This window comes from Schistocerca serialis, chromosome 8, assembly GCF_023864345.2.
Source record: "Schistocerca serialis cubense isolate TAMUIC-IGC-003099 chromosome 8, iqSchSeri2.2, whole genome shotgun sequence".
NCBI lineage: Eukaryota > Metazoa > Arthropoda > Insecta > Orthoptera > Acrididae > Schistocerca > Schistocerca serialis.
The window spans coordinates 473,825,851-473,970,029 of record NC_064645.1 but is presented as its reverse complement, the minus strand read 5'-3'; the positions used below and the strand labels follow the sequence as shown (position 1 = coordinate 473,970,029).

Sequence of the window (144,179 nt, the reverse complement as noted above, 5' to 3'; positions counted from 1 at the left end):
GAAAGGTTATGCTCCACTTAAATTTCTGGCAAGAGAAAGAACAGTTAAGATTCTGTAAGTTTACTGCGTCAGAACGTGAAAAAATATACGACTACAATCCGACTTCATGATCTTTTCGCGTTTTCTAGAATGATACATAAAGAAAAGTGAAACCTTTAATAGCAAACTTAAAAGACGCCCTGCTATACATGTTTAGCCAGTAATCTGTACTAAAATGACTGTTGTTACAATCCAAATAGTTTATCTTTGTAAGAGCTCAAAAACTTGCATATCTCGCCCTTCTCCCTGTGTTTATTACATCCCATGCTATTTTACTTCTATGATTTGAATTTGCTATAACTCTGTTTCTCGAACTGGCTTTTGCATCTCCTATCAAGTGCTTGTACTTCTTCTGATACTGTTCATAAGTTTCCATATTCCATCTTTGTCAGAGTTCCTTCACTCTAGTCCTGAGTTCAATTATTTCTTTAGTAACCCAGCTGCTAAGGCGTAAATTTTGACATGAAAATAACCTGGGTTTGCAGTGCATCACAGAGTGGGTCACCTTTAAGTGTAGTACTTGTAGCAAGGAATAGCATGTCTTCAATTTTTGAAGTGTGTGGATATAATGTTGCATTATGTCCTGCAGTGTAGTCACTACAATACACAACTCCTGTGGTATAAATATCCTGTCATCTGTTCCTAGATAATCATAGTCACCCCATTTGAGAAAAAGATGTGAAATTTCGCTGGTTGAGATATAATCTCTTAAATACGCTCTTATACCTTTTGTGGGTTCGAGAACGTTAACTGATGGCTACAAAGAATATCTCTAAGGCAATCATTTCTATCATCAGTGCACATTCCACACAGAACCATAAGTAAAGTTTGGGGAAAGTCTCCTGCAAGTAGAACTGTGATGCTATCCAACAACTCGTAGTTACTTCTAACATTCTGCAGAGTTGTTGTTCAAAGCTCCAATGCTTATTTTATTGGCCATGGTAATTTCATCCCACATACTGACTTTTTTTCTCATCATTCGCTGCTTTGAAATATTGTGTATGTGAATCTCTGAACTTGTGTCCGCAGCTCGTGGTCTTGAGGTAGCATTCTCACTTCCCATGCATGGGGTCCCGGGTTCGATTGCCGGTGGGGTCAGGGATCTCTGCCTCGAGATGACTGGGTGTTGTGTGTCTTTCATCATAATTTCATCATCATTGACTCGCAAGTCGCCGAATGGGGTCTCCCGGCCAACAATTCCGTACGATCATTTCATTTCATTTGTGCATTTGTAAGGAGCAGGCACATCTCTGAGGCAGCATGCACAGCCTGACCGAAATCTAGCAACGTAGTAGTGATCCCAGTAGATGTTACACAACAACCTTACTTTTCCCAAGAGCAAATTCAAGAAGTGTGTTTAAGATCAATCATACAAAGCAGGATTTCGCAGTCAGTATTTACATAATTACTGATACTTGTTTTATGGGCTAAGACCATGGTCCAAGGCTTATTCTCTACTTGACGATCTGTCTTGCAATGCTGGAGACATCATCATAGGCGTTAATGACTCAAAAAGCAGTTACAGATTCGATCAAGCTCAGCAAGCTGGACTGTTTATGTGTATTCACTCAATGGTCGTTTCACGACGTCATCAGAATGCTGCCCAAGATAGTGGAGCCACCTGACGTGAGTTATGGACCTTGTTGCGAGGAAGAGTTGGCGTAATTTGTTTTATTTAGCGCTAAGGACCACAACTTGTTTAATTTCAGTCCTTCTTCCTGTCTGTGAGCTTGTTTTTGGATATCTATAGTCTCCCTGCAGTTTCCAACATGTTAATTATTAGTTTTTGCTAAAACCACGCTTCCAGACAAACGGTGCCTTCCTTGTCTTAGTGTGTGATCTGGTACTGCTGATTTATCTGCGTTCTCCAGACGACAATTGCTCTTGTGTTCCTTCAGACTGCTTTTAACGTTTAGTTTTGTAGTTTGTATGTGCACTTGCCCTCTCGTGCAGTGTTCAAATTCCTGCGCATTTGTCTTGTTGGTTTAAGTGCTTTATCAGCGACGTGTTTTCCGAGTACGTTGCTGATGTGATGTGTGACAGTTTTTACAAGTGGAAGGAAAACTTTCCTTTGCTCTGGTTCTTTTTCATTAGTCGCTCGATACCTTTTAGGATGTAGTGCTCTATTCATCTTTTTGGCAGAGTAACTGTTTCTTCTGAGGCCTTTCATAAGTGATCGAGCTCAAAGGATTGAAATTAGATAAGTGGCAGGCCTTAGTGCTATAGAGGTAAAGACTCCTAGCGCGATCTGTAACGTCAGTATCCACAGGTAGGGAGGTATCACGCCAGCAACGGTAAACATGCACGCGGCCCATAGGGTGACTTGGCTCTTATTTACATAGCCATGTGACTTCTGTATAACACTCAAAGAACTCTAACTGTATACCCGAAAATAGACGCGAATTTCACCTGCTGGCTGTAGCTGATAGCGGCGTGAGGGTGGTTGCTCGCGCCTCAGCGTTCGTCATTTTGCTGAGGTCGCCGGTGCTTCCCGACTCTGGCAACGTGTGCGGAGTCGATGGTGTCGGCGTAGTGCGTCGGGTGGGGGATGTGTTTTTTACTAAAGATCTTTTGTTTAAACTATATTCCATCGATTTCCCCTATCGATAGAATGCTGGGAATTAAAAAAACTATACCCCACGCATGTGAAGGATATCGATTTAACTAATTTGTATATTTTTTTTATATCAACGTGGTGTTAGCGGTACAATAGTTAAGGGGAGGGTGTGGGTGGATGGGTGACATGGAGCAGAGCAGCAGGTTAACTGCAGAACACTAAGTTAATTTGCATAATTAATTTGATTAATTTTTACTTAGAACGAGGTACAATAGTTTAAGAGTGTAGGGGTGGTTGACAAAGAAAAGTGCACCAGAAATGGCATTCAAAAGCTTGTGAAATTCGAAATGTGTACCCGAAAATGGTGGGAGGACATAACTAATAACTTAATATGGTATCAAAGGCGGTACAATAGTTTCAGGGGATGGAGGTGACATGGAAAGCCACTTAACAGAACAATAGGTTAAGTGCCGACAAAGGGCCGAACATTTGGTTAAGACACCTATAGTGCAGTGCTGAACTAGGTTATGCAATATGTTTGCCCCATGTATTTACTTCTTACAAGATCTACATCTTCCCAAACATCTGAGGATGATGAGCAAGAGATTTCCAACCGCTGAAAACTGAATTTTTTAATAAATAAACAATATATCCTTGAATTTCCTGTTACGAGATCCTTCCTCCCCACCACAGAGCCACCAGTTTCCATATCTTCCATACATTGCCTTGAACCCCACAAATTGTTTAAATAAACAATATTCCACACATTCTCTAAATTGCTTAAACAATATTCCATACATTGCAATCGAATTTCCTCCAAATGGCCGATCAACTGAGCGTTTTTCCCGGCAATTTCCGGGAGAGAGGGTGGGAGGGGAGGGAATGGTTTACGAGAGGAGGAGAGGTTAATTAATTGATAAATTTAATTATATAGTCAATCAAATTGATAAGAGTGAGAGGGGCTATTCCAATAACTCAGACCTGAAAGTATACCTGTAGCAGCGAGGGGAGGGGGTGGGTTGGAGTCTTCCTAAGGGTGGGGGAAGGGGGACAGGTGAGCTCCTGGAAATTGAAATAAGAACACCGTGAATTCATTGTCCCAGGAAGGGGAAACTTTATTGACACATTCCTGGGGTCAGATACATCACATGATCACACTGACAGAACCACAGGCACATAGACACAGGCAACAGAGCATGCACAATGTCGGCACTAGTACAGTGTATATCCACCTTTCGCAGCAATGCAGGCTGGAGACGATCGTAGAGATGCTGGATGTAGTCCTGTGGAACGGCTTGCCATGCCATTTCCACCTGGCGCCTCAGTTGGACCAGCGTTCGTGCTGGACGTGCAGACCGCGTGAGACGACGCTTCATCCAGTCCCAAACATGCTCAATGGGGGACAGATCCGGAGATCTTGCTGCCCAGGGTAGTTGACTTACACCTTCTAGAGCACGTTGGGTGGCACGGGATACATGCGGACGTGCATTGTCCTGTTGGAACAGCAAGTTCCCTTGCCGGTCTAGGAATGGTAGAACGATGGGTTCGATGACGGTTTGGATGTACCGTGCACTATTCAGTGTCCCCTCGACGATCACCAGTGGTGTACGGCCAGTGTAGGAGATCGCTCCCCACACCATGATGCCGGGTGTTGGCCCTGTGTGCCTTGGTCGTATGCAGTCCTGATTGTGGCGCTCACCTGCACGGGGTCGTGTGAAGTTAGCACCCCTTTTTCGAGAAATACACATTTTTTTCACAGTTCTTGTTAGATGTGCCATAGTTCTAGAGTTCTTTCCACAAAATTTCAATAGTTCTGCAAAATGTAACGAAGAAAACAACAATACTCGAAAAAATTTTCGTATCGAAAATATTCTCTGACAATTTCCGCAAAATGTAAATAAGTACAAGAGTTCTGAGCACAGTTCTGAACAGAGCTCCAAGAGTTCTTTCGAAAATCCAAGTAACATTTTTTTGTGCAGCTAATAGTTTACGAGATAATTGCAATTTAAGAGAAAATCTTTTCACTTACTGTGAAGTTGGCACCCGTTTTTTCAGAAATGTATACTATTTTCAGATTTCTTGATAGATATGCCATAGTTCTAGAGTTCTTTGTACAAAATTTCAATAGTTCTGCAGAATTTAGCGACGAAAACAATATTCGAAAAAATTTTCATATCGGAAACATTCTTCGTCAGTTTTCGCAAATTGTAAATAAGTACAACAGTTCTGAGCACAGTTCTGAACAGAACTCCAAGAGTTCTATCGAAAACCCAAGTAACATTTTTTTGTGCAGCTAATAGTTTACGAGATAATTGCAATTTAAAGAGAAAATCTTTTCACTTACTGTGAAGTTGGCACCCTTTTTTTCACAAATGTATACTATTTTCAGATTTCTTGATAGATATGCCATAGTTCTAGAGTTCTTTGTACAAAATTTCAATAGTTCTGCAGAATTTAGCGACGAAAACAATATTCGAAAAAATTTTCATATCGAAAACATTCTTCGTCAATTTGCGCAAATTGTAAATAAGTACAACAGTTCTGAGTACAGTTCTGAACAGAACTCCAAGAGTTCTATCGAAAACCCAAGTAACATTTTTTTGTGCAGCTAACAGCTTACGAGATAATTGCAATTTAAGAAGAAAATCTTTTCACGTACTGTGAAGTTGGCACCCTTTTTTTCAGAAATGTATATTTCTTTCACAGTTCTTGACAGGTATGCCATAGTTCTAGAGTTCTTTGTACAAAATTTCAATAGTTCTGCAGAATTTAGCGAAGAAAACAACAATACTCGAAAAAATGTTTCTATCGAAAACATTTTTTGTCAATTTTCGCAAAAATTAAACTTGTACAACAGTTCTGAGGACAGTTCTGAACAGAACCCCAAGAGCTCTATCGAAAATCCTAATAACATTTTTCTATGGCGATAATAGTTTGTGATAAATTGATTTAATGTGGGACACACTTTCTCTACAGAAAATATAAATATATTCGTACAACAGTTCTGATGACAGTTCTGGACACCACGTGAAGAGTTCTATCGAAATTCCTAGTAGAATTTTTTAGTGCAGGTAATAGTTTAAGAGGTAATACCAACTTAATTAAGAAGCCCATAAGAGCTCCTACTGTGAAGCTGGCACCCTTTTTTTCAGAAATATATATTTTTTTCAGAGTTCTTGATAGATAAGTCATAGTTATAGAGTTCTCTGTACAAAATTTCAGTAGTTATGCAGAATTTAGCGGAGAAAACAACATTGTATAACATAGCTGATTCAGGAACCCTTTCCTTCTGATACAATTCTTACTGTTGCCACAATAAATCACTTGTGCATAGATTCCAACGGTACTAATCATTACAAAAATACAACCACTGACCAGCGGCGCACATTTCTTGCAGCGTTGTACAAAGCATTCGGCTTATCCGCTGTGAAAATACCACGCTTAACGCTATTTTAAAATTTACGGTGGATGGCTCCCGTTTATCTACAATGTCAGCATCTATCGAATTATCTTCATGCAAACGTGATGCCTGGATCACACACGTCCCCTTTTTAGGTACGGAGGAAACTAGAGTTCAGTCTTGTGGAAGCCAAAAAAGGAAATGTGGGCATCCCTTCTTTTACTGATAGCAAACTCTAGAGAAATCTCCACGCTTGTTTTTCTTCATCATGCCAACAAAAGAAAAATTCTCCCTTCATAGCTCTATTATCATTCCAGTACTAGTAAACCAGTTGTCCGCTTTCACATTTCGACCTGACTGATATATAGGTTTACACAGTCACAGAACAACATCAAAATGTTTATTGCTCAGTTGGTAAATCCTTCTAGTTGCAACACAGCGTATATTTCCAAATTGTACAGGTAAAATACTTAAGAATCCACACTTAAGAATACATACTCGTTTGTTTTGATTGATACATATTGGCGAAAACTGAACCTTCCACAGAATCCTTCCAGCTTCTTGTCTACTGTAACATTTTCTCCAAGGGTGTAAGATTTGTGGTAGTTGCGTACAAACACAGTAAATATTTCCCGAATAGCTGTTAGCTTGTCTAATTGTCTCCTTTCATCACGAATAGCGCGACTGTAAAATCTAAGGCTCTTCAGAATAAATTTGAAACGTTTTATGTTCATTTGCGAGGTGAAATTTTTCAATGCCATCACCATCAGTTCCACACAGATCTTCCAGGCTTTATCTGTTACTTTTTTTAACAACAATTAAAAACAAGAGACTCATGAAGGCTTTCAATTCAATATCATCTATTGATTTTACCCCTCTCTCACGTTGAAATGAGGCTTTGATGCTCTCAAAATTCTGATTAGAATACAAAACTACAAAAGACAAATATCGTTATCAATGAGGTAATTACAGCATCACAAATGCTGCTTTGGCTGCACCTATTGGTACAGGTAAATTTTGAATAATATTATGCTCTTCGAACAATATGCTTTGGATTTCTTCAACACTATCTAGTACTTCCCACTTACAATAATAAAATTTCTATAAAATAACGCAACCACGCGCAGTGTATTGATCTGAAATTTGACGTTCAGACAGCGGACACTGACTATTAAACAGTTCAAACAGAATTTAAGTGTAGTTTACATTCTGGATTAGCTTTGTACTACTTACTACGGTGATAAACAAATAAATTAATCGCTGAAATGAAATATGAAAGGGCACAATGGATAAAAACGAGCAATCGGCTCATATCTCATCAAGAGAGCATTAGCGTCGATACTGAATCATACAACAACGAAAGGCACACATGAAGTGTATACTTTTAGAATCAGGAAGAACCAGATGAATTTTATTACGTAAAACAGTAATTGTTTTGGGCTCTCATGACATCCAGGACCCACTAACAGCTAAAAATATGCCCAGGACCCTCATGGATGAAAGTTATGTGGCAACATCACCAGCCGCTAGGATACATAAAAACATGTGCTGTGTGTAACGACTAAATTTGAAATTGCTGTCGTTAATATTGTTGCAAACATTTGTTCTAGTTAGAAAGGAAGTGTGGAAGTTTGATGAGTTACACTACAGCGAGAGCTAAAAGTCTTTACAATGTATAGAAATGTAAGCATATTTACTGAATATATCGTACAAACGAACTAAGTAGTATGTTTAAATCCTAATTCAATACATGACTGATAGAGGTGTTATAATGGTGAGGGGATACAGTATTAAAGTTAATAAGAAGTTCGAAATTTGTAAATAAGAACCTCGTTTATTTGGTCCTCAGTAATCCGGATTTCCAGTTTATCCGGATTCATATTTTCTGTCCCTTGGTATTTTTCTCTTTTTTTCTTATAACACGAAGATGTGTAGTCTGTGAGGTACATAGGCTGCTTATCACTAGGCCGGTAATTTAGTCTAGTACTGAGTGATAAGGAACTCGGAGTGTGTGAATGACATTGTTTCTCAAGTATTGTACATTAATATAACGGTGTATTGATGCCCATCAAGTAAGTTGCATAGTAACCACGCCAACAGCACTCCACCACAGCTCATTGTACCTCTGATGCGATTCTCGACAGGTGTGACACCATCTGGTTAGTGGCGCGTGTGAATGTATCTGCTCTCTCAGCCATCTGTTTGTTTTGCACTGACGAGCCTTCTCTCCTTGAATCATCTAAGCGTGCACATCCCACGCTTCCACCTACAGTTACTACAGTCAGTCATAAGAAGGTGTACTGGCATTTGTATAGTGCTGAACATTTAGACTTTATGTATTTAGTAGAATATACATCCGGGTTTTCGATTTTCGGTTTTCCAAAATAAAAGTGAGAATTTACGATCGTACTCATAGCTGTACTTCCAGCAGTACTTTAACTCCTGCGTTCCCAATTTCGTAGAAGTTGTCCTACGAAAATTGCAGAAGAAGCACTCCTGGACGAAAGTATATTGTGACGATATTCTTTCGTCACAGCCTGGGGTTAGAGACACGGTCCGGCACACAGTTTTTATCTGCCAGTAAATTTCACATCGGCGCACACCCACTGCAGAGTGAACACACAATCTATTTCATAATCTACTGGCACCATAAAAACGTAATGAGGGTTTTTAAAAGAACTCTTTCGGTGCTATCCAGGACTGTCAGCAAAAGGGTTGTGCCAATTTATTATAATGTAGACCAAGTGGGTCTCTCGAAAATGCTATTATCTCATTAACTGTTATCCCCACAAAAAATGTTATTACAGTTGTCGGTAGAACTCTTAGGGTCGTATTAAGAAATGCCATCAGATCTTTTGTACGAATTTATTACTTTTACATGACAAAAGTGAGTCCCACAGTAATTATCTCATATAATGTCATCGTCACAAATAATGTTATTATAGTTTTTGGTAGAACTCTGTGGGTGATATTCAGAACTGTCATCAGAACTATTCTACGAATTTTGCTATATTAGATAAAGTGAGCATCAGATTAAAACAATTATTGTATAAACTATTATCGCCACAAAAACGTTCTTATCATTTTCAACGCAACTCTTCCGGTGCTATCCAGAACTGCCAACAGAACTGTTATACAAATTTATTTTTTCCAAACTGACAAATAATTTTTTACCATACCAAAATTTTGCCGAGTTAATGTTTTCTTCCCGAAATTCTGTAGAACTATTCGTGTTTTGAGCAGGGAAATCTAGAACTATTGCATATAAATCAAGAACTGTGAAAAAAAATTATATTTATCGTAAAAGGGGTTCAAACTTCACGGGAAATGCTCATAAGCATTCCTTAATAAAGGCAGTTACTACATAAACAATTACCTGCACAGAATATGTTACTAGTATTTTAGATAGAACTCTTACAATGCTATCCAGAGCTGGCATCAGAGCATACGAACAGACATAATTATTTTTTTTAGTAAGAGTGCCCCACAATTAATCAATTACCATACAAACTATTACAACCACAAAAAATGTTATTATGATTATCGATAGAAGTCTTGAGGTGTTAACCAGAACTGTTCATCAAAACTGTAGAACGAATTTACTTTTTCTGTGGAGAAAGTGGGTCTAACATCAAAGCAGTTACCGCATAAAGTACCATCGCAACAAAAAGATATTATTAGGATTTTCGATAGAGCTCTAGGTGTTCTGTTCAGAACTGTTGTACGAATTTACTTTTTGCGAAAATTGACAAAGAATGTATTCGATAAGAAAAATGTTTCGACCAATGTTGTTTTTCTCGCTAAATTCTGCAGGACTATTCCAATTTTGTACAAATAACTCTAGAACTATGACATTTCTATCAAGAACTCTGAAAAAATATATCTTTCTGAAGAAAAGGATTCCAGCTTCACAGTAAGTGAAGAGATTCCCTCCTTAAATTGCAATTATCTCGTAACGTGTTAGCTGCACAAAAAATTGTAATTAGGATATTCGATAGAACTATTGGGGTTCTGTCCAGAACTGTCATCAGGACTAGTGTACGAATATATTTCTATTTTCCGTAAAGAAAGTGTGTCCCATATTAAATCAATTTATCTCAAACCATTATCGCCATAGAAAAATGTTGTTGGGATTTTCGATAGAGCTCTTGGGGTTCTGTTCAGAACTGTCCTCAGAACTGTTTTACAAGTTTAATTTTTGCGAAAATTGACAAAAAATGTTTTCGATACGAAAATTTTTTCGAATATTGTTTTCGTCGCTAAATTCTGCAGAACTATTGAAATTATGTACAAAGAACTCTAGAACTATGGCATATCTATCAAGAAATCTGAAAAAAGTATACATTTGTGAAAAAAAGGGTGCCAACTTCTCAGTAAGTGAAAAGATTTTCTCCTTAAATTGCAATTATCTCGTAAACTATTAGCTGCACAAAAAAATGTTACTTGGGTTTTCGATAGAACTCTTGGAGTTCTGTTCAGAACTGTACTCAGAACTGTTGTACTTATTTACAATTTGCGAAAATTGACGAAGAATGTTCTCAATACGAAAATTTTTTCTAATATTGTTTTCGTCGCTAAATTCTGCAGAACTATTGAAATTTTGTACAAAGAACTCTAGAACTATGGTATATCTATCAAGAAAGCTGAAAAAAGTATACATTTGTGAAAAAAAGGGTGCCAACTTCACAGTAAGTGAAAAGATTTTCTCCTTAAATTGCAATTATTTCGTAAACTATTAGCTGCACAAAAAAATGTTACTTGGGTTTTCGATAGAACTCTTGGAGTTCTGTTCAGAACTGTGCTCAGAACTGTTGTACTTATTTACAATTTGCGAAAACTGACGAAGAATGTTTTCGATACGAATATTTTTTCGAATATTGTTTTCATCGCTAAATTCTGCAGAACTGTTGAAATTTTGTACAAAGAACTCTAGAACTATGCCATATCTATCAAGAACTCTGAGAAAAATATATATTTCTGAAAAAAAGGGTGCCAACTTCACAGTAAGTGAAAAGATTTTCTCATTAAATTGCAATTATCTCGTAAACTATTAGCTGCACAAAAAAATGTTACTTGGATTTTTGAAAGAACTCTTGGAGCTCTGTTCAGAACTGTGCTCAGAACTCTTGTACTTATTTACATTTTGCGGAAATTGCCAAAGAACATTTTCAATACGAAAATATTTCCGAGTATTACTGTTTTCGTCGCTAAATTCTGCAGAACTATTGAAAGTTTGTACAAAGAACTCTAGAACTATGACTTATCTATCAAGAGCTCTGAAAAAAATATATATTTCTGAAAGAAAGGGTGCCAGCTTCACAGTAGGAGCTCTTATGGAATTCTTAATTAAGTTGCAATTACCTCTTAAACTATTACCTGCACAAAAAAATTTCAGTAGGATTTTCGATAGAACTCTTCACGTGGTGTCCAGAACTGTCATCAGAACTGTTGTACGAATATATTTATATTATCTGTAAAGAAAGTGTGTCCCATATTAAATCAATTTATCTCAAACCATTATCGCCATAGAAAAATGTTGTTGGGATTTTCGACAGAGCTCTTGGGGTTCTGTTCAGAACTGTCCTCAGAACTGTTGTACAAGTTTAATTTTTGCGAAAATTGACAAAAAATGTTTTCGATACGAAAAATTTTTCGAATATAGTTGTTTTCTTCGCTAAATTCTGCAGAACTATTGAAATTTTGTACAAAGAACTCTAGAACTATGCCATATCTATCAAGAACTCTGAAAAAAATATATATTTCTGAAAAAAAGGGTGCCAACTTCACAGTAAGTGAAAAGATTTTCTCATTAAAATGCAATTATCTCGTAAACTATTAGCTGCACAAAAAAATGTTACTTGGATTTTCGAAAGAACTCTTGGAGCTCTGTTCAGAACTGTGCTCAGAACTCTTGTACTTATTTACATTTTGCGGAAACTGCCAAAGAACATTTTCGATACGAAAATTTTTTCGAGTATTGCTGTTTTCGTCGCTAAATTCTGCAGAACTATTGAAATTTTGTACAAAGAACTCTAGAACTATGCTACATCTATCAAGAACTGTGAAAAAAATGTATATTTCTCGAAAAAGGGGTGCTAACTTCACACGACTCCTGCACGGCGCCAAACACGCATACGACTATCATTGGCACCAAGGCAGAAGCGACTCTCATCGCTGAAGACGACACGTCTCCATTCGTCCCTCCATTCACGCCTGTCGAGACACCACTGGAGGCGGGCTGCACGATGTTGGGGCGTGAGCGGAAGACGGCCTAACGGTGTGCGGGACCGTAGCCCAGCTTCATGGAGACGGTTGCGAATGGTCCTCGCCGATACCCCAGGAGCAACAGTGTCCCTAATTTGCTGGGAAGTGGCGGTGCGGTCCCCTACGGCACTGCGTAGGATCCTACGGTCTTGGCGTGCATCCGTGCGTCGCTGCGGTCCGGTCCCAGGTCGACGGGCACGTGCACCTTCCGCCGACCACTGGCGATAACATCGATGTACTGTGGAGACCTCACGCCCCACGTGTTGAGCAATTCGGCGGTACGTCCACCCGGCCTCCCGCATGCCCACTATACGCCCTCGCTCAAAGTCCGTCAACTGCACATACGGTTCACGTCCACGCTGTCGCGGCATGCTACCAGTGTTAAAGACCGCAATGGGGCTCCGTATGCCACGGCAAACTGGCTGACACTGACGGTGGCGGTGCACAAATGCTGCGCAGCTAGCGCCATTCGACGGCCAACACCGCGGTTCTTGGTGTGTCCGCTGTGCCGTGCGTGTGATCATTGCTTGTACAGCCGTCTCGCAGTGTCCGGAGCAAGTATGGTGGGTCTGACACACCGGTGTCAATGTGTTCTTTTTTCCATTTCCAGGAGTGTATTTTACTTGATTATTTTATGTAACCTAATCAAACAAATTATATACTTTTATTTCTTTGTTAATTATAACCCTTTAAGATAGTCACCTATTGGGAGGTTTCCCAAAAAGAGCTTCTCTTATAAATATTTATGAGGCATTTCTATTCTGAGTCACTGTTGCATCAGACTTTGAAAATAAACGCTCCTTAGGCAAAGATGTATGTATAAATACGGCAAAATGACTTCCTTTCCTTCCCATTCTGCAAATGAGTTGTTTTTAACCCATAACTCATGTGGTGTGGTGTGTCAGACTGCGCGAAAATGTTCGAAATTGCACTCCAAGATTGCTTTGAGCGGAATGCTTTTGTACTCCCCCTACCCTCCTTCAATCGCCAACCCTACAACATTTTGCTGTCACCTGCATTATCACCTTATTTGTTTGTTGTTGACATGTGTGTTCATACATGTTGGGGTCTCCTAGGCTGTTCCTTATGATCTACATAACTGTTTTGTTCAGTATAGCGCATAATGTTTTTTGCATAAATGTGTTAGTTTTAACGATTCTAAGGTAGTTGGAGGATGGAGGAAGATGTCAGAGTTATACATCAAGAAATACACGAAATAGGCGACTATGTTACCTTAGCCAGTGATCACAGATCTGCTAGCAGAGGATCATTCAGGGGAAGAACTTGAGGACGCTCCAGGTTAGGGTCCACTCTGCTTCTTCAAGTAAATAATTAAAGTGTTGGTTAAAATCAAATGTGTTGTGAGTGGTAATTAGGAAAAATGTAGGTCCCAGAACTGAGTCTCAATTTTGCAGACTCTTTTTATGTACTTATTGAGAGAAATTTTTTGTACAAGTTTAGTTTTATGTGAAAATTTAGTTTCTACAGACACACTATAATGTTTCACTATGTAAAATTCAATTCTCTAATAGCTTGTATGCGAGTACTAGTAAAAACTGCATAAAAGGTATGTGATTTTGTGAGACAAAAAGTAAAATACTGCAAGCTTCATTTAGTAGAATTATATCAATAACTAGTATTTAAACAACCCTTAAGTGATTCTAAAAGTATATGTTATATAATTTAAATTAAAAATTTCAAATGATTTGCACTTTAAATCTCAGTTGAAACATGACTTCACCTTAGTGTGTTCCCCTTTTCTTTTTGCACCGCGTACTAACTGTTTATGATGTTTCCAAAAGTTGTATTTCTCTCTAATCATACCACCATTTGCTCCAATTCCCACTGTTGCTCATAAACCATACATTTTATTTTTTGTATGGCTTGTCTGCATGCTGCTGGATCGTAAATATGGGTCTATAATCCTTAGATCCAACAAAGTAGCATAGGCTACAATAAGAAAATTACAGATACTTAACTTTGGCAACTATACAGAGGTGTCGCAAGCAAAGGGCAACATACAAAATAATCAATCTTCTTCAATATGGACAATCCCAAATCTGTGCTACACAGATAGTACAAGCGAAGTAACTAGCATTGACGCTGCTATCAAAGTCGCTAATCTTGAAGTTGCTGTTGAACTTGGCCGCCACCAGTCGGTCGCGCCACTTATGTTCTCTTCTGTCGCCTTGTAGTCTTGGAGGGAGGTCCGGTCAGCATACGATTGGCTGACTTCCCACAGCCTTCTCTTCCCTTTCGTTCCCGGCTGGAGCGCTCGCACTTGAGTTTGCGCTGTACCATTCCTCCCTAACAAAGCGACGGATCGACAACGTATATGGAGCACAAACGGAGGGGGGCGAGGCAGGACCCTGGACGCTCTGATGGACTGAAAGCTGTGGCTGCAGGTTACGTCCAACTTCCGGTCGTACCCCGCCATCCAGCCTTCACTCTGGTGGAAACATCACCCAGAAAATGCCCAGAAAGGTACACGTCCACCTCCTGAGGTTCATAGTCAGATGTAGAAAGTGTCTCCGAGGGGTCGTCACACGGTCTCGTGATGATACCCTCTGGCGGTTGCTGTGGCCGCGCTGTCCTCGAAATCCGTGAATCTGGGGGAAGAGATACAGAAGGATCACAGCGCACAGGAAAGTGGAGAATTTGATTGTGTTGTCGAGCTGCAATTCGTCTGGGCCTGAAATGAGATACATGTATGCTCCGATATGACGAAGGATCTCGCCTCGCGCCCACCGTCTGCTGCCGCTGAAAATCCTGAAAAACGCAATATCATGTGGTGCGAAACGATACTTACGGCTTCCTTTGGAGCCGGATGCTGAGGAGGGTGGAGCAGGTAGAGTAGTGTCCGATGGCGCCGGCCTTAAAGCAATTCCGCTGGCGATGACCAATCTCGCGGATGCGAAAGTTAGGAGGCGAGAAACAGTTGCAATGCTTGATCCCTGGTTTGTGCGGTTCGGAGTTTGGCCATCTGCTGCTTGAAGGTTCTGACGAAACTTTCCCCTACGCTGTTGGACTGTGAATGAAACGAGATACTAGTTAGATGCTGTATGCCACTGCGTTCACAGAATGTTTCAAATTCATGTGCTGTGAACTGAGGTCCGCTGTCGAACACTATTACGTCAGATAAATCTTCTAGACAAAAAATCGAAGACAACACCTGAATTGTACACGTGACGTTGTCGAGTTCATTGGCACAGCAAAAGGAAAGTTGCTATAAGAGTCTACCACAAGTAGAAGTTTGTTGGACTGGCATAGCGCTGAAGAAACTGTTTGCTTACTAGATTTGCTAATGCCTGCAGCAGGCTTTAAATACACTGCATTGATTACATGGGACTTGTGACTAGATTTTTATGCGTGGGCGGAATTTTTATGTTTGTTCTGTTGCAAACATGTGGATTGTACAGGACCTTTTATGCCACAGGCATAACACGGTTCTCGTCTGGACGGGCGGCCTTGGCATTTGTTTCGTGAATAGCACCGAAGGCACGACTTAGTTCTGGTGGCCTGTTTAGAGAACTCTTTAAGCAGCTTGGCATGCGCATGCTGTTGCTGCCCACAGGACCGTTCGTTAGCAAGGGATGACTCAACTGGACAAATTGATGGCTGCTCGATTTTATTGGCCACTAAGGCACCTAACTCATACTGATCTAGAATTCGCACTACATGCTGAAATGATGGATCTGACTGTTTCTTGCAACTAAAGAATTGGTACCTAGCTGCCACCACATTCACTTGTTGTTCATAATAGTTAGTTAGGGAATCTACAACCTGATGATAGGGAAGTCCATTCGGAGTGGCGTTAGGGAACAATTTCTGAATGAGGCGAAGGCCTGAACTTCCTACTAATGACAAAAAACGATGTAGTTTTACAGTACCTGATACTTTGTGAGCAATGATATGGGCTTCATACTGTTGCAACCATTCGTCTGGACGGGCGGCCTTGGCGTTTGTGGCGTGAATAGCACCGAAGGCACGACTTAGTTCTGGTGGCCTGTTTAGAGAACTCTTTAGGCAGCTTGGCATGCGCATGCTGTTGCTGCCCACAGGACCGTTCGTTAGCAAGGGATGACTCAACTGGACAAATTGATGGCTGCTCGATTTTATTGGCCACTAAGGCACCTAACTCATACTGATCTAGAATTCGCACTACATGCTGAAATGATGGATCTGACTGTTTCTTGCAACTAAAGAATTGGTACCTAGCTGCCACCACATTCACTTGTTGTTCATAATAGTTAGTTAGGGAATCTACAACCTGATGATAGGGAAGTCCATTCGGAGTGGCGTTAGGGAACAATTTCTGAATGAGGCGAAGGCCTGAACTTCCTACTAATGACAAAAAACGGTGTAGTTTTACAGTACCTGATACTTTGTGAGCAATGATATGGGCTTCATACTGTTGCAACCATTCGAACCATTCCTCTTCTTTTTCATTAAACTGGCGAAAAGGCGGCATGACACTCGGAGCTACAGTGGTTGCATTTTGCGCTGCGTTGGCTGCTTGGGTGGTTAGTAACTGCTGTACCATGTTTAGAAGAGTTGTAATCTGCTGTGTCTGAAACTGAAACATCTGCGTTAGCTGCGTTGCATCTCTTGCTTGCAGCTGACGCGCCTGAGCAGGTGGTGGGGGAGTTGGGTTGCTCATTTTGGAATAGGCAAATGCAATAAACAGACAATGCAAGCAATAAAAATAAGCACACAAGCTAAGAATATTTCTGCAATACCCATCTGAAAACACTGAATAGAGAAAGCACTATATGAGACACTGTTAAAACATGTAAACACACCCCTGCAAAGAAAAGACAAGGTAGAATTAAGGTGCCATCAAAACACAAAAGCTCACGACAAACATTACTGTGGCAGCTGGTTAACAGGTTGTCGCTATGGGATTTTTTCACCTCATCGCCATTTATTCGTCCAGCCTTGTCGTCAATGTTGTAATGTCTAGGAATCCTGCATACTCGGTTTACTAGCCAAACAATCAAACAAATCGTATTAATGAGTTTTATTACAATAATAAAATTACAGATACTTAACATTGACTCTTACACAGATGTGTAGTAAGCAAAGAGAGACATGCAAAATACTCAATCTTCTGCAGTATAGACAATCCCAAGTCTGTGCTACACAGAGAGTACAAGCGAAGTGATTAGTGTTGATGCTGCTACTGAAGTCGCTAATCTTGAAGCTGCTACTGCACTGGGCAGCCACCAGTTGGTCGCGACACTTATGACCTCTCCACATAGGGGCCACTGCTGTCGCGTTGTGGTCCTGGAGGGAGGTCTGGTCCGAGTGCGATTGGCTGACTTCTTCTCACAGCCTTCTCTTCCCTGTCATTTCCGACTGGCATGCCGGCGCTTGACTTTTCGTTGTGACAATCAGCAACAAATTTCAAAAGTGAACCTTTAGGTCTATTATTTTGTATTCGATTTCTTAAAAAAATTTGTATTTGATTTTTTTAAAAATTTTTTTATTGCATAACACTGTTTTTAATTCAATGTTCGAACTCAAGATATAGCTGTTTTAATGCTAGGTCATTTTAAAGCCTCTTGATCAATGAGGCTTTTGCTAAGTGCAAAACACATCAAATGTTTCTCTTCACTGATAGATGTTCATAAGGCTGCTAATGTTCAACTGTCATCTGTCACCACAGTATGAATTTCAGTTCGTAATGTATTCCAATTATGAAGAATATCCAGAAGTGCTTTAGATATATATACAACCATATGAATTTCGTTAAGTGCATGAGTGACTGAGTATAACATACATATTCCGCCTTTTTGTAGAAAATGGTCTGTCACACCTATAAAACCTCGTTCATTCATTGTTACAGTCCAAATATCCAGGGTGGGACAAGTATCGTCTTTTTTTGACACTCTAGATCTAGCTGTAGCCGACAAGCCCCATAATTTTCTTAAGTTATTTTTTTTAATATTTTACGCTAGGCACTTTAAAATTAGGTAGTAGCTCCTTCACAGGAAAAAAAACTCATTATTGGATTCTGACATAGCTTTCAATTGTTTATCAAGCTCAGAGTCACTGTTAACATTCCCTTGTTTTCTTTCATCAGCAGTTCCATGAAAACTAGCATGTTTAAATAAATTGGAAGTATTGCAACAAAACTTCATATTTTTGTAGCATTGTTTGTAATTAACAGTGATGTGATTCATTTTAGTAAAATATCCCCATACTTTCCATTTTATCGACGCCATGATGTAATAAAAGCTAAAAAGCTTTAGACAAGAAACTTGCACAGCATGACTGACAGCCACAAAAAACAATATGACTGACAAGTAGGTGAACTTGCCCAGCAGAAAAACGGCATTGTGGGTGGTGGAAGGCAGTAACATAGACACAAGCGAACAGTCACTCCCTCACTACTGGGATAAGTATGTAAAATGGATTCGATAGGAGTACTTTTCTTTCAATACCGAGTAAGTATCTAAAGAATGATACTATTCTAAAATTGTTCGGTATGAAACGAAAGTATCGAATAATTACTTATATTTATAAATTCCTATCCCCTCCCCCAACAGCCCATCTGCCAGGCTTTGGGAACACCCTGTTGACTTACCATCAGGCCAGCTGGCATGACAGTCAGAAATGTTAAAAGCTATTTAATCTACTGGTCTCATGCACCTTTCGCCGCTATCATCTAAGAGCTTCAGAAACTACTACTAGATGAATTTTTTCTCATTTTGATTTAGTTCGTTCGCCAGAACAGTTTTGATTCATTTGTTTATGTAAGTAAATAATTATCATCATTAGAAAAAAATTGCTTTTGTCTCAAAAAAGTGAATAAATTCCTTCTAAAGCGCAGCATGCGACATATTCCAGAGGTACTGTAACTGAAAGATTGGAGTTGCTGAGGTTCACTTTACTACAGAACTGTTAACGTTTTAAACGTATTTTCATTTCAGTCTAACGATAGTAAATTGTTCCTTTAGCCACTGAGTGTAAATATCGCAATGAAGTGGAAATAAAAAATTTGTCTTTTTTTCACAGATTTAAAGCTGTTCTTGAACTTAGCGAAATCCATGTGCAACACATAGCGTAATTATCCACACAGTCAGTTAATGATGACTAGTTCTGCACAATCGTACAAAGTGCGAGTTCAAAATTATGTACAGGAATACCATTTTTATACTTGCATCATCAGTGTCTTCTCAGAATCCTCAATAAGAAACAGAACCAGTGATTTACAAGCCCTACTTATCGATCTACTTTCTTCGTATTGTAAACAGAAGCCATCTTTCCACATACAACTTACAAACTACGATTTTAGTAATTCAATAAGCAAACTATAGTGATTATAACGAGTATCTCCAATCACTACCTATAATGGTCTTGCTTTATCTTAACATGAATTCTCCGTTGAGACCAGGCACTGGTTTAATGAAAGCAAATGCAAACAGACACATAGGATACATGCTGTTTCTCAGTGACAGTGAAGCACTGGAAAATATTGGGGTTGTTAAATTTTGTCTGGGTTTCTCCATCCACTTTAAATGAACTTGGAAAGAGCATATTGTTCAAGCTTTAATGAGTTCTCTACCATCTGAGGAAACTAAACATTGTTGTGACAGAAGAGTTAGAAAGTAAAGTCTTATGGTATGGCTGGCTGCGAGAAACTGAGGGGTTTCTTCAATTGCATAATTAGAAACGTTTTTCCTAACCTTTGCAAAGTTTTACAGTCAAGTGTGTCTAGTACATGTAAACCACCATAGTGTGTGTGTGAGTGTGTGTGTGTGTGTGTGTGTATGTGTTTATTTGTGTGTGTGTGCACATGTGTGTGTGAAAGTATTGTTACTGCAAAGTGTGTATAAATATAACCGTAAGATAGACACTAAACAGGATGATATCCATTGTAGGATGTATTATACCGGAGCCAAGGCAGACCCTGAGGGCCGGCCGGAGTGGCCAAGTGGTTCTAGGCGCAACAGTCTGGAACCGCGCGACCGCTAAGGTCGCAGGTTCGAATCCTGCTTCCGGCATGGATGTGTGTGTTTATCCTTAGGATAATTTAGGTTAAGTAGTGTGTAAGCTTAGGGACTGATGACCTTAGCAGTTAAGTCCCATAAGATTTCACACACATTTGAACATTTTGAAGTCCCTGAGGGCCAGCAACCGATATTACACCACAGAGGACGAGGTTGTCTATGCCCAAGGTGTACCAAAAGCACCATGGTAAACACCGGCTATTTACATACAAGATAATGGAAACAGACATTCCGAGCACTACTTCCTACAGGGGGAGCTCGTGCCACGGCCTGCAGGAAGTATCACTACATCAAAACCTGATAGGCTGCAGACAGCTATTTAGGGGCTAGAACGAGCCCCAAAGTTCAGTTCACGACAGATGCCGACCTCGGGTACTGCGACCATTGAAGATTACGTCTTCTTCCCTGAATTGGACTGTTACTAGTGTGTGTGTGTGTGTGTGTGTGTGTGTGTGTGTATGTGTGTGTTACCACGAACCTTTGTGGAATGTTAGAAGTGAACTTTCGTTTGCCTCAATTAGGAAACTCTTACTGGCATCGTTTGTTGTTCAGTCATTAACCTTGTGAACTTACATCAGTAAAAGTTGTGTTTGTGAAAAATTGCGAATTGTCAGTCACAACACAAGTGGCGACGAATTGGTGCCTGCGTGTGTCTTCCTCATGGCAGATGTTTTCATTCAACAGCTGGTCCAAAGTGTGCACGACTTACTACAAGGTTTTCAACAGTTTTGCAAGAACTCTCAGGATACACAGGAACGTTCATTTACGGAAATCTTGCAAAACCGCCCGGTTCCGTCGTCCCCGCCGTTTCCCACTTCTAACGAGGATGCTGAAGACTAGGAAACATATGAGAAGCGGCTCCAGCAGCATTTTCAAAACCACCAGGTTGTCCAGGAGGCTGCTCGTCGTTCCTACTTTTTGTCCTGGAATCAGTCCAAAGTGTATGTTCCCTTGACGAAACTCCAACCTCGACCTTCGGATTCTTTGACTTTCTTCCAGATTTGTGAGGTTCTCGCGGCTTACTACTGACGACGGTTCCACATGTTGGCTGACTGTGTCAAATTTTACCAGTGTCGCAAGAAGGCTGGCCAATCCAATCGCCAGTGGGCAGCGGATATGCAAGATCTCAGCCGAAAATGTCACTTCAACACATGAGTCTCCAAAGAATCCTACGCAGATAAGATGGTCCGCAACCACTTCATCCAGGCCGCCCCTGACGCTGCTTTCTGGCGCGACGCCCTCAGACTCGACGATCCTACTCTGGACCAGATCATTGATCCTAGCATTCTAGTACGAAGCCTCTACGGCGGCCGACAGGCGTTTGGAATCCCGGGCGGAAGTGGCGGCCGTCCGCGGCCAAGACGCCTCGGAACCCGTCGCATCACTGGTAGAGGTCGAAGACGTTGCCGCCGTCCGTTCCGATGACCAGCGCCGGCCATCCTGTTCTGCACAGTGTCGACAAGGCAGCCGCCCTGTGGTCGCCAGCGCCGCCAGCCCCTCCGGCTGCCGTCCTGCCCAGGATACTTTAAGAACCAAGCACGGGAAGACTGCCCTGACAGGTGGGCGTATTGTGCAGTGTGTACCTGTAATGGACATGTCAGTTCGGTCTGCCAATCTCGACAACCCCCTCCTCATCCGACCAATGACCGTCTGGGGCCTATACCCATGGATGTCAACCAGGTGCAGTCTTCGGGATCTTCCAAACTGATGATCGACGTTCAGGTCAACGGTCGGCCGCTGCAGATGCAGGTGGATACCAGAGCAGCGGTCTCCCTGATCAACTATTCCTCTTACGTGATGACTGGTGCGTCCCCCCCCCCCCCCCCGACACCCACACCTCGGCGCCTCCTTACTTATAATAAGCAATCGATCGCCATCTTGGGTCAGTTCACAGCTTCCATCATGTATAAATCATTTCGCTGGGAAGTTACCTTCCTTGTGGTTAACAATGCAGCCACGGCAGGTCTCTTTGGGTTGGATGCCTTACGGGCCTTTGGCTTCGCCATTGACGACAATGTTCATCTGGTATCTTCCCAGGTTCTGTTCCCGGCAGTCGATACCTTGTGCACGGAATTCCAGGACCTCTTCTCGCTGGGTGTCGGCTGTGCTCAAGATTTTTATGCGTTGCTCTAGCTGAAACTGACTGCCCACCCGAAGTACATCCGAGCCCGGCAGGTTTCCCAAGCCCTCCAGCAGTCTCTTCAACAAGAAATAGACCATCTCACCATGGAGGGAGTCGTCACTCCGGTCCGTTACAGTTCGTGTGCGACGCCCTTGGTCGTCCTCAAACGACCAGATGGCGACTTGAAGGCTATGCTTAACCCTCAGCTACAGGTTAAAGACTATCCCCTCCCGCATCCCGAAGACCTGTTCTTCAAGCTCGCAGGGGGACAATTTTTTTCGATCTTGCGTAGGCCTACCTCCAAATACATTTAAATGAGCCTTCTATTCACTTGGCCATCGTCAACACACCCTTTGGGCTGTTCCGGTTGATCTGCTTCACGTACGGCATCGCTAGTGCACCGGTATCTTTCAGGGTTACTTGGAACAGCTCTTGCGGGGTGTGCCAGGTTGTATCAACTACCTTGACGACATCGTCGTCACTAGCCGTACCATAGCTGAACATCTCAGTCATCTGCGACAGTTGTTCCTGCGCCTGAAGACTGGAGGCCTAAAATGAGACCTTGCTAAATGTTCCTTTTTTCAACCTGCTATCGCCTACCTGGGTCACATCATTTCTCGCAATGGCATATCGCCTACCTCCTCCCACATCGCTGCTCTAACGGCCCTTCCACTTCCGTGCAACATCCACCAATGGCGGTCTTTCCTGGGTAAAATTACTATCGAAAGTTCATTCCCTCCGCCACCCACATTGCGGCGCCCCTACATCACCTATGCCAAATGAACGTGCCCTTTCATTGGTCCCCAGCTTGTGAATCGGCTTTCCAAACTTTAAAGCGGAGGTTGCACTCTGCGACTTGTCTAATGCCATATAACACATCTCTCCCTCTCCTCTCGGTTATAAACACCTCAGACTATGGTGTTGGGGCTGTCCTTTAGCACTGTCTACCGGATGGATCAGAATGCCTGGTGGTGTACGTATCTAAATCCCTTACGGAGGCCCAATTCAAATATTCTCAAATTGAGAAGGAGACCCTAGCCATTGTGTTTGCCTGTACCAAATTTCTCCCATACCTTTACGGTAGGTCTTTTCACTTAATCACTGACCATAAGCCCATTGTGGCCTTATTTTCCCCATCAGCCCAGTTACCCACAAACACTTCCCACCACTTGCAGTGATGGGCCCTATTCCTTTCACGTTTTAGGAACACCATCCATTTCTGGCCCACCTACCAGCATGCCAGCGCCGATGCCTTGTCTCAGCTCCCCTCCAGCCAGGATTCGGCATTCGATTCGTCGGACCTCCTAATTTTTCAGGTAGATGACGACGTAAAGGATGTGTTAACTGCATTCCTAGACACAGCTGAGAGGGTGGTCGCAGCGACGACTACAGATCCGTTTCTCCACCTGGTGCGCCGCTATGTTGTCCACGGCTGGCAGACGCTTCCTCCACCTCGCGCCCAGGCTGACCTCCGATTATTCTTCTCCATCTGCCATCAACTGGTGGCTGTCAACGGGGCGCTCCTCCAAGCGGAAAATGGCGCCACTCCACGTCTTACATCAATGTCACTGGGGTATTGCCCAGGACGAAAACCCTAACATGTCACCATGTCTTCTGGGTAGGCATGACAGCGGATGTGGAGCACATGGTTTGGGGTTGTCAGCAGTGTACCCAGGCCCTTCCCATACCGCGCCGGTCCTTCCAAGCCTGTCAAAAATATTTTCGGTTGAAGGCCTTTCAGTCACCTTGGTATCAGACAACAGCCCGCAATTTCGCAGTCAAGAGTTCGCCAAATTCAGTCACGATAATGGTGTCCACCACGTCTTTACCCTTCTCCATCCCCAATCCAATGGAGAGGTGGAGCATCTTGTTCCCACTTTTAAAACTCAGATGAAGAAGTACACGGAGGTCCATTCTCTGGAAGAAGCTCTTACATTATTTCTCAGTACCTACAGGTCCACGCCAGTAGGTGACAAGAGTCCATTCAAACTACTCGATGGTCGCCAGCCTAGGACCCTACTCCATCTCCTCCTGTCACAGGTTGGAACTCGCGCCCTGCCCGGCGCTTCCCAATATTCATCAGGCTCCAAGGTGTGGGCCCACGGTCTTGGACCCTGGCCTAGCTGGCTTCCAGGGGTCGTAATCTGGCCCTGTGGTCGACAACTGTCGACGTGCGCCTGGACGACAGGATGGTTTCACATCACCACAACCAACTGGGTCCTCATTTCCTCGAGCAGCCACACCCCCAAACGCCAGCGCCTCTCCCTCTCCCATTGCCGGTCCCTTCCTTGGGGCATCTGTTGATGCCCTCTCCTCAGTTGGTGGATGATCTTCCCTGAGATAACCAGCAGACGCCGGCTGATAGCGCTTCGCCGTTGCACACTCTGGAACCAGGAAAGATCCAGGACCTTCCCCTGAACCCACTTCCTAGCCCCTCTTCGGCTCCACCTCGGTTGGACGACGCGGATGTTCCCATGCCGCTTGCCCAGCCCAACATCGCTCCGCAACCGCCACTGCTGCGACGTTCTAACCACCTCACGTAGAAAGCGGCGCCCTACTCTCCGGCAGCTGGGTTCCACTGTCTCCTTCAGGAGGACTTAGCTGCAGATCAGCCTATGGCATGGGGCTATATTGATACTCTCTCCCCTGCAGTCGCCAGTGCCGCACTAGTTTTCCCAAGGGGGAGGGGTGTTATACCAGAGCCAAGGTAGCCCCTGAGAGCCGACAACCCATATTACACCACAGAGGACGAGGTTGTCTATACCCAAGGTGTACCAAAAGCACCATATTAACACCGGCTATTTACATACAAGATAAAGGAAACAGACATTCCAAGCACTACTTCCTACAGGGGGAGCTCGGGCCATGGCCTGCAGGAAGTATAACTATGCCAAAACCTTATTGGTTGGAGACAGTTCACGCCGGATGCTGACTTTGTGTACTGCAACCATTGAAAATTACAGCTTCGTCCCTGAATACTGGCATCATTATTGTTAACTTTCGTTTGTTGTACAGTCATTAACCTTGTGAACTTACATCAATAAAAGTTGTCTTTGTGAAAAAATGCTGATTGTCAGTTACAACAAAATTTACAAAAGTAAGATGCTTTATATGAAATAGTTAGCTTATAAAAGGTTTATAGAAACTGCACAATGGCATAACAGAGTATCTCACAAGGACTATCTCCAAACCACACACAAGAAGTGTCACTGGAATAAGAGCAGTTGATTTAGTTCCTTGTGTCTTCAGTGAAAGAAATCTGAAACAGATTCAGTTTGGCTGACACACCTGCAAGTGAACTACATCACAAGCAGTTGCCAGTGAAACACTATTTTAAGTGGAAAATTATGATATCCACTGATGTAGTAGTGGTAAAAAAATTCTCCAACCTTAAAACTATTGGTATTTACTGGCTACCAAACTACATTATCTGTGAACCTTTATGAAACACTTCTAACTAATGTCTTCAGTTTGGAATTTTTCCTGAGTCATTAAAAATTTAAAAAGTTATGCCAATATTTAAGAAAGAAGACAATAATCTTCCCAAAAATTATCGACTTCTCTCAATAGTTGTTACAATTCGCGAAATATTTGAAACTCTTACATATAATTAGCTAAGTGATTATTTTGAAGAAAATAACATCTTTTCAGACAATCAGTTTGTCTACAGACAGATAAACATACCACTTCAGCAATTCTTAACGTTGTAACCAACTAATCACTGCATTTGAAGATAAGAATAAGGTCTCACTTATTCTGTTTAATCTAAGTGAAACCATTGATTGTTCCTTATAAAAAATTGCTTGTGGAGCTTGAATTTTATGAGGAACATAATATGTCAATAATAGCAATAACTTCATACTTAAGTAACAGAAAACAATGTCTCAGTGAGAAATAAAGATTCTCTGATGAAAACTGTTGATACATGGGTACCACAGGGATCAGTTCTTGGATCCTGTTTTTCATAATTGCAGCCAAAAATCTGCCACACCATGATCCCCAATCTGCAGTCTGCTAAGCTGATGACATAACTCATCAAGACAGCTCAGTACTACTACAAATGTCACTAGAATCACTAAATGCTACAGTGAAGTGGGTTTCCTCTAACAAAATTCTGTTGAACCCTGACAAGACCCATCATCTTCTTTTTGGAATGTCACATGAAATAGGAAATAGGAGGGTTAAACTATTAGGATTCGATACTGACTCAGCGTTGACCTGGGGAGAACACATCAGATATATATTCAGAAAAATATCAAGAGCAACATACCTAATGTGTAAACTGAGAGATTCAGTTAGTTTAGAAGTATTAGGATCGACATTTTTATGGATTCCTTCTATGGGGGCACTCAAATATACTGAAGATACAAAAAAATCATAAAAGAAATCTATAGGGATGGATCAAGTGATCACTGTCTACCTCTGTTTAGAAAACTTAATATTCTTAATACTGTCAATACCAGCTCCCAAAAAATCTTTAAGAAATTACTGCCCTCAGCATGGTCCATGTTTAGTAAATTATTTTGTCGAATATATACAACTGGTTGGCTGAAAATTTATTTTATAATATAAAATAATTTTTTGTTGCACAGATTGGGAACATATGTTAAAATTTAAAATGCATACTAAATGGCTGCAAGTGTGTATGTAATTAAGTTGTAGTGACACCCACTACATACATTCCTCAGTATAATGGTGTAGACTGTATGATAGTTCTGTGGTACCATGCTGCAGTATGTTTATTTTTTGTTTTTGATTGTATAGTTATACCTTGTCTCGACAAAGAGTATCACTCATTTCACAGCAATTCCTTCAAGCATGATGTCGTTCAGATTCATGCACAATATCAACCACCGCATGATCATCTATTGACTTTCGTAAGCGCTTGATATCGGCCTCTCACAAGACTTCGTGCACATGTACCCCAGATTTATAAAAACAGGTTATTCTTGGAATGATTTATTGTAATTATTGCCATAATTAAATGCCATATAGTGATTAATCGACTGTTAATGTCTTCATATGAGAGTACTCTTTTAGGATTGAGTTGTTATCGTCAGTATTTTACAAATTAAGCATGAAATGTGCTTGTATTATAATTTGAAGTATATCATTTCAAGTTAACTGAGTACTGAAAATCTATAACAAACAAGTCACCATTATCATTAAATGTCACTTAATAACACATCAGCAATATAAGCCTTCAAGAGAAACTGTGATAATCAAGACAGCAGATCAATACCACATGAGAAAGTGTTACATAATGGATAACATAGGGGTTTCTGGACATCGAAAGATGTGGGTTCACATATCGTCAGATTCAATTTATTTTCATGTTAGCGTTGCTAACACATTCTGGGACTCTCTTACAAATGTAATACAAGTATATTCTGCAGTATTCAGTGTTATTTACATTCTGTCGTATTTGAGAACGAATGATTAAATAAATATTTAGCGATTTCCGAGTGTATGGTTAGGGAGGTATTTAAGAGGATAGTTTAAATTGCAGCAACTGAAACGAACAGCAATAAAATTCATATTCCTCCTTCTCACAGAAACTGTATTAGTCTCTATTCCCGAATATGTGGCGACTTTCGGGTGTATGGTTAGGTAGAAACCTAAGAGGACAGCTTAAATTGTTGCGAGTGAATCGGGGAGCAAGAACATGCATATTCTTCCTTGTGACAAAGTCGATATCCGTTCATGCCAACGTCGATATTGCGCGTGACGTCAAAATGACGTCACGTTTGCAGGAAAGGAGGCCTACGAGATATATCTCATTGGCCCCTCGCAGGAAATGTGGTGAAACAAGAGTTATCCCTCGTTTGGCACTGATCGTCATGCAAACCGCATACTTTTGTGTAATTAATTTATATGTGTAAATAATCTTTTCACGAGGTAACCGCATATAACTGGTGCCGCCCGACGTGATCACGCATTACAGTATTTCCGCGCCGACTTAGACGTTTAGCGCAGCGTCAAAACCGCGACTATTACTCCCACGCCAGCAGCCTCCGTTTTTCATTCAGCACAAAGATGAATTTATCACCAGTACCTACCGAGCCATCCTCATGTAATGGAGTTATCAGCAGTGTTACAATCAAACCACCGCTTTTTTGGCAACATAAACGCTTGCTTTGGTTCGCACAGTTACGGAGCCAATTCATCTTAGCACTGATTACGGCAGATGAAACGAAATATAGTTACGAGATAACTCCTTTAAGGAGAGATACTGCCGCAGAAGTCCGAGACATTCTAGCTACGCCTCTGGGAACCAAACGTAATGCTACCATAAAGAATGTTTTGATTATACGGCTGTCCCAGTCTGAAGCTAAAAGTCTGGAACAGCTTTTACGAACAGAGGAATTAGGCGACAGAACTCCGTCGCAGTTGCTTCGTCGCCTGCGTGCTCTTGCAAGTCATACTGTCAGTGACGTTGCACTACGCAATATATCGTTACCCCGACTACCGGCGGATGCACGGACGATTTTAACGCTATGCCCCGGAGATTTGAACGCATTAGCGTGAACAACAGATCGGATAGCGGCAATGTACCAGACGACAAGTGTCACGAAGATGTCTACTGCACAAGATAACACAATCTCAGCGACTTTGTCGTCACTACAATCTCAACCACCTTACAATCCAAGTGACTGTGCCACAAGAAGCACATAAAAGGCAACGGACACGTCGGGGATCAAGGAGTCGAAATCGCTCGCCAGCGACGCACAGCATATGTTGGTACAACAGAAAATTTGGTGAAAGTGCACGGAAGTGTAGACCACCGTGTAAAGCAATTCGTGATACAGATCGATACAGTAGCAGCTAAACCACGTCACCGGCAACACGTGACGTTCACAACACAAGAGAGCAGTAACTGAAAGACATCGAAGAGAAAATATCAGTGTACCCCGTGATCAAGTTACCACATCACAGCCGCAACGATGCTTGCCTGTGTGCTGCAAATGGTACAAAGTTTACGACATACGGACACATCACTTTACTACTCAACCCTTAACCTCAGACTGCGTCATACCTCTGTGTGGTTTACTGTGACTGATTTATCTCACCCCAGGACCAGACTTCCTGGCGTTCTACGATCTGGTACCAGACGTAAGTCAGCAGCGATTAAGCGACCCAACAAGGAACGTGACTGCACAAGGTAAGATGAACTATACTGCTACTACGACAGTCAAGTGATCGTTGGAGACACAAATTGTACATGATAGCTCAAAGTATTTGCCGCTCTTCAAGTAGCAGCTGGGCATCCCCTCTTCATATTGTTCCCAAAGATAAGAACGATTGCCGGCCCTGTGGTGATTATCAGCAAATAAATGCGAGAACCATCCCAGACAGATATCCCATGCCGCATATAGAGGATTTCTCTGCTGAGATGCAAGGAAAAACGGTTTTTTCAACAATATATTTGCTCAGAGCATACTATCAGATTTCGGTTGCTCCTAAAGACGTTACTAAGACAGTTGTCACAAAGCCATTTGGTTTATTAGAGTTCACATGAATGCCATTCGGCTCTGTAAAAATGCAGCGCAGACTTTTCAGAGATACATGTATGAGATAAGGCATCATCTAGAATTTTGTTATATATACATAGACGGCGTGCTCGTTATGTCTACATCTCAAGGGAAACACATGCAACATTTGACGAAGTTGCTTGAAAGTTTGGTTACACAAGGAAAAATAGTGAACCCATACAAACGTATTTTTGACGTCAAGGAAGTCCAGTAGCTTGGCTACACAGTGGATGCAAGTGGCATCCGACCACCGCAAGACAAGATGTAAGCCAAATGTGCATACCCAGGGCCAGTTACAATTCAGTAGTTGCGGCGTTATTTTGGTGTAATAAATTTCTACCAGTGGTTTGTGTCGCAAAGTGCGTCGGTAATAGCAACCTTGAAGGGTGCACATAGGCCAGACTGCAGACTGCGATGGACACGCAATGCAGACCCCACTTTCAATTATATCAAAACAGCAATAGTGGATGCAGCTCTATTTAGCACACCCTTAGCAAATGCACCGTTAGCACTAAAATGGTCGATTCTTCTGCTAATGCAGTTGGAGAAGTGTTGCAACAGAAGATAAACTAGTGTTAGCAGCCACTTGCTTTCTTTAAGCAAAAGCTGTCGCCCTCACAACAGAAGTGACCAACGTATGATCACAAGCTGTACGCAGCCTATGCTGCAGTAAAAAAATTCAAGCATTCTTTGGAAGGCCACCATTTCAGCATCTTTACTGACCACAAGCGATGAACTTACACCTTCAAAGTGAAGTCAAGTAAGGCGTCACCAAGACGACTCAGGCATATTGACGACATTGGCCAATTTACAACCAACGTCATATATGAGGGTCACTTAATTGGTCTGGGGAAAAAACTGTTAGCGGGGCAAGTATGGTACTTTTATGGCTTTAAGTTGGCATCACTGGGTTGAACCCCGATCAGCTGATGTATCAACATTGTTTTGTTTATAAACTCAAAAATACATTTCAAGATGCAGTGTCTGCTTGAAACGTCCACATTAGTTGAACAACGTTCTGTTATTCGTTTTTTGCTTGCTGAAGGACAGAAACCAGCGAGTATATACTGCAGAATGTGTAAAGTTTATGGTGAAGGTTCTATGATCCGTGCAAATTTTTACAAGTGGGTAGAGCTATTCAAAAATGGTCTCGACTCAGTGACTGACGAACACCGTTCTGAGCCACCAGTTGCATTTTCAATCCCTCACTTGAAAGTCGAATTGACGACATTATTCGTGACGACCGCTATGACTGTAGAAATGATAGTTGATAAGGTTCAAGTTAGTACTGGTACAGTTCATAACATGATCTGTAACAAGCTGAAGTACCGCAAAACATGTGCAAGATGGGTCCCAAAGGAGTTGACACGTCTACACAGGGAAACAAGGTTGAGAGTGTGCACAGAGCTAAAGGAACGGTATGAAAGAGAAACTGAGCACTTCCTCAACAAAATTTTAGCTTGGGTTCACTATTATGAGCTGGAATTAAAAAGACAAAGCATGGATCGAAGCACACCAACTCACCTTGGAACAAGTGCATAAATATTCAAGGGGATTGGGTTGAAAATTAGAAAAAGTATTGTTTTGTAAAAATAAACACTTTTTTCTCTAGACCAATTTGTCTCTTTCATTATTGAATAACCCTCATATATGCAAGGCAGACTGAACGTACTGGCTGACGCATTCTCTCGGATTGAGGCAATGGACATAATAGAGCATAGATCACCACAAATTGAGACCATAGCAGCAGCTATTGATTTTGATGCCATGGCACGGGCGCAACTGGAAGATGAGGAGCTACATACATTGCAAGTACAACAATCAAGTTTCCAACTATGAAGAGTGACAAAATATTGCACGGATGTGGAGTTATACTGTAATGTCACCAAATTAAAGCCTTTGCAATTTCTTCCATAGCAATTTCGAGACCAGGCAATCGTTTCAATAGAAAATATAGTAAATCCTGGAGTCAGAGGAACACAAAGCGAACTTAAAATGTTTCATCTGGCCCAGCAAGAACACAACTGCAAAATGTATGTCTAACAATGTATGGCCTGTCACAAGAACAAAATCACTCGACATGTCAGGGCACCAGTAGGTAGATTTATATCACATAACCAACAATATGACCAAGTCCACATGTATATTGTAGGACCACTATCAACGTGCAAAGACTGCAATTACTGTCTTACAATATTGGACAGATACTTGAGATGGCCACAAGCATTACTTGTGGCATACATCATATGTAGACTGTGGCGAAAACCTTTTCCAGAGGATGCATTGCGCGTTTTGGTGTACCTTTGAGGATAACATCTACATCTACATTTATACTCCGCAAGCCACCCAACGGTGTGTGGCGGAGGGCACTTTACGTGCCACTGTCATTACCTCCCTTTCCTGTTCCAGTCGTGTATGGTTCGCGGGAAGAACGACTGTCTGAAAGCCTCCGTGCGCGCTCTAATCTCTCTAATTTTACATTTGTGATCTCCTCGGGAGGTATAAGTACGGGGAATAACGACAGATCAAGGACGTCAATTTGAGGTGTACCTCTTTAAGGCCCTTGCCACATCGTTAGGTGTCAAGCGAATAAGGACCACTGCTTGTCACCTTGCAGCAAACGCCTACACTGACAATTGAAATCAACGTTTCGATGTGACGTAACAGACAAAGGCACAGAAACTCTACTGACTGTTTTACTAGGATTGCTAACAGCCTTCAGTGCTGACCTCCAAGCCACAGTGGCAAAGTTGGTGTATGGCCAATTGTTACATCTGTCCAGAGGGATCGTCCATCATATGGCAGATGAAAGCATCACAGCATCACACTGTGGTAGCAAGCTGCAATCCCACATATGTCAGTTGCGTCCAATGTAGCCTTGGGAACAAACAGGACGCCACATGGTTGTCTCTGTAGATTTATCGACCTGTTCACATGTGCTATTACATAATGATGTGGTATGCAGACCACTGCTACCCCCGTATGAAGGTCCGTACACGGTAATTAGTCAAGGCGACAACAGTTTTATGGTCGGCGTCCATGGCGCACCTACCACAGTTGCGGTTGACCGTATCAAACCGTAATTTTAAGATTCACAGCCAACAGAAAAAGAACTGGCATCGAGAAACATGAAGAAGAAAGAAGCAGCAACTAAAGATCCTTCTGCATGGCAAGTTACAGAGCAGCTTCGACGAACATTGGATGCTGCCACGCACTGAAGGCACTACCAACCTGCAGCTTGAAGAACTCGCCAATCCCAAGGAGAAGCCCCTGGCTTTCAAGAAAGGCGTGACAACGCGATTCGGACAGCACGTCAAGTTTAACAAGAAATATCAGTGACCACTGACACTAGGGGGAGGGGGGCAGGGGAGGAGGGTGAAAAAAAAAATGGCTCTGAGCACTATGGGACTTAACTTCTAAGGTCATCAGTCCCCTAGAACTTAGAACTACTTAAACCTAACTAACCTAAGGACATCACAAACATCCATGCCCGAGGCAGGATTCGAACCTGCGACCGTAGCGGTCACGCGGTTCCAGACTGTAGCGCCTAGAACCGCTCGGCCACCTCGGCCGGCAGGGGGGGGTGAATTTTGTAGTTTATCCCACTGTAGAAATTCCAGGATACAGTGATGTAGACTGTACAAGAGTTCAGTAGCATGTTGTGTTTATTCTTAGTTTTTGATTATACAGTTATTCTTTGTATTGTCTCATGACGCACTACGTCATGCAACCACATACTTCTGTGTAATTAATTTATATGTGAAAAAATCTTTTCACAAGTTAACCTTAAGGTATATTGATAATGTGTAAATGAGAATTGAAGCCTATTTCATTGTGTATATGGTCATTGGCCAATAAAAATCAGTGAATAAATATGTCACTTCACACATGCACACACAAACACACACACACAGATATATATATATATATATATATATATATATATATATATATATATATATATATATATATATATACTTTGTGTAAATTCAGAATTAATTTCACTCCTTCAGTTACTTCTCAGGTAAGTCTACATTTTGTGTTCACTCTTTTACTAGCATATTTGTTGCCTCCAAATAATTTTATTCTTAATATTTGATGGAGCCATTCTACTGATATATACACAACTAAATTTACGCCTACATGACTTATTTCACTTGGATCCATCTTGAAGGCTGTGCCAGTGGAAATTCGTTCTGTGGGTATTGGAAAATTGTTTGGTCTTGAAGGAGTTGTTATGGGGATGCAGATGTAAGTTTTCATTGCTGCAGGACACTCAGCTTAGTGCTGACATTGTATTCTTTGTAATTTCATTTCCATTGATCACTACTGGACTGAGAATCCTTACTTTATGTTGAAGTCTAAAAACTGTTCCCTTGTTGGCGTGACTGGTATTGGAGGTGTTGATCTGGCAACTCTTCCATCTTATCCTGAAAACAGTAGGCAGGTAGTATCAGTCCATGGAGCAATCTCTTAAGAACAAAAATTGGAGCACGGTGTATCCTGGGGTTCATCACAGGACCTCTCTTGGTTTTTCATTTATTTCAACAATAGACTTATCAACCACATGTTTCATTTTTCTGACAACACTATACTTTTTACCAAGGGAAAAACTGCCCCATCGGCTCTACAAGCAATGGATATGCTCTTAGAAAACATCAAATAGTAGTTCATCAAAAATAAAATAAAAATGATCGAAGAAAAAACACATCATCTGATATGGATCCTGAGCAATGATGGATGCCACGAATATATGGAGGCAGTCAAACTGCTAAGCTTCATGACTGGCACCAAACTACCAATGAATGAACACTCAATGTATGTGTGCTCCAAGCTGTCCCGAGTAATATACCTTCTGAGGCGACTAAAGGGTATATAACTGGTCAGTACCTTACAACAGTGTATTATAGACTATTTCAGAGCCACATTAATTGTGGCTTGCTGTTGTGTGATACTCTCCAGCTAGCAAGGACATGCTAATACAAAAAAAAAAAAAAAAAAAAAAAGCGTCAGTATCATCACTTCAAGCAAAAGACTGTATCACTGCAAGCCTGTATTCAGACGTTGGGAATAATGACCATTTTCAACCAGTATCTATCTTTGTGCCTCGTCAATGTAAAAGAAAACCAAAGGGTTTCCAGATGAGACAAGAAATAAATAATTATGACTCCTGAAACAAGAGGAACACTGAAATCAATCGATCAAGCGGTGGATTGTCCTAAACACGAGATAGTTTCTCAATGATTGCTCTAAAATGTTCATCACCCATTGGAACTTCAATGAAGAATTTTTCAACAGTGAGCAAAGTGATTGGACTAAATAACATTATTTTCGTCTGTTATATAGGTGAACAATTTTCTTGGTATTTTTTTGGAAAACTGTAAAAAAATCGTAGGTCTGCATATATGTCTGTAATTTTGACGCAGTCCGACCTCAATGAACAGTAACTCCCGCTACGCAGCCATTCTATCCAGATCTGTTTACCTAACGTTGCTGGCAATAACATTCCATGTGTGTGAAGTTTAATATCTTCCGCTGTACTTCATCTACAGATGTAAACGTCAAGTGTAACTATGACAGTGTTATGATTCGAATCCTTGGAAGTGTGCATAATTATTTGAAATTGTGTAATCTTCTAAATGCGTTAGAATGTCTGTGATGTCGGGAATGCCAGCATCTCCAGGTAAGTTTCCGCAACTTACTTTGTTATTGTTACAATTTCTTTTTTAGAAGATAATTCGTGTATACAGGGTAACTGGACAGCAGCTATTCGACACCAGTGTTGAGACATCTTTTGAGTAACGGGAACAAAATAATCTTATTCGTGCGTTAAAGAAATTCTTTTGTGTTTTTCGGAATACTTCGTTACCTGATTTAAGCCTCTGGTCATACGTCCTATACACAAACGTTAATATTATATTGTTAGATACAGGAACGGGTGTCGTCAGATTTTATTTCTAGTTACGTTGGATGGCAGTTTATTCTTGTATGATGTTTGGTAAGAAAAACAAATTTAGAAATGTACAAATAAGTTCCTTGTTTATATTAGAATGTACGCAAGTTGGCAAACCAGTCTTACATCATGTAAATTCTACTTGATTGTCTTAGTTTCAGTTGGATTGTGTAAACTATCATAGAGAGATGGCTGTGCGTATCGAAATATATGTGTATAAAGTGTGTGTGTGTGTTATTGAGATATTCTCGTGTTTACAGATTTATTTATTTATCCAGGGTCATCTCACTATCACATAGTATTTATCACAATACAATTAAAGGTAAAGCTTTTATATGTCTGTACACAAGACACACCCTTTTTTTTCTCGGTTTGTTTGTGCTGCAGCACCACTGGTACTGTGCCACGAACTCTGATACATTAAAATTGTATCAAACTAAAATAAATAGTTCAGAATATATGTACACACAGAATATACAAGTATGCTTTCATACGCATATGACAAGTGATCTACCAATGCTGTAATGAAGGAACAATCACAGTATTTACTTGAAAATATTTAGCAAAATCTAAACCAGGATGTCAGGTCAGAGCAAACTCTATAGTCCTGAATATCAGGTCAGTGTCTTAATAGCTGCTCTGCCTCATTTGGTTGTCTGTATTGTACAGTATTCTTTGGTTTCCCACAATTTGCTCCAGGTACTTAATAACACTGCATATACTCATTATACTGACGACCACCAGTCACACCTGGACGAGATACATGCTGTTAAGTATGATGACACTTGACTTAATGTGTACTTGACATTAGAGAGAGTCTTAGAGGATATCAGATTTTAAGTTCATGGCATATTACGTTTTTATCAATTTGCAAGAACATCACTCTGCAGCGTGGTAAAGTAGTTGGGTAAAAATACATCATGGCAAGATATTTTATTTTGTATCAACATTGCTATCCTGAATTTAGTATTTTGAGCAGCTGATTACAGTTCTAATGCTGTAGTTATAATGAATTGACTAAGAAAATTATGTATGACAATTTAATACCGGACAAGGTGGCAGGTTAGTTAAAACACTGTAGCCCCTTTTGAGATCTCCAGGTTTGAATAACATCTCTCTGCACTCAGTTTGGATTTTCTTTGGTTTTCTAAAAGTTATAGAAGGAAAACACTGGCTTGATTCCTTTGAAAATGACCCATCTGATTCCCCCCTCCCCTCCCCAAAATAAAATAAAAACAATAAATGGGTACTTTGCCTCTGATGATCTTGTTGTCAATAATATTCTAAACTCTAAGTTCCCAGCCAGTTTCAGTTCTGTTACCTGTGGAGTGTAAAAATAATGTCTAGAATTGCGCAGTGTCAGTTTTCTTTAGGGTTATGATTATTTAATTAGATGTGGAGCTAATGTGTCTGTTTTAAAGTTTATTTTTATATGTAAGTTTGTGCAGGTAGACCTTTGCTCAAGGCCCTTGAATGACTATTAATCATTAACACATGTGTCTAATTACATAAATCATTGTGAGGTAAACAATCAGATTTGGTAGTTAACCAGAATTTCAGGCTATGAGTATTGAAAGAGGAAAATATATGTGAAAATTTTGATCCTAAGGTATGTGAAGATTAAAAGGTTATATAATAAGCTTACTACATCAAAATATTAATCATTAAAAATAAACTCGGTGAACTTCTGATTTCTTTAAACAAACTGCAGCCAACAAATAGCACAAATATGTTTCTGAACATCATTTGACCACATATCTTAGGAGTGCTGGTTATAGAGTTGCAGATATAATTTAACTTTCAGTTACTGCAAGTCAAGTTTTGGGAAAAGAGGCATTACTACATATGTTACGAAGGAACATAGATATAAAAACACTGATGCACATAGATTTTGCTGTGATCAGCAGACCAGCATTTTAAAGGTTGTGCTGCTGAAGTAATTTTTCAGGGAAATTAATGCTAATATTTACATTATGTAGGTATCCATGTGGTAATTTTGGTGAAGTAATATTAAGTGAAGATTTTAAATTAAATTTTCTGGAGTTGTGCTTGAGTCCCTTGCCATTTCATATAATATAGTTTCCCTCCTAGAATCTGGAACAAGAGTTACGGGGACCAGCAACATTGCTGTTGACAACATTTTTATAGGTGCATTGAGACTGCAAAGTCGTGCCTTAATTCCCATAATTAGTGGCCTCTCAAACCACAGTAGTCAACTGCTGACGTTCAAGATCATAGTGTGTGATGCAAATAAAAAGATTGGAAAAGCACAAAGGTACTAAATCCAAAAGGAAGTGAGGAATTCGAGAATAATTCACAAAATGCTGACAGAAAGGTGTGTAAAATATTCCTGGTGTAAATGAAAAATAATATATTTTGTAATATAGTAATATACTACTTTGAAAACTGTTTTCCTAAGAAACTAACCAGCAGAAGCAGATTGAATACACCTAAACTCTGGATTACAGGTGAGATCAGTATATGATGCAAAACTAAGAGAAATCTGTGCTTGATATCAAGGGACTTTTGATAACAACAGGTTAAATCATGATACGGAGTGTACTGTAAAATTTTAAGAAAAATCACCAGAGCATCAAAATATATGTACTTTCAAGGGAAAATAATCTCTTGAACAACAAGATAAAAAATTGCTTGGGACATAGTAAAATGAGACAAGAAAATAAACTCACTTCCTTAAAGAATTTAGGAGTAATGGACACCACTCACCGAATAGCAGAAATGTTGAGTCATTGAGGGGCATAAACGAAAAGAGAATGCAAACTTTTCTTGTTCTCTCTCTCTCTCTCTCTCTCTCTCTCTCTCTCTCTCACACACACACACACAGGGAGAGAGAGAGAGAGAGAGAGAGAGAGAGAGAGAGTGTTCCTAAGATAGGCCTTCCAAAACAAGTTTGATGAAACTCATCTTCTTCCCACATATGCAGGAGAAGGAGCTCATGGATGCTCTTAAAATTAAATGTTAAAGTTATTACTTGTGATGAAATCAATAGTAAAATAATGACATTTTATCAGCAGAACTTACTCTTGGGGACCCCATTTAAAATACTTTAGTTAGTTTCCTTCAATTGCTTCAGCGACGATTCTGTCTTCATAGACTGTATTTCATCAAGGAATTTGATATGTATGTACCATACAAAATGGCAGTTTGGCTAATAAAGTGGACTTTTATTCCTGGGGAGTTTAGTTCAAATCCCAATCAGACTGTCTAGGTTAAAATTTCCTGCTCAGGTTTAGTGTTAGGGTGGCTGATTTCCTCCGTGTGTGTGTGTGTGTGTGTGTGTGTGTGTGTGTGACAGAGAGAGATTTATGATGACTTAGCTTATTGAGAATGGTTTCAACAGAATAGTGCATGCTTTTCTGCACAAGAGTCAAGAAGGTGCAATTCAAATGTAGATTGAAATTCTTCCTAGTATTGTTGTTGTTTTTTCCAGTCTGAGGACTTGTTTGCTGCAGCTCTGCACACTGCTCTGTCCTGTACAATTCTCTTATCTCCAAGTAACTACATGAACAACCCACATCCATTTGAACCTGCTTTCTGTATTCGTAAATTACTGTATAGTCACAGTCCAGTTATGCCACAAATTTATTGTCTCCTCAGTTCTGTTCAGTACCACCTCATTAGTTATTCAATCTACCCATCTACTCTTCAGCATTCTTCAGTAACACCACATTTCAAAAGCATATATTCTTTCTGTCTGAACTGCTTGTCATCCACATTTCATTTCTTTACAAGGCTATGCCCCAGACAAATGCCTTTGGAGAAGACTTCATGACATTACATACAGTGTCAAAAATTTGGCTTCTTTAGAAAGATTTTTATGTCACTGGCATTATACATTTCATATCCTCTCTACTTCAACCATAATAGGTGATTTTACTGCCTAAACAGCAAAACTTGTATGCTACACTGTGTCTCATTTCCTAATCTGATTCCCTCAGAATCACTTCACTAAATGTGACTACATTCCATTGTACTTGTTTTGGTTTTGTTATGGTTCATCTTATATTGTCTTTCCAAGATACTGTCTATTCCGTTCAACCACACTTCCAAGTCTTTTACTGTCTCGGAATTATAAGAAGGATCAAAACATTTCCATTTGAAGGTGTTGCTGCAGCGTATAAGCAACATAGCATGACTCCAATGTGGGTATATAAGCACTGACATGTAGGCAAGGGATTAGTGTGGCATTCATGTCTTTCTGGTGTGCATGCGGTAAACGCAGAAATGTGAACTATGACGATGTTATTCCAAAATCTGTCCAAACAGGACCAATGTGCTGTTATTCTTTTCATAGCTGTCAAAGGACAAAGATGAGTATACATCCAATGAGAATGAAGAATGCATATTGGGCAGGATGTGTGGTGAAAACCACAATTGTTAACTGTTGCACCAAGTTATGTGGTGGTCGTGATTCAACACAACGCACATCCCTGTATCGCAAATGTTGTAATCCGTAATTTACTCCAACTCAAGTGGAAGACATTCCAGCACACAGTCCTGATCTCTCCTCGTGCATTTATCATGTCTCTGGTCCCTTCAAAAAGACCTTGAAATGTCGATGATTCACATCAGACAAGGATGTGCAGCAGGCAGTTACAGATGTCTTTGCACAGTAGGACATTGTGCTTCATCAAATGGGTAACTTCAACCTGTTGATTTAGTTGGATGCTTGCCTAAATGCTCAAGGCAATTTTGCCTGATTGGCATGCCAATTCTAGACTGTACAGCTTATGAATGGGAACTTTTTGATTGCCCCTTATGCAATGTCATTGCCACAACCTCAAATTTTTTATTTCTTTTCCCTGAGCTTTACACCCATCTCCAGATTTCTCCTTACTTTCCTTCACAGCCTGCTAATTGTACAGATCGAATGACATTGGGAATAGGCTACAACCCTGTCTCACTTCCTTCTCAACAACTGCTTCCCTTTCATGCCCCTTGACACTCGTAACTGCCGTCTGGTTTTTATACAGATTGTAAATAACCTTCGCTCCCAGTATTTTACCCCTTATACCTCCAGAAATTTAGAGAGTGGATTCCAGTCAACATTGTCGAAAGCTTTCTCCAAATCAACAAATGTTGTTAATGTAGGTTTTCCTTGTTTCCTAAGATAAGTCATAGGGGCAGTATTGCCTCGTGTTTTCAAATTTTCCTTGAGGTTGGCCTCTAGCAGTTTCTCCACCCTTCTGCAAATAATTTGTGTCAATATTTTGCAACCACATCTTTTTAAAATGATAATTTGGTAATATTCACATGTTCGGCACCTGCTTTCTTTGGAATTGGAAGTCTTGCATCCTTCTTTAAGTCTGAGGGTATTCCCCTGTCTCATATCTTTGACATATGGTATAATAGTTTAGTCATGGCTGGCTCTTCAAAGAATATCTGCGGTTCTGAGGGAATGTCGTCATCTACTCTAGGGGCCTTGTTTTCACTTGGGTCTTTCAGAGCTTTGTCAAATTCATCTTCCATTATATCTCCCTTCTCATCTTCGTATACCTCCTCTTCCTTTTCTGTAATATTGCCTTCAGGTTCATTTCCCTTGTATAGCCGTCTGTGTATTCCTTCCATCTTCCAGCTGTCTTTTTGTTTAGTACTGATTTTCCACTGAGCTCTTGAAAATCATACAGCTGCATCTCTCTTCTCCAAAGACCTCTTTAATTTTCCTGTAAACAGTACCTATCATTCTTGTTAGTTATTCATGCTTCTGTAACTAAAATTTGCCCTTTAGCCACTTGTGATCAGTCGTTTTGCACTTCCTTTCACTCATTTTTTTAGACATTTGTATTCACTTTCACCTGCTTCATTTGCTGAATTTTTAATTTTTCTCTTTCATCAATTAAATCCAATAACACCCCTGGTGTCCTAGGATTCCTGATAGACTCTGTCTTCTTACCTATTTGATCCTTTGCTACCCTCACTGTTTCATCTCTCGAAGATACACATTTCCCTTCTACTGTACACCCTTCCCTTGTTTCATTCAAATTTTGCAAATGCTTTTGTTTTAATCTGCACCTCATAACCAATCACTTATGGTCAAAGTCCACATCTGTCCCTGGAAATGTTTGCCTGTTTAAAATCTGGTTCATAATCTCTGTCATACCATTAGATAATCAGGATAAAATATTCTCGGTTTAAAATCTGGTTCAAAATCTCTGTCTTACTATTAGATAACTAGGATAAAATCTTCTCGGTTTTCAAATCGCATCAATTCCAATAAAATTCTCGAGCTTTCAGTGGCTAGCTCAGCCATCGTCGTCTGGAGTAAAACTACTGACTGCCTGCTTATACACCTACAATTACGGCCGCTGGCACCAATCAGAGAGGGGTCAAAACGATGCATGTACAGTATGAATTGCAGCAGTTGAGGTACATGTTCAGGGAGAATGGCTACAGCAAAAGAGAAGTTGCAAACGCTTTCAGGTGTCACGGAAGAAGGATGCCTTGTGAATCAGAAGAAGAAGCCAAGCCAGCGACTTCCCTACCATACTGTGGGGCAACGAGCAGCAGCTTAGGACGTGTACTGCAGGGACATGGATTGACACCAGTGTTCTGGCCCATCCCCAAGATAAGAGATAAGTTGCTCCCTGTTAAAGACGACATAGCTCTTCATGTGCCCTGTGTGTATGGTGTCCCTTGCGAGTGCGGCAGCATCTGTATAGGCAAGACAGCTCACACAATTGTGAGCACAAGAGACATATTAAGCAAAGGGGGCTCGACAAGTCACTGATGGCTGAGCATTACCTCAAAAACGGACACAAAATACAGTTTGAGAACACAAGAGTCTTTGGTTCATGCATCAACACACTGGGTCTCTGTTATAAAAGAGGTGGCTGAGATTAGAATGAACAGCAACTGATTAGGATGAGGGATTGGGCTTTGGATGTCGAAAGGAAGAAATAGCTGATGTGTAACGCTTGTAGAGAAGTGGGAGTGGCAGTTTCAAATGTGGCGCTGGCCCCTCACACCACGTGGTATCACTCGGTCCCACTGCGGGCCAGAGCTGTCCAACTCGCCTTCCGTGTGCATGTAGTTTTGGCCCCCTGTGATTGGTACCAGCAACCGTTATCATAGGTATATAAGTGGAAAATAGTGCCAGTCCCAGCAGTCAGTAGTTTTACTCCTGATGACGATGGCAGAGAGAGCCATTGAAAGCTTGAGAATTTTATTGGAGTTGATGTGGCTCTTCAGGTATCTTCCACACATACAACCTTCTTTCATTATTTCTAAACCAAGTATTAGCAAGTGATTAATGAATGGCCTGTGCAAAATTCTGCCAGGCAGCTTCCTCTTTCATTCCTTTCCCCCAGCCCATATTCTCCTACTATTTTCCTTCTCTTCCTCTTCCTACTGCTGAATTACAGTCACCCGTCACAATTAAATGTTCCTCTCTCTTAATTATCTGAATAATTTCCTTTGTCTCATCATGCATTCTTCCAATCTCTTCATCTGTGGAGCTAATTGGTACATAGACTTGTATTACTGTGCTTAATGTTGGCTTTGCCTCTGTTGGCTGTGATAATGCATCCACTTTGGGCACAAAGTAATACAAATTTATATACCAACTAGCTTCGCAGATGAAAAGATTAGAAGGGTGTATGATGAGATTTCCTAATAACTTACCCACATTCCCATTTTTTATTCCGTATTAGACTTACCCCTTAGTTAGCTCTTTAGCTCTGTTTGATTTTGCACTCACATGACCAGAAGTCACTGAACTTCACTTATCCACACTATGTCTAACTTCAACCTATCTGTTAATCTTTTCAGATTTTATGACCTTATGTACCTATTTAAGGGATCTAACATTCCGTGCTCTGATCCGCAGAATGACAGATCTATTTTTCATGATGATGACATCCTTCTGAGTAGCTCCTGCCCAGAGATTCAAAGTGGGGACTATTTTACCTCTGGAATATTTATCCAAGTGGATACCATCATCATTTAACCATACAGTAAAGCTACCTGTCCTTGGGGAAAAGTAACGGTTATTGTTTACCATAGCGTTCAGCTGTTTACAGTACTAGCAAAGTGAGGCCAGGTTGGCTGGTGTTAAAAGGCCACATCAGTCAATCCTCCAGATTGTTGCCCCTGCAACTGCTGAAAAGACTGCTGCCCCTCGTCAAGAATCACATGTTTGTCTGGCATCTCCACAGATAATCTCTTGTTGTGGTTGCACCTACAGTACAGCTAGCTATCTGTATAGGCGAGGCACACATGCCACCCAATCTCTGTAATGTGTCTGGTTCATGAGGCAAGCTTGGTATTAAGTGAGTGAAAGCTGATAATTCTTGCAAATAAGCTCATATTGATATCAACAAATAACATTAATGAAAGTCAATCTGGACTTTCCATTGTTTAACATTAAAGAAAATATATTTTGTGAGGCTAATGTCGGAACAGGGGTTGACAAGAGATTCCTAAGCTTAACACCACGTATTGCTTGAACTGTACGTTTCTGAGTCAAAAATACCTTTCGTGAATGGGAAGGGTTACCCCAGACTATAATGCTATATGTTGTAAGAGAATGAAAATAAGCAAATTAGGCTAGTTTTCATGTTAGACTGTCACTTATTGCAGATACTGTTCTAATGGTAAATATTTAGCAGTATTCAGTTTTTTAAATAAGATTCTGAATGTAGGCTTTCCAGGACACCTTGCCAGAACCTAGGAGTTTGGATTGTTGAGGCTCACAAACTAAATGCCCATTCTGTGTAATCAAAACGTTAGGTATATGCTGCTGCGTATTTAATAAACTTGTCATTGATTTGATTCACCAGTGTCATATGTTACTTCATTACGCCAACAGTTTATAGTTTTATGTTTGTTTTAGGACATGTTCTTGGAAATTAAGAAATATTCTGACATTATTTGGGTGGAGTGATGTGTTTAGGTCTACACGTATCTGCACAAACATTTTGTTTCCACTAGCAAACACACACACACACACACACACACACACACACACACACACACACACACACACACACTGTACACCCTGTAGTTCTTCTGTTTTGTTTTATTCTGTTTTATTTCCATTCTGCAGCATCCATTTTTATTGAAGTATTTAAATTTTTCTACTTGTTTAATAAGTGTATCGCCAATGTTGTGTATTCTGAACTTAGTGTCACAGGTCACTAGTAGATTGGTTTATTCTTAAACTTATTTGCAGTTTCCTTTCTTGTTTTCTGGATATAAATGCCCAGTCAAACACTCAAGGTCATATACATACTGTGCTACTATAACAAGATCATCTAAACAAATTCATGAGATTAATGAAAACAGCTGTTGATCAGTAACAAATTTAATTTTCATCATAGTGATCTTCAAAGAGCCACTTCCACATACAAATTAAACAACCATAATCACCTGTGACAGGTGGTCATTCATACCTAGATAACATGGAGCCTCCCACAGTTTTCTTGTGGAAACCTAACCATACACTTCTGTCAGATCTACAAAGGCAATGTGTATTTCCTTTCATCCTGCTCAATAAAAGATACAGATGTGGAATCTGTTTTGTCTATATTGCTTCTGATATACCTCAGTGTGGTACTCATCTGAAAAATGAGACATTTTCTGCTCTGTTGCTGTCTTAGTATGTGGTCTATAGTTATTCATAAGAATATATGTATTTTTGTGATGTCCTCTGATTTTGAATGATCCCATGAGTGTTTCCACAACCAAATGATTAGTCATTCTTTAAATAATCTATCAAGTTCCTGTGATGTAAGTATCGTGTATCAGTCAGCTTCTTCAAATCTTGCCTTCTTTCTTGTTTATGTACTGTAGCCTATTTTCAGTTAAAATGATTGTGCAGTGTTTTCTCCATTCAATTAGATGAATTCAGTTGTCAGCTACTTTGTGTATCATTTTTTCTTTTATACATGTATAATTGTCCTTCAAGCATTTTGTAGCTAATGCTCTATGTTCTTTTTAGGTGTGTTTCTCGTCCTTAATCCTCGAATGGGCTCGTCTATGTATAAAGTGCACCAACCATAAATAAAATTATTTCGCGCAGTTCTGTTGTTGTTTTACAATTGTGAACCCATATGTAGTCCTTCTTTATTGCTTCAGCTAACACAGTGATAAATTGTGTTGCCATATGCCCAAGTGAGCAGCAGTAATATAAAATACAAGGTGAGCTAGGGAAGAAAAACCGTAGGATCCATCCAAGAAAATGACCTATATTACAAGCTAACTGTACAATCACACAATGAGGTTGTTGTCTACAAGATAATTAGTAATTGAATAAGCGATTGGCTGGGATCTGATGCAGCTGTGTGTTTAATGCTTAAAGTGGGTCATTACTGTCTCAGTAACATCTGCCTGTGGCAGCAGACTGTTTATTTCATTATTGTTCAATAAAACAGTGCTTTAGCTCATGTTACGCAAGTTTATTTTATCGTTGTTAAATTAAACTATCTGTGATTTTGCTTGTACATATTTACCTTGGTAACATAAAGGCAGCTATTCTTTGCATATGTACAAAGTGTGCCACACGTCCACTCATGTTACGGAAAATGGCGCACCTACTCGAGGGTGATGATAACCAGTGTATGTATCCCTCTTTTCCCAAATGCACTGGTAGATATCTACCCAGCAGAACAGTCATGATATACAGTCACTGCAAAGAAATTTCTAAAGAAACAGAGACTGCTGCATAATAGGTGTAATATAAAGCATATGGCTGTAGATAGAGAGATGCTGAATGCAATGCTTTTTGCTGTCAAGAGAGCAATGTGTGATGCCTTCAGTAACTACTATAACAGAATGTCAAGTGACCTTTCACAGAACTCAAAGAAATTCTGGTCAAATGTAAGGGCTGTTGGTGGCATCAAAGTTATTGTCCAGTCCATAGTGAATGAGACAGGAACTGATATTGGTGGAAGCAAAGCAAAGGCTGAAATGCTTTACTCACTTTTCAAATGTTCCTTTACAAAGGAAAACCAGGAGAAACAGCCGAAATCGTTAAAATTGAACAATACTGCAGGGCCCAATGGAATCCCTATTGGATTCTATACTGAATTTGTGACTGAGTTAGCCCCTCTTGTATCTATAATCTATTGATTGAACAAAAAACCATGCCCAGTTCTTGGAAAAAGGTGCGGGTCACACCTGCCTACAAGCCCTGTAGTAGAAGTGATCCACAAAACTACCATCCAATAACTGGAACATTCTGAGCTGAAACAAATGAGGTATCTTGAACAGAATGCCAGTGCCAACCAGCATGGATTTTGAAAACACCGATCATGTGAAACCCAACTTGCACTTTTCTCGCATCATACTGAAACCTTTGGATCAAGACAGTTTGGTAGATGCGGTAAGTCTTGATTTCCAAAAAATACTTGACTCAGTACCGCACCTACACTTATTTCCATAATTACGATCATGTGGCGTATCAGGTTAAATTTTTTATTGGATTTAGGACATTTTTGTATGGAAGATAAAACATGTTATCTTGGCTGGAGAGTCATCATCAGATGTAGAAGTAACTCTGGGTGTTCCCCAGGAAAGTGTGTTGGACCCTAGCTGTTCATGTTGTGCATTAATGACCTTGCAGAAAATATTGATAGTAAAATTGGGCTTCTTGCAGATGATGAAGTTATCTGTAATCAAGTGCTATTTGAAAGCAGCTGCATAAATATTCAGTCAGATCTTGATAAGATTTCAAAGTTGCGCAGAGATTGCCAACTTGCTCTAAATGTTCAAAAATGTAAAATTTTGCTTTTGCACTTCATGGAGAAAAATAAATAAATAAATCCTATGACTGTAATAGCTGTGGAATCGGCCAACTCGTATAAATAGCTGGGTGTGAGACTTTGTAGGGATATGAAATGGAATGATCACATATGTTCAGTCATGAGAAAAGCAGGTGCTAGACTTTGGTTTATCGGTAGAATACTGGGGAAGTGCAATCAATCTACAAAAGCGATTGCTTGCACATCACTTGTGCGACTGGTTCTACAATATTGCTCAAGTGTGTGGGACCAGTACCAGATGGGCTAATAGGCCAACAGGGGATATTGAACATATACAGAGGAGGACAGTACAAATGGTCACAGATTTCTTTAATCCATGGAAGAGTGTCACAGAGATACTGAAGGAAGTGAATGGGAAGACTCTTGAAGATAGGAGGATAGGTATAAACTATCCCAAGAAAGCCTATTAATATCGTTCATAGAAGGATCGGGAAGATAATATTAGAATAATTAAAACCTGCATAGAGACATTTGGTTTGCAGAGTATAGATGTAGGTGTAGTAATCCACTCCTTAAAGGGGCATGGGGGGGGGGGGCATGGCACATCTGTCACGTTTGACATGCCACTCATGCTCAGTCCTCAGAGACGAAAGTCTTTGTTGGCTGCATATGGGTTTGATGAATGCTGGGCCCCTGGATGCATACTGGTGAAGGGCTTTCAGCCCTCTGTAGCTGTACACTCTGGGCACGCTTCAGCATTCAGCGTGCAGTGTGGTGGTGGAGTGTTGTGTGGCACAGACAATGAGGATCTTTGCCTAACCTCCCGGTCGTACAATGAAGCTCTGGACTAAATGTTAGGAATGGAATATATCATTAATAATAGAAACAGAGAATCACAGCAAGCCACCAATCTCCTGAAATCAAAACAGTTGGGTGAGCACCGCAGTGTAATTGAACTGCATCAAACTGTCAAGAAGTAGTAACATCTACGTCTACATCTGTACTGTGAAAGCTACTATGCAAAGTGCGGTAGTACTGCTGTTAGTCATTCCTTTTCCTGTTTCACTCACAAATGGAGTGACAGAAAAATTACTATCTATATGATGCCATATGAACCTCTATTTGTATTTACCTAAGATGTATGTTGTTAGCAGTAGGATTTTTGTGTAGTCTGTCTCAGATGAACGTTCTCTAAACTTTCTTAATGTTCCGTGAAAAGAGCATTATCATCCTTTTGAGGATTCCCATGTGTGCTCACAGAGCATTTCTGCAATATGTATGAAATGAACCTACCAGTAACAAATGAAGCAGCACACCTCTGAATTGCTTCAGTGTGTTCTTTTCATCCAAACTGGTGGATCACACACACATTCTGTATGTAGTCTCCTTTGTAAATGAGCTACATTTTCCTAGAACTATCCTGAAGTGAAACAGTCCTCTTTCCTATTACCAACCTTACGTGCCCATTCCATTTCACATCTCATTGCTATTCCTACTCACCTGAATTAGCTTACCTCTTTCTACGTTTAGTACAAGCTGTCATTCATCACCCAAACATAAATTCTGTCCAAGCCAATCCTCCTGTATCCTCCTACATTCACTTGAAGGTGAGACTTTTCCATACACTATAGTATCATCAGCAAACAGCTGCAGATTGCTGCCCACACAGCCTATTAGATCATTTAGGTCTGTTTATGACAAGTGTGGTCCTATTACACTTCCCTGGACTACTGGCTACACCTTTGTCTCTAATGATTACTCACTTTAAGGACAACATACTAGTTTCTATTAATTAAAATGTCTTTGAGCCACTCACATATCTGATAACCTATTCCGTATATGCAGATCTTTAACAGTCCACAATGTGCCACTGTGTCAAATGCCTTCACATAATACAGAACTTAAGGAAGAGTGGGCTGACGAGGGATCAGCGGAAGTTTTAAATTCCTTGTTTAAGAAATCGTCCACACGGGAAAACTGTACAAACATACCACCATTTGACCACCGAATAGACTGCTGAATGGACGACATATTAATAACCATCCATGGCATAGAGAAACAACTGAAAGAGCTGAAAACAAATAAGTCGTCAGTTCCAGATGGAATCCCACTATAGTTTATGCATTGGCTCCTTACTTAGCTTGCTTGCATTTACCGTGAATCTGTCGCCAAGTGCACAGTCCCAAGCATCAGGAAAAAAGCACAGATGAATCCTGTATATAAGAAGGGCAATAGAACTGACCAGCAAAATGGCAGGCCAGTATCCTTAACGTTGGTTTGATGCAGAATTCTAGAACATTTCTGAGTTTGAACATAATAAATTTACTGGAGGCTGAAAAGCTTATGTCAGCAAATCACAAAGTACATCGAGAAAGTTCAGAGAAGGGCAGTACATTGTGTATTAGCGAGAAATAGGGGAGAGAGTGTCGCAGACTTGATACAGACTTTGGGGTGGACATCATTAAAACAAAGTTGTTTCTCATTGCAGCAGGATCTTCTCATGAAATTTCAATCACTACCTAAGTGTGATTTGCAGACTAGCCATGTAGATGTAGACCAGCATGGCTTTAGAAAGAATCGCTCACGTGAAACTCGGCTCGCTATTTTCTCGCATGACATCCTGTGAACTACAGATGAAGGATAACAGGCAGCTTCTGTATTTCTAGATTTCTGAAAAACATTCGAAAAGCAGACTGTTAACAAAGTTACAAGCATACAGAATAGGTTCCCAGATATGTGAATAGCTCGAAGTCTTGTCCTTGACATAAAACGTTCATCAGAGGCAAGGATAATGTCAGGAGTGCCCCAAGGAAGTGTGGTAGGACCGCTTTATTTTCTATATACATAAATTATCTGGTGGACAAAGTGAGCAGCAGTCTGCGGTTGTTTGCTAATGACACTGTTGTGTGCAGAAAGGTGTTGAAGATCAGTGACTGTGGGATGATACGAGACTACTTAGACTAAAGTTTTACTTGGTGTGATGAATGACAGCTGGCTGTAAATGTAGAAAAATGTTAATTAATAAAGATGACTAGGAAAAACAAACCCATTATGTTCAGTTAGAGCATTAGTAGTGTCCTGCTTGACACTGTCCTGTCATTTCAGTATCTGAGCATAACATTGCAATGCAATTTTAAATGGAAGGACCATGTGAGGATCGTAGTAGGGAAGGCAGATACTCGACTTTGGTTTATTGGGAGAATTTTAGGAAAGTGTGTCTCACCTGTAAAAAACACCATGTATAGGACACTAGTGCAACTTATTCTTGAGTACTGCTTGAGTGTTTGGAATCCACACCAGGTCAGATTAAAGGAACACATTGAAGCAATTAAAGGGGGGGGGGTGCTAGATTTGTAACCAGTATGTTCAAAGAACATGTGAGTATTATGGAGATGCTTTGGAAACCCAAATGGGAATCCCTGGAGAAGGTGACATTCTTGGTGAGGAACACTATTGAGAAAATTTAGAGAACTGGCATTTGGAGCTGAAAGCAGAGTAATCCTTCTGCTGCCAACATAAATTTTGCGTAAGGCTTACAAAGATAAGACCCAGACTGTCAGATACATCCTATTGTTCAGTCTGGGTAAGCCCTTATGTAATCTATAATGTCAGACTGCAGCCAAAGTTTACTTCATTTCACAATTCTTTTTTGAAAGCCTCCCTTCCTATGCCCGCCTTTCCCGTCCTGACCAGGCCACTACTTTTTGTGCCTGTGCTGATTTTTGTTTTAAAATTCTATGTAGTGTCTGGCTTTCTACATAGGTCATTAGGTAAAAGATGTTAATGTTTTGTTTTTTTTCTCCAGGTTGGCTAGTTCATACTATTTTTTCCCAGTGATCAGCCAGTGACAACTCCATATTACATTGACCTTAGACCGAATCCTATGTCTTTGTTTTGAACTTGTGAGTGAGAGAGATTGTAGAAGAGTATACTAGAATTAAATATCGTATTTTACCTTTTGAAACAAAATTTTAAACATTTTAGTCACATTCGTCTCAATTTGGTAAGGGTGCTTATGACTTCATTGTCGAGCACTCTATACATACAACCTCTCAATAGCATCATGAAGGTCCAGTGTAATGGAGGATAGGACCAGCAACTTGGATGCGAAATAGTTTTATTTTTTTCCAATATCTTTCACAGTCATGATGATAATCATCCCTTTCTGGCAACTTGTTTCGTACCATCATGTACATCTATTTTCAGACCCCAGCCAGCCTACAAAAGATTTTATGGTGTTAACGAAAGTATAATTACAATGTACTTCCACAATTGTACATATAAGTTGAACATTGCATAAAGCATTATAAACTATTTCCTTCATGCAATACATGTTTCTACATACCTTAAATGTAACTGTGATCATACAGTTTACCAATGTACATATGAGCAACAAATGTTCCTATTCGTTGTTAGAAATCATTACATGAATACAAAATGTTAGACTTCATATGAGTAAACAATACGGTTTTCTTTCAGTCAAATGCAGTGAACTGACATGCTGCTCTGCCCTAGTCACATTGTAATTTCGCAGAGAATGCAACAGCCTCATACATAATTGAAATGTTACTTGCATTATTAGTCAGTGGTATCAAACCACTATTAATAGCACAAACCTTCATTACAATTGTTACAATTAATTCAATCATTTACATATTTCTACACAAATAATAGTACATTACACATTGTAATAAAACCAAAGCAACCCACAATATTGCATGCCAAAAGCCAACATCCTCATCTGACAGACTGATGAACTTACTGATGCTGCATTATTTTAGCAGAGTAAGTTTCATCTTATGCTAATTTTATGTTTGTAACTGTAGTCCAGTTATTGTTGTCTTCCTTGTAAATGGAACTGGAGCTGGCTGTGTCTTTCTTGGAAGGGTAGCAACGAGGAAGTAATGAAGAATCACTGTTTGTGAGGGGAGGATGCTGTGTGAATGAAGAGGCAATGTGAACAACAGCGGGAACATAGTGATATGCCGTTAATAATGTATTGTTATCAGTTCATCCTGAAAGGTAATAGCATTGGGAGAAATTTCGTATCTTCTGTCGATGTCTGATGAACTTCTTTCCGCTAAAATAGTTTGCCATGTAAGTAGACCGAGAAGACTGCACAGTTCTGACCGTCCAATGCTTCGGTCTCTGACTCAGGAATGTTACAGCAGTGTTGATGGAGAATAGTGTCAGCACATCACCCTCGTTACTATTCATATCAACGTTTATTAAAACAAGATGCTGCCTCTCCCTCAAAAGGCCTCTTAATTGTTTTCATGAGACTTAATGGATGCTGTTGCAGTTTTCTCATTAGAAAAGCCACCACCTGGTGGTACTGAGTATAGCAGCCTCACTGATTTCTTAGTTACAGAATTGGCCACAGCTGCCTCCCACTGCTCCTAGGCATATTTTGATAGTGTGTAATTTGTAGGCCATTATTAATTTTTATTTATTTGTGTTGATCACACAGCTTTTTGAAAAGCTGAATTCTGAATAGAATTACCAGTTTTAGCTATGCAGTAGCCGTCTTCAGATTCTCTCTCATTCTGCTGTACTGCAACAGGTAAAAACACATATAAATAACACAAGTTTTGGAGGGGAGTTACTACTCATATCCCCCCAGGGGGCCCACAGTCCCTTTTGTGGGTACATGTGTGGCGCGCACGGGGCCCCAAGCTATTGCAGTTGCCTTCCTTTTTCCAGACTGCATTACCATCCCTGTTCCTCTCCTTCCCTGACCTTGCTCCTTTCTCCCTGTCCCCTTCCCCCTCCTTTTGCTCTTGGTGGACTTTTTTAATCAACCTGACTATCCTCCCGGCTTTGTTTTGGTATGTGCTATAGTTTAGTTTGCTGTCTCCCCTCTCCCTTTCGGCGTTTTTGGTCTCATTGGAATTTGACTTCCATTTCCAAAGTTTTCTGTTCAGTGTGAACCATTTGGGGATGAGCTCACAACCTAGTTTCCATTGTGCAGGCTCCTCTCCCCCTCCCCTCCCTTTTCCCCTTGCACCCTGGCCCCCTTCCTGCTAGGTCACCAGCACAGTAGCCAGTCCATGTGGTGGGGCAGTTAAATACCCACTTGTCTGAGCCCCCTGACAACACAGGGATCACACTGCTAGTACCTGAGCTGTTGATGCCTCGTGTATGCCAAGGAGTCGATGCTCATCACTTTGGACCATCAGAACTCCCGGCAATGGCTGCCGTGCCAGATGGCCCTTGCTGTGGCTGGGTGGCAAGCCCCTGGTCAGAGTGGATGGTACTAGGGTGGACGCCTTGCACATGAAGCGACGAAACTTTCAACACCCTGGCCATTCTGTAGCCGTCTCTGAGAGTGATAGAAGACATGACACTCCTTCTTCTGATCCTTCGGCCTTCCCCTCCCTGGCCACCCCCTAGGAAGAGGGTCAAGCTCGCTGGCTTGGGTTGAAACCTATCCCTCGGTACCTGGTTTGTACCAGGACAGATGGCGAAAGTTTTGCCACGTCCAAGCCTTTGTTTTTCATGGAAACGATTGAAGGTAAGTATGGCGAAGTGGAATCCACGAGTAAAATGCAGTCAGGTTCTTTGCTCATTAAGACATCTTCTGCTGCCCAATCTGAAGCCCTGCATGCTCGTGACCATCTGGGTGACATCCCAGTCTCCGTCGCACCCCACCAATCTTTGAACTCGGTACAGGGCATCATTTTCCACCAGGATCTTCTTCTCCAAACTGACGAGGAGCTCCGTGCAAACCTCAAGCAGCGAGGAGTCCGATTTATCCGCTGTGTACAGCGAGGCCCTAAAAAACAATCGCACCGATACAGGTGCAGTTATCCTGGCCATTGAGGGGATACCCTCCCAGAGAAGGTAAAGGTGACGGTGTATCGGTGTGATGTAAAACCTTACATTCCACCACCGATGAGATGCTTTAAATGCTTACAGTTTGGACACCTCTTCCTGCAGCACCAATGATCGCCTCTTCGGTGACTGTGGTCACCCCCTCCATGAGGCGAGTGCCAGTGCTCCCCCGCCAGTGTGCGTAAATTGTAACGCGCAGCACCCTCCACGCTTGCCAGCATGCCCGGTGTATGTGAAAGAATGATGGATTCAAGAGTACAAGACCTTAGATCGACTTACCTACACCGAGGCTTGTTGAAAGTATGACCGGCTCCATCCTGTGCCAATAACTTCAACTTTCGTTTCAGTTACGTCCATTCCCCCTCCTACCCCCTCCTTTTCCCAGTCGTGCCACATTCGCCCCACACCTTCCGCCTCACCCTCACCCTCACTCTCCCACTCCCCCTCCCCAACAGTATCCATACCCACCCCTTCGTGTGCTGCTCCCCCTCCCCTGCCAGAGAAGCACTCCCCTTCTGCAGCCGCCAGTACTGCAGCTCCCTCCTGGGACTCCTCTTCCTGGCACCCCCCCTGAAAGGCTATCTGCAGCTCCACATCGGCTGCTCGATACGCGGGCCAAGATTGCCAGGTGTAATTTTGTGCCCGACCTCGCTGCAGTCTGCCCTTCTCTTCCTTCACAAAAGAAGCAGAAACACAAGAAGAAGGGCAAAGCCGATGAGCCAACAGTCTGACCCCACCTATATGGACATTACACCATCCTTATCGGTGATGGATGGCGACTCAGCAGCGTGACTGGCTCCAGTCCGTTCACTTCCCATTTGGACTCCAGCTTGAGAATCCTCCAGTGGAATTGTAATTGCTAATTGAGTCACCTCCCAGACTTGCAGCCCCTTTTTTCTTCCTACTCTTCTGCTTGCATTGCTCTCCAGGAGACCCATTTTGTCAATTCTTAGTCACCCACCCTTCGTGGGTTCCACGCTTTCTGTCGAAACTGAATTGGCCCCTTGCAGGCTTCTTGTGGTGGTTGCACCTTGGTCCGCAAGGACATTGTTAGTAAATGGGTTCCCCTCCATACCACTCTGGAAGCAATTGCTATCAGGGTCCATCTGGCCACTTCAGTCACAATCTGTTATATCTCCCTAGCGCCTGACAGGCCGCCCACATCCCTTGCCCTAACCACACTTCTTCAACAACTCCCTTCTCCTTTCCTGTTTCTAGGGGACTTTAATTCCCACAACCCTCGTTGGCTACTAACCTGGGTAGGACTGTTGAAGCTGTTCTGGCAGGGCTTGACCTCTGTCTCCTAAACACTGGCACTCCCACACACTTTAGTATGGCACATGGCACTTTCTCTGCCATTGACCTCTCCATCTGCAGTCCCGGCCTTCTTCCCTCCATTCGTGGGGTGTCCACAGTGACTTATGTGACAGCAATTATTACCTAATTGTTTTGACCTTCCTTCAGTATATATCGCTCCGTCACGCTCCCAGGTTGCCCTTCTCTAAAGCTGATTGGGGTGCTTTCTCCTCTGCTACCATCCCCCCTGTACTACCGCACAATAGTATTGATGAGTCTACACTGACTTTGACTACCACCATTCTTTCCACAACTGTTTCAGCCATCCCTTCTTCCTCGGGTTCCCCCTGTCGGATGATGGTCCCTTGGTGGACTCCAGAAATTGCTGCGGCCATAAAAGACCACCGCCGTGCTCTTCAACACTTCAAGCAGCACCCTTGTACTGCTCTCCTTCTGGTCTTTAAACGATTCTGCACCCAGGCCCATTACCTAATCAAATTTCAGAAACAGATTTACTGGGAAAGATTTGTGGCTGCCATAGGACTGCACACCCACTCTTCATAAGTCTGGGTGAAACTTGGATGAATTTTTGGCCATCGTCCTCCCACCAGCGTTGCAGGAATTTCTGTGCACGATGTCGTCCTTACCCATCCGGACTTTGTCGCAGAGCATTTTGCTCAACACTTTGCTGAAGCCTATGCATCGACTGAATATCTGCCCATGTTCTTTCTCCTGTAAGAGCGCTCGGAATGACTGCTTTTGTCTTTCGTTTCTCACTGCTTGGAGCTTTATAATACACCATTTAGTGAGTGGTAATTTGCCAACGCCCTCACTCTTTGTCCCGACACGGTGCCTGGACCGGATTGGATACATAACCAAATGCTCCAACACTTATTGGTGGCTGGCCACTGTTGTATATTGACCCTTTTCAACCGTCTGTGGAGTGAGGGGGTATTTCCTACCCAGTGGCAGGAAAGCATTGTTATTCCGGTGTTGAAGCCTGGGAAGCCACCTCTTCAGTTGGATAGCTACCATCCAACTAGCCTTACCAACGCCCTCTGCAAGCTCCTTGAACGCCTGGTGAGTCAGCGGCTGTTTTGATCCTTGACTCACGTGACCTTTTGTCATAGACTCAAGGTGGTTTTTGCTGTGGCCGCCCTACGGTGGATAACTTGGTCCACCTGGAGTCTGCTATCCAGTTGGCTTTTGCCCATCGGCAACACCTCATTGTAGTCTTCTTTGACCTGCATAAAGCCTACGACACCACCTGGTGCCACCACATCCTCGCCACCCTTCACGAATGGGGCCTTCATGGCGCTCTGCCTGTTTTTATCCGTAACTTTTTTCTTGTCACTCTTTCCGGGTCCAAGTTGGTGCCTCCCATAGCACTTCCCATGGGCAAGAAAATGGGGTTCCACAGGGTTCCGTGATGAGTGTCCATCTCTTTCTCGTCACCATTAATGGACTGGTGGCGGCTGCTGGGCCAACAGTGTCCCCTTCTTTGTATGCTGACGATTTTTGTATCTATGTCGCTTCCTCCATCATGGGCACTGCAGAATGCCGTCTACAGGGGGCAATCTACCCGATGCAATCTTGGGCTGTCTCCCATGGCTTTAGTTTTCGGTGGCCAAGTCGTGTGTCATGCATTTCTGCTGTCGCCGTACAGTCCATCCCCATCTGGACCTGTTCCTCGATGACCAATCCCTCGAGGTGATGAGCACCCATCACTTCTTGGGTCTGGTCTTCGATGCCCAGTTGACGTGACTCCCTCATCTTCGCCAGCTAAAGAGGACGTGCTGGTTACATCTGAATGTTCTTAGATGTGTGTGCAATATCACCTGGGGTTCAGACCGCTCGATTCTCCTGCAATTGTACAAAGCACTGGTCCAGTCTCGTTTAGACTACAGCAGTCCTGTCTATGGTTCTGCATCATCAACATTTCAGCTACTACCCTTCCACCATTGTGGGATACGACTTGCGACTGGTGCCTTTCGGACTAGCACCATGATTAGCCTTCTTGCAGAGGCAGGGATTCCTCCGCTGATAGTTCTGCACCAACAACAACTCAACAGCTGATATATTATGCACTCTGCATTCGCTGCACCCCAAATCACCCGATTTATGGTCTCCTTTATACAGACATGGAGATCAACCTCCCGCGGCGGCGGCCACAATGTGGGCTTACCATGGCTGCCCTCATTCAGTCGCTCTTTTATGAGCTCCAGCACTTCCCTTTACCACCTCTTTTTTCCGCTCACGCACGTACCCCTCCGTGGTGAATCTCTCGGCCACAGCTCTGTCTTGATCTCTCGATCAATTCAAAGGGTTCTGTCCCTCCGGAGGCCTTTCACCACCAGTTCTACTGTCTCCTCAGTTCATTCCAGGGTTCAGAAGTGATTTATACTAATGGCTCGATGGTTGTTAGTCACACTGGGTGTGCTTACATCTACGTGAGACACACGGAACTTTGTTCCTTGCCACTGTAGTGTTTTAGTGCAAAATTGGTAGCCATCTTGCGCACACTGGAGCATGTCTGCTTCTGCTCAGGACTGTCCTTGACTATCTGTAGTGACTCCTTGAGAAGTTTGAAAGCTATCGGCCAGTGCTTCCCTTGCCACCTGTTGGTCATAGCTATCCAGTACTCCCTTTCTCTCCTTGATCAATGTGGATGCTCAGTGGTTTTCATTTGGACCTCAGGCCATGTTGGGATTGCTGGCAGTGAACTTGCCAATCGACTGGCTAAATTGGCTACTAACGGGCCATCTCTTGCTATTGGCATTCCGGAAATAGACCTTTGCTCGGCATTACCTCATCAGGTTTTGGGACTTTGGAATGCAGAATGGCACACTATTTCTTCGCCAAACAAGCTCAGGGCGATAAAGGATTCTACAATTTTGTGGTGTCCTCCTTATGGGCCTCTCGTAAAGCCTCTGTCATTGTTTGCCGGCTACACATCGGCCATACTTGACTGACTCATGGTTATCTCGTCCGTTGTGAGGACCCCCCTCCCTGTCGTTGTGGATCAATGTTGACTGTGGTGCACCTCTTACTGGACTGTCCCGATTCAGCTGCCCTGCGATGGACTTATAGCTTTCCTGACTTGCTCCACCTGGCGTTAGCTGACAATGTCTCAGCGGCTGATCTAGTTTTACGATTTCTTCGTGATGGAGGTTTTTATCGCTTTATTTAAGGGTGGGACCTTCAACCTTATCGATGGGTGGAGGGGATGGCAGGCCGTCTCGCTCCCCTACCCACCCCCACCCCCCACACCCCCACCCCCTTCACCCCGATTGGACTGGCTTCAACTGGGCTTGGTGGTTCACCCCCGTCCTCTGCCTTCCCACTCCTTTCTTTATGGGGTCTGTTTTATATTGAGTGTCTATTATCTTGTCTACCTGTGCTTCTTCCTTCATGCCCCTGTCATTAGTCACTTTCTTTCCGTCCTCTCTTCTTCCACCACCTTCTCCCTTCCTTCTCTGTCAATAATTTGTAATTTTATGGCCATTGTAGTTCCCTCTTATAGTGTGAGGTTTTATCGGTTTTAGTTATTCCAAGTTCGGAGGGACTGATGTTCACATAGTTTGGTCCCTTCTCCAATCCAACCAACCAACCGTTATCAGCTTTTATTAAAAGAAGATGCTGATCATAAAAAGCCTTGTTACTTTTACATGTTATGACTTGTTGCAGTGTAGCAGAATGAGAGAATCTGAAGATGGTTATTGCATAGCCAAAACTGGTAATTCTATTCAGAAAGCTGTGTTATCAAGATGATTAAATAAAAATTATGTACATCATGACCGCTCTCCATATGCTCATTTTGTGCCAAATTTTGTTATATTTAATCTGTTGCCGATTTCATGGTGAGAAGTATGCTGCACAGATATATGCCACTGTAACCTCTCACTATAAGGAGAGGTTATACCAGACGCTGGTAACTGCTAAACTGTCCCTTTGTACACATATTTTCATAAATGCTTTAGATGATGATGATGTAATTAATATTCTTACAATAGTAATTTCCTGTGTCTCATTGTCCTGGTACACATCTTTCAATTGGATGTCCTTAACCTACCCCAGTTATGCGACTGAGGAAAGGGGACCTATGCCTTAACGTGGAATCTCCGGTAACTCCTGACCTCATAGAGAGGTGAAGGCAATGTTAAAATGCAGACTGAAAAATCCATGATCTGATTGGGATTCAATCCGATGGCCTCGCTGTCTCCAAGCAAGCACTTTACTGCTAGACCACCAAGTCCAATAATAAGATGATTTACGATTCACTGCATGAATTGTGGATGGGCCTATTTCATTTAGATGTATATTTAGCCCTTCAGCAGTGATGTCTAGGAAAATTCAGAATAAAAGTCTCCAGTTATCAGAGATTTTTGTTATCCAAGCACTTTGTGACGTCCGCCTGCTTTATTTCTTTGTTGATAGGCCTCGGTGTTGACGCACTGCATTGTTATACTGGCTGAAAAAGGGGGAGGGGGTGAAAGTTCAACACTGACCACTGTAAATGATGTAGCCGACAGTTGTACATTTGCGTTTCACAGTTCTTTACTTTCACTATTCACAACCCCCCAATATTAGACAATTATATGGCCAGTTCACTATTGGTAAATGTTGATAAGCCTTATTAATAGATTGCAGGCAAACATCAGCACACTGCTAAAATAGTTTGCTGTTGAACATCTATGCGTAGTAAAAACTCTAACCACACAGTTCACAGTTCTTGCAGAATAATACAGTACGTGTGACACTATTTTTCAAATAAATTAAACAGACATTGTCTTTAATTGTTCTAAAACATGGCCTATTTGTGTTACAGTTATTCCACTGTTAAGTTGATGCATTGTTGTTGATCTAAGTAAAATGTGTTTCACGTCTGACAATCAGCCGTGGAGTGACTGTCTCGGGATCAAAAATCGGTCCTTTACATATCCTCACAATAATAGGCACAGAAACTATTCGTTGTTTGATGTTCAAGTTACGGAAATTATAATTAAAACATAACTCATTCAATTAACTGAATATATCGAAAAATGTCTTCTTTTTAACAGTTCCTTCTATCACAAAGATTAGGCCGAATTATTTGTTTAAATAATGAAATTTACAAATATAGTTATACTTTTGAGAAAACCTGGTAATTATTTTGGAATTAAGGGCTGGCTTTGCTAATATGTTTTCAAATAGACCCGAATAAATAATTTAAGAATCCTGGTAGTTCTTCTTCCAAATGTTTATAATTAGTATAGAATTTATATTTGTTTATAAGTCAACAATAGAATCTAAGTCATGAAACAATTACTGATTTCACCCAATAACGAAAGTATTAACTAGGAATGGCCAAAATAAATTAGGAAATTAATTACATACACAAAACTAAGCCAAAATTAGAAACACTGAGGGCCAACCTATCTCTTTTATGGAAATGCAGATTATACTCATGCCTGTTAATGGTAATTAGGCAAAAAGGAAAATCAAATGAATTGGAGGAGGCAGATGGCAAAACAAGAGGAAGTAGAGAGAGCCCAGCTTGATTCGTCACAACTTGCTAGAGCCAATACATTTTGATGAATAAATTTGACTGCTTGCAGCTGGTTTAAACTTTTATTCAAGAAGTTAAAGTGAATAGTGCACCACACAATACTACTTCATCTACGTAGTGGGACATACCAAAGGCATTCCCATAAGAGGCAAAACCAGATAAGATACTGATGTTGAGCACTGGGGTCTGGAGCAAAGTTGACATAATTCATCCCATAGGTGTTCCATTGGTTTCAGTTTGGAAGTTTGGGCAGACCAGTCCATTTCAGTTATATTATTGTCCACAAACCATTTCCTCACATGTGCAGGGGGTAGGCAAAATAATGTGTACACCTGTACTTACTTGGGAATGGTTTACTAATAAGGGGTTGGATCCCCATTTGCTTGTAATACAGCTGCAATTTGCCTTCAAATATTGGGATGTAATGATTGTATAGTCTCCAGTGGAATGTTACACCATTCTTCGATCAGACCCTCTTCTAATACCTGTAGTGATGAGGGAGGCAGAAATCGCTCCGGAGACTGTGCTCCAATACCACCCACAAGGGTTCAGTAATGTTAAAGTCCAGGGACTGTGCTGGCATGAAAGACACTGCAGTTCACTTGCATACTCCTCATACCACGATTGTACTGTCCTGGCTATGTTTATGGGTGTGTTATCATCCTGAAATATAGCATCATTGTTGGGAACAACATTTGAATCATGAGATGCACCTGATCACCTAAAATGTTCACATAATCATTGGCTGTAACACGGCCCTTGAGAGTAATGATGGGACAAGCAGAATACCATGATATGGCTGCCGACAACATCACACTTCCACCTCCATGCTTAACAGTTGGAATCAAGCAGTCAGGATTGTTGGCTGCTTTTGGCGTTCTCCAGATGTAAACCTGGCCCAGTGTTGGAAGTAATGAAAATATTGACTTGTTGGACTGTATGACGTGTTTCCACTGATCAGCCTCCAGGATTTATGCTCCTGACACCATATTTTACACTTTTTTGCGTTGGTTGTCGTCACTAATGGTGTCGGTATAGCAGCTCGTCCATGAATATTTGCTTTATGGAGTTTTCGGCGGACGGTGTCGATAGATACAGGGTCTCGATGACGACTGCTGAGCTCTGCAGTCACTTTAGCCGCCGTAGTTTTGTGTTGTTTTGACACAATTCGTGCTAGCGTTCGACAATCTGTCATTTAGTTTCAATTTGTGCCCACTATTACATTTACACGATGATGTCTTTCCACGTTTTGTGTAGGCTGTCATGACTGCTGAAACGGTTGCTCTTGAGACGTTCAATAAGTTGGCGTCTTGATTACTGATGCTCCAGCTAATTGGCCCCCCGTAATCTGTCCCCTTTGGAACTCTGTTAAGTCTTTCATTGCACGTCGACCTCGGCCTCTGAATGCAAATACAAAGTGTGCACTACTCGTAAACAACCTGCACTGATGCCCGGTCTGTACTTAACATGGGCAGTCCACCGCCACACATGCCTTACCTGTGTTGTTGACCGCCAAACACAATCATCCCATTACTACCACTGTTCACATTATTTTGCCTATGCCCTGTACTGCTTTATGACTGAAAGGATTGCCATGCTGGTACAATCATTCATTGTCTCTTTTTCCCTACTACATGCAATACACAATGCTGTAAAATGTATTCATATACTTCTGCATTTAGCATTTTATCAAGCACAGATCTGAGATCATATCCTAATCATTAAAAAAAATCCATATTCTAACATGACAACCTTCATATTCACTGTTGGCACTACACTTGATGATAGGGAATGTTCTCCAGGTATTCGCCAAACCCAAACCCTTCATCAGATTACTGCAGAGTACAGCGTGACCTGACACTCCAGATCACTTGTTTCCAGTCGTTCACTGCCCAGTGGTGTTGCTGTTGACACCACTTAGTGTCGCTTAGCACTGACAACAGAAATATGCGGCTTATGAGAAGTTGCTCATCATTGTACCACATTCTTTGAAACACCCTATGCACAGTCATTGTGCTATCTGTGCTGCTAGTAGCATTTTGGAAATCACGAGTGATTCCTTCTGTTGATGCCATGTGATTTTTAGAACCACATGCTGCAGTGCTAAATGATCCCAGTCCATCATCACCTGAAGTCTGTCTGGTTTTGGTTTAGCTGTGGTTGTTTCTTTGCATTTTCGCTTCACCATCAGTTAAGCTGGACAGCTTTTGAAGGGTTGAAATGTACCTGATTAATTTGTTACTCAGGTGACACCCACGTTTGAAGTCACTGTTGTTATTGCTTCTCTAACGACAACATATCACTCCCTCCCTACTTTTATACTGGCAGTTCCACCCATTGTGACATCTGGTCATCACTTCTGCATTACATGGATGTGTCCAGATACTTCTGATCATGTAGTGTATACTCAGCAAACCTCTCTACGGTTTATAGCAGGGCGTGCTTCTGATTTCATTATGACTTATCCCCCTCGCTGTTCCATTTGTGAATGATATGTGAGAAGAACGAGCATCAGTTAGCTTTTTTATGAGTTCTAATCTTTGAGATTTTCCCCACCATGGTAATTTGACAAGATGTGTGCGGGAGAAAGTAATATGTTGCCAAACTCTTCTTGGAACATAGTCTCTTGGAATTTTAACAGTAAGTTCCACTTTGTTACATCTCTCTTGTAGTGACTGCCAATGACAGCATCTCCATAATGCTCTTGCATTTACTCAACTAACCCATTAACAAACACACTGTTCTTCATTGAGTCAGTGTCTTTATTTTTTTCTGTTAACGGTGGTAATGGTGCCAGACTGGCATGCGACACTGAAAATACAAATGAAAAGTCCATTATGTAAGGTGCAGCTTCATGAATGAATGAAATTTCCTTAGGATTCTTCCAATGAATTTTAGCTTGCCACCTGCTTTACCTATGAATATCTTTCATGGTTATTCCACCTTGTCACTGTGTTCTGTTACTCTGGTTTTTTAGGGATGTTATTGTTTCCAGTGATTCATCACCAGTAGCTTAACTGAACAGTAATGGATCTCTTAGCTTATTTATGCCCAGCACATTTATTGAGGTTTAGGATCAACTACCTATTCGGATCATCAATCCTCTGCCTGTCTTGCTGCAATTCTCTTGACTGTTGATCCTTCCTAGAGACATAAGTATCATCTGCACACAGCCTCACTGAGCATCCAACTTTACCCACTTGCTCATTTATATACTATGGGTAGCAAAAATATGCCACTAAACATTGAGGGGTATTACATGATACTTTGAGAAAAAAATTGACGGTAGGAATCAATCTCTGGAAGTGTTGCCAGACAACGCTACCGTGTGTTGAAGTTACAAGGGGGAAAAAGGGTTGTCATTAGATAACACCTTTGGTTGGAAGTATTAGTTGAAACATTCATGATTCTGCCATCACTTAGTGGTCTCTGTAGTATTGTCACGCACAGACGTGTTAGACACCATCTGACATGCTGAATGCTGTCGAGTCCATTGCAAGGAGTTTTGACCGTAGCCCATTGGCGTTACGCCTAATGTTTGCTGCTGAAGGGTTGACCTAGGGACTCAAATATGCTATTAACTCTAGGCAGCATCTCATTCCTATAGCAAAGGTGTAAGGGAACATCTTTGTGGCCAGTATCCACATTCAGTTTTCTCCCAGAGATATACATTTCCACCATTGTTTGCCACTCACCTCCATTTGAGAACAAACAGGTCAGATCATGCACATGAGAATGCGCTGTGACATTTGATTTTTCAGGAGATTTCAACTGCACTAGTGTCATGGTTTACACCATGGGCCCCAACTTTATTGCAGCCTAGGGCTGTGGCCCTTGCATCTTGTAGCGGTTTTCAGACATTGGTCAATTCTCCTTTTCCAAGAAATGAATTGTCCAAGCTGCAGCAGGCATGTCATTGAATACAATTTTATATTAATTTTCCAAAATATGTTCTGTCATTGCTGATATCTCAGAGTGGTTTGTAGCACAGCTACTTGCGAGGTCTGGAAGAGTGACTTTGGAATCAGAATATCCTATGTGCATAAGATGTGGTGGTGGTGGTGGTGGTGGTGGTGGTTAGTGTTTAATGTCCTGTCGACAACGAGGTCATTAGAGACGGAGCGCAAGCTCGGGTTAGGGAAGGATTGGGAAGGAAATCGGCCGTGCCCTTTCAAAGGAACCATCCCGGCATTTGCCTACATAAGATGTCTTGATGAGGTTATTGCAAAGTGAAGCAGCGGCGCACTCTGCAAAATAATACCTGATCGAATGTCCCAGGTCTGTGCCTAAGCTATCAGCTGCAACAGGATATACTTAAGGAAATGAGGGGAAAATTGTATTCAGTGACACCTTTATCATCACATTCACAGCATAATAAAAAATCAGAGAGATTATAATTTAAAGACATTCTCTCAGAAGAGAGCAGCTTAGAGGTCAATGTGGCTTCTGATGCTGCCATTGTGAGAGGAAGTGAGTGAGGAATGAAAATGTTGCATTTTATGATGATTGAATGAGCACTACTTACATCAGTTGGTAGCACAGTTGTAGGGATGAGGCAATTGTCTAAAAGTCAGTTACCATTCAACAGTGTCCAAGGAATTCTCACCTTAACAGTTTATGGAAAATAAATACTTTCTGGGACTTGTACAAGGTAAAAACCTGTCCTCACAGAGAGGAAAACAATATCTGAATGAATCATTTTTAATGAAAAACTTTCTGATTACACCAGAAACGATTTCTATGATGCTTCTGTTGAAGAGCATCATATTTGCTTTTGTGGGACAGAAACTAAGCTAATGTGCAGCATTTTGTAATATTAGTGATAATGAGCCACATGCCAAGCTAATTAGTTCAGCAATTATTTTGTATTTTAGTTTATATGTAGCTTGTATGGAAGTACAAATTGTCTGTCTCAATATTATAATCCTGTGCATCCAGATGATATTTAACTAGCTATTTGTACAATTGTGGTGCATGAGGGGTGAAGATTGCAATCATTATGAGAGTTATTTGAAAGTTATACTTCTTGTACATCATTTCAGATTCTGGAAGACCAGAGCTGTATGAAGAGGTTAAGCTGTTCCGAAATGCAAGAGAGAGAGAGAAGTAAGTTCTTTGTACTTTCTTCAAACCAATTTATTTACTAAAAGCTGCCATGAGGTAGCTCCTGTTCTTTTCCTCCTCCTCAGCCTCACGGATGTAGGTTTTTACACTTCTGTTATAAGACTTGTTTTAAACTTTTGCTGTTACTTGGGCATCTTTGTCCTGTTTCAATATGGTTGGTAACATTTGATGGCTTCTCTGGTGATAATCTTTCAGGTATTTCCTGGAAGCAGACTAATACTCTGGAAATTCATATCTGTTCAGCTTTTAACTAAGAATTAATTTGAAAATTAGAGGAGCTGACTGTACTCTCACAGCGAGAATTAGATGCTTGTTGTTTAAAATCCAGATGTTGAGTTTGAAATGCATTGAAGTTGTTGTTGGGCGTTGACGGTATATTTTTAAGTTATTCCTCAAGTAGAAGCATTGTCTTGCAGCAACAGGTAAACTAGTTTCCTCCTCCTCCTCCTCCTCCTCCTACTACTACTACTACTACTACTCCTCAAAGTGCAAGTATCCTATGACAATTAATCTTTTATAGATTGGAATGTACCCAACTTCTATACCTGTCACCAATAACGCAAATGCCACATTTTAGTAGCCATAACGGGTCTTTAAAGGATTGTGGAATATGTTTTATTTTCCAAATTGGGTGGAATAGTCTTGTTATAGTTGTCTAGAGTCATGGCAATTTTGCTGGTGGATGACCGTGTATATTCCTCCTTCTTGTTTTTCCTTATGATTGAAGAGCACATATTATTTGAATCTCCAAGTAATCATTCTTTAAGGAAGTTTTATGATAGTGTTTTATCTTGGCAGGTAAACTCTTTAGTTGCAGGTGCCATGGCTTATACTCCAGGATGGTGCACACAATAGTGGTTCATAGCCAACTCCTGACATTAGGTGGAGGTCTGTGTGCATTTTTTCTTCTTGTCGACAGATTACCTCTAAATTATCTAGTCTTCATTAGAATTTCCAGAAGTGGTATCAGTTTTCTTCCAATCCATGACAAAATTGTATCTGAGAAAGCAGTTGAGTTGTTGCAGAAATTAGAGCAAGTTTTCCCCATGTGCTTGACCTTGCAGTAACATCTCAATTTCCCAAATCATCTTCATTTGGCAGTTCTGTTGCATAACGTCTGTGGATAGGACAACTAGTCCTATATATTTGTAATCACGATCTGAGGCACTATTTGAAAAATCTTGGACATTTTTCTATGGTTACATGTGGAGCAGCTGAATGGGTTGTAAACAGTGTTTGTTAGTTCATGTATCAGAAGCATGCATAACAGAGAGATTAACATATCAACTTCCACTGCCATAACTTAGTTTAAATTAAGTACTTTACCAAATCTGTTACTGTACGTTAAATGCAGCAATATATACGCTTAAGACACATCAGTTAGTTACAGGATTGTTATACAATGCTTAAAAAGATACTTTGCTTATTATTGTTACAATTCTTTAGTGGCACATACCAGAATTAACTTAAAATATATACTGACTCATTATGAATCATTATTTGTTTCGTTATTATGTATCTCCAGTACTCAGCAGTGCACTTAAATACTTAACACCTGTATAGCTAATTTTTTATGGCTGTGGTTAGTGATATTTAAAGTTTATAATTGAAACAGCAACCAGCCACAAGTATGGTTTAACAGGGTTTATTTGGATCAAACCATGGTTTCCAATTTCTTACAAATCTATCTTCAAGTGCATGTGACACACTTCATTGTTTTCCTGCTGAGGCCATGTTGTATATCATTATTGATTTGCTACGCTGTGATGGGCAGAAAGTTTTTTGTTCACTATTTGGTAAAGTTTACCAGAGATTTAATTCTTATGACCTCTGTCAAAGTATTCATAAGGTTTAAAGTTATTACAGTGTGAAATGTGTTGAAAAATTATGTGCTGTATGATTCTGTGTGACGAAGTCGCCCTGTGTTTCTGTTGTGAATTTTTAAAATCAACACATTTGCAGATGTAAACTATGCAAGTGCTGTCAAGAACTAAATCTCTGATGAACTTTACCAAAAAAAAAAACTTTACAAGGCCCCAGCGAGGAAACAATGAAACATGTAACAACCATCTGAAGGTGGATTTGTAAGAAATCCAATACTGGTCATGGTTTGATCCAAATAAATATTGCTCAACCATTTCTTTGGCTGGTCGCTGTTTCAGTTGTAAACTTTTGTAGTATTACAACCATGGTTCTCAAAATGTCAGCTTTTGAAAAAATAGCATATAATGACATTAGTTTCACCTGTGTTGTTCATGAAACTCGCCTAAAGACAGTTATTTTAAACTAGTTACCTTGAGAGCACAAAGCTGTCATAATACCTACACCTTGGTTATTTACTTCTGCCACTAAAATGCAATGGGCTTGCGTGAGGAGATGCTAAAAAGTAATCCCTCCAATTTTTTATGTGAAAACTCTCAAAGCTTTTTAAATAAAACAAATGTTATTAACATTCTACATCTTTATTCTTCATGTCTACATATTTATTTCTCCACATAGTCACCCTGGCAATGAACACATTTCTCCCAACGAGAGACTGGTTTGTTGATATTGTCACATAGAATGTTTAAGTGTGTTGATGGAGGTACAATCTCATATCTGCTTGCACTGTTTCATCACTATCAAAGTGAAGTTCTCGACTGTGTTCTTTAAGTTTTGGAAAGAGATAAAAATCGGAAGGGGCCAAGCAGTGGTGTTTTTCTGGGGGAATGCTGGGGGATGCGTACCCCTAAACTTTTTCGTCGACAAAGTAATTTTTTTACGATGTTGAGAACTTGGAAGAGTGCCTAAGATGTATTTCAGGGACGTAAAGTTTTTATTTCATTTTTTCATGTTGGTAATGGCAATATGAACGATACCAATACAGTTTTTGGTGGGAAAAGTGATGTCATTGACTGGAAAGTTGATTGGACTCACCTGTTTCATCTGAGGTGTATTATAGGTCAATTGAAGTGTACGATACCATTTTTTTTCCCCCCAGGAGTTGATGGGAATTGCATGCTTCATTTGAGGTGATGTAAACTGAAGTGTTAGATACCATATTCTCTTGAATGTTTGGGTGTTTCTCAGTATCGCCTGCTTCATTTGAGCTGGAGTCAACTGAAGAGTCCGATACTGTTTTTTTGTAGTTCGACATGTTGATGTCGTCGTAGCTAAAAGCAGATGGGTGGTATCCTATGCTTCAGTAATAAGTAATTTTCGCTGCATTATATCAAATGTCGGAGTACCCTCAAACTTTTTTTCAGAAAAAAAGCACTGGGGCCAAGTCAGGACTGTATGGAGAATGAATGATAACAGTGGACCGAAATCATTGGATTGTTGCAGACATCGCAGTGTTTGTGTATGATCTGGCCTTTTCTTGCTGAAGAGGGGGCTCAAATTTGTAACTCAATTACAGCATGTTGTTTCTTGTACATGGAAATCATTGCCTTACACACCATTATTTTACACGCAAGAATTCAGAATCCTGTTGTGGCAGAGGGCTGCAAGTATGTTGAAATGAAGAATAAAGATGAAGAATGTTAACAACATTTGTGTTGTTTAAAAAGCTGTAAGAATTTTCACATAAAAAATTTGGGGGCAGTACTTTCAGCCCACCCTCCCAAAGAATGCACTAAGTTAGGTTGAAATAAAAAATCACGTTTCTGAGCCTTTAAAATTTTAAAATGTGTTATATTTCATCCGGATCTACTGATTTGTCTAATCAAGCACATTCAAAACTTAGTTCTTTTCACTGGATCACTGTGAGAGATTCTCGTTGCTTAAACCAGCAATGTATTTTATATGTAGCTTGTTCCTCTCATGTTGTATACATTTTTCATGATACAGGGAAAACTTTTGTAGCTAATCAAAATAGAGATTAATGGCTCTATATATCTGTTGATGAAATATGAGGTTATATGATTCAACAATATTATATTATTTTCTTCTTTCCCGTATTAGTTTTATATTGTTGTAATAAATATTTTTGCAGGTATGATAATATGGCTGACTTGTATGCTGTGGTAAATACTTTGCAACATCTGGAAAAAGCCTATATACGTGACTGTGTAACACCAAAAGAATACACAGCAGCTTGTTCAAAGTTGCTTGTTCAGTATAAAGCAGCTTTTAAGCAAGTGCAAGGGGATGAGTTTCCTACAATTGAATCATTTGTACGGAAATATCGTGTGAGTGCTTATTTCAGTTTATCAGCTTTTTTCTGTTCCTAAGGATATTTTAGTTATTGATTGACTGTAGAAATCTAGTTTGTGTTATGGGTTTGCTAATAAACCTTGCATAGGCCAACCCAAGTCTCTAACATTGCAACTTAGCCAATTAAAGCAATAAAATAACTTAAGGTCATGTGTGATATTCGGATCAATATCAATAGACTTTTGAATCAATATCGATAGATATTTGAAAAGAAATGAAAGATAAATTTTTAAAGTAAGTTCCGGAAAGATTGTGTGAATCAGAAACAGTCATTTGTGGAAAATAAGATATTATTTATTTGTTTATTTAGTGTCTGTTAACAAATACAAGGATTTGTGCACATATTTTGCACTTCCTGTCATAATGTTCTGCAAACAATTACAAACGATAAAGATAAAAAATTATATAGCTTGATAACTAGTACATATAAATACTATCTTTACAAATGAAAGTAATCTACTCCTTCAAGGCCATTTCAAAGCAGCTTTCACTTGAGTCTTTTAAATTTTTTGGCAGTTCATTTATAAAATTTGATCCCCTTGTAATAGGCGTTGTTGCCTGCACTTTTTGCGTTATGTCTTTCCGGATGATAATCATAGTCTTCCCCAGTATTGTAAATGTACACATCTCTATTTAGACTAGTACACTGCTTGTATTTTAAAATTGGCTGAACACTTTTACAAACGTATATTGATGTAAATGTTAGTAGATTCTTACTTTTGAAAAATCCTAAGTGAAATGTCCAGTTTCTTTTATTTGTTGAAATTTGTGGTTAAAGATTGTACTTTGTTGAAATCATTCTTATTCATTCAGTTATTTGCTGGCTGAAGTCTTTTAGCAGTTGTCCAAGCTTTTGACTGTTTGCATTATTACAATGCTTTCCTGTAGCTGGTAAATGATAAATAGTTCTTTTGTTACACTGTTCTTTGATTATTTTTTATAACAACAACCACCGTGGTTGATCTTTCATTTCTGAATCTCATTTCATGCTATGATATCTCAGCTTGTCTAGTATTAAAGTTACTAACATAGTCTCTGTACACTTCACCCAGCAGGAGAATATTCAGTTTCTATTATTGTTCTAATTCGTTCCCTATTAGTAACAAATGTATTATGTTCTTGTTTTGTTTTTCCTAACAATGTCTGGTTATACAATATCTGTCTTCTTCTTCTTTTTCTTCTTCTTCTTCTTTTTATATATTTTGACCAGTGCTCCTCATATGATACCTTTCTTGCTCATATTACAGCATTCCTCTTCTGTAACTTAAAATTCCAATTTATTTTTCGTTTTTCCTGTTACTATAGTTCTTGAGTAAACTTCTTGCTTTTGTTTGCTAACTTCTTCCTGTTCTAAAGACAAAATCTGTAGTCCTTTTCTGCTTCTTATAGTCTTATTGTAGGATCTTTATGAAGGGAGTAAAAGCATGAATTGTATACAATCTGTGATCCACTTTCCTCCTACACATTTTTCCTTATCATATTCAGAGTTCCAGGAAGCTGAATATCTTAATGTTCCATGCATACTAGTTTTGAGTGAAACTTGTAATTGCCAGCATTGGATTTGTGGTCCTGTTTTTTTGTGTAATTACATTTTAGGAATAAATTTATGGGGCCCAGTGAATTTGTGAGTAATAGCGAACTTGTCCCTATTCTATAACAGAAGCTGTCAGATCAATAGTTTCCTGTACATTGTACACCAAAGTCTGACAACCATTTGTAAGTCCTTCTGTCTCCAAAATTCAAATGTTTTGAGAAAGAAAGTTGCTACTCATCATATGGCGGAGATGCTGAGGTGCAGATAGGCACAACAAAAAGAATCTCACAGTTATAGCTTTCGGCTGTTAAGGCCTTTGTCAACAACAGACAAAGTGTTGTTGACGAAGGCCTTAACAGCTGAAAGCTATAATTGTGAAAATCTTTTTCTTGTGCCTATTTGCGACTCAGCATCTCCTCTATATGGGGAGTAGCAACTTTCCTTCTCATAATATTGTTACATTCCATTCTGGATTTTCTATTGTTTGAAATTCAAATGTTTGTTATTAAATTGTTCAAATTATGTCATAATTTGGACAATGTTAAAATAAATGTGTAAAGCAACTCGCATCATATTTGTGGATAAATAGTGCATATCTTGCAGAGCTGGTCTCAGTGTCAGGGCTGCTTTATAAACTATTGAAAAGAATTGTCCTGGGTTTATTTAAATGACGAGTTGCTGGAACATTTTGTTGCTTTTAACTATTTTCTTCTTTTGTTTGAGTGTTCTTGAAAAATCTACCATCACATATTTGACACTTTTCAAAAATACTTCGTGCAGCTTTCTTGAGTCATACAAAGAACATAGTTGATCAGACTACAACATACACCAAGCTCAACAGATACTAAACCCACTCTACTCTATCGTGTCTGAAGCAACTCTGGCACACTTGGATCCAAAAATACATTATATATTACAAATCCATCTTCCAGTACTTTCTAAAATAGCAAATAGTCCTAATTAACATGACTTTTGTAATTGGAACTGTTTATCAGTTTCAGTTGATATATAGTTTTCTGAAAATAATTATTTAAGTGAAGATTTATAAGCTCAATAACAAAAGTTGCAATTTCCAGCAGTGTGAAAAATAGAAGCTTCTGGTCATTTTATAAAATCGATTTCATTATCAATAGTAAAATTATAGAAGTTATAAATGAAGAAAAATTTTGCTTTCATAAAAATTGAAGACCAAAAATATTGTCTCTAATGTAAACATGTTTTCACATCTTTTAAGTTAATAATTGTGACTACTGATTTTCATGGTACAAGTTCAATGTACAAAATAGATCAGTATAAATAATAAAAATATATTAATAGAAAAATAGTTTCTCAGCAGTCAGATATGTTCAGAAATATGTTCAGATGAGAATGTTGCGGGACTATTTGTATTTACTTAATTCCAACATAAACACACAATGTAACATATATGACTCCTTTACTAGAAAATTAAACAACAGAACAGCATAAAAACAAATTAGGAAACATAAGTCAGAGACTACGCCAGAGATAATAATTACAAATGGCAATCACTTGTACACAGCATTACACTGCACTTCACCACTCCCCCCTTAGTGCCAACGGTACTTTCTGTTGAAACGGATATGTTGTCCGGACCGGGTTACAACGAGTCATGCACAGGTTGCTGACGGTGCATTAGAGGTAGCCTTAGACGTCCGTTGAGGCATTGGAGTGGCTGGTGCTTCGGTCATGTCCTTAGTGTGTGTAGGTGCGTCCGTACCAGTGTAGGGAGTGCGGAAAGCTGGTTTGAGCCTGTCGACAGAGACGGTGGTTGGTGTACCCATCACATCGACATTGACTGTCTTGTCCTCTGTACTGATGACATGACAGGGTCCATCGTAGGGTGGCTGCAGTGGCTTGCGTACTGCGTCATGCTGTAAGAAGCCATTTGGCATTCCTGTAGCCCATCAATCACAAATGGGCGATGGGTCTGCTGATCCCTTGGAGGAACGGGGCATAGTTGCCAAATTTGTGTACACAGCTTTTGTACAAATTCTGAAATGTCAATGCTGTTGTCTGGCACTTAAGCAAAGAACTCGCCGGGAATTCGTATCGGCTGGCCACAAACAAGTTCTGCAGCTGTGTCATTCAGGTCTTCTTTCAGCGATGGACGGAGACCCAGGAGGACACTGGACAAAGCCTCTGTCCACCGCTGTGAGTTGTGACAACGAAACAACACTTTCAGTTGGCGGTGCATGCGTTCAGTTAAACCATTTGCTGACAGGTGGTAAGCTGTAGTTATAATGCACCTTGTACCCAGTAGGATAGAGAGTGCTTTGAATAAATCTGACTCAAACTGTCTTCCTTGGTCTGTTGTGATTCGTAACGGCACTCTGAAACGGGCGATCCATCCCCTGAAGAATGCAGTTGCGACAGTTTCGTCGGTGATGTCGGCGATCGGGAACTCTTTGAGCCAGCGTGTAAAATGATCAATGGCTGTAAGGCAGTAGGTGTATCCTTCTGATGGTGGGAGAGGTCCTACTAGGTCCAGGTAGACATGATCAAATCTGTGATTTGGATGAAGAAATGTGCCAAGAGGTGGCCTAACGTGCTGGCTAACTTTATTCCGTTGACAGGCCACGCATTGTCACACGTATTACTTGCAATCTTTGTCCGTGTGAGGCCAGACAAAAGCTTGCTTCACCATGTTCATAGTGGTTTGTATTCCAGGGTGCGACAAGTTGTGCAAAGAGGGGATTGCCTGTTGGCAAAAGTCAATAGTCACAAAAGTTCTCGGTTTTTCGGTGGCGACACCACAATACAGCAGTACAGTTGACAGTGCAGTGTAATACAGCAGAATTGTAGGCCCGACGGTTGTGCCAACAAATCCAACTATCAGATTGTTGCGCTACGGCGAGACCTTCAAAATCAACTGCTTCAGTGATTGCTTCAATCTTGGAGAGTGCATCAGCTGGCACATTTAGTTCTCCTTCAATGTGAACAATATTGGTGGTGTACTGTCCGATATAGTCAAGGTGTCGCAGCTGACGTGGTGCCTTCTCAGGACACTGGCGGAAAGCATATGTTAGTGGCTTATGGTCTGTGATGAGAGTGAAATGCTGTCCTTCCAACATGTGACGAAATTTCTGAATAGCAGCATATGCAGCATACAGTTAGTGATCATATGTGGACCAATTCTGTTGAGATGGCAATACCTTTTTACTGAAAAAGGCTAGGGACTGCCAGTGCCCGACTATTTGCTGTTGCAGTGCAGCACCGATTGCAGTTGCAGATGCATTGACCATCAGGGCGAGAGGCACCTGCGGAACTGGGTGTGCTAACAATGTAGCTTCTGCGATGGCAGTCTTCAGCTTGTTAAATGACAACTCGGCTTCACTGTCCTACTGGAGTTTGTCTTTCGGCTTTGCTGAACCTTGCAAGAACTTATTCAGTAGTGCAGCTAGGAAGGCATGAATGCGAACAAATCACTGGTAAAAATTGGTTATGCCAAGAAATCTACGTAATTCTTTAACCGTTGTAGGCTGGGGAAAATTCAGTATAGCGTCTACTTTCTCCTGTGGTGGCCGTATGCCTTGTGCGTTGTAGTGTAGCCTAGGAACTGTACTTCAGCTGCTCCAAAAATGCTCTTCAGCGGGTTGATGAGCAGGCCATGCGCACGTAAACAAGTGAACATCTGTTGTAAGCGCGATAGGTGTTCTGCCTCTGAATTTGACATGACCAAAACGTCATCAATATACACATAACAGAAGTCTAAGTCACGTGTCACTTCATCCATGAACCATCGAAATGTTTGGGCAGCATTACAAAGTCTAAAAGGCATTTGGGTAAATTCAAAGATTCTGAACAGTATGCAGATGGCAGTCTTACGCCGGTATTACACTATCAAATTTCTTTGTCAAAGATTTGATCAAAGATGTGATGCAATATTCCGTCCAATATATTTGACAAAGATCTTTGACGTAGCGCTAGAAGGGGTATTACACTGTCATCAAATTTTTCGTCAAAGTTCAAGATGACTGACAACTTGTCATTAACCGCAGCAGTTCTACGTACCCCAATTGCATTGTGTGCACATGCGGAAAAGAAGTGGGGGAAAAATGGAACCATACATACGAGGTTGACAGTCTTAAAAGTCCTGGGATTACAACTGGATAATAAATTCAGTTGGGAGGAGCACACCACAGAACTGCAGAAAGGCCTTAACAAATCTGTATTTGCAATTCGAGTGTTAGCAGACATAGGCAACATAAAAATGAAAAAGCTTGCATACTTTGCCTACTTTCATTCCATAATGTCATATGGGATAATATTTTGGGGTAAATCTTGAAGTCAAACAAAAGTTTTCAGAGTCCAAAAGTGTGTAATATGTATTATTTGTGGAGTAAATTCACGGACTTCTTACAGAAACATCTTCAAAGAACTGGATATACTAACTACTGCCTCTCAGTATATTTACTTCTTAATGAAATTTGTCGTAAATAATATATCTCTTTTTCCAACAAACAACTCAGTTCATACATTCAATACCAGGAACAAAAATGATCTGCACAAGGACTTAAAAGCACTTACTATAGTTCAAAAAGGGGTCCACTACTCAGGAACACTCATCTTCAATAATTTGCCAGGAAACATAAAAAATTTATTTAGAAATAAAGATCAGTTTTAAAGGAGCCTGAAAAACTTACTACTGGCCAACTCCTTCTACTCCATTGGCGAAATTTTTAATAGATACAAATGGTGTATTGTATTTATTCGTACTATCAGTATTGTTATTTCAGCTTAAAAAAAATCGACATGTTCCACATCCACGAGGATCTCCTCAGCACGGATCTATGGAACGAAAAACTAATCTAATCTGGATGAAGCCGTGGGTTTAACGACGACATGATAAAAGCATTCAACAAAACTTGTTACGTGAGCTTACAGTGGAAGACGTCAAGTCTTACATCAATTACTTAAGAATGGATGAGCATACATTTCTGTATGTGCTCAATGAAGTGTATCCTCATATCACAAAGCACAATATTCACTTAAGAACTGCTATATCTTCAGAAGACAGGCTCACTGTAACACTCCGATTCCTTGCTACTGGAGAGGGTTATGTTATGTTATGTTATGCTAGGTCGGGTCCGGTGTCCAATCTTCTTAATCTATTTTTGTATTCAGGGTGCCTCACGTTGTAAAGCGCCTCATCAGCTTCAGACAGCTCTATTAATTTTGTAGTTGTCGGCACACACCAATTGTATTTACCGGCAATGGTTATAAAAACACTACGGACGACAGAACGCTTCAGCGATGCTAGCGCTCCATGTGGTGTGGTAACATGTCACATTGCAGTGAACAGAAAACAAGCGGTTTCTTTGATCAAATATACAGCGAGGCCCTAGATTTGATCAAATATTGGACGACATTTGACAAAGTCGCTATTACACTATCAAATATCTTTGACAAAGATATTGGACAAAGAAATTTGATAGTGTAATACCGGCCTTAGCAACATCGTCAGGAGCCACAGGTTTCTGGTAAAATGCATGAACGAAGTCCAATGTAGAAAAGATTCGCTTACCGTGGACATTGAAAGTAAAATCTTCGATATGCGGGACTGGATAATGATCTGGAATGGTTCTGGCATTGAGCTGTCTGTAGTCGCCACATGGACACCATCCATTATTCTTCTTTGGTACCACGTGTAGAGGAGATGACCAATTCCTGCTCGATGGGCGGCAGATTCCTTGTGCTAACATGTATGAGAATTCGTGCTTAACTATCTTCAGTTTCTGGGATGTCAAGCGGTGCAGTCGAGCATGTAGTGGTGGCCCAGGTGTAGTCAAAATATTGTGCACTGTCGAGTGCTGCACAGGTGCTAGTGTGGGAGTCTGGCATGTGATCTCTGGGAACTGTTGGAGGCGCTCTATAAATCGAGAATCACCAGTAACCACTTGTACTGCTGTGTCTCCCACACAACGCTTGCTAGGTTGGTAGTAGTGTCAAGAAGGCGTCGGTGACAAATGTCAGGCAGGAGTCCATAAAATGATAAAAAGTCTGCTCCAAGTGTGGGGTACGTCACATATGCTACAGCAAATTGCCATTTAAATTTGCACCGCAGGCCCAAGTTCAAAACTAATGTGACACGACCATACGTTGTTATTGTGGAACCATTGGCCGTGAAAAGGTGGTAGTCATCACATTTGTGACGTGGCAGACAGGCAGATGGATAGACTGCACATCAACACCCTTGTCTACCAAATACTGTAACTTTGTGCTACGTTCAGTTACAATGGCTGTCATCATTGACTTCCTGCTGAGTTTCCCCCTCATCACACGGCATTTTACGCTTGTGCGCCTCGGAACCATACCGTCGGTGATACCAACAGATTCTTGTTGACGAAGGTGAGCGAGCGGCTGCTCTTACCTGGTGAGCGGTGACGACGAGAACGGCGGCTGGTAGTCTGGGTCCATAATGCAGCTGCTTGCATGGTGAGCTCGGCAACCTGTGCTTGTAGTGCGGCGAGAGTGTTATCTGCCCGAGGTTGTGAGCAAATTGTTGCGATGCATGCGGATGGGTACATCTCTGCTATGTGATCCGCAGTTTGCGTGAGTGCATCCAGATCACCGGCACACACTGTCAATATTTTCTGCAAGTTGGGTGGCAGGCGCGATAGCCTAATATTCCGCAAAATGTCATCACTGACCGCGTTGCTCGCTAATGTACGCTGTCAGCGTAGTAACTGCGATGGCATGCGATCGCCTAGCTCCTCTGTGCAGAGTAGCTTCTCCAATTTCTTCGCCTTGGACTATGAGAGCCAGGTAATCAGAGCTTTCTTGATGGTTGTGGAACAATCAGTACTCGGTGGTACGCCAGATTTTCTTGAACTTCTGTGGCCATATCTTAATTAAGTGCAGCAACTACATAACTGTACTTCGTTTCGTCCGCGGTTGTGTGCGCTAGCACAAATTGACTTTCTACTCGAGCAAACCACAGCACGGGATTCTGTTGCCAAAACGGTGGTGGTTTTACTGTCATGCGATTAACTACTGCGCCAGTAGACACCTCTCCAGTTGGTGGCGGGTCCGCCATCGTGAGTTACAGCGAAATGGAACACGGAAGATGCGCGACGTGGCTGACACGGATGTTGGTATTTAACGCTACGCGGCACTATACAGAGCATTAGTGATCGTCAAATTTCACGTTAGTGATCGTTGGACATCACATCGAGGTCATCAATGTTGCAGAACTAGTTGTATTTACTTAATTGCAACATAAAAACACACGGTATCTCACATGACTCCATTACTAGAAAATTAAACAAAAGAACAACATAAAAACAAATGAGGAAACATAAATAAGAGACTGTGCCAGAGATAATAATTAGAAATGGCAATCACTCGCACACAGCATTACACTGCACTTGAAGAAATAGATGGATAATTTAAGTTGAAAATTAACCCAAGCCTGGCTACAATTTATATGGAATCAAACATTTCCGTTAACATGCGAAAGTTATGAGGAGGCGAGGCTCACTACGCCCCCCCCCCCCCCCCCCCCCCCCCCCCCCCCCCCCCCGCTCTCCAAAAACACACACACACACACTCACACTCACACTCACACTCCGCTCCCGCTCTCCCCCCTCTCCCCCATTTAATTCTGTCTACAGCCAAACTTCTGTAATTGTATGTTATTTGTAACTGTATTAATAACCATTACATTTTCAGCTTGATTGTCCTGCTGCTTTGGAAAGGATTAAGGAAGATCGGCCCATCACAATCAAGGATGACAAGGGCAACACAAGCAAGTGCATAGCTGATATTGTTTCGGTAAGATTGTGTACTACTGTTTTAATACACCATAAGGAGAAAGTGAAACAAGAACAGAATTTTTTCAAGCATATTTACTTGTGCATCCATACTTAGCTAACATGTACTGCTGAAGACAAGTTTTCATGTTTGGTGGACGTCTGCACTACATTGACACAGCTCATGAAATGTTCCTTACTGAAACACTGTGTAACTTCAACGTTACTACTTGAATGGAAAACAAAGCTTTTCATAGATACGGTGAATGATAGGTTTCTTGATGTTTGGACTGTGACTTCTGTTTTGCTTCTCTCTTAATGAAATATATGTGCTACCACCACATAAATTCACTCTGCACTGTACCAGATTGTTCCCAGGTAATGGGTTCACACCAGGCAGTGCTTAGAATTTATGCAGTTGACTTTTTTTTTAATTTCACTTATATTAGTTTTGTTTTTAGCTTTAGCTGCAAAAAATTCATTCACACTATTGTTAAAGGGTGACAATTTGTTTGAAACTCATAAAATTTTCACAGAAGAAAGACTTAACAAAACTTCCAACTTTTTTTTTTTTTTGTGCGTATGTAAATATGGATATATTTCAGTATACATTTTGTTGTTGATGAGCATTAAATATTCATACGTTAGAGTTATATGTATCTCTGCAACATCTAGTATTTTGCAGTCATACTTAAAATTAACTGTGCCCAAAGCTCAGTGCCAGTTTCGAAACTTGGTCTACTACCATCATAAAAGTCTTGTAATATTCCAGTACAATCATGACAGTTTTAAATATTTTGCTATAAGAATTTATTGTGTCTTTTTGGGTTTTGCACACAGACAGGGCATGGCATTGAATGATAACAAACAGCAATAGGGGTCTTTTTAAGGAGGGGACAGGAGCTTAGAACTTACAGAATCGTTGAGCAGTCTGTAAATAAACAAGTTTGATTTTCATTGTCTTTGTATGTAGTCAGTCACAAAATTCTCCATGAGTAATCTTAGGAAATCTGACTCCTTATATATTTTTTTGCTTTGTTTCCATAATACCAAGAACTAAATTAATCAGAATCAAAATATTGCAAAACAGCTCAGAAGCTGAAGATGGTTGGAGAGTTCAGATATTGTTTAAAGAGCAGTGGCAATTACTGAGGTAGGTGGTACTGTATTTCCTCATTTAAATTGTTGTGACTTGGCAAGACAGCCAAGCCACTAGGAGAGGAAGCCGAAAGGCACGCGTTTAAGCTCGCGCAGGCTGGCGTGAGGTCTGGAACAGTTAAAGGAATTGAGTCTAGCTTCTGGAATACTTAACTTCAATCCATAATTGGTGAACATCGGCCTGATGGTACATGCATCACAAGATAAATAGCAAATGATAATAGCGCCTTGCTAGGTCGTAGCAAATGACGTAGCTGAAGGCTATGCTAACTATTGTCTCGGCAAATGAGAGTGTAATTTGTCAGTGAACCATCGCTAGCAAAGTCGGCTGTACAACTGGGGCGAGTGCTAGGAAGTCTCTAGACCTGCCGTGTGGCGGCGCTCGGTCTGCAATCACTGACAGTGGCGACACGCGGGTTCGACGTATACTAACGGACCGCGGCCGATTTAAAGGCTACCACCTAGCAAGTGTGGTATCTGGCGGTGACACCACATAAATCATCGCATTAATGTCAGAGTGACAGATATCGAAATAAATGACCACGAGATAGAATAGCAAGTGAAATTACCCAGCAGAGGGGAGGCCACTACACCCAATGAGATACCAGTACAATTTTACGTAGAGTACACTAAAGAATTTGCTCCTCTTCAAGCAGCTGTGTACTGCAGATCGTTGGAGAGGCGAATTGTTCTCAGTGAGTGCAAAGAAAAGTCCAAGTCATTCCCATTTTCAAGATGGGTCATTGAACAGCACCATGAAAGTACAAGCCTGTGTCTTTGAAATTGGTTTGTTGTAAAATATTGGAACATGTTTTGTGCTTGCATATTATAACATTTCTGTAGACCAAAACTCCCCTGTTTAGGAATCAACATGGGTTCCAAAAACAATTGTGCGTAACCCAGCCTGCTTTATTCATCCACGAGACTCAGAAGGCAGTAGATGCCAGCGTCCAGGTTGATTCTGTGTCTCTTGGCTTCCGGAAGGCATTTAAAATAGTTCCACACTGCCACCTAATGAACAGCCTGTGAACATACAGAAAAAACTGTTCTCTTTCACAGAAGCAGCAGTAACAGTCCTAGCTGCGTATTCATATGCGATAGGTGTCATAACTGAATATTTAAGCCATGGACACTTAAACAATTGTTTATAGTTACAATACATTTAAAATTGAAAAAACTATTTTACAAAACATATTACATATTAGACAATTGATAGTTCAAACAGTATTGTTTCTAAATAGTCATCAGCATTTAGATTGCACTTTTTTCTGTAGGTGGCAGCACCCTTCATCCACTTCCATTCATTGTTCAGTTATACTTCATCCGCTGTGTGTCAGATGACTACACTAGGCGCACACTTTTGCCTCGCTGCCTGCTGTATTTGAGCATCCTCTGATGCTTGGCGAACACTAGTTATAAATAGTTATGTCGAAGATTTATTTGCGTGGCCTATTATGTTGTAATGGTTTCTTGTATCATTAAAAGTTCCAAGAGTATATGTACCTAGAAGAATTAACCATTTTATTGCTTCATGCTGTGTAAGATAAGATAATGTTACTGTCATTAGGCCATTACAGCGTTAGACAATTTTTTTTATACATCTTAAACATTAAATTAATAAACAAAACAGTACGGCTTGTCAGTTGTTAGCTTACAATTCTATGTCACAGTCAAAAACCTCTTTTAATTCATAAAGAAGTTGGCAGCAGGACATTTATTTAATGTTTTCCTAAATGCACACCATGGAAAGTCTTGTAGCATCTGCGGCAGGCGCACTACCATCTATGCCCTCGATGGCTCAGATGGATAGAGCGTCTGCCATGTAAGCAGGAGATGCCGGGTTCGAGTCGCGGTTGGGGCACACATTTTCTACATGTCCCTAATGATGTATATAAGCACCTGTTTGCAGCTAGGGTGTCGATTTAATTATCATTTCAGATAACAAGAGCTTACAATGTGCTTTATGTTGATAACATGTAATGACCCTGATTGCTTTCTTCTCCAAAAGTAATATGTTTCGTTGAACATGCCTAAAGTTTCCCAGAGGATAATTCCATATGACATAATACTTTGAAAAATGCAAAATAAAATGTTTTAATGTAGGCTGCTGGTACACATTTCATAAGACAGCTTAATAAGTAAATTGCTCTAGGCAATTTAACACTAATGTTGCTCTGAGGACAATTTGTCATCTAAGTATACCCCCCAAGAACTTTATATGATTGGGATCATTAAAAGGGCTTTTGTTCTTTAGACCAAATACCATATTTTTTGTGTTTTGTTCTCATTCAGGAGAAACCCTTTTGACCCAAACCAATATGAATCTTAGGCAAGTGTATTGTCAACAGAATTGTTTAGCTTATTCAAATCATTGTTATAATTTAGGAAGGTAGTGTCATCTGCAAATAGCACCTTATTGGAGCTTTGGACAGGTTATTGATTATGACCAAAAACAAAAATTGATCCAGTAGAGATCCCTACGGAATTCCCACCTTAGTTTGTTTCTCGGTAGACTTTTCTGTCCCATTACAAACAACTGGCCTACAGTTTTGGAAGCAAAACGTTAAGTTTTAGGCCGTTATCCCCGATGGCATAGAAATGGAGATTCTGTCGAAACATGTCGTGTCCTGCACGGTTGAATGCTTTACTCAGGTCATAGAAAGTGGACTGAGCAGAGACTTTCTCCTCAAACACTTTAAGAACATATTTCTTCTTTTTTTTTTTTTTTTTAAATCCATATTGTGCTGCATTGAATATTCCAAGTTTTTCAAAATGGGTGGACAGTTGAAGGTAAATGAAGTATTCTATTATTTTGACCCGTACTGGAACTAGTGATGCAGGTCTGAAACTAGCAGGGTTATCTTTGCCACCCTTTTTATACACAGGAACCACCTTAGATAATTTAAGCTCCTCTCGAAAGCATCTCTCTGATATACATTTATTTTATGCTTTTAGTCAATGGATGAACAATAAAATCAATTACTTTCTTCAGCTATTTGCAAGAATGTCATAAATAACAATGCTATCTGATGACTTGAAGTTCCTTACTATTTTTAATTCAGTAGTAGGTGTAACCTCAAAGTAAGTGAGACTATTATTGTAGGGTTGTCTATAAAAAAAAAATTTCTGGGAGTTCTTATGGACTTGTATCAAATTTGCTGATGCTATTGCTTCCTTCCTCCACAGATAAAATAATCATTAAACTCTTGGAAAATCTCATATGAGACGTGAAACAAATACTAACAAAGAGATAGAGGGGCTGGCCAGTACTTACCTCAGCTCAGTACAGCCGATAGATATACATAAAACAGAACCGAAAATTTACGTTCCTAGCTTACGGAACAAATGTTCCTTCATCGGGGAGGAGAGAGGGGAAAGAAAGGGAAGAAGGGAAAGGAGATTCAGTTACTCACAACCCAGGTTATGAAGCAACAGGGAAAGGAAAATAGGGAGGGTAGCAAGGATGGAGGCATGGTTGTCAGAGGGAAGCCAAAGATATTCTACTGTAAGTACTGTGTCAGCTTCAAACCAAAGAGGATGCATACAGCAGTAAAGAGGTATATAGTATAAAGATAAACACAACTATGTAGGATGAAAAGATGCGTGAATGGCTAAAGAGGAAAGGGAAAGAGGAGAAGACTGAAGAGTAAATGGGATTGAGGTTGTTTAACGTAGGTTCAGTCCAGGGGGATGGCGGGATGAAAGGATGTGTTGGAGTGCAAGTTCCCATCTCCGCAGTTCAGAGGGACTGGTGTTGGGTGGGAGAAACCAAATGGCACATACGGTGTAGCAGGTTCCTAGGTCCCTAGAATTATGCTGGAGGGCATGCTCCGCTACTGGGTATTGGGCATCTCCTAGGCGGACAGTTCGTCTGTGTCCGTTCATGCGCTCAGCCAGTTTAGTTGTTGTCATGCCGATGTAAAAGGCTGTGCAGTGCAGGCATGTCAGTTGATAAATGACATGTGTAGTTTCACACATGGCCCTGCCTTGAATTGTGTATGTTTTACCAGTAGCGGGGCTGGAGTAGGTGGTTGTGGGGGGATGCATGGGGCAGGTTTTGCAGCGGGGTCGGTTACAGGGGTAGGAACCACTGGGTGGAGAAGGTAGTCTGGGAATATTGTAGGGTTTAACAAGGATGTTACGGAGGTTAGGGGGGCGACGAAAGGCAACTCTGGGTGGTGTGGGGAGAATTTTGTCAAGGGATGATCTCATTTCAGGGGTTGACTTGAGAAAGTCATATCCCTGGCGGAGTAATTTGTTGATGTTTTCGAGGCCAGGATAATATTGGGTGACAAGGGGGATGCTTCTGTGTGGTCTGGGGGTAGGAACATTGTTGTTGGATGGGGAGGAATGTATTGCTCGGGAAATCTGTTTGTGGACAAGGTCTGCGCATTTTAATTCATAAATTTCGGGCGTATTATAGTGTTTGAGAGTTGTAGCATCGCGTTTTAGTACCTGAATAGTGTAAATTCGCGTAGTCTCCTTCCGCCGCCGAGCAGTGTCAGCAGTGTGCAAGTAGCAGCATTACTGCATTTACTAGGCAATCTTGTAATTTAATAACCGTTTAAAATTTGTTGATTTGTTTGCGCTCTCTGTAGATTAGTTCAGACGTTCTTTGCAAAACAGTTTTTAGCATGGATAGGGACTGCAACTGCTGTGTTCGGATGCAGGCTGAGTTGGCATCCCTTCGCTCCCAGCTTCAGGCAGTGTTGGCTTCGGTCACACAGCTTGAGGCTGTTGCCAATGGGCATCACTGTGGGGGTCCGGATGGGGGTTTGTCGGGGACGGCCAGCTCGTCCCACGCATCCCCTGATCCGACTACGACTGTGGTTGCCCGGGATACTGCCCGCATTGAGGCTGATCCCTTACCTGTGGTAGAGTGGGAGGTCGTCTCAAGGTGTGGCAGGGGGCGAAAGACATTCCGGAGGGCTGAACGGAAAGCCTCTCCAGTTTGTCCGACGAACCGGTTTCAGGCTCTGTCTCAGGCTGATACTGATCTTCGGCCTGACATGGCTGCTTGTCCTGTTCCAGAGGTTGCCCCTCAGTCTGCAAGATCCGGGTAGTCGCAGAGGGTGGGCTTACTGGTAGTTGGGAGCTCCAACGTCAGGCGCGTAATGGGGCCCCTTAGGGAAATGGCAGCAAGAGAGGGGAAGAAAACCAATGTGCACTCCGTGTGCATACCGGGGGGAGTCATTCCAGATGTGGAAAGGGTCCTTCCGGATGCCATGAAGGGTACAGGGTGCACCCATCTGCAGGTGGTCGCTCATGTCGGCACCAATGATGTGTGTCGCTATGGATCGGAGGAAATCCTCTCTGGCTTCCGGCGGCTATCTGATTTGGTGAAGACTGCCAGTCTCGCTAGCGGGATGAAAGCAGAGCTCACTATCTGCAGCATCGTCGACAGGACTGACTGCGGACCTTTGGTACAGAGCCGAGTGGAGGGTCTGAATCAGAGGCTGAGACAGTTCTGCGACCGTGTGGGCTGCAGATTCCTCGTCTTGCGCCATAGGGTGGTGGGGTTTCGGGTTCCGCTGGATAGGTCAGGAGTCCACTACACGCAACAAGCGGCTACACGGGTAGCAGGGGTTGTGTGGCGTGGGCTGGGCGGTTTTTTAGGTTAGATGGCCTTGGGCAAGTACAGAAAGGGCAACAGCCTCAACGGGTGCAGGGCAAAGTCAGGACATGCGGGGACCAAGCAGCAATCGGTATTGTAATTGTCAACTGTCGAAGCTGCGTTGGTAAAGTACCAGAACTTCAAGCGCTGATAGAAAGCACCGAAGCTGAAATCGTTATAGGTACAGAAGGCTGGCTTAAGCCAGAGATAAATTCTGCCGAAATTTTTACAAAGGTACAGATGGTGTTTAGAAAGGATAGATTACATGCAACCGGTGGTGCAGTGTTCGTCGCTGTTAGTAGTAGTTTATCCTGTAGTGAAGTAGAAGTGGATAGTTCCTGTGAATTATTATGGGTGGAGGTTACACTCAACAACCGAACTAGGTTAATAATTGGCTCCTTTTACCGACCTCCCGACTCAGCAGCATTAGTGGCAGAACAACTGAGAGAAAATTTGGAATACATTTCACATAAATTTTCTCTGCATGTTATAGTCTTAGGTGGAGATTTCAATTTACCAGATATAGACTGGGACACTCAGATGTTTAGGACGGGTGGTAGGGACAGAGCATCGAGTGACATTATACTGAGTGCACTATCCGAAAATTACCTCGAGCAATTAAACAGAGAACCGACTCGTGGAGATAACATCTTGGACCTACTGATAACAAACAGACCCGAACTTTTCGAATCTGTATGTACAGAACAGGGAATCAGTGATCATAAGGCCGTTGCAGCATCCCTGAATATGGAAGTTAATAGGAATATAAAAAAAGGGAGGAAGGTTTATCTGTTTAGCAAGAGTAATAGAAGGCAGATTTCAGACTACCTAACAGATCAAAACGAAAATTTCTGTTCCGACACTGACAATGTTGAGTGTTTATGGAAAAAGTTCAAGGCAATCGTAAAATGCGTTTTAGACAGGTACGTACCGAGTAAAACTGTGAGGGACGGGAAAAACCCACCGTGGTACAACAACAAAGTTAGGAAACTACTGCGAAAGCAAAGAGAGCTCCACTCCAAGTTTAAACGCAGCCAAAACCTCTCAGACAAACAGAAGCTAAACGATGTCAAAGTTAGCGTAACGAGGGCTATGCGTGAAGCGTTCAGTGAATTCGAAAGTAAAATTCTATGTACAGACTTGCAAGAAAATCCTAGGAAGTTCTGGTCTTACGTTAAATCAGTAAGTGGCTCGAAACAGCATATCCAGACACTACGGGATGATGATGGCATTGAAACAGAGGATGACACGCGTAAAGCTGAAATACTAAACAACTTTTTCCAAAGCTGTTTCACAGAGGAAGACCGCACTGCAGTTCCTTCTCTAAATCCTCGCACAAACGAAAAAATGGCTGACATCAAAATAAGTGTCCAAGGAATAGAAAAGCAACTGGAATCACTCAACAGAGGAAAGTCCACTGGACCTGACGGGATACCAATTCGATTCTACACAGAGTACGCGAAAGAACTTGCCCCCCTTCTAACAGCCGTGTACCGCAAGTATCTAGAGGAACGGAGGGTTCCAAATGATTGGAAAAGAGCACAGATAGTCCCAGTCTTCAAGAAGGGTCGTCGAGCAGATGCGCAAAACTATAGACCTATATCTCTGACGTCGATCTGCTGTAGAATTTTAGAACATGTTTTTTGCTCGAGTATCATGTCGTTTTTGGAAACGCAGAATCTACTATGTAGGAATCAACATGGATTCCGGAAACAGCGATCGTGTGAGACCCAACTCGCTTTATTTGTTCATGAGACCCAGAAAATATTAGATACAGGCTCCCAGGTAGATGCCATATTCCTTGACTTCCGGAAGGCGTTCGATACAGTTCCGCACTGTCGCCTGATAAACAAAGTAAGAGCCTACAGAATATCAGACCAGCTGTGTGGCTGGATTGAAGAGTTTTTAGCAAACAGAACACAGCATGTTGTTATCAATGGAGAGACGTCTACAGAAATTAAGGTAACCTCTGGCGTGCCACAGGGGAGTGTTATGGGGCCATTGCTTTTCACAATATATATAAATGACCTAGTAGATAGTTTCGGAAGGTCCATGCGGCTTTTCGCGGATGATGCTGTAGTATACAGAGAAGTTGCAGCATTAGAAAATTGTAGCGAAATGCAGGAAGATCTGCAGCGGATAGGCACTTGGTGCAGGGAGTGGCAACTGACCCTTAACATAGACAAATGTAATGTATTGCGAATACATAGAAAGAAGGATCCTTTATTGTATGGTTATATGATAGCGGAACAAACACTGGTAGCAGTTACTTCTGTAAAATATCTGGGAGTATGCGTGCGGAACGATTTGAAGTGGAATGATCATATAAAATTAATTGTTGGTAAGGCGGGTACCAGGTTGAGATTCATTGGGAGAGTGCTTAGAGGATGTAGTCCATCAACAAAGGAGGTGGCTTACAAAACACTCGTTCGACCTATACTTGAGTATTGCTCATCAGTGTGGGATCCGTACCAGATCGGTCTGACGGAGGAGATAGAGAAGATCCAAAGAAGAGCGGCGCGTTTCGTCACAGGGTTATTTGGTAACCGTGATAGCGTTACGGAGATGTTTAATAAACTCAAGTGGCAGACTCTGCAAGAGAGGCGCTCTGCATCGTGGTGTAGCTTGCTCGCCAGGTTTCGAGAGGGGTGCGTTTCTGGATGAGGTATCGAATATATTGCTTCCCCCTACTTATACCTCCCGAGGAGATCACGAATGTAAAATTAGAGAGATTAGAGCGCGCACGGAGGCTTTCAGACAGTCGTTCTTCCCGCGAACCATACGCGACTGGAACAGGAAAGGGAGGTAATGACAGTGGCACGTAAAGTGCCCTCCGCCACACACTGTTGGGTGGCTTGCGGAGTATAAATGTAGATGTAGATGTAGATGTAGATGTAGGTGTAGATAGTTGCGGGAGAGGAAAGCATTGGTCAGGTTATTGGTGTAATTGTTGAGGGATTTGTCACTGGAGCAGATACGTTTGCCACGAATACCTAGGCTGTAGGGAAGGGAGCGTTTGATGTGGAAAGGATGGCAGCTATCAAAGTGAAGGTACTGCTGTTTGTTTGTGGGTTTGATATGGACAGAGGTGTGGATGTGAGCTTCAACAAGATGAAGGTCAACATCCAGGAAGGTGGCTTGGGTTTTGGAGAAGGACCAGGTGAAATTCAGATTCGAAAAGGAGTTGAGGTTATTGAGGAAATTAAGGAGTGTTTCTTCACCATGAGTCCAGACCACAAAGATGTCATCTATAAACCTATACCAGGCCAGGGGAAGCAGCTGTTGGGTCTTCAGGAAAGCCTACTCCATGCGGCCCATAAAGAGGTTGGCATAGGACGGAGCCATCCTGGTTCCCATGGCCGTTCCCCTGATTTGTTTGTAGGTCTGGCCTTCAAAAGTGAAGTAATTATGGGTGAGGATGAAGTTGGTAAGTGTGATAAGGAACGAGGTTTTTGGAAGATCTTCGGGTGGGCGTTGGGAGAGGTAGTGCTCAAGGGCAGAGAGAGCATGGGTATGTGGGATGTTTGTGTAAAGGGATGTAGCATCTATGGTGACAAGAAAGGTCCATATCAAACCCACAAACAAACAACAGTACCTTCACTTTGATAGCTGCCATCCTTTCCACATCAAACGCTCCCTTCCCTACAGCCTAGGTATTCGTGGCAAACATATCTGCTCCAGTGACGAATCCCTCAACAATTACACCAATAACCTGACCAATGCTTTCCTCTCCCGCAACTATCCCGCAGACCTTGTCCACAAACAGATTTCCCGAGCAATACATTCCTCCCCATCCAACAACAATGTTCCTACCCCCAGACCACACAGAAGCATCCCCCTTGTCACCCAATATTATCCTGGCCTCGAAAACATCAACAAATTACTCCGCCAGGGATATGACTTTCTCAAGTCAACCCCTGAAATGAGATCATCCCTTGACAAAATTCTCCCCACACCACCCAGAGTCCCCCCAGGGGGTCCACAACTCTTTTGTGGACACATGCGTAGCGAGCACGGGACCCCGAGCTAATGTGGCCCTCCTTCCTTTCCGGGCTGCATACCTTCCCTTCCCTTTCCGCATCCTTCCCCGTCCCCCATTTTCGGCGCCCCCCCCCCCCCCCCCCCCCCGCCCCTCACCTCTGGCTCTTTCCTTCCCTTTCTCCCCCTCTGGGAGTATGGTTTGTGCCTACGTCCGGAGACGGACGCTCGAAACTGTTCCAAATTCCTTGCTTTCTACACTTGCAAGTCCTCGTCCTTCCTCTGTTTTTCTCCTTTCCTTCCCTCTTCTCCTTGCCCTTTTCTCCGCTGCGGCGTTTGAGACCCCCTCTTCTTTCCTTTCCCTTTCTCTTTTTTCCTCCCTGTGCGTGTCTGAAGGCCGACCCACGCACTTCCATGCGTAGCCGGTGACGGGGTAACGCGTAATTTCCCGCCCCGGGTAGACAGGTAGGACACATACGTACCCCCTGGTAACGGCCAGGCCCAGGGAGGGGTGATTACCCGATCTGATACCTTCCGAAAGTGCCGATTGGTCCCTCCGTCCGTTTGTCGGGAGGTGTGACCTGAGGTGTGAACAATCACCTAAGGCGGGTGTGCCCTCGGTGAGGGCCCCCACAAGGGAGGAGCGCGCCATCGGGGACGCCGGTAATCATGGGGGATTCTTCCGCAATGGTTTCCTCACCTTCCACTATGTCTGCTCACAAACGTACGTTCACTGAGTCTCAGCCACAGACGGTTCTTCCATCGTTGCCACAGTTCCTTGTTGTTTCTCGGTCTGACGAAGGTCACGACTTCTCCACGGTCAACCCTTTCATTATTCAGAAAGGTGTCGACGCAATTGCAGGTCCTGTAAAGTCTTGTTCCAGATTACGGAATGGCACCCTGTTGTTAGAAACACACAGTGTCCTCCAGGCTCAAAAATTGCTGCGTACTTCTCTGCTCCACACCTTCCCTGTCCGGGTGGAACCGCAGCGTACCTTAAATTCCTCGCGTGGAGTCGTTTACACACGCTCCCTCGATGGATTGTCTGACGAAGAAATTCAGCACTACCTGTCTGACCAGGGCGTAACGGCTGTTCATAGGGTTATGAAAAGGGTTGACACGAACATCATTCCAACCCGCACTGTCTTCTTGACATTTGACAAAGTTCAACTCCCATCAAAAATCAAAGCAGGCTATGAGATAATTTCCGTTCGCGTTGCTATCGATGTCAGCGGTTCAATCACACCAGCCAGTCCTGTTCCAATCCGGCCAAATGTGTTACGTGTGGCAAGGATGCCCATGAGGGTGCTTGTCCACCTCCATCACCTCGCTGCATCAACTGTATGGGTGACCACGCTGCTTCCTCTCGAGATTGCCCCTTTTTTAAGGACGAAAAGCTGATCCAGGAAATAAGAGTGAAGGAAAAGGTGTCGACCTTTGCTGCTCGAAAATTATTCGCCAGTCGACAGCCCACTGTGCCTCAGACAGGAAAATACAGCACTGTCCTTGCCTCTCCTCAGCCAACAAAAGAGGCGGCCACGCAGACTTGCGACCTCACCTTTAGTACCACGGTCGTCAGATCGGCCAGCGCAAAGATCGCCCATTCAGCCTCACCATTTTCACCTGCCCACTCTATGGCTCACCCTTCGTCGGGTTCTGCTAAATCTCGAGCCCAAAAGTCAGACGCCAAGTCTTCGAAGAAAGAGCATACTCGTGAAGAGTTTTTACGTACCGCAACTTCACAACCATCGGTTCCTCCTTCATCTAAACATCATACTTCCAAGAAGACTACGAAGAAACACAGTTCCTCTCCTTCTCCGCCAAGGCGTGTCCCATCTACAGCACCACCTGGCGGAAATCGCCCTCGGCCGTCTTCTGTGTCGCCGAGGCGCACTGCTGGTGGCCGGTCAACCGGCCGATCGCTGGTGGCAGGAGCTGCTCCTGACCAACCTATGGATCAGGATCTTCTGCCTTCGACTGAATGCCATTCCATGCTGTCGGTCGCAAGCTCTGAGCAGTCGTTGAGTTGACAGCACCCTTGGTCACATTCCTCCATTTTCTGTTCACCCTATGTCCATTATCCACTGGAATATCCGCGGCATTCGAGCCAATCGGGATGAATTGTCAGTCCTCTTACGATCCTACTCGCCGGTCATCTTCTGTCTCCAGGAAACAAAGCTGCGTCCCCATGACCGCTGTGTTCTCCCTCATTTTCAGTCCGTCCGATATGACCTCCCCTCTGTTGAAGGCACTCCAGCCCATGGAGGACTCATGATTCTTCTCCATGATACTCTCCATTATCACCTAATCCCCTTAAACAGTTCCTTCCAAGCTATCGCCGTCCGTCTTTCCCTTTCTGGATACACGTTCTCTCTTTGTACGGTATACATTCCATCGTCCACACCAATGGCACGAGCGGATCTCCTTCATCTTCTTGGTCAGCTTCCACCCCCCTATTTGCTGGTTGGGGACTTAAATGCCCACCACCCGCTTTGGGGATCTCCACATCCTTGTCCACGTGGCTCACTATTGCTAGACGTCTTCCACCAAGCGGATCTAGTTTGCCTCAACACTGGGGTCCCCACATTTTTGTCTGCCTCCACGACAAATTTATCTCATTTGGACCTTGCGGTCGGTACTGTTCCGCTAGCTCGGCGCTTCGAATGGTTCGCCCTTGATGATACACACTCGAGTGACCACTTTCCATGTGTTCTTAGACTGCAGCCTCAACTGCCATATATGCGCTCACGACGCTGGAAGTTTGCCCAAGCCGATTGGACACTTTTTTCATCTCTAGCGACATTCGATGACCGTCGCTTTCCCAGCGTCGACGATGAGGTCACCCATATTACCGACGTTATTCTTACAGCTGCGGTACGTTCAATACCACGCACCTCCGAATTACCCCGGCGCCCCCCAGTTCCTTGGTGGAACGAGGCATGCCGTGACGCAATACGTGAGCGGCGACGTGCTCTTCGCATTTTCCGTCACCATCCAACTTTGGCCAACTGTATCCGATATAAGCAGCTCCGTGCGCGATGCCGTCGCGTCATCCGCGATAGCAAGAAGGCAAGCTGGAAATTCTTTATTAGCTCATTTAACACCTTCACTCCCTCCTCGGAAGTTTGGAGTCGGCTTCGACGGTTCTCAGGCGCGCCTAGTTTCTCCCCGGTCTCTGGGCTCACTGTCGCGCATGATACCTTAGTGGACCCCGTCGCAATTTCTAACTCATTGGGTCAGCACTTTGCTGAGATTTCGAGCTCTTCAAATTACCCGCCAGCGTTTCTCCCGAAGAAACGTGCAGCAGAAGTGCGACATCTTGCTTTCTCCTCTCAAAATCAGGAAAGCTACAATACTGTTTTTTCCATGCGGGAACTCCAACATGCCCTCTCTTCTTCTCGCTCCTCCGCCCCAGGACCGGATGGTATCCATGTCCAAATGTTGCTGCATTTATCAACCCATAGTCTGCGTTACCTCCTTCGCCTTTATAATCGAATTTGGACCGACAGTACCTTTCCCAGACAGTCTTTTAACACCAGCCCAATGCGGATTCCGAAAGCATCGTTCTGCAGTTGACCATCTTGTTGCTCTCTCCACTTATATCATGAACAATTTTCTCTGGAAACGCCAAACAGTAGCAATATTTTTTGATCTGGAGAGAGCATACGATACCTGTTGGAGGACAGGCATCCTCCGCACACTGTTCTCTTGGGGCTTTCGAGGCCGGCTGCCCCTTTTTCTTCGCGAATTTATGGCAGAGCGCACATTTAGGGTGCGGGTGAACACTACTCTCTCCCGTACTTTCTCCCAAGAAAACGGGGTACCCCAGGGCTCCGTGCTGAGTGTTGTACTGTTTGCCATCGCCATAAATCCAATTATGGATTGTCTCCTTTTCTGATGTCTCGGGCTCCCTCTTTGTGGACGATTTTGCGATCTACTACAGCTCTCAACGGACCAGCCTTCTTGAAAGACGTCTTCAAGGATGTTTTGATCGCCTCCACTCGTGGAGCATCGAAACCGGCTTCTGTTTCTCACCCAGTAAGACCGTTTGTGTTAATTTTTGGCGACGTAAGGAGTTTCTTCCGCCCTCCTTACATCTAGGTCCTGTCAACCTTCCGTTTTCCGACGTCGCTAAATTCTTGGGTCTTATGTTTGACAGAAAACTGTGCTGGTCCTCCCACGTTTCCTATCTTTCGGCTCGCTGTCTGCGTTCCCTTAACACCCTCCGTGTCCTGAGTGGTACCTCCTGGGGAGCGGACTGAGTGGTCCTTCTCCGCCTCTATCGCGCATTAGTGCGCTCGAAATTGGATTATGGAAGCATAGTCTACTCCTCTGCTCGGCCGTCTATTCTTCGGCGTCTCGAATCTATCCACCACCATGGATTACGTTTAGTGTCTGGAGCTTTTTACACCAGCCCTGTGGTAAGCCTTTATGCTGAGACTGCTGAACCTCCGCTGTCCAATCGGCGGGCAGTCCTTCTGAGTCGTTATGCTAGCCATCTGTCTTCCATGCCTGCTAATCCAGCCCATGACCTTTTTTTCGACGCCTCCTTTGATGTAGGGTATGCAGGCCGCTCCTCCTCCCTACTACCCCCGGGAGTCCGCTTCCGTCAACTGCTCCATTCTCTTTCCTTCTGCTTTCCTAAAACCTTCTTGACAACTTGGGGTACAGCACTGCCTTGGCTCCGTCCTCGGATCTACTTGCTCCGTGACCTATGTCAATTTCCCAAGGATGGTTCCCCTACACTTGTTTACCGTCGGGCATTTGCTGCTCTATGTGCACAAATGACGGACGCCACATTTGTTTACACCGACGGCTCGAAAACATCGTTAGGTGTAGGGAGTGCCTATATTGTTGGCGACACCCCAAATCACTTTCAGCTTCCCGACCAGTGTTCAGTTTATACTGCGGAGCTTTACGCTGTTCTCCAGGCTGTCCACTACATCCGCCGCCATCAGCGGATACAGTATGTAATCTGCTCAGATTCTCTCAGCTCTCTCCTCAGTCTCCAAGCTCTTTACCCTGTGCACCCTCTGGTCCACCGGATTCAGGACTGTCTGCGCTTGCTCCACCTGGGGAGGCGTCTCGGTGGCGTTCCTCTGGCTCCCGGGACATGCTGGTATCTGTGGGAATGAGGCGGCCGATATAGCGGCCAAGGCTGCAGTCTCTCTTCCTCGGCCAGCTATTCAGTCGCTTCCCTTCACCGATCTACGGAGCGGTTTATGTCGCCAAGTTGCTCATTTATGGCATGCGCATTGGTCAACACTTCCCCATAATAAATTTCGGGAAGAGAAAGCCCTTCCTTGCGCTTGGACCTCTTCCTCCCGAACGCGTCATCGGGAGGAGGTAATTTTAGCTAGACTCCGGATAGGGCACTGTCTTTTTAGCCATCGACATCTTTTAAGCGGCGATCCTCCCCCGCTCTGTCCCCACTGCTCTCAGCTGTGGACGGTCAGACACCTTTTAATTAAATGCCCCTATTTTAATCCGTTACGCTCCCGTCTACAGCTATCGCCTGATCTATCGTCGATTTTAGCAGATGACACGCGCTCAGCCGACCGCGTTCTCCACTTTATTAGTGACAGTGAAATGACGTCAGTCATTTGAAGCTTTTTTTGGGGACACCCAACCCCTTTCTGTAGTGGATTTTTAAGCATTCCTTCTGCTTTTAGTTTCTCAAATTTTATGACTTTGTTCCCATTGCTGCTGGTTTTAAATTTCGGTTTTTTTCTGTTTCCTAAGTCACGGGCTGGGCACTAATGACCATAGAAGTTTTGCGCCCTAAAACCACAAACAAAAAAAAAAAAAAAAAAAAAAAACACCCAGAGTTGCCTTTCGTCGCCCCCCTAACCTCCGTAACATCCTTGTTAAACCCTACAATATTCCCAGACTACCTTCTCCACCCAGCAGTTCCTACCCCTGTAACCGACCCCGCTGCAAAACCTGCCCCATGCATCCCCCCACAACCACCTACTCCAGCCCCGCTACTGGTAAAACATACACAATTCAAGGCAGGGCCATGTGTGAAACTACACATGTCATTTATCAACTGACATGCCTGCACTGCACAGCCTTTTACATCGGCATGACAACAACTAAACTGGCTGAGCGCATGAACGGACACAGACGAACTGTCCGCCTAGGAGATGCCCAATACCCAGTAGCGGAGCATGCCCTCCAGCATAATTCTAGGGACCTAGGAACCTGCTACACCGTATGTGCCATTTGGTTTCTCCCACCCAACACCAGTCCCTCTGAACTGCGGAGATGGGAACTTGCACTCCAACACATCCTTTCATCCCGCCATCCCCCTGGACTGAACCTTCGTTAAACAACCTCAATCCCATGTACTCTTCAGTCTTCTCCTCTTTCCCTTTCCTCTTTAGCCATTCACGCATCTTTTCATCCTACATAGTTGTGTTTATCTTTATACTATATACCTCTTTACTTCTGTATGCATCCTCTTTGGTTTGAAGCTGACACAGTACTTACAGTAGAATATTTTTGGCTTCCCTCTGACAACCATGCCTCCATCCTTGCTACTCTCCCTATTTTCCTTTCCCTGTTGCTTCATAACCTGGGTTGTGAGTAACTGAATCTCCTTTCCCTTCTTCCCTTTCTTTCCCCTCTCTCCTCCCCGATGAAGGAACATTTGTTCCGAAAGCTAGGAACGTAAATTTTCGGTTCTGTTTTATGTGTATCTATCGACTGTACTGAGCTGAGGTAAGTACTGGCCAGCCCCTCTATCTCTTTGTTAGTATTTGTTTCATTAAACTCTTGTTATGAGATACTGATTTTGACCTTACGTGATTCTGTGGCAACACTGTTTAGGAGATTCCAAGCAGTTCTGCATTTATTGTTAGAACTCTCTATGCATTTTGTGACCTTTTTGCTTCAGTGACTGCTTTTTTATAATCGCTTCTCCCTCTTACATACAAGGATTTTGCATTTTTAGACTTAGTATTCTATATGTCTAACAGCATCAATACGTGGTATTTCGTTTTAGACAGGGTTTTAGTGTACCAAGAATTTTTCTTTTTCAACGTATGCTTTTTACAACCTGTTGTCAGTTACTTACATCTTCTAATGGGAACACTATAATGAAATATTTGCAGAAGTGAGTGTAAAAAATTCAAAAATTATCTTATCTGTCTCTCTGTTTGATAGACAATGATTATTACCAGTATTTCTCTGGCAAAAGGAATCCCTATCTTAAAGGTATTCCTTGAAATTGTTGATTTTTTTTTTCATTGCTTATTGACCTAGTGATCACTGTTTTTGAGTTATCTAAGGCGCCACTAAGGTTGACTGAGTTGATACTATTAGCATATATTGAGGACAGATTTGTGGTCAGTAAAGGAAAACATTGTTACATCGCATTGAGCTTGGGCACATTTAAAATAACAAATGCATTTTTTTAAGCATGCTAGTTCCCAAGCAGGTTTATAATTAACATACTGTAGGTTGAACTGTCACAATAGGTTTTTCAAATCACTAACACTATGCTTAACAGTTAACATGTCAAAATCAAAATTAAGATCCCCATGTATTATTATGATGCCATAGTTTGTGAATCTGTTGTCAGTGAGTCCACCAAGAAGGACATCCAGTTTCTCTAAGAAAACGCTAATAATACCATTGGGAGACCTGTGCAGTGATAACTGCTATTACCTTCATACTGCTAATTAGCTTCATACCTCGAATAACTATACCAGTAGCTTCAAAATTCAGTTCTTCACACATATCATCTAGATTTATGTTTACCAATTGAGCAATTGATTGATTTGCCAGCATAAATTGCACACCACCTCTCTTGTGAACTCTTCTGCAATAAACTATAATTTTCTAACTTAAAAAGTTCATCTTTAGTGGTCTAGTGTTCACATAAACGCAAGAAGTCAACTTTTTCTCTAATGAACAGTCATTCAATACTAATTCCTTGTCCTTCACTCCATTAATGTCAATAAAATTGACGTCTGTATTCTGTTCTTCCATGCTTTTTGGATGATATTTGTTCTTGGATTTCTTAGCTAGTTTATCCAGTTTTTCACTCCCATCAAGACATTTTAGTTTCCCTTGTTTTTTTAATTGTTTAGTAAACATGTGTAAACATCCTACTTAATGTTAATGACCCCAATCTATTTAGATGCAGACCACCCTTTCCAAGGCAGTTTTCATCTGGGAATTTATTTGGATCTATGAATATTGCTCCAAGACTATCACATCGTTCGTTTATTTTGCAGATGTATTTATCACTTACAGATTATCTTTTTATTGTTCCACTGATTATGAGCAGGGAACCTGCATATAGACACTTCTAACTGAGCGAGTTAAGTTTCTTGTCTCATTGGTGATTTCTTCTTCACTGCCAATTTTATCAAATGTGTCCCATCATGTATTAGCACACCACTATAGTTCTGCTTAAGTTAATTTTCTGCAGTATTTTGTTTTGAATTTTCAATATTTTTAAAAATGCTGCTTTAGTGGTTGCATTTTAATTCCAGGTCACACATCAATTTTGCATCTCGGAACAGCGACATTTTTCAGTAATGAATCGCCTATCAATAGAAATTCATTTTTGTTTCTTTGCACACATCAGCCACAACCTTTCCTTTTAGCATATGTTATCGACTTTTACTAATGTTTATGTACTGGATTTTTGGCTTACTGAGGTTATCAGTAACTCATTGGGCACATCTGATGTATCAGACCTAAAGTTTTGATCATTAGTACTGAAAATACATGCACACGAGTTTTCATGGTATTGTACTGTTTCCGTTTTCATGCTTTCAAACAGACACTGAACTGTTTTTCTCGTACTAATCTATTATTTTCTCTACCTGGAGTGACCATTTTGTTGATCACCGTCCTGCTGCTGATGTAAGCACACAAATTAATGCGATGTTTTGTTTTTGTCTCACTGCTTTCAGATTCAAGGACCTCTTTTTCTCATAATAATTTCTTGCCTTAAAATAGAGATTTCTTGCCTTAAAATAGAGATTTCTCTTTTCAGCACCTCAGTATCATTTTGTAGTATCTTGATAATTTCACTTTTTGTTTTTACTGCATTTTCTGGTTCGGACATTTCAAAATGTGAGCATGTGTATTTTAAGTTTATTTTGGTGGACTTTTCATGTAACCAGTAGTTGCACATAAACATATAGGATTCTTTTTATCACTTTCTTTTCACATTTTTTAAACAGGGAAATGTTCAGTTTTTCCGTATTTGACGAGAGCGAAACACTATCCTTTTCTGTGGTTGCCATCTTGTCACAAAATGCATACCTCATGTAAACATCATTAAGGTAAAATTAGAGAGATTAGAGCTCACACGGAGGCTTGCCAACAATCATTCTTTCTGCAAACCATTTGCAACTGGAAGGAATTTATCATGAGTCGAGGGCAAGCTTGAAAGAACAACAAAACTGTCATAAAACTGTTTAGTGATCTGTTGCATACTAAACTTGTACCTTCAATTTCATTTACATCTGATATGGATCCATTCCATTTCTTTCAGATGATCTGCTAGTTCTATTTCTATACTCTGCACCAATTTGGACTTTTGAAAAAAAAAAGAAAAAAAAAACTGTAATGAAATCATTTATGAAGCCGGAAATGTTGATTGTTGAGTCTGTAATGCTAAAAGGTCTATGAAATAATCATGATTTACTCTCTGGGAAGCTTATTTATTTGGTATTTAATACTCTTAAGGATCTGAAGATGATTAAAAACATTGACAGAAGAACTGCTTGAAGTTCAAGAAGAGAGTTGTCTTACCCATTGACAACGACAGATATTAGTCATGGTACCAGACTGATCAGAAGTGATCCTGTTTATGGCCAAAATGACTAGATAAACTTTCCTCCATGCACACAGAAAAGAATATAGTTTGGAGTTTCACAGTTCACCTAATGACCGAATTCCAAGAACGTATATCGTGTATGGTTGGTGGATTCATTTGGATGCCACAGTCCTGCAGAAAAAGGCTTCATCTTCCACTATCATGGGAAAAACAGAAAGGCATTCAAACTACAGAGATGTGTACATTTTTTGGAAATAAGAAAGAGAGGAAAAAAGACTGACTGCTGGTCATGTAAATGGTGTATCAAACGATGAAAACTCCAGGCGGGAGTATCAACAATATATAAAAAGACAGAGTGCTGTTTACCATAAAGAAGACACACTAATTTGCAAACAGGTAGAATTAGGACACTTGCATAAAGCTTTCAGCCACAGTCTCCATCAGCAGAAGAGAAACACACACCATTCATACACACTAGCAAGCACACCTCATGCACATGACTGCCAACTCCAGCAAGTTGGGCCAGAATGCAACTATCACATGGGATGGAAGCAGAAATCTGGAGGGGGCAAGGAAAGTGAAGGGATAGTAGTGTACAGGTGAGGGGAGAGAGGAACACTGTCTGGCAGGGACTAGAATACCAACAGGTGCAGTGTCAGGAGGATGTGGGTCAGGGATTGAGGGGGGGGGGGGGGGGGGAGTGATAAAGGAGAGGAGTGGGAAAAGATGGACAGGTGCATTGGCAGAGGGTGGCAAACAAAGAAGATGGAAGACAAGAATGGAGACGAGATGATAGGACAGAGAGGGTGGAAACTATTGGCTAGAAGGTGTGGGGACAGTATGTTACCGTAAGTTGAGGCTGGGATAATTATGGGAGCACAGAATCTATTGTAAGGATAACTCCCATCTGCACAATTCAGAAAAGCCTGTGGTGGAAGGGGTGGATCCAGGTAGCTTGGGTAATGAGGTAGCCATTGAAATTAAGCATGTTATGTTCAACTGCGTGTTGTGCCACAGGATAGTCTACTTTGCTCTCAGCCATGGTTTGGCAGTGGACATTCATTCTGGTGAACAGCTGGTTGGTAGTCACACAAATATAAAAACCTGTGCAAGAATACCAGCAGAGCTGGTAAATGACATGGCTACTTTCATAGGTGGTCCAGCTCCTGGTAGGGTAGCATAAATCCGTGACAGGACTGGAATAGGAAATTCTGGGTTGGTGGATTGGGCAGGTCGTGCCCCTGGGTCTTGCACAGATATGTGATCATTGTGGCAAATGCCTGGGGTTGGGAGTGGCCTAGGGATGGACTAGGATGATGCAGAGTGTGGGTGGGCATTGGAACACCACTTTAAGAGGGATGACGTGATGACTGGCATTCGAAGCCCTGATGAAGGATGTGGTTATACTGCTCCAGCGTGTAGTATTGGGTGATGAAAGGGATACTCCTTTGTAGCTGATTCTTGGGTGTGGTGAGAGAATTGGGGGTGTGATGGGAAATGGCATGAGAGATCTGTTTGCAGACTAGGTCTGGGGGATAGTGCCTGTCCGTGAATGCCTTGGTGAGACCCTCAGCATGCTGGACAAGGGATTTCTTGTAACTGCAGATATGCCATCCGTGAGTGGCCATGCTGTAAGAGAGGGATTTTGTGGCATAGAAGGGATGACTGCAGTCAAAATGCAGGTTCTGTTGGTGGGTTTAATGTGGACAGAGGTGTGGATGGAACTATCAGAGAAGTGGAGGTCAACATCTAGGAAGGTGACACGCCGGTTTGCAGAGGACTGGGTGAAGTGGATGAGAAAGAAGGTGCTGAGGTTGTGAATGAATGAAGATACGGTGTCTTGGCAATTAGTCCAGATCGTGAACCTGAACCAGACTATGGGTTTGACGTTTTTGGAGGCTAGGAAGGTCTCCTCTGGGTGGCCCATAGACAGGTTGGCATAAGAGGAGTGCTGCAGATTTGTTTGTATGCCTTTCCTGGAAGAACAAGTAGTTGTTGGTCAGGATAAAGTTTGTAATATGTATGAGGAATGATGGAGTGGGTCTGGAGTGTGAAGAACGTTGGGACAGGTAGTGTTCAATAGCGGTAGGACCGTGGGCATGAGGGATGGTGTATAGGTAGGAGTGGGGATGATGGAGAATTGGTGAAGGAATTTGTTGGTATCTTTGACATGGGAGTCTAGATTATGGACAATTAGTTGGAGGTGTTGGTCAGTGAGGGCCAAAATTCTTTCATTGGGGGCACAATAACCAGCCGCAATGGGGCGTCCATTATTGTTGGGTTTGTGGAGTTTGGAAGCAGGTAGAAGGTGGGTCTGCGTGGTGTCATGGGGGTGAGGAGACAAAATGGATTCAGGGGAGAGGTTCTGGAAGGGTCTAAGGCTTTAAGCAGGTATTCGAGCTTGTGATGGACTTGTGGTAGGGGATTACTCTGGCGGAGTTTATAGCTGGAGGTATCAGATAATTGACGGAGACTTTCTGCGAGGTAGTCACTGCAATTCATAACAACAATGATGGAACCTTTGTCTGCAGGGAGGATGATTAGGTCATGATTCGTTTTAATGTTGTGTATGGCTATTTGTTCTTCCGCTGAAAGGTTGATGTTTTGAGGAAGGACCTGGGGAAGGATGGTGAGGCTAAGTTGGAGGTAAGGAATACCTGGAAGGCGATTAGCGGGTGGTTAAGTGGCAGTGAGGGATCACAGTTGGATGGTGATATGAACTGGGAGAGGCAGGGTGCATTGTTGGAATTAGATTGGTTTTGGTTGGAGGGATTGGCGGCAAAGAAGAGCTTCCTTTATAGGGAGCGGGAGAAGGTGAGTGGGTCTTTGACAAGTCCAGTATGGTTAAAGTTGGGAATAGGGCTAAAGGTAAGGCCTTTGTGTATGACTGAAACTTCTGTGGGGGTCAGAGTTTTGGTGAAAATTTTAACAGTGTTATGGTAATGTTTCGGCTCTGGATTTGGTGGATTGTTGGTAGGGAGTTTTGGGGGATGCGGCAAGTTGAAAAGGTTGGCTAGACAGGGTTAAGGTGCTGTGAGCGGTTGTCAAGGAGGAACACTGTGGGTAGGCTACGGGTTGGCTAGTGGTGCCCCAAGACGGCAGTAGGATGTCAGCATGTTTGATAACTTATGAAGGTGGTTTCTGGAATGCTCCTCCAGGTGCTTGAAAGCAAGGGATTCAATTTCAGAGATAGCAGGGATTACACGGTAATAGTATCTTGCAGAAGGAGCAGAGGTGGTTCTGATATGCCTATGCAATGGAAATGCGTTTTTGTAGCACCACGTTCACGAGAGCCATGGACTGGCGAAATCTGAAAAAGTGAAGGCCATTGTGAATGGAGGGTTGGGTCATTTGGGGGATTCCATGGTTTAGGCAGCATTTGAGAAATAGGATATGGGTCTGGGTTTTGGCTAGGGAAAGGGATACTTTTCTGAGCTGGTACAGAAAGATGTAATTGGAGTCCATTGTGGCAGCAGTGGTGCAAAGGTAACAGGAATGAATTGAAAATGGCCAAAATAGATGTTGACGGTTGTGAGAAAATGTGGATAAGAGAAAAGATGTGTAAAAAGCACATGAATACACATATCCAAAAATATGCACAGATACATAAAAATATCTACAAATGCATGAAACTGGGTGAAATCATATAAAAATACTCAAATATACATTAAGAATGTACAGTAATGTGGGAGAAAAGGAACAAATGAGGTATGGAGTGTGTGTGTTGTGACAGGGAATGAAGGGGGGAGGGGGGATGAGGTAGACAGTGGGTCACAAGTTCATGTGGCATGGACAGGTGAGGAAAGTAAAATGCTAATGTACGCCAGGATGAGGGATGAAATGTGATAAATAGGGATAAATATAATTATAACTATTGGAGGAAAGAATGCGGGACATCAGATGTTGCATTAAGAAACTGTGCAGTCCAGAAACCTGTATTGTGTGTGTGTGATTTCTGATACAGTGTGGCTGAGAAGTAGATGCAATTTGGAAGGTGTTGAATAAACACAGGAAAGTAGAGAAAACATTTCAGGGTTGTAGGATGGAAGAAAAGAAGTTTGACAAAATCAAAAAGAGGAAACCTCAGGTAGGAAATTCAACAATGAAGGAAAATATAGAGTGCTACTTATCATAAAGAAGACACATTAAGTTGCAGACAGGCACAAGTAAAAGACACTTGCATAAAGGTTTCGGCCACAGCCATCATCAGCGAAAGAGAAACATGAACCATTCATACACACAAAGAAGCACACCTCATGCCCTCATGACTGCCAACTGCAGCATCTCTGGCGGAATGCAAGTATCACATGAGATGCAAGCACCAATCTGGAGGGGGCACACTAAGGGAAAAGGGATATTAGTGTATGGGTGGGTAGGGGGGGGGGGGGGGGGGGAGAAGAACACTACACCAACGGCCACAGCGTAAGAGATTGTGGGGCTTGGGGATGGGGGGAGAAAGGAGAAGAGCAGGAAAAGATGGGCAGATGCATTGGCAGAGGGTGGTAAACAAAGAAGGTGGGAGACAAGAATGAGAAGGTGATAGGACAGTGGAGGTGGAAACTGTTGATGGAGGGTGTAGGGATAATATGTTATCGTAGATTGAGGCTGAGGTAATTACGGGAGCAGAGAATATGTTGTAAGGATAACTCCCATTTGCGCAGTTGAGAAAATCTAGTGGTGGAAGGGGAGATCCAAACAGCTTGCGTAGTAAGGCAGCCATTGAAATCAAGCATGCTATGTTCAGCTGCATGGTGTGCCACAGGGTGGTCTACTTTGCTCTTGGCCACAGTCTGACAGTGGCCATTCATACTGGTGGACAGCTGGGTGGTAGTCATACAAATATAAAAGCTGTACAATGATTGCAGCAAACTACTAAATGAGATGGCTGCTTTCACAGGTGACCCTGCTCCTGATGGGGTAGGATAAGCCTTTGACAGGACTGGAGATAGAAAGTGCTGGGTGGGTGGACTGGGGAGATGGTGCACGTGGGTCTTTCACAGAGATATGAACCTTGTTGCAAGATGTAGGGATTGGGAGTGGCATAGTGATGGACTATGGTGTTGTGGAGGTTGGGTGGACAGTGGAACATCACTTTAGAAGAGGTGAGAAAGATCTCAGGTAGGGTGTCCCTCATTTTAGGTCATAATGATAGGTAATCAAAGCCCTGGCAGAGGATGTGGTTCAGTTGTTCCAGTGCAGGGTGGTACTTGGTGATGAAAGGGCTTTGCAGACTAGGTCTGGAGGCTAATGCCTGTTTGTGAAGGCTTTGGTGAGACCATCAGCATACTGGACAAGGAATAAAGTCATTGTAGATACGTCACCCATCAGGTCCGGGCCACCTGTGAAAGCAGCCATGTCATTTACCAGCTCTGCCACAATCATTGCACAGCCTTTTTTATTTGTATGACTACCAACCAGTTGTCCACCAGGGTGAACGGCAGTTGCCAAACTGCAGCCAAGAGCAAAATAGACCACCCTGTGGCACAGCATGCACTTAACATGACATGCTTGGTTTCAATGGCTGCTCCCCTACCTGAGCTACCTGGATCCTCCCTTGTACCACCAGTTTTTCTGAGCTTAACAGACGGTTGTTATACTTACAATATTGCTGTGCAGGATAAACAAATGTTATACGATTTTATTTATGTTCTAAAGGCTGAAGCCTTTTGATGTGGCCTTTTATCTCCTATAATTTCCTGTTTATTTTGGGTCCATTTCACTGTCATCATCCTATCATTTTCTCAATGCATTTAAAGTGGAGTGAGCACATCAAACAACCAAAATGGTAAAGAGCAGCAATTATTCATTGCTTCCGTTCTCGCTTTATTAGAGCAGATCCAGAATTCAGCTAGTAACTAGCCATTATCACAGTTATGGAGTGCATTCCACTTACCTAATGGAAGGTAATTTGATGAAGTTTTCACATAAAACTAACCATAGGAAAGGTAGATGCTAGACAGATTCATTGGAAGAAATTTCTGGAAGTGTAGTCCACCTATAAAGGGGGTAGCTTAAAAAACCTTCATTCAACCATTACTTGAATATTGCTCTTCACATGTAGACCCTTAGCAGATACGATTGGCAGAGGAAGCCAAGAGTAGTATTGTGTTTCGTCAAGAATGCATTTAGTAATCATAAAAGCATCACAAAGGTGCTCATCTAGTTCCATTAGCAGATGCTACAAGAAAGGCAATGTGCATCACAGTGGGGTTTACTGTTAATATTCAGAAAGTGATGTATGTTGAGGAGTCAACGAACATTTTGCAACATCTCAAAAATATCTCACAAAAATAACAAAGGTCAAAATTCAGAGGTTCAAATGGACATGAAATATTGCCTCATCAACAGTTGTTCTCTCCAACGTTATTCATGATCAGTAGAGGGAAGGATGGGAGTGACAGTGATATATTAAGTACTCACCGCCAGATGGAATAATGCAGCTTGTGGAGGACAGATGAAGGAGTAGACTGAGAATATCCTTGTCAATATGTTACCATGTCCTTCAGTGTAAGATTATGTCTGTTGAGATGGACAGGTGAAAGATTCTGCTCTCTTGCCTTGCTGCCAAGGGCGAACAGTAAGCTGTAACTATTTGTTTTTGTTAGGGTTTAATGTATCAAAAAATTTCCTAGCTCTGTAATGTTTACTCATTAATAAATTATTCAATCTTCATGAATAGAATGATTCACTCACTGACTTGCCTCTTTTTTTTAAATTTTTATTTTAGTTTTAATTGTTCTTATATACTGAATGAAGAATGAATTATTTGTTTATTGCAGTGATGATTACATCAATAGATCATACCTTCTGTCCCTATCAACCGTTACATTAGTAGCTGAATACTTGGACTGACAATTTCAAAGAAACTGGATAGAATATTTGATTGTTACATGAGATGAACTGCAGTGCTCATTTCTGTTAAATAATTTTGATGATTTATTTAGTTACATTGGAATGAGTTAGGGTAATTGCTCACTGTATATAGGAAGCACTCAGATATAAATAGGCAGATAAGGATTTGGAACAAGGCAGTGGACTTTCAGCACTGTGCTTGTCACAGGCCACTGCACCAGGACAACAAAGTTCTGTTGTCTTCTTTTTCTTCCTCCTCCTGCTCCTCCTCCTCCTCCTCCTCTTTTTTGGAGAGAGGTGTGCACATGTGCATTTTTAATGCCTACTTTCCACTCAGTATTTCATTGTATATTAAGTGGTTCTTGACTCGTCTAATTGTTTGTATTCCTCCCAAGATTCTAGTACCATATTATTTTAATTAATCTTTAGTTCATCAGAGCACCTCTGCCTTTAGATGCACAACAGCCAGCAGTGACCATATTATTTCATTTTGTTCTTGCAACTTATGATAATGATCTACGACTTGTTGCTTGCTATCACATCCACCCCTTGGTAGGACAGTTGCCCTAGGAATTCGTAACACAATAAGCAACTTTAAGCTTAGCATAATTTTATCAGTTACGCAAAAGTAATTATGCTTACATACTGTCTGGCAACTATTTGCAAAAATACTTAATATAGACTGTTTTAGCAATCTGAGACACTTTACTGCAGCACACTTGTATTAATTTACTAATGTTGCAGTTCTCATTTGACAAGTGTTCTATTAATATTAGTGGCTTTTCTTGTTGATTGTTGAGTAAATTCTATTATAATTCTTCAGAAATATTAAATAAACCAATCATCATACTAATTTATTTATTTATTTACAGCTCTTTATCACGATCATGGACAAACTAAGATTAGAAATAAAGGCCATGGATGAGCTTCATCCAGACCTCCGTGATCTGATGGATACAATGAATCGCTTAAGTCTCTTGGGATCAGATTTTGAAGGCAAACAAAAAGTGGCAAGTTGGCTTACAACTTTGTCTAGTATGCAAGCATCGGATGAACTGACAGATACTCAGGTGCGGCAACTTTTGTTTGACTTGGAATCCTCTTACACAGCCTTTAACAGAATTTTGCATCAGTCTTAGTGGACTGTAATTCACTTGTACATAGAGTGCAGAATTTCATTGGTGTGAAGACAATAAAAGTGGTGTGGATATATTTCAGTGCCTCCTGTGAGAAATATGTCACTATATAATGTGAGTGCTTGTAAGGAGTATAAAATGTATAAGAAAATAAGTTTAAATAAAATGATGTAAGATTGATATTTCATTGGTTCATGCTACTAACTCAGAGTTGTCATAGATAGTAGCTGTGTGTGTGTGTGTGTGTGTGTGTGTGTGTGTGTGTGTGTGTGTGTCTACTGTTTCTGACGGACTTTTTGTCCGAAAACTAAAAGTTAAGCAGTTTTTTCATTGGGTCTGCCTATGACTCAACACCACCTCTATGTGGTGAGTAGCAATCTATTCCTTCTGTATTGTTGTTATTCCATCGTAGACTTTCTGTTGTTTGAGCCTTCAACATTTTATTGTATTCTGTGTTTTATCATTTTGGGAGGAAAAGGGAGGCGCATTTTTTGGACATTCAGCAGACTAGTAGCTGATGAGACTAAAGAGTATATCAGTAACTTGAAAGCAGAACAACAACCAGAAAGAAGCTATAAAGAGAACTGAGGTAAGAAAAAGTAAGTGTAATAGTTATTATGTTGAATGTTCCTGACAGCTGTCCGCCATACTGAGAACTGCGCAGACATCTTTACATTTCCTGGACCACTTTCTACTTACTGTTTATGCTGTGTAGAAGTGACTGCAAAAGACAAAGATCTGGACTAGAGGCCCAGTGAAGCACACTTTTTAATTTATTGGTGAAGTTCATTACTGCACTCATACCACCAAGAGTTGAATTGTGCATAATTATAGTCATTGCAAATGAAAGTTAAAAAAAATAGTGCTAAGAACATTTGTGATAAACATAGTGTTGACTTACCAGCTGCCAAATTAGGAGCAACAGTGGAACTGAAAGACCCAAAATTTTGAAGACTGCTTTCGGATCTGTAGCTTTGGAATTACTTAAGTCTGTCATCAGTAAAATGTTGAGAATAGGAAAAATGAAAGGTGTATACTTATGCATTACAGCTCCCTTAAAAATTATGTTGGGGCTCCTTTCATAACTGTGTAGCCTTGGATTACATGGCTCAGTGGGCCCTGTCAAAAGATTACAGTATTGTTCGTAAAATTTGACCGTGCTTGTCATATGAGGAGTGATTTAAATAATGTAAAATGTGTTAAACCTGGACATTCCATTGTTGGAGTGAATGATTACTAACAACACCAGCATTATCACCAAGTGTCAGAGTGACAAAGGAAGGATGAGATTTATAATTGATGACAATACACAGTCCAGAAGGAAGGAGATATGATGTCTGCAGTTAATAGCTAACGTTGATTGAATTCTCAGTTGGTACTGGATTGAACGTAGCAGTCACATTAAAAAGGAAACACTTTGCTGATGTTCTGAATATATATTTGCAACATCTCAGGAAGGAGTTTCAATTTTAATATTCATAAATAGCTAAGTTTCTTTGATCACCACCAAGGCACCAATTGACATTACCTTTTTCTTGACATAGATTCAGGCCAGTTTTCTCTCAGCATCTATTTGAGCAGTGTTTTTACTTCTGCAAACCACACTCGTACCACTGATAAAAGAACACTACATACATGTTATTGTTTCTACTGCATTTTGTTCAAGAATTTTGGGGGAAGGCATGTTGCTTGCCATAACCACATTGTTTCTAAGTTAATTATCCCTGACCTATGAAACAACACACTTCTTGAAGCCCAATCCCATTGGCTGGATTCAGGTTAGACAAAACATATTTCCAATCCATGAAGTGATCATTAAGACCACCCTCCTGTTACTATAAGCCCCGTTGTGCTCAGCGAACACGATTAGGCGCAGTTACGAAACAACATAATGTTTCAGTGTATTGTTGGTTGAACTACCTGTATTGTGACAATGCGGTAATTTCACCGAAGTGCCCACAATCATAAGATGAGCTATGTATACATGAGATAAATAGACATTGTTAGTAAGCAACTTGTGGAGTACCACTTGCACATAACACTGACATAATTGCTCACATGAAAATCTGCACACATACCCATTATTATTTCCAAAGTGAAACCTTTTTAGTTTGTAATAAACTGTAGAAGTTGAAGTATATACAAAAGAACCATCAAGTACCTTTGACACTCTGCCTGTTCTTGTTGAATCATCATTTGAATGAGCTGACTGGCATGGTTGAGAGACAAGTGATTCACAAAGAATTGGCGAAATGTTTCTCCCATACTTGTGAGGAGCATTAGTGTCTTCTTGGTATTGTTTTTAAACAGTTCACTTCTTTGCTTATAAGTTTTTGATTTCTACAGGAAAATGGTGTATCTCTCTTCCCTGTACTTTCCCACCCCAAAAAAGTAGATTAATAAACATGTGTCTACATTAATTTGTCCACCTCTGATAGAGAGAGTCTTACACATACAACAAATAATTCATCTGTCCATTTCTCCTTTTAACAGGCATTGTAATTGTTGGATTGAGAGGGGGCGAAGGGGGTATAAATCTGCTTGATTTAAGCAGTTATATGTTAAAAGCCCCGTGCTGTCAGAAGATACATACCTCTTCAATTCATAGATAACACACTTTTGCACAACAAAGCTAAGCTCTTCTCTACCATTCATCTCGGTATGCTTATGTCTCTTTCCCCTCCCCCCCCCTGTCCCCCCTCTCTCTCCCCCCCTTATCTGTCCCCCCCTCTCTCCCCCCCTTATCTGTCCCCCCCTCTCTCCCCCCCTTATCTGTCCCCCCCTCTCCCCCCCCCTTATCTGTCCCCCCCTCTCTCCCCCCCCTTATCTGTCCCCCCCTCTCTCCCCCCCCTTATCTGTCCCCCCTCTCTCCCCCCCTTATCTGTCCCCCCTCTCTCCCCCCCTTATCTGTCCCCCCCTCTCTCCCCCCCTTATCTGTCCCCCCCTCATCTGTCCCCCCCTCTCTCCCCCCGCAATCTGTCCCCCCCTCTCTCCCCCCGCAATCTGTCCCCCCCTCTCTCCCCCCGCAATCTGTCCCCCCCTCTCCCCCCTCCCAATCTGTCCCCCCTCTCCCACCCCTCTCCCTCTCCCTGGTGTGTGTGTGTGTGTGTGTGTGTGTGTGTGTGTGTGTGTGTGACTGTATTTATTTGTCTGTTCCATTATTTGTGTACACAGTTACAAATTGATATTGGAGACAATGTGGATTTATGTGATGATTATGAATTTTTATCTGCTGCAGTGTGAATAAGTTTACATACATAAAACTGAATAAGCAAATGTATACATACAGAGTAATGTCTTCATGCTCTTCTCAAGAACTTATATCAGTTTTCTAGTGAAAAAGCATTGTGTTGATCACAGCTTACAATTTTTTTAAGGAAACAAATTTACACTTTTTATGAATTAACAAGTGACCTAAATAATTATAAAAGCAGAGTGATATTTCCAGTTTTTGTGACATCTCCACAACTATAGTTTACAGCTTTTGTATTTGTACAAATGCCACAAATTTAAAGATTAGAAAATATTTACAGTTTATGTGTCATACACTGAGTATGTTACTGAACTATTCTATAGGAGCTCATCCACATTTTAGAAAGCAGCCAGCTTCTACATAGTTTAAGATTTTATATATATTCATCAACACTATAACACAGTGTATTTAAAAGATACATTTTTAGAGCTGTTTTAAAATTCCTTTAATTTTTTTGTGTCTTAATGTGGTGTGGTAGCGTGTTATGAAGTTTTTTTCTCTGCTAGAAGGGGCCCATCTTGTCTAAGTTTTGTTTTTGCATATTCACTGTGCAGTTCCTTTTTCTACCATGTTTTGTACTTATGAGTTGTTTCATTTTTTGTACTAATTGATTGCCACTGTTCATTATTTTCTTAGTGAAACATGTAACTTCCAAAGTGTATAAGCAAGGTAGTGGAAGTATTTGTAGGTTCTTAAATAGTGGCCTGCATGAGTTTCTAGTTGCCATTGGCCTTGCTGCAGTGGTAATACCGGTTCCTGTCAGATTACCGAAGTTAAATGCTGTCAGGCTGGGCTTGCACTTGGGTGGGTGACCATCCGACCTGTTGAGCACTGTTGGCAAGCGGGGTGCACTCAGCGCTTGTAAGGCAAACTGAAGAACTACTTGACTGAGAAGTAGCGGCTTCAGTCTCATAAACTGACATACATCCAGGAGAGTGGTGTGCTGACAAACATGCCCCTCCATATCCACATCCAGTGACGCCTGTGGGCTGAGGATGACATGGTGGCAAGTCAGTACTGTTGGGCCTTCCAAGGCCTGTTCAGATGGAGTTTAGTTTAGTTTATGAGCTTCTAGTAGTTGCATTTCCTATGGTCCTTATGATTCTTTTTTGTATATTAAAGCAACTTCTGCTGGCATGTGAATTGTCCCAAAAAATTATGTCATATCTCAACAGTGATTCCATATTTTTTATCATTTGTTGTGTCATGCAGCCAGTAAGAATTTTCGTACAGTAGCAGGTGGTACTTAAGTTCTTATGGATGAAAATTAAATGTTTCTCCCACTTTAGGTTGTCTTGGATCCATATTCCAAGAAATTTTGTGCTGTTTATAGTTTCTGATTGTTTTCCAGATAACATTATGACAGGGCTTGAGGGATGTAGCCTTTGTGCTGTATGTAAATGCATAGTTACTGTCTTTTCTGAATTTATGATAAAACTGTTTCTGGAGAACCAATTCGTTATGTGTAACGTGCATCCTTTGATTTCATTCTTCAGTTCATCTGCAGTCTTCCCTTTTATCAGAATGTTGATGTTGTCTGCAAATTTTATACATGTTTTGGAAGGGGTTGCTGACTCTTGAGTCATTTATAAACAGCAGGAACAAGATTGGACATAGAGTGGAACTTTGGGGCACATCATATTTAACATTTTGTTTCCCTGACTTGTATGTATGTATGTATGTATGTATGTATGTATGTATATATATATGTTGTTTCCTTCTTGATATTTAAGTTCTGCTATTTGTTGCCTGTTGTCCTGGTATGATTGTATCCATTTGTGTCCTACTTGTTCCAATTTTGAGAGTAGCAGCTTATGGTTAATGACATCAAAAGTGTTAGTGAGGTCCAAACATCTAGCAGACAAGTGGTGTTACGGTCTACTGAGGTCAGGGCTTCGTTTCTAAAATCAAAGATGGCAGTTTCTGTGAGCCTATATTTATGGAAACCGTGCTGTGATTTTGAGAAGAGGTTCTTTCTTCTATAAAATGAATCAGCCTCTTATGAAATACTTTTTCTAATGTTTTAGAAAAGCCAACAAGTAGAGAGAGTGGTCTGTAATTTTTTTTACCTGTTCTTTAGCCCTTTTTAAACAGAAGCCTCACTTTTGCTATTTTTAACTTTTCAGAAAAAATGTCAGTCAGTGAGGAATTACAAACATCTGCAAAGGGTTTTGCTGTTAATGCTGAGCATTCCTTTAAAATACCATCAGGGATGTTGTCAGTGTCAGATGAGAGTTTTGATTTTAGTCCTCGTAATGACATTTGCTACTTCTTTCTCACCTGCTGGATATAAAACAAGATACTTATTTAAATTGTTTGGAACATGTTGTATCCTAGCATTTGGTGGATGCGTAAAATAAGAGTTAAATTTATTTGCAACTTTTTTTGGGTCTGATATTTTGCTTTAGATTTCCAGCAAATCAATATGAGGTGGTGTTCACGTTGTTTTCCTGTTTCTTTTCTTACTATGTCCCATATAGCCTTTGTGTTGTTTGGGGCACATTTTACAGAATTCTCATTTGTCAGTTTCTTAGACATTTTAATGACTTTGCTTAGGATACACTTATATCTCCTAAAATAAGCATCAAAATTTGATGATTTTGCTTTTTGTTTTGATACTTCATATAGAAATCTCTTTTAAAATGATATCAGTGTGCCTGGTGTGAGCCAATTACTTTTCTTACTTTTCTGTATTATCTTTCTTTTGGGGGAGACATAGTTCAAAGTAATAGCAGAATATGTTACTGAAAACCTCAAACTTTTCATTTGTGCCTGCAATGTTGTAAACTTCTTTCCATTTTTCCCTGGTTAGGAAATGCAGAAAGGCATTTATATTTTGTTCACTTTAGCTCCTCACAACAGCTGATACAGACTGTGTCGAACATTGACAATAATTTTTTAGTTCTACGGAAATTATTTGAGCGGGCATTTTGAGCCCCAAAGGCTGTATTGAAAGTCTGTCTATTGTATTTACATGGCATATTTGTAAATATTTGGTCAATGGTTGACACTAATGTTGCTGGTATCAGTGTTGCTGCTTCTGTTGCAGGTTATAGAGTAAAAGTTAAAAGGAAGTTCAAAAGATCAGTTTTTGCTTTGATTCTTAGAGAAAGTTAATATTAAAATCTCCACACATAATGAGATTTTTACACCTTTTTGTTAAGATGTATGATTTCAAGTTTGTTAACAGGGTAGGTACATTGCGTGTTGGAGGCCTATACAAGCAAATAATAACTACATTTTCAGCTTCTAATTCAACTCCAGATGTCTCTAAAACTCTTTCTTTAGGTATATCTTTTGCAGACTCAACATTTTTAGTTTTTCTCTTTCAAGCCAATGTTCTGTTATGCGAAGTACAGTAACAAATTTTTGTTCCGTCACTAGAACTAAAAGACTCACTTCGTCAGTGACTGAACATTTTGATGAAGCATTGAGAAATTTGCAAATAACTTTGGATTTGAAACTTACTTGTTAAATAATGTGGTAGTTTTGCTTCTGTGTTGTTCCTTTTCAAGTTACAGGAGGTGCCGTGACCATTTATCTCATGTGCTTCCCCTTCTGTCTGCCTCTGACTAAACAATCATCCATACGGGTGGGCAGCACTGTTTTTCTCCTGTGCACAGTATTTGACCCTGTTTCTCCTGTTCTGAAGTGTCTGCTCTGATGTCCCTGATGTTGGTGGCAGCTCAGCTGTTTCTGTTGAGACTGAGGCAGATGTCTCTCCTGTTATTGCAGGTTTTGTAGGCTTCACTGTTTCATTTGGAGCTACTGCTTCTGTTTTTTTTGTTACTGTGGGCATTTCGTCTGGGATTGCTTTTTCTGTACCACTGCTTTTTGGTTACCTCACTGGGATGGCAGGTTTGTGCAGACAGTTGGTTCTTGCTAGCTGTATTTTTCTAACGCTTGGGTGACTTTTTTTGCTGAGTAATTTTTTGCCACTTTTGTTTCAGACACATTCGATGTTTTGTATAATTGCACATTTGCAGAAAGTTCACACTAAGGAAATGAGCATTTGTTTACATTTTACAGATCTTGTGAAACTGCCTGTTAGCCATTTTAATTTCAGAATTTACACAGGAAGTAGGCACGAGATCATGTCTGTGTGGTATTCCTGCTATGGTAATAATTTTCTTACTTGACAGTGAAGATATTTCCTCAGATTGCAGTTGCCAGTTCATTTCTGTAAATATCATTTGCATCCCTAGTCAACACAATACTTCCATTTACGCTGCCTGAACTGTCATGCTTGATGTTTTTGGTAAATTCATGCAAGGGTGCACCAGGTTTAACATATCTGCATGCTTTCACATTGAAATCACTTACTGATTTCTGCAAGATTGTGTCCACGACTGTCCAAATGAACAGCTATTTCTGTAGGTTTACCATATCATTATGACTTCTTGCCTGTGTCTACAATTTTTCCTCGAGCAGAATTCTTCACTTCACACTTTTCTATAGTATTATTGTTTACACCTGGTTCACTTGAATTGGTCACAAACCTATCACACTCCAATTTTGAAGGATCCTTAATGTAATTTTCATCCACCTCACTTATCTTCTTTTCACAGTTGTCTAGATTTTCCATTTTCTGTATGCATCTTTTTAACTTTGCTTCTCCGACTATAATGGTGTGATTTTGAAGACCTCAGTTCAGTGTTTTCTTTTTGAAGTTTTGTGATATTCATCTTTAGCGTACTGATAATAAACTGTAAACTGGAAATGCGTTCGTTCATATTTGCTTTACAATTAGCACAGTGTTTCTTTTTAACACTAAAATTTACATTTCTTTGTGGAGTCACATGCTAAATTTTCACACTGTTCGCCATCATACTGTAGGTGTGTATAGTGTGAATTTGTGCCACTACACCTTAAAGTTCTTCAAAAAGAAAAGTAGCTGGAATTGAACAATACAAGAACTGGAAGGGTCTTGAAGAAAGATCTAAACTACCCCACAAAAAGTCTGTTAACAAAGTTCCAAGAACCGCAAGGCGTGAAGAACCTCCCTGTTCCACCCTCAAAATCTGACAAATTCATCACTACAGTGGGCTCTGCATTTGAATATGTAGCACAGGAAAATATGAAAGATGCTGTTGTTGAAAATAACAATAACAATAACGATGATGATGATGATGATGATGAAGGGACTTGTCCATAGATTTTGATGGAAGCTGGAAGAAGAGAGGCCACACATCTCTGAATGGTGTAACAGCTGCAAGTGTTGACACTGGCAAGGTAGTTGAAGGGGCAATATGTTCCAAGCATTGCAGATGCAAGGGTAAAATTAATGAATATGAAGGAAAGTGCATAGCAAATTATTATAGTTAAAGTGGTGGTATGGAAGGTGCTGGACTAGGAAGTATTTATCAACACTCAGTGAAATGGTAAAATTTTAGATACATAAATTATTATTTTTAATTGTGGCTGTAATTTTCAGCAGCTTTAATATTATTTTGCCATGATAAAATTCAGTCATCAGTTGCAAATAAATTTTACTATGCTTTACCAGTTTCGACAAATTAACTTGTTATCTTCAGAAGCTTAGTACTGGTTTAGCAGATGTCAATATCTTCTTCTTAGAAGCATCCTGGCATGGTATATCCAGAAATGTACATGTTTTATGTCATTAATTTAAACACTGATTCACAATTTACAGTAACTGAATCACATGAGATGTAAAATTTATTTGCAACTGATGACTGAATTTTATCCATGATATAATTTATACATAATTTTTCATAATTTATTTAATTACTTTTTATAATTTTTTTAATTTATACATAAATTGTCTTGGAGATGGTGACTCAAAGGCAATCAAAGAAATTGAGGAACTGATGCCCTACGGGAACATTGTGAACATTGTGAACATTTGCAGACTAGTGTGTTTGCCAGGTTCAGAAAGACTTAAACAGCTCAACACTAGCATGAAAGGTAAAAAATTAGTGAACAGAGAAACTTTAGATTGGAGAAGATAGTTGGTGTGAGTGCAGTAGACTAAACAGTCATCTTCATAATTTGCCACTTGCCATAATGGACAAAATAAAACCAATATTCCAAGACCTTGCAGATATTAGTCTACTAAAGAACTGTCTTCATGGGTGGATTCAAAATCCAAATGAGTGTGTGAACCATGTGATATGGAACAAACTACCCAAAACTATATTTGTGGTTATAAACAAGTTTCACTTTGGCATTTATGACACTGTTTAATCATTCAATCAAGTCAGTACAACGAACTGCAAAGTTTTACAGAAGATGGTGCTCTGTGTAGGATTACAAACTGCAGCAGCTATTCTTTGTTTAGAAAAGAAATGGCTCAGGTCTTCATATAATGCAGTAAAAATCTATTCAAAGATGGCTATACAGCATAAGAGTGCCATCAAGAGGAAGGTGTTGGATAATTCTGATGATGATACCTATTGAAAAGATTGAAGCTTATTTCTCATAATATTATCCAGAGTTATTCCTTAGGGCCTTCTAATATATCTGAATTGAAAGATTTGTGAAATTGTTTTGTATTAATGGATTTGTATTTTAAAATACTTGTTAAAACATATAACCATTTTTAATGTTTGGAAAAAATAAAATATCTTGAAAATTAAACTTTCAATTTTCCAAAATGATTAATTCAGCAGGTAAACAAAACATATGTCTGAATTACATGAAAAAATCAAAAGGATAGTCCCAACAACCCATCAGAATATGTTCCAAACTTTTGGCTCAATTTAACATTGTAAATATAGAGTGTTCTGTATACCCTTAAAAGGAGAGAAAAGATAAGCAGGTCCCAAAACTGCAAGAGCACATTACACTCTCTCACAAGGAAAAGTTAAAAATTAATAGTAAAATTCTTAAAATCCAATCCACAGTTTCTCATTTAGCAGAGGAGTTACGTATATTCTGAAACAGCTTGACTTAGTGAGAAATGAAGGTAATGAGTAATTTAGGGACATACATACAGATTTAAGATTTTATGGAAATTGAAATTACTGTGATCTATAAACAAATCTCATACACTATCTTCAGATGAAATGTACTAGAACAATACAGAGAATAAGATGTAACTACAATCACAAATTCTAATCTTGCAACCTGGGAAGAGTGAGTTAGTGATTTAATTGAGCAAAAGATTCAGGAAAAATTTGGGTCATCTATAACCATACCACATTTATTAGCTGAGGCTGAAAGGCTAGAGGTGGAATTCTAGGAACTCTGTGTGGATGGGACAAATTTGTATAAACAATTTCCAAAGTTCAAACCTGAAGGGGCTGTACATCCCACATTTTTCTTAAGGGTATTTGACAAGTCATTGCCAAAGCGTATGGATGATTCAGATAAGATCAGTTTCATCCTTAGCTATTTAGGAGGGGATGCTGCAGAGTGGGAAACTGCACACTGGTAGGAATTCACTTCTGAGTGTGACTCAAGAAGAAAAACTTAAAAAGAAATATTCGTCATCCAGTACTCGAGAAATTGGGCTTTGCATTATTCGACTCTAAATAACATAATAGCAGCTAGAGTAGTTACAAGAAATACATTGAATGGTACACAACAAGGTCAAATTATTTGGGCAATTCTGTTGAAGAAAGGCATTTACTACATAACAGACCTCACAGTATTCACAATCTCTCTGAATTTTGCAGAGATATATCCACGAAGACACAACTCGATTGTCATATTCTCTCACATTTTGCATTCTGTGTAACTATCCTTCCTCTGTTACTATTCTATTTATTTTCAATTGTATTTCCCACACTATCTTTCTGCAATATGCTAAAACCATGGAGAACTAGATTTATGCGTAAAAGAAATGAGAACTGATCACAAGAGCTGCATTCGTCACAAATAAGTGATATTTTTGCTCACAGATGTTACTCAGGATCTTGCAATATAAGTAAACAGCACCAAGTGGTTATTCAAGAAAAGTATTGAACATGCTTTAGAGTATTGGCGGTGTTCTCCTGTGTGTGCAGTGTAAATGTGAAATTCTATAGTGTGAGATGATTTTGGTAATACAGATATGAGACACTGAGAATTTAGGCGCATTTAGCCATTGGCAGCTGTGGAGACAGCCACATTCTCTCTCTTTGTGTAAATTTTTTGCTGCATTTGAATAAAAAATGAGATCTCAGAAATTGGGTACATCATCTCCTGTGTCACACACATTAAAATTGATATAACAAACTTTAAAGTTAAAGGGCATCCACCAGTGTACAGTTGTGAGGGCAGATTTAGTCCAACAGATTTTGATACTAAAGTGAATATGATACACTTTACAGTTTATTCACAAGTTCTTGTAACCTATGGAATATTGTAATATCATCCTTTAAAGAGGGTTTGTCAGTGTGCAGCTGTGAGAGCAGCTTTAGTCTGTATTTTCCGGTTAAAGGTTTTCATAAATATTCATAGCAACAGAAGTCGATCAGTTTTGATAACTTAATAAAAGTTTCCAAAAAGTAATTCAGAGTTAATATCAGTGGCAGTTCATCCTACAGCGTGACACTGCAATGAACCCCCTATACAAATATTTGCATTCAGTTCACACAAAATCCAATTCTGCATCCGAGGAGACCACATGCCGGGTGCTGAGTTCATTGACAAGGGGTGGATAAGGGAGTGAGGACAGGAGGTTTCTTCTACACTGAGCTTTGGAGTAGTGCTCCGATGAGTATCCGCCAGAGCCTCTGTTTCCCTTCCTGCTGTTGAACCTCACCACAGTGCAGTCTATTTTCCTCCCCACTTGTTCTGCCAATATCACACTTAAATATTAGATTTTGACTAGTTTGTATCCACACTATTCTGTAACTCATTATCTGTTGTCTCATTGATCCCTCTGAGCAATTATATTTCTGAAACTTCGATAACAGCAAGAGTCAGCAACAATAGACAGGAGTTTTCTCTTATTTGTTGTGCTCAAGTTACTAATGCTGTGACCAGATTTTACTATTTGTCATGCAGGATAATTCAGTATGCTGTTGTGAATTTGAAAACATGAGTTCTGAATGTGCAATGTCTATAACGTGAAATCAATATGTCTGGTAATTCTGTGCAAAGGCTTAGGGAAATTAATTTCTCTTCTCTATCACTTAAAGAAGAGCTCTGTACCAAGGATCCAGGGAGACCGATGCCGGATATCGAGATAATTAAGCAAACTAAAAATAAAAGTAGAGAAATGGTAAGAATTTTCTGATTGTGTATTTATGGCAAAGTAGACTGAATAAGTGGTTGTGATTCCCACAAACTAACTGTACGCTTTCCCGTGTTGGTTGTTTGCAAAAGAATATGCTGGGTGCGAAATGACTTGGATGCCAAGATGTTTTGACAATCTCAGATGTTTATCACAGAAGATAAACACGAGTGGTCTAAATCACCAGTGACTGCACAGCTAGAGCACAATCTTTGAGGGGAAACACAATGTTAGAAACTAGACTGTGCTTATACGCATTCAGTTGAAAGATGCAGTGATCAGATTGGCAAAAACTGCTATGTCCTCTCTAAAACTGTGGAGTCTATTAAATTTTGTGTGCTTTTGAGCTAGCACTTCGTGGACATAATGAATGCAGTGACTTGTCTATTTCAGGAATTTTCTGCGGTCTTACAAAAGTTCACTGCTGAGCTTCATGCAGTACTTAGCAATTGCATCACAAAGATTACCATTTCCAAAGGCTCTTCTAAACATATTCAAAATTAATGATATAACTACCTGGAGTTTTCATTGTTTGTTTCATATTCAAAACTATTTACTTTTTATATGCTGGAAGTTTAAAAGAAATGAAATTTCTGTTGCCAGTCTTGCGTCAGTTACAGCAGCGGAGAGAACGGATATTTTAACAGTGGAGAATTCATTTCAGTTAGTTATGATTTGTTTGAGGGTAAACCTTTAAAAAGGTGAAACTTCCTGGCAGATTAAAACTGTGTGCCCGACCGAGACTCTAACTCGGGACCTTTGCCTTTCGCGGGCAAGTGCTCTACCATCTGAGCTACCGAAGCACGACTCACGCCCGGTACTCACAGCTTTACTTCTGCCAACATCCGTCTCCTACCTTCCAAACTTTACAGAAGCTCTCCTGCGAGCTTCTGTAAAGTTTGGAAGGTAGGAGACGGATACTGGCAGAAGTAAAGCTGTGAGTACCGGGCGTGAGTCGTGCTTCGGTAGCTCAGATGGTAGAGCACTTGCCCGCGAAAGGCAAAGGTCCCAAGTTAGAGTCACGGTCGGGCACACAGTTTTAATCTGCCAGGAAGTTTCATATCAGCGCACACTCCGCTGCAGAGTGAAAATCTCATTCCGTAAAAAGGTGTTAGACTTTCCTCACTCCTCATGAACATTATGGAAAAATGGTAGTAGGATTGGATTACTTAAAGAAACATTGCTGGATATTGTGGAGAATTCATATAAATTTAGTTCTCAGAGATATGAAGGAGCACCTCTTATGAGTGGTCATGATCATATATACAGACTCTTCTCAAAGAGCATTTTAAGTATGCCTGCTTTGTTCACTGTTATGCCATAAGTTGAATCCGATTTTAGCCCAAGCAACAAGTTGGGATACTGATGATAACAAAGATCAGGGAAAAAAAGTGAGATTCTCAGGTTTTTTTTTTTATACATATTTCTTGACAATGAAGTGTCCCTCGTGTTCCCAATACGAGATGAAATTTTAAAATGAGGAACTTTGCAAGTTGTTGGAAGAAAGAGGGGGGTCACTTGTAGAATGGATGGAGGAAGTTGAGCTTACGTCTCAGCTTACTACTACAGTTACTCAAACAAGAGGACTCCACCTGAAATTAGAGCATCAAGCATTTCAGTTTCGGTTGTCTGTATTCAGTTGTATTGTGCCACACATTGACATATTGTACAGTCAATTACAAAAATGGGCAGTTGACCCACTGACTGTACAACAACGGGCAGAACATTTCAAAAGAGCCATTCATGATACCCAAAGTAGCATCATTGACAAGATTCCCACATACAGAGAGGTGCCGTATCCTGTGTAGAGACAGACACAGGAAAACGAAATTCTGAAAACTGTTGTTGTAAATGAAGTATGAAATACAGTTATCACTCAAGCTGCCGAATGCTTTGACTTCACATGGTATCTCCTTGCTGCATCTTTATTTGGTCCCAAAAAGTTTGATTTGTGCACAAGTTAATTTCCATGAACATTGCAGCAAAGGTCTTGTGAAATACATCACTTCCTTAAATACAGTAAGTTGAGAACAAATCTTCAGATGCTATACACAAAGAATGAGTTTAGAACTCTCCTAGGTGCTGTCTCACTTTTGCAATTTCTGTTTGAAAACAGTTTACAGGAGTCTGTTAGTGAAACAATGAAACTCCTGAAGGCGATTGTTACCATACTGATAACTAGATCTGAGGCAGAGCATTCTTTTTCTACCCTGAAGATAATAAAAACTTTTCTGCGAAGTAATGGGAATCAAAAGCGGCTAATAGCCCTAGCAGCGACCTCCATTGAGAAGGGCTTTTATATGCAGGACTGTAGACTACGATGAATGCGTCACTGATGGACTTCCTGCGCTTATAGAGAAGAGGATGGATTTTTCATACAAACATTCATTGTAAGGGAAGTGTATTTTCAGATAGCAGTTATTTTGTTATTCATTTTTAGCATTTTTATGATAGTATATGGAACTTCACAGTCCATATTTCAGTGAACCCCATATAAAAAACTACAAACTGCCACTGGTTAACGTATACTAACACCAATGAACTACGCATAAGCTTGGTTACTATTTAAAGTGGAGTGTAGATAATTTAATTGTGATGGGGGACTGGAATTCAATAGTAGGAACAGGAGGAGAAGGAAAAATAGGAGGTATATATGGACTAGGGGAAGGGAATGAAAGGGGAAGCCACCTAGTAGAAGTGTGCCCAAAGCTTAATTTAATCATCATTAACATTTGGTTTTAGAACCATGAAAGGATGTTGTATATATGGGAGAGACCGGGACACATTAGAAGATTTCAGATTGATTATGTAATGGTAAGACAGAGATTTTAAATTATGAGACGTTTCCATGGGCAGGTGTGACTCTGACCACAATTTATTGATTATGAACTGCAGATTAAAACTGAAGAAATTGCAAAACTTTAGGGATTTAAGGAGCTGAGACCTGGATACACTGAAAGACCCAAAGGTTGATGTCAGAGGGAGCAATAGGCAATGATTGACTGCAACGGAGGAAAGAAATACGTTAGAAAGCGAATTGGTAGCTTTGAGATAAGAAATAATGAAGGCAACAGAGGATCAGGTAGGTATAAAGACAAGGCCTAGTATAAATCCTTGGATATTAGATCAAACATTGAATTTAATTGATGAAAGAAGAAAATATGAAAGTGCAGTAATTGAAGCAGGCAAAAGGGAATACAGACATCTACAATATGAGATTGACGGGAAGTGCAAAATGGCTGAGCAGGAATGGCCTTTGGGGAAAAGAGAAGCACCTATATGAATATCATGAGCTCAGACGGAAAACCAGTCCTAAGCAAAGATCAGAAAGCTGTAATTTGGAAGGAGCATACACAGGGTCTGTGCAAGAGAGACATACTTGAGGGCAGTTTTGTAGAAATGGATGAGAATGTGGATGAAGATGACTGGGAAATATGATACAGTGAGAAGAATTTGCCAGAGCAGTGAAATACCTAATTTGAAACAAGGCCCCTGGAGTAGACAACATTCCGTCAGAACTACTGATAGCCTTGGGAGAGCCAGCCTTGACAAAACTCTTCTGTTTCGTGTACAAGATGTATGAGACAGGTAAAATGCCCTCAGTTTTCAAGAAGAATGTAATAATTCCAAAGACAGGTGTGAATATTACTGAACTATGAGTTTAATAAGTCATTGTTGCAAACTACTAACACAAATTCTTTACAGAACAGTGGAAAGACTGGTAGAAGCTGACCTTGGGGAAGATCAGTTTGGATTCCAGAGAAATCAAGGAACAGACAAGGCAATACTGACTCTACAACTTCTCTTAGAAGACAGGTTAAGGAAAGGCAAACCTACATTTACAGCATTTGTAAATTTGGAGAAAGCTTTTGACAATATTGGCTTGAATTAACACTTTTTAAATTTCTGAAGGTAGCAAGGATAAAATACAGGAAGCAAAAGATTGTTCAAAACTTGTACAGAAACCAGATGGCAATTACAAAAGTCAAATGACTTGAAAGGGAACCAGTGGTTGAGAAGGGACCAAGATATGGTTGTAGCCTATCCCCAATGCTATTCAATCTTACATTGAGCAAGCTGTGAAGGAAAGCAAGGAAATTTTTGGAAATGGAATTAAAGTTCAGGGAGAAGAAATGAAAACCTTGAGGTTTGCTGATGACGTAATTCTATCAGAAACAGCACAGCATGGGGAAGAACAGTAAAACGGAATGGACAGCATCTTGAGAGGAGGATATAAGATGAACATCAACAAAAGCAAAACAAGGCGATTCTGAGAGAATTAGATTAGGAAATGAGACACTAAAAGTAGCAGATGAGTTGTGCTATTTGTGCAGCAAAATAACTGATGAATGAAGAACATATAAAATGTAGACTGGTAAATCCAAGAAAAGTGTTTCTAAACAAGACAAATATGTTAACACTGAATGTAGATTTGAGTGCTAGGAAGTCTGTTCAGAAAGTATTTGTCTGGAGTATAGCAATGTATTAAGTAGATCATGGTCGATAAACAGTGCAGACAAGAAGAGAACAGAGGTTTTTGAAATGTGGTGCTGCAGAAGAATTCTGAAGATTTGATGGGTAGATCATGTAATTAAGGAGAGAGTACTGAATAAAATTGGAGAGACAAGCCATTTGTGACACAATTTCACTAAGAGAAGAGACTGGTTAATAGGACACGTTCTGAGATGTTAAGGGATCATCAGTTTAGTATTGGAGGGAAGTATGGGGAGTAAAAATTATAGGACGACACCAAGAGATGAATGCAGTAAGCATATTCAGAAGGATGTAGGCTGCAGCAGTTATTTGGCAAAAGAAAATTGCACTGGATAGAGCAGCATGGAGAGATGCAACAAACCCTTCTTTGGAATGAAGACCACAACAACAGCATAAATTTGTTATAAGAAATCAGAGAGAAAGATAATCAAGCAGTCAGATATGGGTATTATAAACAAGTTGCTGTGCCCTTATATGTGAGTTGTGGAATAAATAGGGTAAGTGTATCAAGGAAGGACGATGTACACCTGAAATGAGGAAGGGGATATTTAGGGACACTATCACCATGAGTAATGTAGTATAATGTGAGAAAAGTCTGTCTGAGGAAAGAGGTGTGATATGAAGAAAGTTTCTCCAGAGATAGAACAACTTAGAGAAATCTGCCTGAATTGTAGTGGTCTGGCATCTATAATGAGTTAATAAAGAAGTGTCTGCGTTTTGAATGCTGACCATGGTTAATGTTTAGGGGATGAAGGATTGTAGTGTACAAAACTAGATTATTAGAGGCTGAAAATGTAATTCCATCAGTATGGTTCCAGTGACCAGCCAGATGATACAAGCTACTATCATGTATAGTTAAAAACATTATTGGGGGTTGTTGTAATGAAGCGAAACATCGGTGCTAGGGATAAAATTGGCATAAAGAACTATGTATATACAAAAGAAAAGTATTTGAAATGAAAAATATTATACAATATAACTTAGATGTCTAGTTACCTGCTAACCCCCTAACAAGTTATAGGGTAATAGTATTATACTAAATGAAGGATTATGTTCATCCATTGACAAATATGACTAAAGATTTAATGGAATGGTGGTGTCTGTTTTGCAGGATTGATCCCTCAGTGAATTACCTTCCACCCTACCCTGACACCCCACACTGGTGGGGGGGACCCTGGGATGGGGTGTGGGAAGGGTGTCTGTGAAGGGTGTCTGTCTTTGGGATCTGTCCGCCTTCTTTCTTAGGTTTTGACATACCTAATCTTACCTTACCTTTCTTGTGGGAAGGGTGTCTGTCTTTGGGATCTGTCCGCCTTCTTTCTTAGGTTTTGACATACCTAATCTTACCTTACCTTTCTTACTTTCCCATCATGGGTACCATTCTGTCCTCTCTCTGTCCACATTCAATAATTCCATCTAGTGAACCATTACTTTGTTCATATACTTCAACCTGCTTTTTCAGGTTTGCCCAAGTTGTAGCAATACTCAAGTAGTCTCCAGATGAAGTACTTGAATGTTGGCATCAGAAAATAAATTACTATTTTCTGGATTCCAGTTTGAAATGAATAACTGATGTAATAACATCATGAAAAAGGCTAGTTGCTACTCACTGTATGGCGGGATGCTGAGTCACAGAAAGGCACAGCAAGACTGTTTGAAAGTTCATTCTATTGTTACATTCCGTCCTGGATTTTCCATTATTTAACTGATGTAATAATACCGGTATACATAAGATGGAAGATGTAAAGGTAATATAGCAATTGTAAGGCCAAGATTCAAACATGTGTATTACTAAATATTTATTTACTTCTGTATTTGTTGCAACATAATTTGACCGAGAATTCATTCTACAGAAGAAAGCCATACTGATCACACTGAAGAAAAAGCAAAAAGAATCTTGTACAAATAGTTTAAAAGATATTAATTTGTGATGTTCTCACTCATTCTGTATATTCAAGATCATTGTGACTGCATTGCAAAATACCAAAAACCTGAAGACCAGTGAGTTCACTCGCATAACACAAGGAACAATAAACATTTGTGGTCCATTTCACATAGATTACAGGTTTTTGAAAGTGGCCCTAAATACTCCAGTATCAAGTTAATACAAGCAATGCAAAGACAATTACAAAACCTCAAAACTCAGAATACATTCCCTGTAAATATAAGAAAATTTCTAATAGGAGAAGAATTCCATAGTACAGGGGCTGAAAGTGAGTAAACATTCATCCCACGAGTTATGAATTTTATATGCCACATTAAGAGAAACTAGTGTTAGAAAGTAAACTAGAAGTAGAACTACTCATGTACACTCAAAAGATAATATTACGTCACAAAATTGTATTTCTTAACTCTGGTATTGTAAATCATTGGTTCCTGAAAGATTACACATCATGAATCATTATATATATAATGTGCAAGGTATTGTACGCATTTACCATGTTAGCTATTATATGTATGTATTGTCTAGATTGTAAGCATAATGGCATATTGTATGTTACAAGTAGAGAGATATATAAAAGGTAATTTACAGGACCAATAAAAATCAGTCACATTTGAGTTCAGAACGTTTTCAGAGATTTGACAACAAATGGAAGTCAAATATACTGAGCAGTAGTTTTGTGGATCATTTCTGCTACTTTTCTTCTAGATGGGTGTTACCTGTACTTTCTTCCAACTACTTGACACAGGTTTTACATAAAGTTACAGGTAAGAGTGTCTAACTGCAGATGCCTATGGCTGTAGGCAAACTCATCTGCAAATCTGATATAGAATCCAAGAGGGGTTCCATCTGGCCCTGCAGGGTTGTTTAATTTCAGTGATCGCATTGTTTCTTAACAACACTGACATTAATGTCTACACCTATCATATTTGCAGCAGTGTGAGAATTAAACCAGGGTCAGTATCCCCCTAGACTGTAAGTAACATTTTAAAATGGAGTTCAGTGTTCATACTTTTCCTTTGCTACCCTTATTTTCAGGAACTTAAGGCTGCTCCACACACAATTATCTGTCTCTGCAGACATCTGCACAAATGTCTGTGCACGCAGTAAATTGCCACCAATGTGGTGTGTTAACATGACACAGTTTTACTCTACAGCTGGCTTGCCATTTGTCAGACTAGGCAAGAAATTTCACCAGCAAGTAACCATGCCTTCATAAACAAAATTTAATTTACATAGGAACTCATAATGGAGGAAATATTATAATGGTCTGTATTCACAACTTATGCTACAAAAACATTTCCAAGCAATGTGTAAGAAACAGAAATAACAATCCAAATGGTCTACACACTGGCTGCCCCCCCTGCGGGTCCGGGGATTAGAATAGGCCCGCGGTATTCCTGCCTGTCGTAAGAGGCGACTAAAAGGAGTCCATCCCCCTCACGGGGGTAGTTAGCGCCTGCGTCCAGAGACGGACGGTTCCACGACCTATCATCGTGGTCTTTTTGGTTTTTCACTTCTCGTTTCTTCCTTCCTTTTGTTGGTTCCTTTCTTTGCTCTTCTCCACCTCACTGTCTTCCTTACTCTTTCCCTTGACTTCTCCTTGACTTCTCCTTGCCTTCTCATTGCCTTTTTCTCCTTGCCTTCTCATTGCCTTTTTCTCCTTGCCTTCTCATTGCCTTTTTCTCCTTGCCTTCTCATTGCCTTTTTCTCCTTGCCTTCTCATTGCCTTTTTCTCCTTGCCTTCTCATTGCCTTTTTCTCCTTGCCTTCTCATTGCCTTTTTCTCCTTGCCTTCTCATTGCCTTTTTCTCCTTGCCTTCTCATTGCCTTCTTCTCCTTGCTTTCTCATTGCCTTCTTCTCCTTGCCTTCTCTGGTCTCCGCCTCGGCGTTTGAGACAGTCTGTCCTCTTTCTCCCTCTCTCTCTTCTTTTTCCTCTTCTTCCTTCCTCCCTGTGCGTGCCTGAAGGCCGACCCACGCGTTCGCACGCGTAGCCGGTGACGGGGTAACGCGTAAGTCCCCGCCCTGGGTAGACATGTAAGGCACGCGCGTACCCCCTGGTAAAGGCCAGGCCCGGGGAGGGGTGATTGCCTGAGCTGATACCTTCTGACCATGCCGATTGGTCCCTCCGTCTGTTTCTCGGGAGGTGTGACCTGAGGTGTAAACATTCACCTAAGGCGGGAGTGCCCTCTGAGAGGGTCCCCACAAGGAAGGAGCGCGCCATCGGAGACGCTGGCAATCATGGGGGATTCCTCCGCAATGGATTCTACTCCATCTCTTTCGACTTCGACCCAAAACCGGAAACGTGACCAGCCAACAGTGACAAAAGTACTACCGCCTGCCCCACAGTTCCTCGTAGTTTCTCGATCTGAGGACGGAAAGGATTTTTCCTCTGTCAACCCTTTCGTTATTCAGAAGGGCGTAGATGCCATAGCCGGATCTGTCAAATCTTGTACCAAGTTGCGTAACGGCACCTTATTACTAGAAACTGAGAGTGCCTTTCAGGCACAAAAACTGCTTCGGGCCACCCTCCTGTACACGTTCCCTGTCCGGGTGGAGGCCCACCGAACTTTGAATTCGTCTCGTGGTGTAGTCTATACTAGCTCCCTCGACGGATTGACTGACGAGGAGCTTCAATCATTCCTCGCTGAGCAGGGCGTGACGGCTGTCCATAGGGTCATGAAAAAGGTCAACAATGACCTTGTACCGACCCGGACAATTTTCTTGACCTTCGATAGTGTTAAGCTGCCATCGCGCATCAAGGCGGGCTACGAGGTTATTTCTGTTCGCCCCTATGTCCCGACACCTACGCGCTGCTACCAGTGTCAGCGTTTCAATCACACTCGACAGTCTTGTTCCAATGCGGCTAAATGTGTCACTTGTGGCAGGGATGCCCATGAGGGTGACTGTCCACCTCCGTCTCCTCGTTGTGTGAACTGTCAGGGTGACCATGCCGCATCCTCCCGCGACTGTCCTGTCTATAAGGAAGAACGCTGTATCCAAGAAATTCGGGTCAAAGAGAAAGTGTCCACCTCGGCTGCTCGCAAGCTATTGGCTAGTAGGAAGCCCACGCTGCTCCCAGCGGGGAAATACAGTACTGTCCTCGCCTCTCCTCGGACTACCCGGGAGGTAGCAACCCAGACATGCGATCTGACCTTCAGCACCATGGTCGTCCGTTCGGCCAGTGCTAAGATCGCGCGGTCGACGTCTCCTCTTCCTCCCATCACCCCACAGACACGAGCACCTTCCTCAGCTTCTGCTAAGACGAAGACATCGAAGTCAGATGCACGGGCCTTCAAGAAGGAACCATCCCGTGCAGACTTCCTCCGTACCTCGACCTCCCAGCCTTCGACCGGTACTTCCACTACACGTCCTTCCAAAAAGGCGCATAGGAAGCACAGTTCTCCTTCTCCGCCACGGCGCATTTCTTCTCCTGCGCCAACCAGCGGTTGCCGCCCCAGGCCGTCATCCGTTTCGCCTGGCCGCACCGCTGGTAGCCGTACATCTGGCCGTTCACTGGTGGAGGAAGCTCCCCCTCCCGGCCATCCTCCCGAGATGGCCGATGACCCTATAGACCCAATGGACGATGACTGTCCGCCTACTGATAGCGGCGGCAGTGCTCGCTCGAAGCCAGCCCCTAAGCGGCCTTCGAGGTGACCACTTCTCTCATCTTCCTTTTCTTACGATGGCACTTATTCACTGGAATATTCGCAGCATTCGCTCCAACCGAGAGGACTTGAAGTTGCTGCTCCGCTTGCACCGTCCGCTCGTCGTAGCCCTCCAGGAAACGAAGCTACGCCCATGCGATCAAATTGCCTTGGCACACTACACCTCTGTGCGTTTTGACCTACCCCCTGTGGTAGGTATCCCAGCTCATGGAGGGGTTATGTTGCTGGTCCGGGATGATATTTACTACGATTCCATCACGTTGCACACCGGCCTGCAGGCAGTTGCCATCCGCATTACTCTCCCCACTTTTACGTTTTCCTTTTGTACCGTTTACACTCCATCGTCATCTGCCGTTACCAGGGCAGACGTGATGCAACTTATTGCTCAGCTACCTGCACCATTTTTGTTAACTGGAGACTTCAATGCCCACCATCCCCTTTGGGGCTCTCCAGCATCCTGCCCGAGGGGCTCCTTGTTAGCAGACCTTTTCAACCAGCTCGATCTTGTCTGCCTCAATACTGGCGCCCCTACTTTTCTTTCGGACACATCTCACACCTATTCCCATTTAGACCTCTCTATATGTACTCCCCAACTTGCACGCCGGTTTGAGTGGTATGCACTTTCTGATACATATTCGAGCGACCACTTCCCGTGTGTTATCCATCTCCTGCAGCATACCCCCTCTCCGTGCTTCTCTAATTGGACCATCTCCAAGGCAGACTGGGGGCTCTTCTCTTCCAGGGCGACCTTTCAGGATCAAACCTTTACAAGCTGCGATCGTCAGGTCGCACACATCACGGAAGTCATTCTCACTGCTGCTGAATATTCCATCCCTCACCCTCCTTCTTCTCCACGTCGCGTACCGGTCCCCTGGTGGACCGCAGCATGTAGAGACGCTTTACGTGCTCGTCGACGTGCTTTACGCACATTTAAACGCCACCCTACAGTGGCGAATTGTATCAATTATGAACGATTACGTGCTCAGTGTCGTCGTATTATCAAAGAAAGCAAGAAAGCCAGCTGGGCTGCTTTCACAAGCACCTTCAACAGTTTTACTCCTTCTTCTGTTGTCTGGGGTAGCCTGCGCTGGCTATCTGGCACTAAGGTCCACTCACCAGTTTCTGGCTTGAAGGTTGCGAATGATGTCCTTGTGGCCCCTGAGGCTGTCTCCAATGCCTTCGGCCGCTTTTTCGCAGAGGTTTCGAGCTCCGCTCATTACCACCCTGCCTTCCTCCCCCGCAAACAGGCAGAGGAGGCTAGGCCACCTAACTTCCGCTCCTCTAATTGTGAAAGTTATAATGCCCCATTCACCATGTGGGAACTCGAAAACGCACTTGGCCGATCACGGCCCTCTGCTCCAGGGCCAGATTCTATTCATATTCAGATGCTGAAGAACCTTTCTCCTGCGGGTAAAGGTTTTCTTCTTCGTACATACAATCGCATCTGGATTGAGGGACATGTTCCCGCATGCTGGCGCGAGTCTATTGTTGTCCCGATTCCTAAGCCGGGGAAGGACAAGCACTTGCCTTCCAGTTATCGACCTATCTCGCTTACCAGCTGTGTCTGTAAAGTGATGGAGCGAATGGTTAACTCTCGATTGGTTTGGCTGCTCGAGTCTCGACGCCTACTTACCAATGTACAATGTGGATTTCGTAGGCGCCGCTCTGCTGTTGACCATCTGGTTACCTTGTCGACCTTCATTATGAATAACTTCTTGCGGAAGCGCCCGACCGCGGCTGTGTTCTTTGATTTGGAGAAGGCTTACGACACCTGTTGGAAGGCGGGCATTCTCCGCACCATGCATACATGGGGCCTTCGCGGTCGCCTCCCTCTTTTTATTCGTTCCTTTTTAATGGATCGACAGTTCAGGGTACGTGTGGGTTCTGTCCTGTCCGACACCTTTCCCCAGGAGAATGGGGTGCCACAGGGCTCAGTTTTGAGCGTCGCTCTCTTCGCCATCGCGATCAATCCAATAATGGATTGCCTCCCAGCTGATGTATCAGGCTCCCTTTTCGTGGACGATTTTACCATCTATTGCAGCGCGCAGTGTACACGTGTCCTGGAGCGCTGTCTTCAGCGTTCTCTTGACCGTCTTTACTCCTGGAGTGTCGCCAATGGCTTCCGTTTTTCTGCCGAGAAGACGGTCTGTATTAACTTCTGGCGCTACAAAGAGTTTCTCCCACCGTCCTTACGACTCGGTCCCGTTGCTCTCCCAATCGTGGAGACAACCAAATTTTTAGGCCTTACATTTGACAGGAAACTTAGCTGGTCTCCACATATGTCATATTTGGCCGCCCGTTGTACCCGTTCTTTAAATGTCCTCCGTATTCTCAGTGGTCTGTCGTGGGGAGCGGATCGAACCGTCCTACTTCGTCTATATCGGTCGATCGTCCGCTCCAAGCTGGATTATGGGAGCTTCGTATACTCCTCTGCACGGCCATCCATCTTACGCCGCCTCAACTCCATACAACATCGGGGTTTACGACTTGCGATCGGAGCATTTTATACCAGTCCCGTAGAGAGTCTTCATGCTGACGCTGGTGAATTGCCACTCACCTACCGGCGCGATATACTGCTTTGTCGGTATGCCTGTCGGCTACTGTCAATGCCCGACCATCCGTCTTATCGTTCCTTTTTTGACGACTCTCTTGACCGTCAATACGGGTTGTATGTCTCTGCCCTGCTACCCCCTGGAGTTCGCTTTCGTCGCCTCCTTCAACACCTTAATTTTTCACTCCCTGCAACCTTTCGAGTGGGCGAGAGCCGCACGCCACCTTGGCTCCAGGCTCAGGTCCGCGTTCACCTTGACCTCAGCTCGCTCCCAAAAGAGGTCACCCCCGGTTCAGTCTACCACTCCCGTTTTTTGGAACTTCGTTCGAAGTTCATCGACATGACTTTCATTTATACAGATGGCTCTAAGACCAATGACGGGGTCGGGTGTTCCTTTATTGTCGAGGCACAAAGTTTCAAATACCGGCTCCATGGCCATTGTTCGGTCTTCACAGCTGAGCTCTTTGCCCTCTACCAGGCTGTTCTTTACATCTGCCGCCACCGACATTCTGCTTATGTCATCTGCTCAGATTCCCTGAGCGCCATCCAGAGCCTTAGTGATCCGTACCCGGTTCACCCTTTCGTACACCGGATCCAACGCTCTCTTCAGCAGCTGGTGGACGTTGGTTCTCCAGTTAGCTTTATGTGGGTTCCTGGCCATGTCGGTATCCCTGGGAACGAAGCTGCAGATGCCGCGGCCAAGGCTGCGGTCCTCCAGCCTCGGACAGCTTCTTGTTGCGTCCCTTCGTCCGATTTTAGCAGGGTGATTTGTCGGCGCATCTTATCTCTGTGGCATGCCGATTGGGCTGCACTTACCGACAACAAGCTTCGGGCCTTAAAACCTCTTCCCGTGGCTTGGACGTCCTCCTCACGCCCTTCTCGGCGGGAGGAGGTCGTTTTGGCCTGGTTAAGAATTGGACACTGCCGGTTCAGCCATCGCCATCTGCTGACGGCTGTGCCGGCGCCGTTCTGCCCATGTGGGCACTTGCTGACGGTTAGACACATTTTAATGTCCTGTCCAGATCTTAACACACTGCGCCTCGATCTTAACCTGCCAAATACTTTCGATGCCATTTTAGCGGATGACCCACGAGCAGCTGCTCATGTTCTTCGTTTTATCAATTTGACAAACCTCGCTAAGGACATTTGATGATGCTGTTTTTTAATCCTATGCCTGTCAGTCTGTCTTTTATCGTGTTTTCCCTTTTAGTTGTTGTGGTCAACTTGTGCCTCGCGGTGCATTCTTAGAGTAGTCAGGGCGCTAATGACCATTGAAGTTGTGCGCCCTAAAACCACACAAAAAAAAAAAAAAAAACACTGGCTGCTTAAGCAAATGCAGTTTTCACACGTAAATTTACTTTGTGAACTGCAGGGCAAATTTGATGTAATTACTTCAGGATGGATTTGGAGATGCAACTCCCTGTATAACACAGCAAAATAGTTTTACGAGGAGAGAAATGTGAGCGCCTGACAATGATGTTAAGTTTCCTACCAACAGGAGTAGTTACAACGATCTAGAATATTTTTATTGCATTTTCAAAACAAGCATTGAGTATGTGGGGACCTTACTATCAATTACCAAAGTACGAGTGAATAAGACTTTTGGTGTTGGGTTGGGCTCATGCACAGTGAGTATCTCTGACACTTTCAGTCTGCTCTGAACAATGGTCAAGGAGAGGTGCATTCCAGTTGTCCATCCATGTGGTTATTAAAATGTATTAGAAAAGCATCAAACTGGCTCTGAATTGTATTACAAGCATTTCCTTCTGGAAATTTCACAATGGTGACCCCGCAATGAATGACAGCAGCTACTACCCAATCAGTCAATGTACTTTATCTGATTGTCTTCGTATGACAATGGAGCCACCCTATGATTGCCAATGCATGAACAACAGGTACAAGAAATTGACTCTCATAGTGCTTTGATAAGTGTCATGTATAATTTTGGTATATGAGTTTTTGGTATCTGAATCAATTGTGAGCAAGCCGTGATGTTGTAAGCTGTATCACAGAATATCTTTGAGCTGCATGAGGTGCAGTGGAGCAGACAATGTTTAGCTTTGGTAGAGAGAGTCGAAATTCAGCTCTGTTAGAGTTAGCCTGATAGTGTTAACCAGTGTTAGCGAGGAAGCTATGGCAATATTATGATTTAAATTTAATGTCTCAATTTATCACTGTTGCTGCACCATGAAACTGACTTGGTTTTTGTACTGAAAGTTGTTAGATTTGAGATATGGGAAATTGTATTGTTTGGATATTGAGAAGTTCATTAAAATTAAAATCTGGCGTAAGCACCTGGTCTCAATATACAAAAGAAAAAAAAAAACATAGTGTTGTCATTTTTGCGCATATATCATTTTCTTACCAAGCTTTCTCTTACAATTCTTTTTAATGGATCATCCAACCAAGTGTGTTCGATCAACTGTTCAATTTGCAATTAACGGAGCACTCATTGCACCCTTTGAGTGTGTCTGTGTAGATACAGTAATTTGCAGGTTTATCATAGCAGCGCACAAGACAGAGCAGTACTGCAACATGTTATCGAGATTTGCGCAGAATATAATTCAAGAGAGAAGATTATGATTATTTTATATTGATTCAATCAGGGCCAATTTAGGTTATTAAGAGACAGTTTTTGTGGTCAAATTTTGCAAAGCCAGTTACTCTAGGTTATGTCCAAGTTATTAAGGCAGTTTATACTATTCAGAATTCTAGTAGTCAGATTGCTAACTTCTACAGTATGAAATACTTCCCTTATCAGTATAACAAATAATTACTTTTACAGTGTAGCTTGGGTTGCACATTACGACAGTACAAGTTTCATTACAACAGTTGATTTATCATCACATCTCTAGCTTACGATCAGAAACAGAGTACTTCAGCCAATAATTTTTATTTATTTAAATTACTTTCAGCTTCATAAAATGATTTTCACCACACGGTACACCCTACATTGCATGTGAAATGCTTAACCTCCTTTCTTCTTACCATGCTATCGATTGCAACAATGACCCACATGTGCATGAAAAATGTACAGCTACTTTTTATCTGCACAGTAATGAGCTCAGTTGTCTTCCTAACAACAGGAAAATGTTCCAGAGACCGTTTCCGGACCATGCAGCAGTGAATCATTCAATTCTAGCAGTCCATACATGTCGGGCACAATACACCAGAATCTGCTTGTAACCCCATGCAAGGCCAGGTGTTTGGGCCATGCGGGAAGGTTCTCAGTTTACCATTCGTGTTGCGCATGGCCTGAGGGATCCCGGTTGCGGTCGCACTCCTACCACGTGTGCCACCACCTCTGTGACAGTGTGTCTGTGTCGTGAAGTTGGCCGCGTTGGTTCCACACTTGTTTTGGTGTCAAAAGTGCGCATCTCCATTATGCTGTGCAACCATCCAAACACAAAATTCAGTATGGAATGGGGGTTGGAGATCACTGGACTCATTCAAGTCCTCTACTATTAAAGCAAATGGGCTAATCCAGTTTTGCCCGAAGTCTTAAGTGATAATACTTTCTGATCGACACTGACTCTGAAGTGAGAACCATTCCAAGGGAGAATCCAGCAACAGAGATTCCTGACTGCCCCACTGCATGCCATAAACAACTTTCCTATCAAACTTTATGGATGTATAACATGCTCTATATTCCTTGGCCTCCACAAAAATTTTCATTTCAGTTCTTGGCCACAGATGTTCACAAACCAGTCTTGGGTGCAGATTTCTTCTGTCACTTCAATCTCTCCCCAGATTTGACATAGGAACCCTTCACGAAACCAACTGCAGAGAACCAGTGCAAGTCATCACTGATTGTTCACCACTATATGCACAACCTGCTTCAGAGAACGCTACTTCGCAAGCTTCTTCTCCATGCTCAACATGAGACAACTGTCTACAACTACACAGCAACTGTCAGACATCAGTATCAGGATACAGAAGATCACAATGTGCTACGAGGAAGTTGAAAAGGAGAAACACTGACTAGACTATGAGAATAACAAGTTGCATACCACAATTCTTTCTTCAGGAAGTGAGTTAGAAGCCACATGTTCCTATTTGCATCCCTCAAACAGGGGCAGCACTATTGTTCCAGCATAAGCAACATAAACAAGGCAGCAAGAAGCATATCATCAACAGCAGACACTAACATGCAGCTGAGACAGAATGCAACGCATGATCCATTGCACACACAGATCAGTACAATGTACATTTCCCACAGTGAACATGCATCCTCAGTATGTGGTACCCTGCCCACCAGGTCTCATTTTTGACATTTCAATAGAAAGTTATTCAATATGAAATTGTGAATAAAATCAATACTACACCTGGTTCTTCGGTAGACTGTAGGAAAAAAATGCCAACTTAGGGAATATGAAGTATTTAATAAATATGAATTATGCTGATTTCTCAGCATGGTTAATTTTTACAGACATCACTTATCTATTGTGGCAACCATAGAGGCACTGCTGACAAACACACTATAGTGTGTTTAAAATTAGTTGCAACTTTTGACATTTGGGTCACTGGTGGTGTCATGACGCCATTGCCCCGGTAACACCAATGGCGAGCAGGTTTTCCCTACCAAGCCTCCATCAGTTCAGTTGGTAAAGTTGCCCCTGTTGTCACACCATGGAGAAATGGTACCACATGGTGTCGCGCATTAGATGCATTTCTGCATTCATCAGTTCTCATTGTAAAGTGGTATTTTTTGGCGTTTAAGTGTCTGCAGCCATCAAGTATTGTGAACAAGAGTTTTGTGTTGGCATTGCATCAATAACAACAGTGTGGCATGTCTGAACACGTGGTTCGCATTAAAAGGTGTCATCCAAGGGCACGTTCACCAGCTGCGAAGATAATGTTCCACTGCAAAATATTCCTCTGAATTCAACAACAGAAATGGACAATGTGCTTACTGTTCTGTAGTGATGAATAAAGCTCCAACAATGCAGTGGAAGAAAGTGGATATGTTGCTCAGAGTAGAATGTGTTCCATTAAGTGAAGTTGAATGTAGCACGTATATGGCAGAGTTAATGGAATCTGCCATGCTGTACAAGCCACACAATCCACACTACCAGGTCAATGAACTAACTAATGCTAAAGGGAATAGTTTAATCAGGCTTGCTCCATATCAAGCTGCTTTAAATCCGAATGAAAATATATGGGCCTACATGAAAAGTAATGTGGCAAGAAACAGCAAGAAATTTACGCTCAATGAGGTTGAAATGCTGACAAAAGAAGCCATTGCAAATGTTACACCAAAGGACTGGATTCGAGTTGTCAACCACACAAGGAAGGTAGTTGAGGAGAGGGATTCATGAACGACAGTGATGAGTTTTGAGTAATACGTAACTTCTCTTTTTGCCAAGTTAAAATCTGCTTCTTTGCCAAAACACAGCACAGTGTCACTGACATTCTAATGCAATTGAAAAAGAAATTTCGATATAATTCTGAAACAGTATAACATTAAACTAGACACTGAGAACAAGGCAGGTCAGTAGTTCATGAAAAAGCCCATTCTCAGTATAAAAATCATCAAATAACTTCTTCACATATATTGTTGCAAAACTAACAGCAACTGTCATTTCACCAGCTATTGATGGCCCTTAAGAAAATTCGGTTAAAAAATTCATTGAAAAAAGATCTATAGTTGCTTGAATATTGCAGTAGATATGGATGTTTCACACATTAATCATATGACAAAATACTCTCCTCTTTGCATGCTATCATTTGTCTAAAAATCTTGTTTCGATAACTCAGACTGTTTATCAGATACGAAGGATTTGTGAATATTTCATTATGGCTTTTTCAGTGGCACATGATTCGTGACAGAGTACTCTTCACATACATTCCATTTTCTTGAGACTGGAAAAAGAACAATTAGATTTCATACACATACATTTCAAATTAGATTTCATAGATTTCATACATAATTCATATGATGTAACGTGCACCAAATGCAAATTCATAGTGACCCTTATTTTTCACTTGAAGCTTTAAGAATTTCTTGCAGTAGTTACCCAGCACTGTTAGCATTAGACAACAAAAAAACTTACCATGGGCATATTTGTAGATTCGTCAAAGACATTTGACACCATAAATCACGATAAATTACTACACAAGCTAGAATACCTTGGCATCGAGCAACAGCTAACAACTGGCCAACCTCTTATCTTAAGAACAGGGAACAATATGTGAAAGTAGATCAGGAAAGGGATAATGTCATTAGGAAGTTAATTCCAAGCTAGTGACTGTTAAATATGGTGTGCCATAAGGATCAGTTCTGTTCTGTTCTTACTCTATGTAAATGACCTAAACATAAGCAATGAGAGCAGTAAAATATTTCAATTTGCTGGTGATACAAGCATTCTACTCAGATGAAACCCTTGTAAAAAACATGAGAGAAGCCACTGACAGGCCAACACATTACTTTGGTAACAATGACTTAATAATAAACACTGGAAAAGCCGTAGCTATGGATATACACATAGCACAAACAAAAAAATCTGATATCACCCAATCTAGAGCTTTAAGGGCAGACAATTACAAAAACAGCCTGTACAAATTTCTTGGACGTCATCTACAAGACAACTTGGAATGGAAAGCACACGTTGAGCAAATGAACAAAAAATTAAGTACTTCTTGTTTTTTGTTATGTACATTAAAAAATTGTACCAGCTACAACAGTCTTCAATCTGTACGTTACGCAGTCGTACAGTCTCACCTACAGTATGGGATTATGTTCTGGGGAGATTCTGGAGATGCCATCAAAACATTCAGAATTAAAAAAAAATAATTATAAGAATAATGGAAGGGGTAGATAATTGCAAATGTTGTAGACCATTGTTTCAAAAAAGGATGATCCTGTCTCTTCCTTGTATATATACTTGAAAGTATAATGTATTTAAAACAAAACTTACACACAAAAAGATCACTCATCATTCAAAATCACACAACACACAGCTATGATACAAGACAAAAATTGGATATACATGTTCAAAGTGCCAACACACAGTTATTTCAAAACAGTCATATCCATCCTAGTATCAAGCTATACAATGCCTTACCAGATACCATTAAGCACATGTGGAACATTGGTCACTTCAAATCTAAATTGAAGTCTTACTTGGTTGATCACTGCTTTTACACAGTAAATGAATACTGAAAAAAAAATATTTCTATGTTAACTCAATGTAGTCTCATACAGAATAACATTTGTATATTATCTCTCTATATATAAATAGCTTAACAACATTTATTTAAATATTCATCATTAATAGATATATTAATGTGTGTTATTATGTACAAATGTATAGTTATACCAAATATCTCTTGCACATTGTGCAGCTGTAGATGAAAATGGATCAACAATCAAAATCAAATAATATCAAAATATCACAACTATACATTCAGACAGTTGTGGATGTGACCCAGTGGAAATTTTATGTATTGAACATGGAATAAATGCTACTTCTTCTGTAAAACAAGGTGCACCAATGGCTGAAGTAACAAAAGACATAAAAGATGCAAAAATGTCTAGTTCAAATCAATGTACTGTAATAATGGGGGAGGGGGGGGGGTGCCAATGACAGATATAGAAATGAATTAATTAAAGTCACAAATAACTTGAAAGAAACCCTGAGCTGCAACAAGAATGCATCAGTAGTTGTCGATGGAATTCCACACAGACATGATCTGATTGCAAGTTCTTGTGTGAATGTAGAAATTGATAAGGCAAACAGACAGTTCAAAAAAATATGCAAAGCATTCCTCTACACACATTTCTTATCTGTTGATTTCTTGCAGAGAGACAACTTTACTAAACATGGTTTGCATTTGTGTGTAAGTGGAAAGTCACTCCATGGACATAAAATTGTACAATTGCTAGATAAAAATAAGAATAAAGAGACCATTGCTATATGGGTACTCCAACGTCAGCAGCAGTACCCAGTCCAGTAACAGCACAAACAACAGCAGAAGCCCAACCAACACTACAACCAGCTTCATCTACAGCACCACCCACAGTGTCGGCAATGAGTACTCCACGAACAACAGTCTTAGCAACAACACCAGAAGCCTAACCAACACCACAACCAGCTTCAATAACCACTTCATCAGAACCAACAGCAGCAGTAATAATTTCTGGGCTACCAATTAGAAAAAGTGTGAGGCAGCCAAATTACGTCAATGATTTTTTAGTGTTAAAGAACCTCAAGGAAGTAGCGTTAAGATAAGTAATAATTTATTTAACTTTGCATCTCTCAATCAGTTTTCAGTCTATCAAAATGTACAAGGTTTATGTAATAAGTTGGGTGAACTTGTAGCCTTATTAAGTGACAGTTTTAACCAAGTATCTGTTACCGTGTCAGTGAACACTTGTTACAAAACTCTCAAATATGTAGAACAGCCCTTCTCAAATTTAAAATCATAAGCAGTTTTTGTGGAGGAAAGTACAGATGTGGAGGTGTATGTATTTATGTTAGAGACAACCTTAATTCTAAAGAAGTAAAGTTAAGCAATGTGAAGTGTATAGAAAAATTTGAACACTGAGTCTGTGAACTGACTGACTGTGGTTGGGTAATTGTCTGTATATATAGGTCACCTTCTGGGAATATTAGTTTATTTTTTAATAAATGTTGAGGATCTAATTAATGAATTGAGACGTAGGTCAATATCAACAGTCATACTGGGTGATTTCAATGTCAATTTTAGAAGTAATAATAATGCACACAATGATCAATTGCTAAATCTCTCCACCTCATAGAATTTAGAAGCCACAGGAACTGATATCACCAGGTACGGAGATGGGTGTGAGACAACAACTGATCAGGTGTTTATTAACAAAGAGTTCTGTAGTTATGAGGTTGAAGTAACAGATACTGGTTTCTCTGATCTCATGACAATCAAGCTCTTACTAAAAAATATGGTTAGGAAAAAACATAGCAGTGGAAAGTATATAGAAACAAGATACATTAATGAAAGTACCAGTAGCCCTAGGAATTTACATAGCATGTTACATAGTGTTGAATGGACAGAGGCCCAAACAAAGCTGTAGACTCTAAATATGAGTCATTTTTCTCCGATTATAAATGCAGCTTTGATGTTGCTAATTGTTAGAAAAGCAATAATCTCTCTCAAATCTAATTCATGGTTAACTGCTGGAATTAAAAAATCTGCAGGTTCACTTAGAAATCTGGGTTGGCATTCAAAGCATCATGTAGCATTAAAGCCATATCTTAGATGCTACAGAAAAGTCTACAGAAAGTTATTCATGCAGCAAAAAACTGAACAATGATCTTTATTCTTCATTTGTCTGCGGATCATTTCTTACAACAATATTGGACACTTCACGTTTACATAAATCTTGCATATACATGCCGGAAAAAAACAATGATATACATTAATATATACATTTATAGTCTGTCTGTTACATATAGTTGCTAGTTACAAAAAGATAATACATATACATATATTTTACAGAATTTTCACAGAAAATGTCAAAAGTACATATGAAAATGTATACTGGTACTGACACACTATTTAATTTTTTATTTCAAGATATTTTTTAACACTGTAAGGACAAATGTTGGTCAGATTTCTTTTTAATTTTCTTTTAAAAAGAGACATACTTTCTATCATATTTATACATTGTGGTAAACTGTTGTATAGTATGCGCCCACCATTTATAGGTTCTTTGTCTGTTAATTTTAGCCTACTTCCTTCTATATGATAGTCATTTTTTATTCTTGTATTATGTTCATGATATTCTCCGTTTAGCAATGCAGTGCAGTTAGTTTTTCAGTAGGTAATTGTTTAATTTTGTGTGTGCACATTTTCAGCACCCAAGCCAGGATGCCATATGAGAGGTGTGAATGGACTAGTCCATAGTACATTGTTTGTGGAGTGTGTCTATTTACTGACTTCGACATTTCTCTCATCATAAATATGTTTGAATCTATTTTGCTGCACATGTTATTTATGTGATTCTCCCATGCCATATACCTATCCACTATTACACCTAGACATTTATAGCTGTCTGTCTCCTTTAGTTCTAGGTCTCCAAGCCTGACTGATGTTGTCCATAGTGTGTTTTTTGTTTGCATGGATCTGCATATGTGTTGTTTTGTTTCCATTTATAAAGAGATTGTTTTCCCTGAAATAATAGTTTCCACTTTTCATATTTAGCAAAGCCTTCTCTTGCAGGTAATCTGTTGTAGAACTGCTAACAACAAATGAAGTGTCATCTGTGTACATGACTACACTATCAAATACTGATTTGGTCATATCATTGACATACAAAATGAAAAGTAGTAGACCAAGGATGGATCGCTGAGGACCTCCATATGTCACAATTTCAAAATTTGAAGAGACACTTGTACTATTGTTTTTCACTTTTTGCTTTATTTGTATGCACTGCTTCCGATTTTCCAAAAACGATTTAATGATGTCTACTGCTTTTGCCCTTATACCATAACAGTGAAGCTTTTCTAATAGGCTGTCATGACGTACACAATCAAATGCTTTAGATAGGTCCAGGAACATACCACAGACTTTCTTCTGTTCATCAAGTGCTTTAATTACAAGTGTTACGAATTCAGCTATTGCTGTTTTGGTGGATTTGCCCTTTCTGCATCCATGTTGTTCGT

At 41.3% G+C, this 144,179-nt stretch overlaps 1 protein-coding gene across 1 annotated transcript; it reads left to right on the top strand.

The window, feature by feature from the left end:
* The first annotated feature begins 35,419 nt into the window (after positions 1–35,419).
* LOC126416426 (vacuolar protein sorting-associated protein 28 homolog) lies at positions 35,420–108,626 on the top strand. The gene is made up of 5 exons (XM_050084147.1): positions 35,420–35,612; positions 66,323–66,386; positions 70,378–70,573; positions 79,825–79,926; positions 108,181–108,626. Exons 1-5 carry the CDS (start codon positions 35,579–35,581, stop codon positions 108,445–108,447), a joined length of 663 nt encoding a protein of 220 aa, XP_049940104.1. The 5' UTR covers positions 35,420–35,578; the 3' UTR covers positions 108,448–108,626.
* The last annotated feature ends 35,553 nt before the right edge of the window (positions 108,627–144,179 follow it).

What these genes read in the sequence shown, in the direction of transcription:
- LOC126416426 (XM_050084147.1), top strand. Translation starts at nt 35,579, where the DNA reads ATGTCTGTGATGTCGGGAATGCCAGCATCTCCAG. An exon ending in GGGAATGCCAGCATCTCCAG is followed by an intron (nt 35,613 to 66,322) that starts GTAAGTTTCCGC and finishes ACATCATTTCAG; the next exon opens with ATTCTGGAAGACCAGAGCTG. An exon ending in CATTTGTACGGAAATATCGT is followed by an intron (nt 70,574 to 79,824) that starts GTGAGTGCTTAT and finishes TTACATTTTCAG; the next exon opens with CTTGATTGTCCTGCTGCTTT.